The sequence below is a fragment of the Amblyomma mixtum genome, chromosome 8, assembly GCF_055824585.1.
Source record: "Amblyomma mixtum isolate Tamu chromosome 8, ASM5582458v1, whole genome shotgun sequence".
Lineage (NCBI taxonomy): Eukaryota > Metazoa > Arthropoda > Arachnida > Ixodida > Ixodidae > Amblyomma > Amblyomma mixtum.
The window spans coordinates 83,770,396-83,910,437 of NC_143019.1; the positions used below are offsets into that span (position 1 = coordinate 83,770,396).

At 49.3% G+C, this 140,042-nt stretch overlaps 1 pseudogene; it reads left to right on the forward strand.

Moving 5' to 3' along the window:
* Positions 1-1,159: 1,159 nt before the first annotated feature.
* LOC149333252 (uncharacterized) lies at positions 1,160-74,697 on the forward strand (annotated as a pseudogene).
* Positions 74,698-140,042: the final 65,345 nt, after the last annotated feature.

A 140,042-nucleotide genomic window follows, 5' to 3' on the forward strand; every position in this document is an offset into this window, starting at 1 on the left:
TATATATATATATATATATATATATACACATGTTGCGAGAGCATGGAGTACTTGACTGCTTACAAGACTGCATATTTATTCGACTCGACGTTTCGATCGGAAGACCGGTCTTCCGATTGAAAAGTCGAGTCGAATAAATATGTGTCCTTTAACGAAGCGTATACTTCGCTATATATATATATATATATATATATATATATATATATATATATATATATATATATATATATATATATATATATATATATATATATATATATATATATATATATATATATATATATATATATATATATATATATATATATATATTGACACGTGGATTAGAGGTAGAAGAAGAAAGAGAGCGCAATCGGTAGAAGAAGACGACGCTGAAGCGTAGGTCCGTTTTCTGGTGCCCGCGTTCACTTTTACGGCTCTCGGTGCCCTCGTTCAGCCGCTGCAGCTCCCTTTCAGTGTAACCACTGTTACACATTTGGTGGAGGTGCTGCGTACGCTTCCTGACCTGGGTACGCCTACAAGACAAAAACGGAACTCACACCGGTCCATCAGCGCCCAAGCCGCCGCCTCCGCGGAGAGTCGCTTGAATTTGGGCCCCTTCCCCCGCCAACACGGACGGCGCAGCCTCTACCGTCGAGTCATACTGCCATGGGCACTGACACCAGCCCCCTGGCGCCGATCCTTTGTCACCCACTGCGAACACCGCCATCTTTTCACGGTGACGTGTTCGAAGACGTTGAGGATTGGCTTGAGACCTTCGAGCGGGTCACCCGCTACAACGGCTGGTGCGACCAGCGCAAGCTCAATAACGTCTACTTTGCCCTGGAAGAGTCTGCCCGGACATGGTTTGAAAACCAAGAGGCTACCCTTCCCACCTGGGAGACGTTTTGTCGGAGTCTCCTAGCCACATTCCCCAACGCTGACCGCCGGGAGAAGGCTGAAGCTGCGCTGCACTCCCGAAATCAGCTCACGAACGAAAGTGTGTGCATGTATACACCGAAGACATGGCCCATCTTTTCAAGCGCACCGACCCCAACATGACAGAGGAGAGGAAGCTGCGTCATTTTATGCGTGGGATAAGCAGGAGCTGTTCGCGGGCCTCGTGCGCAGCCCACCGCGTACGGTGGCGGAATTTCTTATCGAGGTGACCACGATACAGATGACGCTGCAACAATTGGCCCGCCTGTACAATCGGGACATCAACAGCATGGTGCCCGAAGGCTTTTCATCGTGTCTGGGCGGCAGTGCAGACACCTTGCGCGAACTGATTCGCTCAGTTGTCTGGGAGGGACTTTAACGGATCCATCTGCCCCATGTTACGCCTGCGCCACTGGCAGCGCTGACCGAAGTCGTGAGGGACGAGGTGCGACAGGTTGTGCAGGCACCTCCTGTCCCCGAAGCGCCAGCCCGGTTCGATGACAGACCCACTTACGCATCCGTTGTGCGTCGCACGACTGGCTACGGTCCCATTACCCCGACGCCTGGCGTGAGCAGCATCGGCACATGTTACGCAAATGTGCCTGACGACGGTATTACCCCGACGACTCCCGTGATTAACATCATCGCATAATCCGCAACCGCACCTGCTACAGCTGGGCCACGCCCTCGGAAGTCGGATTTGTGGCGTACACCGGCCCGCAGGCCTCTCTGCTACCACTGTGGGGAGCCCGGTCATCTCCACCGAGCATGTCCGTACCGCCAAATGGGCCTTCGCGGTTTCCATCCCGACGCACTTAGTCCTCAGAACTGCGAACGACCGTACGAGATTGCGCAGCATCTCTGGGTGCGCCACAGCCCTGTCTACTCTGGAAGGCGCGAGTTCCGTTCGCCTTCGCCTCTCCGTTATCGCGCTTCCAGCCCTGGCCGCCAGAGTAGCTCTGCTGGCCGACGCTTGCCGAGTACGCGCCGGGAAAACTAACAACCGCAACCTCTGGAGGCAAGGCCGCTGCTGTCGGGAAAACTGAAGATCCTCCGCCGCCGATGTACCGATACGCTGATTTCTCACAGGCGCAGGGTAGCGACAGAATCCGACGCGCTACTTTTGATGTGTGTGACATTGACGGAATTGACGCGATCGCTTTACTTGTTACTGGCACAGGCTATTCAGTGATAAGCCACGCCCTCGCCCAGGAATTGAGCAAAGATTTGACTGCATGGTTGGGCCCAAGCATTCTGCGCGGCTGGAGGTCACCTCATTAGGCCGTCCAGAAGGTGCACAGCCGGAGTCGGCATCCGCTGTTTCGTCTACGTCGGTGAATTCGTCGTCTTGCGCGAGTGTTCCAAAGGTTTGATCCTGGACCTCGACATTCTACAGACAAACGGTGCTGTGATCGACTTACACGAGGTGCGAGTCACATTTTCGATGAAGCAAGCCGTGGCGCACAGTAACTCAGAAGACCCAGGAGTCAACGCTCTGCGTATTGTCGAAGACGACGCAATGCTGCCACCACGGTCCAGTGTGCTGGTGTTAGTGAGGAACGACTCTTTTCACGACTACGAAGGCACTGCGGACAGTCACCCTTCGCTGTTGCTCGAGAAGGGAGTGGCTATTGCGCGTGGTCTTGTCGAACTGAATGACGGCTGTGCGACAGTTTTTCTGACGAATTTCGCCAATGAAATTCAGCACCTCGCCAAGAGAGCGGACGTCGCCTTCGTCCACGACGTGGATGGCTTGCCGAATCTGTGCCCCGTAGAGATGAATCTTCGGGACGATGCCGCACCACACAACGCACTTCAGAAGGTTAAAATCAACCTGGGGTTGTCACCTCATCAGTAGAACCTTCTGCAGTCGCTGCTACCTGATTTTAAAGATTGCTTCGCGACGAGCTCCAAGGCCGGACGTACGCCAGTAGCCAAGCACCGCATCGTCACCGATTCGGCCACGCCACCAGTTTGTCAGCATCCATACCGTGTTTCGCATAAAGAGAGGGAGGCTATTAGAACGCAAGTCGATGAAATGCTTGCAGACGATGTTATACAGCCGTCAAAAAGTCCGTGGGCGTCGCCGGTGGTCCTGGTGGAAAAGAAAGACAACACGTTGCGATTCTGCGTTGATTACAGGAAACTGAATAATGTTACTAAAAAGGACGTATATCCACTCCCCAGGATCGATGATGTGCTTGACCGACTCTGAGACGCCAGGTTCTTCTCTGCTTTAGATCTGAAAAGCGGATATTGGCAGACCGAGGTGGACGAGCGAGACCGCGAAAAAACGACTTTTGTGACACCCGACGGTCTGTACGAATTTAAGGTGCTCCCGTTTGGACTTTGCTCCGCTCCGGCCACGTTTCAACGCATGATGGACACTGTTTTAGCTGGCCTCAAGTGGCAGGCGTGCCTTGTGTACCAGGACGTCGTGGTCATCTTTTCGCCTAGCTTCGAACAACACTTGCAGCGATTGCGCATTGTCCTTCACGCTCTCCAGTCTGCGCAACTAACTATTAAGCCAGAGAAATGTCATTTCGCCTTCAAGGAGCTCCGTTTCCTAGGACATGTCAGCGCAAAAGGTGTTCTCCCAGACGCCGACAAGGCTTCCGCTGTCTCCAGTTTCCCACGCCCAACGGACAAGATGGCCCTCCGACGTTTTTTGGGCTTCTGCTCGTATTACCGCCGCTTTGTTCAAGATTTTTCTCGCCTAACTGAGCCATTGACAGCCTTGATTCGAGATGACACGCCCTTCGTATGGGGAAGTGCCCAAGACGAAGCCTTCGAGGAACTCCTCTGCCGCCTTCCATGTCCACCAGTACTAGCTCATTTTGACGAGAATGCAGAGACTGATGTCTACACCGACACCAGCAATGTCGGCCTCGGAGCGATCCTCGTACAGTGGCAGGACGGCGCAGAACGAGTAATCACCTACGCGATCCGCACTCTTTCTCAATCGGAGCTGAACTATTCGACGACAGAAAAGGAGTGTATTGCCGTCATCTGGGCTCTGCATAAGTTTCGACCATACATCTACGGACGACCGTTTCGTGCTGTCAGCGATCATCACTCGCTATGCTGGCTAGCCAAGCATTAAAGACCCTTCTTGCCGGTTGGCCCGATGGAGCCTCCGTTTGCAGGAGTATGATGTGACGGTCGTCTATAAATCGGGTCGGCAGCACCAAGACGCGGACTGTTTATGACGAACGCCGGTGGAGCCGGCTACGCAAGACATGACCGAAGATTGCCCTCTTTTTTGTGCCATTAGCGTCTCCCGTATGGCGCAGCTTCAACGGGCTGACTCTGAGTTGGCGCCACTCATTAAGTATCTGGAGGGTTTTAATGCTAGTGTAACTCGTGTGTTTCGCCGTAGACTACAGATCTTCATTCTGCGGCATGGAGTCGTCTACAAGCGCGACTTTGACAGCAACAAGGAGACGTTTCTGCTTGTTCTGCCACCCCCATTACGCTCCGAAATCTTCAGCACTTGTCATGATGAACCGTCCGTCGGCCACTTGGGGGTCAGTCGCACACTGGGTAAGATTCGGCTTAAGTATTACTGTCCCAGTTTGCTACCATCAGTGCATAAATAGGTAACAACATGCCGCGATTGCCAACGGCGCAAATCTCCTGCTCTGAAACCAGCCGGCTTTGTGCAGCCCATAGTACCCCCCAAAGACCCTTTCAGCAACTTGTCATACACCTCCTCGGCCCTTTTCCGAAGTCGTCCCCAGGAAAACAGTTGATTGTGGTCGCGACAGATTATTTGACACGGTACGCTGAGACCCCGTCCCTTGCAAATGGTGCTGCTGCTGAAGTCGCCGAATTCTTTGTCCACAACATCGTCCTGCGTCATGGCGCTCCTGCAGCTATCATTACCGACCGTGGAGCTGCATTCACAGCCCGCTTCTCTCAGGCTGTGCTCAAGCTCACGCACACCAGTCATAGACGTGCAACGGCCTACCCCCCGCAGAGCACAAAACGTGGGACCAAATTCTTCCATACGCAACATTCGCGTACAATACCGCGCAGCAAGAAACGACGCGGTTCACTTCGTTAGAATTAGTCTTCGGTCGACAGGTTACCACCCCCCTGGATGCTATGCTACCCGTGGACCCCCATCGCAGTGACAGTGAACTTGACGTCGACGTCGGCACTTATGCTTAGCGCGCAGATGAAGCGCTGCAACTGGCGAGACACCGCATGCACCTTCAGCAGCAGATCAATGCTGACCGCTACAACCTTGGACGCCGCTACGTTGCCTACAACCCAGGCGACTATGTGTGGGTTTGGACGCCCGTTCGTCGCCGCGGGCTGTCCGAAAAGTTGCTGCGCCGCTACTTCGGCCCTTACCTTGTTGTCCGCCGCCTCAGCGACGTAACGTACGAAGCTGTGTCAGCCTCGCCAGCTCGTTCATCGCACAACAGCAAGCGCAGCGACGTTGTGCATGTGGTGCGAATGAAGCCATACTACGAGCGACCCCCCGACTGGCTTTCAGGCTGCATCTAGTCTATTCCGTGATTTTAGACTCATGAACGCATTTTCTCTCTTCTCTTCTTTCTGACTGTAACACCGCATCGGGGCGATGCTGCAGATGAGGGTGCAGTGACACGTGGATTAGAGGTAGAAGAAGAAAGAGAGCGCGATCAGTAGAAGTAGACGACGCTGATTTAACGTCCTAAATCAACTCAGGATATGAGGGACGCTTATGAACGTCGGTGGCGCTCATGAACACTCTCAAGGTTAGGTTACTTGTAAACATAAATACCCCCGAAAGCAGAAGATTGGACAGCCGTCGCCGTAGCTCAGAGGTAGAGCACCGGACGCGTAATTCGGAGGTCGTGGGTTCGGATCCCACCGGCGGCAGTGGTTGTTTTTTCTTCTGCTTTTCTAATCAATTAGCTTTAAGCGATAACATATTCAGTATTATTCTAAATTGATCAACACCACAAAATAAATAAATTAAAAAAAATCCCCTGTGCCCCTTGGTTTCTGTGGCTGTTGGCTTCTTGCATATTTATAACGAGCCCCTCATTCCCCTTCCCTTGTTTGCTTAATTGCTTAGCGAGGGCCTCGGTTCTGGCAGCCTTGATGCCATAGGAAGCATAAGAGGGTTCTCACGCAGCTTCCACCCTCTCCGTTCGATGACGTTCTACGTCACACCTGCGGTAACTCAGGACGTTCCACGTCCGCCGCTTATGAACGTGGGTGGCGCTCATGAACACTCTCAAGGTTAGGTTACTTGTAAACATAAATACCCCCGAAAGCAGAAGATTGGACAGCCGTCGCCGTAGCTCAGAGGTAGAGCACCGGACGCGTAATTCGGAGGTCGTGGGTTCGGATCCCACCGGCGGCAGTGGTTGTTTTTTCTTCTGCTTTTCTAATCAATTAGCTTTAAGCGATAACATATTCAGTAATATTCTAAATTGATCAACACCACAAAATAAATAAATTAAATAAAAGAAATCCCCTATGCCCCTTGGTTTCTGTGGCTGTTGGCTTCTTGCATATTTATAACGAGCCCCTCATTCCCCTTCCCTTGTTTGCTTAATATATATATATATATATATATATATATATATATATATATATATATATATATATATATATATGAGCTGAGTAAGACTTTGTTCAAAAAAGTCGCCGTGGTTCCCAGTGGTTATGGCGCTCGGCTGCTGACCCGAAAGACGCGGTTTACATTCTGTCCGCTACGGTTCAATATAGATGGACGCGAAATTCTAGAGGCTAGCGTACTGTGCAATGTAAGTGTACGTTAAAAACCCTTGGGGGTCGAAACTTCTGGAGCCCTTTACTATGGCGTCCTTCAGAGCGTTAGTCGCTTTGGGAGTTAAATCCCCAAAAAATCGAAAGAAAAAGTTTCTTTTCAGATTGAAATATATTTAATTTGGCCAAATGGAATATCTGTAGCGAAACAGACTATTAGGATATGCCTGTGTCGACGTTTCACGAAGGCTCACAGTAAAGTCGTTCGCCATAAAACAATGCTAATCCTTGAAGTCTTTTCTCCAGGTCGGAAGCAAAAGTTTTATTACGGCGAGTTGCCTGGCACCCACTGTAGCAGTATGCACGCATAGACCCAATGGTACAGCGCAGTAACCACGTGTTTTGAATGGTAGTAGGCCGCCGCTGTAACAGTGGAATGCTTCCATGTGGCGAGGATTCCACGGGTACCGGCAGAACTAATACCTCGACGACACGCGGTAGGGCTGTATCGCAGCAGCGTATGCGCGCATGCCAATTGTTGAGGCATACTCACCGTGATCGGACAAAGTGGACTCTACCGTTCCGTGTGCACCTGGTCTCTGCCTCCGCCACTATATATGTAGGCGGAGCAGACCAAGGCACATCTGGGTCGCCACCGCCATGGACCGGGCACCCTCACTCTGGTTCTCCTGTCGCAGCCAAGACCGGCGCCCCTCGGCGCTGGCTATCAACCTGGGCTGCATGCACGCAATGTCCGACCGATAGCGATACTCGCGTATGCTACCTGCCAGAATCCGGCAACGAGGCCTAGGACACTCGCCAAGGAAACTGGTTACCTGCCCTAGGTTAAGTAATGTAATTTATACGCGTCCCGAATATTGAACCTAACGCGGGTCACCTTTGCATCGGTTAAAGTAAGCTGAGCGAGCCCATGGGTATTGCCCACGCTTTTTCGTCGTTGAAAAACGCATCTGTCCAATTCATCGCACTGGTCCGGTAAAATTAGGTTCCTAATGAAAATAAAATTCGCTGTGGCTTTTCAGCATTTGCACAAATGTTCAAAAACGTTAGAGGGCGTTGCCGAAACCGCATTGGAGTAATTCGAAAGCATTGATGCCTTTGTTGAAGGTTTTGCGGGGTCGCAGCGGAGCACCAGACAGAGACGACCAGCGTGGCAGACTTCTAGTTCCGGACTGCCCGTGCCGGGCGTGCCTCACGAGCACGCGCTGTCGTTCTTTATTTTCTTCTGTCGCGGGAACGCCGATCTCAGCGCCGGCGCTTTATAGCGTCGCCGGGCGCTACAGGGCCCCCCGCCTAGACGGAACGTCGGAATGTACGCGTCGACGGGGCAGAGATGGAGTAGCCACGGCAGGCAAGCAGGCAGCTAGAGTAACAGTGTCCCCACGGGGTCGCTACAAGGTCCGGTAAGTTCAGGTCAGGGGCCGGGAAGAGCAGTCGGGTGGAGTACGCCGGCTCAGGTGGACGAGCCTGGCTGCTGCGCAAGGGGCGAGGGATGCAGAGAGGGGATGGTGATGACAGCGGCAGCCGACATGAAAAGTCACCCAGGAAACGTCGACGGGATGGCCGGAAACAAGTATTGACGGCAACTGGTAGGGCTGACAGTGCGCTCGAGGATAGCATGAAGATACACCGGCGGCCAGTCTTGCGAGCGTTTGCAGTGCGTTGCCCCAGAGGGTGTGGCAGATGGTGCTCGAGGCGGCGAAGCAACTTCAAGGCAGGCGTAGGCGGAGTGAGCAACGGGTGGCTGCCATCTGGCGGGAAAGCCATGGCCGACTCGATACTGGTACCACTAGTTGGAGAAGTAGGGCAGAAGTCCGGCACATGAGCATCGAAAGGAACGGGATGCGCTGGTGCTCCGACCACAGGCAGTGCTGGATGGGGCCCGCCCAAACGCGTCCATGCCGCAAGCAGGCCACCACCTTCGGTGGCTGTGTCGTCTGTCGCGGAGGCAGAGTCACTTGCGAAGCTGGCAGATGCCCAGAGAGCCATGGTAAGCGGTGCGGGTTGCGCATTGCGAGCGACAGGGCTCTGATGGGGCTTGCAGGCGCGTCTCGCGATAGGAAGGACAGATGGGCTCACCGGGAATGGGCATGAGGTGGCGGCCCAGCTAGCGGTGTCAAGCTGCTTTGAAGATGCAAACACCGGCGGGGAGCAAGAAGGGCCCACATCAGTGGACTGGTCGGGCTAGAGAGAAAGCGCTGACACCGGGTCAGGAACTGTTTCAGGCAAAGTGGGGCTGGAGGCGATCGCCGTGCTTGTTACTGCTGTCATCGGGTTGGCTTTCTCATCCTGCTTCTGATGACGAGTAGTGCTCTGCGGACCTTCTGAGGGGCTGGGAGTGTGACAAGCAGGCTTGGTCGTTGTCGAGGGCTCTTTAGCATCAGCGGGCGACGGCTTCAACCTCACAGAAGAGGCCTGCAGAGCTGTTGGCGGTAGTGACGAGGTAGATGGAGATGCCGGAAGCCTCGGCACGGCTGCTGCCGCTGAGTCGTCCTTGGCTGCAGGAGGCTCTGGCGACAACGCCACTGAAGCGCAAGGAGGCAGAGCCAGAGACGCGGGTCGGATAGTAGTGGGAGCAGGACGCGAGGCGGAGCTCGTGCGGATCCCACCTGGTGTGGCGTCGAGAGAGACAGCCGGGCTGGAGACGCTGGACGGGAGTGGCGGCGATGCGGCGAGGGGCTGCTGAGGCGGGCCGGGTTCTGATGAAGGCTGCGTGGGCGCGAGCGAGGCCGGTGCAGGGCCAGAGGCTGGCGGCGGCGAAAACGGGTCCGCTGCGTCGTAGAGCGGCGGCGGAACGTAGTAGGCGCCGAAGTACGCCAAGACGGCCGCACGCAGCTCATCGTATGGCCGGCCGCCGAAAGCAGAGTAGGTGAGCCGACGCAGGAGGTCGGGCGGGAGGATGTCGCAAAGGACTTCGTGTTTGAACGGCTGGATGGTGATGCCGTTCAGGTACATCGCAGCCTCCAGTTGGGCGAACCACCCGCCGACGCCTGCAGGCCGGAACGCCGGGAGCGGCGGGTCGAAACTTGGGTGCTGCCAGTACGCCATGCTAGGACGCCGCTGCGATAGAAGGCACGGTTCGCCGGGTCACCACTGTTGAGGTATTAGCGGGGTCGCAGCGGAGCACCAGACAGAGACGACGAGCGTGGCAGACTTCTAGTTCCGGACTGCCCGTGCCGGGCGTGCCTCACGAGCACGCGCTGTCGTTCTTTATTTTCTTCTGTCGCGGGAACGCCGATCTCAGCGCCGGCGCTTTATAGCGTCGCCGGGCGCTACACCTCCTCGCCGCCTCTAATTGGTCCTCTTTCCTTCTTGTTGGTCGTCTTTGCCTCTATGTCGATTGCGACGTCGCGTCTGACAATCGAATCACATAATTCTACTTCAACCACAGTTAATGCACCTTACACTGCAATTAATTGGCTATTAATTTAACATTAATTTATTTCATTTACACATAATTCACTTGAATCACAAATTTGCTCGAATTCATATATTTAATTAACATTTATTTCAATTTATTTGCAATTAAATCACAATCTATTCGCAATTGATTTACACTAATTCACCTTTAATTCATTCCAATGTATCATTAAATCATATTGTTACGTGACGGCAAGCCGGTGAGGACAGGACTACATGATGGATGGCGATGATATGATTTACTCGCTGCGGGCCTTAGCACGAGCGCTCCTGCCCGCGCGACTGCCCGCTTCGTCGTCTTGTAGTCCGTCATCATATTACACCCATATTAATTCACCTTAATTCACTCTAATTAACCTTAATTCATCTTCATTTACTACCGGGGTTTCTATAGTATGTTATTATTGAGGAGATTTCGATTATTTCCAAAGTGACCATCGTTTCACCTCTGTATTCATTTCGGACATTCAAATTTTGCGTCGCGCGTTGGCTCCTCCCACCTTTCTGCCCACCTTTCCGGTCACGTGGCCCAATGGCCCTAAGCATTCGATCGAGTTTCCCATCCTAACCTCCTCCAGAAACTTATCCATTACCTCGGGGATAACATGATCACCAAATGGTTGAAAAGTTGTCTTGCAGGTAGACGGCAATATGTACATTACAGAGAACATTTTTCGAATTGCGGTGATGTGTTGTCTGGCGTCCCACAGGGTGCCGTTCTAGCACCAATCCTATTTCTTCTTTTTATCAATGATCTGCACGATAGCACTGACGTAACAGTAAGAATGTTTGCAGACGACTGCATCATCTACAAAGAAATAACCTGCCGTGACGACCAGACAACTTTAAACAGTGCGCTTGACAATATAACACAATGGAGTCAAACATGGCAGATGGGAATTAACGTAGAAAAAACGGTTGGTATGACAGTGAAGAATAAGAAAGTACCCATGAACTTCCCATATTATCTTCAAGGACAGATGCTAAGGAACGTGCAAGAGTATAAATATCTAGGCATCATAATTTCATCAAATATAAAATGGAACAAACAGGTAATATACGAGGTCTGTTAGAAAAGTATCCGACTTTATTTTTTTTTGCGAACACCTGATGGATATGAAACAAGCGCGCTTACAGCAGCCGACCTTGAACCCTCGTGCGCATGCACGAATTTTTTCCCGCCTGCCGATAGCGTCAGTCGCTGGGAAGCAGCGTTTGAGTGAGGCAGTGCGTAGTGCTCTCGTCGGTTTTTTGTTGCAAGGAAAATGGCGGAGCGAGAGGAGCAGCGCTACTACCTCAAATTTTGCCAGAAACTTGGCGATAGCCAAGTGGAAACCATTAGAAATGTTCACACGACTTTCGGTGACGATGCTATGAGCAGCACACAGATTAAGCAGTGGTGCAACTGGTTTAAAAACGGCCGCACATCTGTGGAGAGAGAGCCACGCTCCGGTCGGCCATCAACATGCCGAAATGACCAGGTAATTGCCGAAGTGAACGCTTTGGTGATGCGGGACTGTTGTATGACTATCCGAGAAATTGCGGAAGAGGTGGACATCAGCAATTTTTCTGCACATTCCATTATCACCGAAGATTTGGCCATAGAGAGAGTTGCGGCGAAATTCGTGCCGAAGCTGCTGACCGTGGAGAAAAAGCAGCTTCATTTTGAAGTCTCACAGGAGATGCTGGATTCCACAAACAGTTACCCTGACTTCACCGACGCCGTAATCACTAGTGACGGGTCTTGGATGTACGGGTAGGACCCGCAAACCAAATCCCAGTCGTCACAGAGGACGCATTCCACGTCACCAAGACCAAAGAAGGCCCGCCAAGTGCGCAGCAATGTCAAAGTGATGCTGACTGCTTTTTTGACTCCCTCTGTGTGGCATACCACGAGTACGCACCCCACAGAATCAAAGAATGACTAAAGAGTTCTACAGGGATGTCCTCCATCGCCTACGTGGTGCTGTGCGGCGCAAGAGACCGGAATTGAGGTCAACAAGAAATTGGCGCATCCGTCGCGGCATTGCTCCTGCACATTCCTCGCATTTGATTCAGACTTTTCTGGCGAAAAACCAGACTCCTGTAGTTCAACAGGCTCCTTACTCTCCTGATATGTCCCCCTACGACTTCTGGCTGTTTCCTAAAATCAAGAGGCCATTGAAAGGAGCGCGATTTCAGAAAAGAAAGGACATTATGGCTGCAACGACAGCAGAGCTAAATTGCATTCCGAAAAGGGCCTTTTCGGAATACTTCCAACAATGGCAGCACCGTTGGGAGATGTATATGGAGTCCCAAGGAGACTACTTTGAAGGTGATTAGGTTTCTAACGCTCCAGTTATGCCAGTTTTTTTTCTTCGGCCAAAGGTCGGATACTTTTCTAACAGACCTCGTATATTGCTAATAAAGCAATGGCAGCTCTCTACTCGCTCAAGCGTTAGCCTAGATCTGCATCAGTCAATACTAAGCGCCTAGCATACACGTCACTTGTCCGCGCTATACTGGAGTATGGAATAATATGTTGGTTCCCCTACCGCGAAGAGAACATAATAAAACTGGAGCGTATTCAAAGGAAGCAAGTATCGCCGTCATGACTCACCTACAGAACTATTAAGGCAAACCAACCTTCCTAAAATACAAAGTCGAGCCAGACTACTGCGCCTCAAATTTCTTTTCCTTCTTTTTAATGGCTGCATGAAAATTGATACAAGTAAGTACTTACTGGAATCAAATACACGTAGTACCAGAACAAAACATGCTAAACATTTAACTGAATACAGATTTCACAAGGACATATTCCGATACTCATTTTTCCCACAAGCGATCCGTGAGTGGAACAGCTTGGCTAGCGATGCTGTCAATAGCGCATCACTCGAAGCTTGAATCGCTTACATATCCAGCTATGCTGTATAGTTTAGACCAGGACGCATGCCCGCTATGTAGCTTCTTGATTTAGTAATCTGTTTGTTTGTTTGATATTTCTCAAAAGATGATGCGTCTTATCATTTGCTTCTTGAATATGTACTCACTTTTTAGCTTTTTGTCTCTGTTTTCGTGTGCTAAATATTCTTACCTATCACTTACTCCTCTTTATGGCCATTTTTAGCGTTTGTGTAGGCGAAGATACAATGCATATCTACTGCCTCATCAGTTCAAATTGCTTGTGACCGTGCCTACTTGAAGTTTGTTGCTTTCAATGTGTAATGTGTCCCTTTCCTGCAACAGCCTCAAATGTGAGGCTAGCAGTATGTTCAAATAAATAAAAAATAAATAAAATAAATAAATCACGGGGTAGGTCACGGGGAGGTGTCACGTGTTACGACACTGGCGGCGATTCAAATTTCGCGCCACTCGCGCTCCGACAACGCCCAATTTTGCTCGTTTTTTTGGATCTAATTAATAACCTAATGATCCAATTGGCACAAAATTTTTTGCCCGGTGCCTGGGGTGAGACAGATTTCACTTAAAAACGTGTTGAAGAAGGAAGAGCTTGTTGAGGACTTGCATGAGAAGGGGGCACGTTTTCCTGCTTTGCATTAAGGGTAAACATTCTATGATGTCCTTGTATACTAATTTCGGGTTTGTGAAAGACGGTCATCACGATCCGTAAGTTATTTCATTCTTCGAACTCTACCAATACTTCCCCTCTGCTATTCCTAGAATCTGCGCCAAAGTCACCCACTGTCTTCTGCATGCTTCTTGCCGGCTTTGGTATTGAAGTCGGCAATCATTACCTTGTGTTGTGTTTTTACTTTACACACCCAAGATTGCAAGTCTTCAAAGAAGCTTTCGACTATCTGATGATCATGACAAGATGTAGGCGTGCAGGCCTGGACTGCATTCAATTTGTACTTGTTGTTAGACTTAATTGCGATAACTGTCACGCTCTCGTTAGTCATATAAAGCGCTTCTATCTTGCTGTATGCGTCCTCATTGATCAGAAATGTCACACTTAGTTCTTGTCTAGCCCGATAATCAAATCTCGCACAGTACGGACCCGCCATTTAACACTGTATGCTTCATATGTCCTCTTGCGCCACTAAGCTCTACGACACTCTGTATAAAACCTGCAATTTCATCGAGCATCAGTGCTAGGCTAGAGTGAGCGAATAAAGTTCTAGCGTTAAATCTTACAGATTCAGTTTCTAATGGCAGCCTGTCCGGAGGCAGAAAGTGTTAGCATCCTCCGCTGCGTCGCAGGTCTGACTTCTGCCTGGGTTGTTCGGTCCCGATACTGAGGCAACGCTTCGTGTTTACGAACACGTTGTGCTTGCTTCAGCACCGATTTATGAGCCCTCTGCTGCTTATGCCGCACCGAGTTGTAGGCGGCAGCGGTGACGACTTCCTTTACTTGCGCAGATATTACGCAAAGAGCCTTTAGGCCGATGACGTCTGCTCCTCTGACGTACTGCAACGCTCCCGAGTTCGGCGGCACTAACCGACCAGGCCAACGCTACACCGTAAGCAAAGCCACATTAGAAATAATTTTCTTGCCATTGACAGAAAGGTGAAAAACAAGGAACTTAACACAGGATGTCTAAATAAACGGTTTGGCTTGGTTTGTTAGGGTTTAACATCCCAAATCAACTGAGGCTATGAGGGACGCCGTAGTGAAGGGTTCCGGAAATTTTGGCCACCTGGGGTTCTTTAACGTGCACTGACATCGCACAGTACACGGGCCTCTAAATAAATTGTCTGTTATAATTTTGGAACGCAAAGTGTCCTTTGTTGTTACGCTTTCAGTGCAATGTTCCAGCGCGTTTGTAGGTTCCTGTGCACGAGCTAGGCTGGTATTCTGCCGGTGTCGCCTTTTGTGACATGTCGCATATGGGCAGGGCCTAAAAAAGTGCTTACAGATGCTCGAAGAAACGGAAAAAGCCGCCGGCACTTTCGTCTGCGGTGCATTCATTCACTCCGAGAAGCGACAATTTACCACTGCTGATTCACTAGCAGCAGTAGTTTCGTATCTTTTATAGCAAGAATATTTGCCATCACATGACGTCTAATGTTCAAAAAAACATTTGCAAATTTAATATAAACTCGCTTTACTTCATTTAAGTCTATAAAACACCGCGAAAAAGCTCCAAATCTATTTTTCTTTCGTTCCGGACGGTTGTGCTAGGTTTCGGCTGCGTTTCGGGCAGTTGTAGACGGTAGCAGTGTAGCTGGAGGTCCCATTAGGCTAGCGCGCTCCAGAATCGAGAGCGTATCTAAAAAACTAGGCTGAATTGCAGCTTAAACTTTATTGTCGAAGCAAGGTAAGTCATAGCGAAAAGTAACAACACCAGTAGTTGCCGATAAACATGCCGACCGGAATCGCAAGGACTGCTGAATTGGCTGAAGCGGGCGGCTCTTGCTTGAAAGGACGTCGCCATGTTTTCACGCTAAGGGCGCATAAGCCGCAACTGCCGATTGTGTTCGTACGCTAACGGTAGCCCATCGCCCGCGCGAATCGCTTCAGCGCATTCCGTTGTTCGACTAAGCGTAGTAAATTGGGGCGACATCACGATGACGTAGCAGGAAGGCGGGTTCATGTCGTCACGCCGCCGTCACCGCGGCTCGAACCAATCAGCGAAGAGCGAATGCGACATGTCGCAGAAGGCGACACCGGGAGAATACCACCCCTATTGTCAGCGCTCGGTGCTTGTTTGCAGCGTCCGTGTTTCTCTTTGTGTAATAGCGTTTTACATGTTACGTTTTGACGCGCGCCTCGACTGTCTGTGCTTGCGCCAACGCTGTCATCCTATTCCCTCATATTCGCGTAATCGGCCTTAGAATGCGTGACACCACCAGAAAGAACAAAATGAAAACAAATGACAGGTGCTTAGGCCGACATTATAGCACATAGCAGCCGACGTGCCGAATACAGGCGAGGTGTCTGTGTAGAGATGACATGGACGTTACGTCGCCGTTCTTCTCACATGAGAGCTTAGTGCGGAAGGAAAAAAAAAGGAGTGCATAGAGATGACTTGTACTCTATGCTTGACAACAGAAAACAGCACTGAATACATCTATTCCATGGCCACCGCGGTGGCTCAGTGGTTATGGCACTCGGCTGCTGACCCGAAAGACGCGGTTCCGATATCGGCCGCGGCGGACGCATTTTAATAGAGGTGAAATGCTAGACGCCCATGTAGTGGGCGTGGTCAGAGCACCTTAAAGAACCCCGGGGGGTAGAAATCGCCGCACCCCTTCACTACGGCGTCCCTAATAGCCTGAGTCGCTTTGGGACGTTAAACCCTCATAAACCTAAACCAAGCATTTATTCCCAATTGTGTAAGTTCGGGGTAGCATGGATTAGACAGCAAGGCTTCTGGCCAGCGTGTTTGTAGGCACCGTCCCATTGCGTGCTCCCTGTGGTGAACACACAGCCTGCTTGCGGTCTGTCACCAAGCGCCAACTTACCACCGGCAGCATGCTTAACACGAATGCTCGAGCGCGTGTTTTCCACTGGCATTTGCGACGCTGGGCTTCGACCACTGGGTCTGGGACAATCATACGGCGGAAGCGAGGCATCAGCTGTCTCCAACCGTCTCAAACACACACACACACACCGTGCAGCATAGCCTCGGATCCCAGCGCTCAGAGTCTTTAATGTGAGTTCAGGACGCGCACTCGAGCGTTCGGCGGTACAATGTCTGAGGGGTGTTTCGAAGCGTTTGGCGGCGTCTGACGACTCTGTATACTGCGACGAAACGCACGCAAGCGCACGTGTCGGGCTCAGCCTCGTTACGCCAGCGAACAAATGACGTCAGTCTTTCCACCACATGACGCAGCGGACGACGTAATTACCGTCGTCGGGAGCGCATCAACCTGGCCTGTGGGCAAAAGCTCTGCCTTTAAGGGTATGACGCGACAGCGGTAGTGGCTTCCTTCAGAAATTTTTCTTCATGCACAGTCACTGCTCTTTGTTGACATTTACATATTTATCGCAGTTATCTCAACACAATTTCCACATTCCCACAATTGCACTCTTGCACACTGTTGTTTTTCGCACATAATTCTGCGCTACTATCTCACTGATTAGTGCATCTCTATAGGTTACTGTAGCAAATACCACATAACTAAGCTTCAGGTTAAGCCAACACCACACACACATCACCCGTCCTTGTACCTCAGCGAAGTCAACGTGCCTACCGGCCTAGTGGGTAGCCTGCTTGGTTGGCGACCGAAGGGACATCGGTTCGAATCCCGACTGAACTAGAAGAAAGTTTTTCTTCACGCTACTAGCGAGAATACAAGCCGGCAGGTGGAAGTCCTACGCAAATAGCGAATGTTGTGGTGAAATCTTTCGATATATGAAGGAATTGCGTTCTTAAACTATTCCCCGTTGTAAAGGCGCTTGTCCAGAATTTCTGGGTATGAAGGAAGAAAAAAAAACCACCTTGAAGAACTTTGCAGCAGTGTTATTTGGGAGCGCGGATAGATGGCAAGGTTCAAGCATCGCGTATTATAATCATTTAAAAGTGGATGGCAACACACCTGATCGATGCCGTCGGTGGTTACGCTGCATAGCTAAATAAAGTACCATGCTTGTTCCATTGCATAAATTCGGCCGTTGAAAGCTCATCACAGACAGGGACTTTTCAAAGCACTTTCTTGCGGAACTTGTGTCCATCTCAGCTAGAGGTAATCTGCAAGTGAAGACGAAGACATGCTTTAAGCAATCATGAAACCAATTAGCATTGCTCTAACGACAAGAAAACTGTGTTTAGTAAAGATGAGCATTAGGAGTAGCACCACGCAGTTGAGGTTTCGGTTTAGAAATTTTTCTCGCTAAATTCACGAGGCTTGCCTCTGCCAACAACAGCACAGGAAGGAGACGATACCAGAGCTACTTAATTACGTGTTCCGCGTCAAGGAAAAGTAATCAAGTCCAAAATGTCAAGTATATGTGTCTGGTTTTCCATGGCGCCGTTAGGCAGTCAGCAGCACAAGCGCATCTCCACTTGTCATTTCGAAGGAATAAAGAATGAAAAGGCATGGCGGCAACATGATTTTTGAAAAGCCCGGCGCTAGTGTCGATAGTGTGTCATGAGAGCATATGTAACCGATGACTTTGGTCGTTTAGAAACGTTGCTACTCTGCGTGGGGCTCAGCAGCTATCAGTAAAGTTTTACTAAAAATAATAGAAAGAGCAAGAGAAACAACTTAATCATATAGAATGAATATTGATATTCAAAGAAGAAATTTTAGAATTATAGATCGCGTAGCATCCCGTTCATAATAAGGCTAAAGTGTTGCCACACTATACACTGCACTGAAAATCAAGGCGCATAGCAAACATTGTGGTCACTTGTAAAAATAAATAAATTGTGGGGCGTAACGTTCCAAGGCGACACAGAGGATATGAGGGGCGCCGCAGTGGAGGGCTCCGGATTCATTTAGACCACGACGGTTGCTTTAACATGCGATGTTTGCGTACACCACACGGCAAATGAAAAGGCGCCTGTGTGGTACGCGATGGCAAGCCCATACTGACAGCTAATTTTCTCTACCAGCTCTGCAAAGTGTGCCGTTAACCATTGAAGGTACAACGCGGCTTCAGCCTTGTTATACGCGCGAAAGCTCTGTTAAGGACGGTCTCCACTGTGTCAGATCAAATGGCAAGGTCGATGGCAAGGTCAAAGGTGAAGGCCAGGTACGCAATGTTCATAATCATATGATCACGCGGTCATACTACCATAGCTTGGTCCATACCACCACGTGATTAAGTTCGGTTTGACCTTTTAAGACAGTAAAGGTCATTGTCGATGTGGCGCCCCCATTCACAAATCGAAAGTCAAGGTCAGGGGTCAAGGTCAGGTGTCCAGTGGTCATAGTCATATAATTATGTGATTATATGATCAGTTTTTCTCCTTCTCTTTCCTTAAAATGAATGGAGTCTGCAACGTTGTCAACGCCAACGTCAATTCTGTCCTTCCTTTCACACATACGTACCGAATGAATCTCTCGAGTCGAGTCACAACTGTAGCTCCGCCAAAATGTTCTGCCGCAATGGAGTCAACGCCAACACGTATTGCTGCAGTGCCGCGTTCTTGCCAAAACGTTGTCATCGCCAACTCTTCGAGCGCACATCTTTCTGTCACTTCCGTCATGTAGCTCAAAGCCTTATTGTGGTGTCCACGGAGTCAGAGAGCTAGTTATACGCGTTTCCTTTCCTTTCCTGACAATCTCAGAGGCTTCACGCTCTCCTGCAAATTTTGCAGAGTAGGAGACTAATACTGCTTTCCACCGCGGTGCCTCAGCAGTAAGGCGCTCGTGTACCGACCCGGAGTACCCGGGTTAGAACCCGACCGCGGCGGCCGCTTTTCGATGGAGGCGAAACGCAAGAGGCGCCCGTGTGCTGTGCGATGCCAGTGCCCGTTAAAGATCCCCAGGTGGTCGAAATTATTCCGGAGACCTCCACTACGGCACCTCTTTCTCACTTTCTTCTTTCACTCCTACCTTCCTCCCTTCCCTTACGGCGCGGTTGAGGTGTCCGCCAAGATATGTGAGACAGATACTGCGCCATTTCCTTTTCTCAAAAACCAATTTACCAATTTACCAATTTCCACGCACGGATGGAAGTTGAGGAAGAAGACAATGTACAATGCACAGCGCGAGAGTGTGGCAGTGCTATTAAGACTGAGGACATCATCGTCATCAGTCTACCACGAGGCGTAATCGGTTGTGGCGACAGCGGCCTTTGTGCAGCGGCCAGCGAAGCTGAGACGTTCGCGCCGCTGCGGGCTCGAAACCCAATCGCGGTAGTCTTTATTTCATTTGTGGTTGCATCTGAGAGGCTTCAGACAAACATAGGCTTTTTCAGGATTGCTATTGAAGTACTGCTTTCGCACTAAAAAAAGAACCGAATTTTCTCGCAGAACCGTTACGAAAAGCCACTATTAGGTAAAACAGGACAGTGCCCAAGTAATTACGAGAACTACAGTCTTGCACCAGAAGGGCAGCGGCTCAAATTTGCCCGTTCAGAACAATAATGACCTTTGAGTTGAAATATGTGGCTTCCGCTCCTTAAGGAAATGATTAATGCAGTGGCGGTATTGCAAAAATACCCCTAATAAAAATGCAGCTCTCCGCCTTAAGTTGCCTCCTTAAGTAGCGAACATCCGCCCATGGCTGAATAAATTTTATACTAGAATATGAGGAACGAACTTTGGGCTGCTTCAGAAGCATTATAAGAGACGAACGCACTACATAGGTTCAAAGAAAATAGAGCTTGCTCCCTGGCTGCTTTTGATGTGCAAAGTGCCTTGGCAGGTAAGGCTGAGAACTAAGCACTGTTTGACTTCAAGCAAATTGTAAAAAATATGTTACTAGTACAGCCATAAAAATTCCACAATGATATAAGCTGTACTTGCCAACCGCCACTTGTATCAGTTTAGATTGCTGAAGAACGGAGAAGTAGGGACCTATTAGATACAAGGGTGTTGCGCGGTCGACGGACGCCATTGAGTGATATTTGTAGAGGCTACTTAGCGTATTTGCCTATGTACTCCCTGATGATGTGAACTCCTGCTCTAGTCAGTGCACGAAATTGTTCGCCATACGTGAGAACACCATTCCTGGCGACAACGTCGTCGCTTGTCTTGTGGTAGTGCGCAAAACTCCGAACTAGGGGATACATATCACCACAGAATGTAAAAGCACAGTACATACACTTCACAACGCATGCTTTACTTCCATGCTGCGAGCTAGAGCCGGTAAGCTGAGGCTTCAGAGATGATCTTAATTTCGAAGATTCACCTCAGTCCGTGGGAGGGTAGTTCAGATAGCAAATTAACCAGGCGGAATAGGCGGCGTGAGTCGAGCGCGACTGATGTCTTTGGCGCACTCTAGTCTGCGCGTAAGGACAGCTATAAGTTGTCTGACATCTCTCAAGGGTTGCCGGTAACGGCGGGATATGCTAGTGGTGCGAGATGTTCGCTCAAGCCGCGTCGTGGACGGACTGGTTCACGCCGTACCCGCCTGCCTCCCCGAGGAGACAGGAGATGCGGATGCGCACTTTGCGCGTTGAGAGGGTACCGATATAAAAGCAATCGCATAGTGGTAGCGGCCAGAAAAGTTTGTGGAGCTCATGCACTGCTTCAAGTGAATCAATGAGTATGCTTATTTTGCGCGACGTTCCAGCTTGTATAAGAGCATAACCGTCTAGATCGTTTCTCACTTGAGTAAGAGTATTGTATATATCGAGAAATTCCCTTTCTTTTATGCACCTATCGGGTACTCGAATAGTAAGGTAGTGGCTACAGTGGAGGTTGACGCGCCTACGCCATGCTGTGGACATGGCGTCGTTTTCGAAGGATGCACTGGAGTAAATGTCCTGCTCATCTTGTTCCCTTGTGTGCCGCTGTAGAGGAAGCCGTTCCACCGTTTGTGGTAGTGGTGGAGCCGTATGTCTGACGCGGCTGAGGTGTAGACGAAGCCAGGGTAGTACCTCTTGGCCGTCATAATAATCAGGTGGGGGGAGTTGGTAGTCCTAACGTTCCAAGGTTTCGTTTAAGTTCTGCGTGTTCTGCGTTCTGCGTTTAAGCATCCTAGGAATCCTCGTTGACTAGCTGCACACTAGTATAGTTCACAGCCTTTGGCTTCTGGCGCCATCCTACCTTCGCTATTTTACTTTATTCGAGCTTGTGTGTGTACATGTTGTCCGTGGATGACTTCACAGCCTTCACCATCTGCTGCTTTCTTTAGCTAGACATCTCACTCCACCTACTCCGCCACTTTAGTGTTCTAAAAGCAGCCATGTTCAGCCGGTTTTGCCTTTCATCCAGAGCAGCGCACTCGCAGCTTCTGCTTTGCTTGACGGTGATACGGGCCATAGCGCTACCGCGCTCTTCATTGGCCATGGTGATGCATTCCGGCGCCTTGATCACTTTCTCACCTTCACCGCTGGCAACTTAAAGCTGCTTTTGGTAAAGTGGTTAGCCGCTCAGTCTCTTCACCTAAACGACTCGATTTCACGGGCATTGCAGGAGCGCTAGTGGAGTTGATTATGATTATGAGTTGATTATAACCCAAAAAACCATACGTCATAGCCACACATATAAATTAGGCTCTGTTCTTCTTCAACAAGTATCCAACTACAAATACCTAGGAGTAACCATAAGTAGCAGTCTATCGAGGAACTCGCACATAAACAATATCTGCTCTGCTGCATTTTGAAAACTGTGTTGCTTAAGACAAACTAAAAAATGCTCCTTCGAACATTAAGCTTTGTTATTCTTCAATAATTAGACCTAAACTGGAATATGCATGCATAGTGTGGGACCCGTATACTAAATTTAACGTAAAAAATCTGGGAAGAATACAGAGAACAGCCGTCAGGTTTATTTTTAATAAATATGCAAGGACTGACCCCCCATCCACTTTAATAGAGATTAATAAAATTTAACTACCTGAACATCGGAGAAGAAAGCTTAGGTTAGAATTTATTTCTCTCTTATTACATAACAAACTTGGTTTGGATCCCTCATCATACTTAACGCCGGCACCAACCAGACAAACTCGTCAACACCATCCCACTTCTCTAACCCCTATATTCGCTAGAACAGACACAAGTTTTCGTTCTTTCCGCGCACAAAACAGATTGGAATCAGCTAGTTAAACCATTGTCTCATGAGTTTTAACCAATTATTGCTGCATTGTGTTGTTCTTTTTTTGAACTGTTGCGTTTTTTGCCTTTTGACTGACTTGCTCGCCCACCCTGCTTGGACTCAGTGTCCGCAGTATTTTGTAAATAAAAAATAAATAATACAGAAGCGCAGAGCTAATAAATGAATGATTTTGTGGACGATGGTTGGCATCCCGTAGTGGGAGAGGCTAGCATATACATTGGACTGCACTGGAAAATATATATTCATCAGCAGAGAGTGGTTTAAGGTGAGGTCCTGGTCGCGCTAAATGGCTGTCAGCCCATGGCTTACGGGGGCCTTGATGGCTGGCTCCACTGCTCGGAGTTGGGTATCCGGGTCGGAGCTCAGCAGCGTGGCCTCCCACTGCTTGGAAGGTAGGAGCTGAAATAGGCGGGGGAGATGAATCCTCCGGGCATTTCCCCAGGGTATGGTGTAGTGCGGCTTTGTCGCCGCACTTGTTTCATAGAGGGGAGTATTGCACGGAGTAATGGATGAGCGAAAATACCGCCGGGTTTTGGTGTGAATCGGTTTGCAAGCGACATTAGGTGGTCTTCTGGGTCTTTGTGAGTGATTTATGTGGCGTAGGGTGGCGCGTCTTTCGAGGCGAAAGTGGTGTGTCATTTCGTGAAAGGAGTTCAGGCCGTCCCTCGAGAAACTCGGGCCAGAGGAGCCCAATGCCCCGCCGACGAAACCCCGTGCTGGCCGAGTGGGCCGAAACCCATAACAACTCGATCTTTCTTGCGGGTGTGTGGTGGGTGCTTCTGTGGATTTGGAGGGAGATGGGGAAGACGCCGCCCGTCGCAAAGTTGCGTATGGCTGCGTTTGAATCGCTGAAAATAATGTCCGCTGAGGTGTTCGCTATGACCTATGCAATTGCCGCTTCCTCCGCCGTCTCGGAGGAGGTGGTGTATATCGTGGCGGTTGGTAGGGGCGAATAGGTTCCGGTCACTGCGCCTATCGTGTACGCTTTGTGCAGTGTTGAATATTGCGCCGCGTCCCCGTAAGCGGCCGCGGGGTAGTCCTTGTAACTGGCGTGTAAGTCGCGGGCTCTCGCCTTGCGCCTTCCCTCGTGGTGCATAGGGTCCGTGTCCATAGGTAGGGGTTTCACGGTGAGAATTCTGTGTACTTCGGGGAGACGTTCTTCCGAGTTCTCGGTTAGGGGTTCGGTGTTGATCTTTATACAGTGCACGATGGCCCTACCTGCCTTGGATCGCGTGAGACGTGCGTATTGAGAGATGTGGTGTGCTTCGCCCAGTTCGCGCAGTGTGTTGTGTATGCCGAGGGCTAGCAACCTGTCGTTAGGCGTGTTGTGCGGAACATAGCGCTGTCTTGTAAGCTTGACGCATGAGGTATTCTATCTTGATCTTCTCCGCTGGATAGGGATGCAGGTACAGTAGACAGTACAAGAGCCTACTGAGGACGAACGCCTGATCAGTCGGCCTAGGTTAGCATGAATAACGGTGAACGCGAGGCTTTCCGGTGATGGACTAGTGGTCTCTTCCGCCGGAGAACGAAGTTTCTCTCTTTTAATCTGCGCTGTTTTGAACTGCATTCCTGATTAGGAATACTGTGCTAATTTTTGTCCTCTACGCGACTGCTATTCTGAGGGGACTATTCCGAACATTTCACATCAGTTCGGTTCCATGTGTCGTTTTGCGCTTGGCTTTAAGTCTACCTTCAAATAATCCACGCTTTTTGGAAGTCGTTGGCCTGAATTTGCAGACTAAGGAGATAAAAGCATTATATGATTAAATTAACTGCCTTCTTACTAAACCAGATTGCAAGTTTTCACCTTTTACAGTTTATTCCATACCTAAACAAAATGGAAGGAACCGCTCATAAATAATATTTTTTATTAAGCTTCATCTTTTGACTCAAAACACAAATACTGTGTGGTATTTACAAAATGAGGTTATGTATGTGCAGAAAGGGGATATATGCAGATTATTTACAAAGCCCGCTGCTATTGACTGATCTGCACTAGCTTGACAGGAAAAAAGTGAAAGAGTGGCGGAGATAGACACCCCATCAACAGCGGAAACCAGTCCGGTACAAAGTCCCTTTCATCCTAAATGTCGCTTAGATGGAGCATCAGTCGACTGAAATGGCTTGTGGCAGAAACAAGAAGCTGAGCGTTGCGGTCCGGCTACAGCGGTTTGCAAGGGTTAGGAGGTCGAATGAGGAAAAACATGCCATATGGTTCGTAATCAGGGTTAGTAGCCACAATTTAAGGATCATTGTAGGAATTTTAAACAAAGTCTTCCTTAGCATCCCTTGCAACACATCCGAAAACAAAATCGTATTTTTGTGGTAATAGAAGAGTGCGCAATGATTGTGGCGGTCGTGGTTAGCCTTCTGTGAAAAATGCTGGATCCGACTCAACACCTTGATATCTGAAGCTGTATAAAAGCGCGTCTAGTGAATACACATTTATTAACAAAGTATCTTCGAGATATGCACCCAAAAGCGACATGACTATTTATGAGCGTACTAATTATAAATGTTGCAATGAAGTGAGTTCCTAATTTCCTCCGTTTCTGGTAATCTTCCCCTGTGCTTGGCGTGCAGTCATAGCGCCATCATGCGACACCCACTGGAAGGCGCTTGCCCACAAGATGGCGCAGGTGACCGACCACGCAAACCTTTCGCATTTACACACTTAATGAGACTTAAGTGCACCTTTACAATGTTTACCCAACCGGCCAAGGACCACACCAGAACGATAGGCGGAAGGAAACAGATCACCCTGTGCCGGACAACGATCGCTGTTTGTCGTGCTTCGAAAACGCATGTGGCGTCAGCGTTTTGCAGGCCTGTTCGTGTCTCCGTTGTCTGCACAGTGTTTAGGTAAGGTAATAGCGCCTTAAAATTTCAACCATTTATCGTCAGCGCTACACTATGACTACCACACTGCAATTCGGCTACCAAAATGTGAAGGCACGACATCCATATTCCGTTCAATTCCATTAGGTCCTGCTTGAGGAAGCGCCCCCATGAACTGCACCTAAGTCATGTCCGGTAAGTTGCCTGACTGAGTGGTACGCAGAATAGTGCGCCAGTAGTGTGCTATAGAGATTATTAGAAGCTTAAAACGACAGTAGTGGTTCTCTAACATTTTCACGGTTAATTTTACGACACACTATTTTACGACACACCCCACATATTAGGAAGAATTTTAGATAAAGTAACATATCCTTGCAATTGGACATTAAGCAAAATATCTTTCATAGGCTATTGATGACCATTGTCCCCAGCAAAAAGTTCGGTGTACACGCCTTGAAAATCGATCAAAAGATGTGCTCTTCAGATGCAAGCTCACACTATCGGAGTTGCTTGACCTTTTCCGGTTAGTGGCGTTCTTATTTGGTGCAGTGTGGTTTGCGTCATGTATATAGGTTATCTACCCGAAATTACTGCCCTCGCTTTTGTTTGCAAATTTTGGTAAGGTATCAAGCGGAGAAGTTTTCTGTACTTTTGTAGCGTCAATTCTGGAAGCTGTCATTGATGTTCAAGAGAGATTCCTCATACTCGACCACGTTCTTCGAAAGCCTTTGCCATTTGTTAGCCTTTTCGGAGTCAACCCTCAGCCTTTCAGCTTGTACTTGTTGTTCAGTATAGTTTCGACAAAGACGAATTTGTTGTCACACGAACTGACGCTGCTGTCATATGCCACCCATGACATCTGCTGCCCGTTTAAGTTTATTTACCTTTGCGAAGTACACGCTGAAAGTTTTTTCTGACGTAAGCATATATGCGCAACGGACAGTGTGTCTCTGTAGCAGCTGTATGAATTTCTACCAGCAGCAAGCACCGCAGTATGGAACTTAACTATCTTCCAGTTTCGTGACCGTGTTAACAGTTGAAAGGCATAACTTGCCGCAAATCACTTTAAGCCGCACTTGCCGCAAATCACTAGCACCACATACCGTATTTTCTAGCTATAAGCCGCGGACTACACTTCGTTAAAAGCTGAAATTTCGCGTTGCGCGGAATATCTGTGTGCAGTCTACGCACGAATAATTTTTTTTGGATCATTTGTGTGAACAAAAGCCTAGTGTGGCTCTCAAAGTAAAACAACACTGGTCATTGACTATACCTTCCACTTTTTGCCGTGCTAATCCACATAGCGATATCAGCTCCTATAGGCCGTGAGCTTCGATATGCAAGCAAAAGATCCTGGCTGTACATAGAGGACCCGCTTTTCACTGCTTAGATTAGTCAGCATATGCGTAAAACGCCAGGGGCGTTGTAGTTCTTCTTAAAGAACGGGTGCGCTGGATCTGAGACGATGAAGGACCTTCACAGCAGTAGTCAACCAAGTCTAGCCGAGCGTGCGCAAGCAGTTCAGTCGAAGCTAGCAGCGGAAAAATAATTTGACATCGGCAAAATAGAGTGCACAAAATAGGCCTAAGCCCTAAAGAATCTGGGGATAATCTAAAAGTTTATTTTTAACGGAAACATGACCCACGGGTAATACACTGGGTGCAGACTATCGGCGCATTTTTTTTTATTTTATGCCGAGATTTTCTACTACAGGCTATGCATCAGATGCGGACTGTACTCCCAAATATATGCTATAAAGAAAAACTCTGCCATCACACATTGCCGCTGAAATATAATCGCAAAGGGTTCTTTTTTTTTTGCGCAGGATTAGTTGGCGTTTCGCGGTTGGAAATTTTGTGTTACTCATACGGAATATATGTGATAAATACGCTTTGAGTTATTAAAGACTTTGGTGGGCACTTTATTGTAAGCTAAATCTACAATTTTTTTGACGTTTTCTCTATCACATGCATAAGTAGATACTGCTCAAATACCTATACAGTTTTCGCGTCGTTTTTGAACGTGCCTTCTCAAGAAATTCTTGTAAATATCGCTGTCGCCAATCTGTGTATTATCCTTGCACCAGGCTGCTTGCAGTCATTTTAAATGTACGCCCTATAGCGCTTTTTGAGCTTTCTACAAATCTCAGATGAACTCGAAGCCATTTTGGCGAAAGGCTCTCTGCATTTATTGGGGGAGGGGGGGGGTATAGAGAAGTGATCACGCTTGGTTTAACATAAAAAAAAAACGCAATGTTGTCGTATCCCATGGCTAGTTCGTGTCCATAGCTGCTCTCGGCAGGCTGAAAGCTCGCAGACTTTCTCGATGCCTTTGAGTGCATTTATTATGGCCCCCATCGGCTCCGGGGTAAAGCTAGATGCCTCGGAATTAATTAGAGGCGCGAAGAACGGATCTTAAGCTCTGCTGTTCCTTTGCGAAGCTGAACGCGTTGGGCGTGAAGTGCTCGACCCCGCGATGTTTAGCTATAAAAAGTGTAACATAACATTTCTTTCATTTGGACCAATTAAAGCGTAGACATTTATTGATATCAATAGTCGTAATATTCAGAAATCACTGCGGCTGCCATCGGGCGCCACCAAATTTGAGCAACCAGAAAAGAGAGGCCGTGAAAGCTGTTAAATTTAATCGCACGTTAAATAATACTGCTGTTTAGTCAAGATTGCACATGAATTGGATACGACTGCCATTTATTCTGTTATAATCATTACCGGCACTTTTCTTAGCACATGCGCACAGCACGACCAACATCCGTTGACATGTTATGGGGACTTCTCCGTTTCCGTCGTTACACTCGACGTTAAAACAGGACCCGTTGTCAGCCTATAGCGATCGCTCTAGAACCCGTTCGGATTAAAATGTAAGCGCCGCAAGTATATAGAATAAATATTTTTTGAAAGAAAAACTAGGATGTGTTAACAAGTGCTTTCTTTGTATACCGACATGTGGTCAGGTTTGGTGGCTATGAGTACATTACACCGCGTTTCGCCAGTGAAACTTTGAAATAAAGCTCAGCTAGCAATGTCATTGTTTTGGAACTAATTAGTGTGAAGCGTTTTTAACCAATTAATATAATGAATCAATAGGCATTACCTGTAGAAGCTTCCTCAGAATACTTTGCAAATGGTGCCTTCTTGCTATGAAATAACATTTTCCTACAAGGCGATCCTATGAACCAGCACCTAGAACACTGGTGCGCGCTGAGTTACAACAATCTTTAATCGTACCCACCACTTCCATAGATATTCGATGTTGCGAATTGCAGGTTCATTCTCGTTCGGTCGAAAAGCCGCCGCCGTGACTTAGGATTGACAGGGTGGCCTCAGAAGCTGACAGAAGATTAAGATTAAAAAAGAAATCCTCCGTCATTGGGGTTCCTACCTGGAGCTTTTGATTGCCTGGCGCGCATCACAACGCAAATGTACAAAGTGTCGTTGGTTCAGTCGTGTTAGAGGGGCACCAGGTGAATGTGTGGTGGTGGGTATCACAGGAAGTTGCGTCGGAGATGTGCACTGACTGTTACGGTGACTTTAAAAAAAAATAAAAAAATACTCTAGACAGTCGGGACGGCCAGGACACGTTTTACTGTGCAGCGCCAGGCAGCAGCGGACTCCCGAATGAACCACACAGAAGAGACGATGAAGAAGAAACACTGCCCGCCACCATGGCTAAGGCTAGCCAGAATAGCGGTTAAGGCAGTTCGGCCGGGAGACGGCGCCACGAGAGTGCCCAGGAATGTGGCATTTCTCCCCCTATCTGGAAAGACGCCGTCGGCGCGGCAGGTCGTGTGGACCGACGGCCGCTCCCCCGGGCCCGGGATTTTGGCACACAAACACCTGCTGCTCATGGGGTACCCGTGCACAGGCGCAGTAGTCCTGGTGCATGGAGCAGTTATCGTCGACAGGCGCGGAATCTACTGTCTCGGCCGTCTTGATCTCGTATGCGAGGAGGGAGAGACAGCTCTCAGTTGTCTGGACATTTGTTACTTCCAGTTCGAGCAGCACGCGGTTGCTGAGCGTTCCCGAAACCGAGGAGTGGGCACTCTGTCCAACGAAGTATTCAAGCTGCAGCGTGTTGTGGTTGGATAGCAGGGCGAGTGTGGGATGCCATGAGGCGGTTCTGGCCGACCACCATCTCGACGGGTGCGCACGCTGAACACCTCAGACTTCGCCGCCCGCAGGTAGAGACGAATGAGCTGCTAGGGGACGTGGTACGGCTTCACTCGTGCGACATGCACAACTTCGGTCGTTGGTCGCCTAGAGGAACGAACAGTTCCTTGAGGGAGAACATCATAGTTTACCTCGCCGAGTTGGCGTATCACTTTATAGGGGCCAAAGTACCTACGAAGCAACTTTTCAGAGCTCCCTCGTTGGCGGATTGGGCACCACACCCAAACGTTTTCTCCGGGCTGGTAAGTGACATCCCTGTGACGATGGTTGTAACGGTGAGCGTCTTTTGCTTGTTGATGCCGGATATGTTGCCGAGCAAGTTGGCGGGTGGCCTCAGCTTCTCGTTGGCGTTGAGCCAGGGCGGACGCGGAAATGACCGCAAGGAAAAGGGAATCGTCGTCGAGGTCCGCGCTGTTGGTTGGAAGTGGGGCACGGGACAAACAATCTGCATCACTGTGCTTTTGCCCTGATTTATACACGATGGTGACATCAAATTCTTGCAGTCGGAGGCTCCAGCGTGCAAGTCGTCCTGAAGGATCCTTGAGGTTTGCCAACCAACACAGCGAGTGGTGGTCGCTCACCACTCGGAAAGGGCGGCTATACAAATAGGGGCGAAATTTCGTTACTGCCCACACAATAGCTAGGCATTATTTTTCGGTGGTGGAATAGTTCACTTCAGATCGTGATAGCGTGCGGCTTGCGTAAGCGATTACGCGTTCGACACCGTCCTGCCACTGTACAAGGACCGCACCTAGGCCAACGTTACTCGAGTCTGTGTGCAGTTCGGTGGCAGCTGCCTCATCGATGTGCAGTATGGGTGTACTTTGAAGACGCGTGCGTAGCTCTTCGAAGGCATGTTGTTGCTCCTGACCCCCGAGGAACGGTTCGTTATCTTTGGTCAGGCGGGTAAGGGGCTCAGCGATTCGAGAGAAGTTCTTCACAAAACGCCGATAATAGGCGCAGAGACCCAGAAAACGGCGCACACTTCGCTTGTCAGCAGGAATGGGAAAAGCAGCGACGGCGGCAGTTTTGTCGGGGTTTGGGCTAACGCCCTTGGCGCTCACAATGTGGCCCAAAAACTCCAGCTACTGCAAAGCGAAGTGACATTTTTCTGGCTTAAGGGAGAGACCGGCTGAACGGATAGCTTCGAAAACAGAGTGTAAGCGGCTGAGGTGTTCTTCAAAAGTGTCGGAGAAGATAACATCATCCAGGTACACGAGGCAGGACCGCCATTTGAGGTCAGAAAGCACAGTGTCCATCATTTGTTGGAAAGTTGCCGGAGCTGAGCATAGACCGAAAGGGAGCACCCTGAATTCTCACAAACCGTCCGGGGTAATAAATGCGGCTTCTCCCAGTCACGTTCGTCCACCTCTATTTGCCTGTATGCGCTGCGTAATTCGAGCGATGAAAAGTATTTGGCGTGGCGCAGGCGGTCTAGGGAGTCATCAATGCGCGGCAAAGGATAAACGTCTTTCTTAGTTACTTTGTTCAGACGTCGGTAATCAACACAAAACCGTAGGGTCCCATCTTTCTTTGCAACTAGGACCGCAGGCGACGCCCATGGGCTCTTCGATGGCTGTATCACGTCGTCCTGGAGCATTTCTTGAACTTGCTTTCGAATTGCGTCTCGTTCCTTCGAAGATCCCCTGTACGGCGACTGGCGTAATGGTCTCTGGCTTTCGTCGACTATAATTTGATGTTTTGTTATCGGCGTCTGTTTAACTCTGGAGGTTGACGCGAAACAGTCCCGGAAAGCGTCAAGGACAGTCTGCACGTTGCGTTTTTCAATAGGCAGGAGATTCGGGTTCATGTCGAGTTTAACAGGAGCATTCGTTGACTCTACTGATTTCGTAGTCCCCGTCAGCGAGTACTCTCCGGCGCATTCCCCGAGTTCTTCAAAATAAGCAATCGTTGTGTTGGCCGCTAAACGTTGGGGTTCACAACCGAAATTTGTTATCAAAAGCTCGGCTCGCTGGTTGTTCAATTCTAGAAGCCCGCGAGCTACACACACTTGCCGACCCAGGAGCAGCGACATGTTGGCTTCAGCATGCCATGGGTGCCGGCGCTGTCATCGCATTCCACAGTTACTAATATGCTGGTTCTCGACGGAATCACCACGTCATCATCGCAGACCCGCAACTTAGTCCTGCATTGCTGGGGTTCGTCGGCAACAGTGCGGCGTGCGGCAAACGAGACGATGAGCTCCTTAAAGTCGATGACATGTAGCCCCGTATTCCCGGAGGAAATCCAAACCGAGTGTCAGGTCTTTAGAGCACTCAGGAAGCACATCAAAGCAGCCGGGGAAAGTGACGCCGCGGATCTGAATTCGCAAGGTGCAGACGCCGGTCGGCGTCACAACATGGCCGCCGGCTGTGCGGATCTGTGGCCCAGTCCAAGGTGTCAAAACCTTTCTGAGGGTCATGCCTAGCCGGCTTCTTATCACAGAGAAATCAGCGCCGGTATCCACCAGCGCGGTTATTTCACAGTTATCGGCGGTTACTGGTATTTCCGTAGAAGGGAGTCGCTGGCTCTTCGTCGGTGGGCTCGTCCGGTCAGGTGGTCGTTGGTATCGTTGTCGCTGCAAATTGTGGAGTGGAGGCTCTTGTGTCTTTTCAGCTGCGGCGGCCCTACCCCCGGAGGACGCCGTCCTCAGTTTTCCCGCCGTGGGGACGTGCCTCTGAATTCGCTAGAGGTTGATGGACGGCTGGGAGAAGGGAATCTCCGTGGCTATGGGTTCGAGACTGACGTTCCGGCACAGTAGGAGCCTGCAGGTTGGAAGTCAGGTACTGTTCAATCTCCTGAGGTCGCTCGCCGTAGCGTGGGCGAGGACCGTCAGAAAGCAAAACCCCTTAAACCCATTCGACGGTAGGAGCAGTGGCGCAGGATATGGCTAGCTCACCGCAGTGGTAGCAGAGTGGCCGGGTCCTCGGCGTTCGCCACACGTCCGCTTTACTCATGGCGGGCCGGAATTCCTGCGGCACTGTAGTAAGCACAGCTGGACATGGGTACTGCACAGCCGGCACAGGTGAAAAAGCTTGTGCCACTGCCGCAGGCCATCGAAGTGCTTCGGTGTAGGTCATGATGTCAGGCTGCGGCTCCGGAACCACTGGTGCTGGCTGCACCACTCACCGGATTTCATCCCGCACCACGTCCGACAGTGCAGCGACGCTGGGCTGAGGGCTTCGAAGCGGAGTTTCGCGAGTTCTTCGCGAACGATGGTCCTGACGAGCTCTCGAAGATCCGCTGCGGGCAGCGTCGTAGGCGTGCAGATTTGAGCGGTTGCCATACTAGCCTGCCGGCCGTATTGCGCGCCGCGTTCCTGCAAGGTGCGCTCCATGCTCATTGCTTCCCTTTTGAAATCGGCCACTGTCCTTGGAGGGTCGCGGACAAGTCCAGCAAAGAGCTGTTCCTTAACACCCCGCATTAGGTGCCGCACTTTCTTGGCCTCGGCCATATAGCAGGGTCGGCTCGATTGAAGAGACGCATCATGTCCTCAACGAACATGGTGACGCTCTCATTCGGCTGCTGCGACCTGGAGTGCAGACCGACTTCCGCCTTCTCTTTTCTTTCACTGTTGCCGAATGTCGCCAGCAACTCACGCCCAAAAACCTCCCAGGTGGCAAAAGAGGTCTCGTGGTTCTCGAACCAGATCTTTGCCGAGCCCTCTAGCGCGAAGTAGACATTTCCCAACTTCCGCTCACCGTACCACTGGTTGAAGGCTGCCACACGGTCGAAACCGGCCAAGCAATCTTCAACGTCTTCAAACCTGTCTCCGTGGAACGTCGGCGGTGACCGGGGCGCGTGGAGCACGAAGAGAGCGTCAGCCCCAAAACGTTGAGTGGTCTGGCTACCAGTGGTTGTTGTCATCTTCCTTGACGGTTTTTTCAGGCCGCTGATCTCTGGCTGTAGGCCGAACAGGCGACGGCTCGCTTTGTGGGCGCGGGTTGTGTCTACGCCCTGAGAACTGGCTTCAAAGGCGTCTTCGGAGTCAGTGTACATGGGACGTTACCCCGCAACTCCACCAAATATGTCACGGCTAGACAGTCGGGAGGGCCAGGATATGTTTTACTGTGCAGCGCCAGGCAGCAGTGGACTCCCGAGGGGACCACACAGAAGAGACGACGAAGAAGAAAAACTGCCCGCCACCATGGCTAAGGCTAGCCAGAATAGCGGTTAAGGCAGTTCGAGAGTGCCCAGGAATGTGGCAATATGTATATATATATATACATATATATATATATATATATATATATATTTATATATATATATATAGCGAAGTATACGCTTCGTTACAGGAAACGTATTTATTCGACACGATATTTCGGTCGGAAGACTGATCAATCTTCCGATCGAAACGTCGAGTCGAATAAATATGTTTCCTTTAACGAAGCGTATACTTCGCTATATACTCTTGTATGCAGTCAAGTACTTCATGCTCTTGCAATATATATATATATATAGCCGTCGCCGTAGCTCAGCGGTAGAGCACCGGACGCGTAATTCGGAGGTCGTGGGTTCGGATCCCACCGGCGGCATGTGGTTGTTTTTTCTTCTGCTTTTCTAATCAATTAGCTTTAAGCGATAACATATTCAGTAATATAAATTGATCGACACCACAAAATAAATAAATTAATTAAAAAAATCCCCTGTGCCCCTTGGTTTCTGTGGCTGTTGGCTTCTCTCATATATATATATTGTAGCAGGATTTCCGGGGAAAGTAACTGAGCGACAGCTAGCCAAAATGCCGGTCCGAGCTTCGGTCATCCAGCCAGCGATCTCGCGCCGCGCGCTAGCGGAGCGGCGGCCGCCGCTGCTCATCTTCCTCTTTACAATTACCCCCGGGCTGAAGGCGAAGCCATCCTGGCGAGTCAGGGAGACGACAACACACACGGGTCACAGTACGGCTTCAGGCGTGACACATGAACAGTCTCGCGGCTGCGTCGGCGTTGATCTGTGTAGGGTGTCACCGGGTCGACAATGTAGTTGACCGGGGAAGTGCGCTCTACGATGCGGTAAGGTCCGTGGTACTTGGGGAGAAGTTTGGAGGAAAGGCCAGGGGAGGTAGACGGCACGTGAAGCCAGACGAGAGAGCCGGGTAGAAAACTGTCATCAGTGTGGCTTGTGTTGAAACGGAATTTTTGACGCCCCTGCTCGCCGGATGTTAACGACCGAGCGAGCTGACGGCACTCCTCGGCATGCTTGGACGCCTCCGAAATAGTGGTGCACTCAGACACGTCGGGCCGGTAAGGAAGTACTGTGTCGAGTGGTGAGGAAGGTTCTCGCCCGTAGAGGAGAAAAAACGGCGAGAAGCCGGTGGTGGTCTGCGTGGCGGTGTTGTAGGCGTAGGTGATGAACGGCAGGATCCGGTCCCAGTAGGAGTGGTCGGAAGACACGTACATCGACAGCATATCGCCCAAGGTGCGGTTAAACCGTTCCGTCAAACCGTTAGTCTGAGGATGCTAGGCCGTGGCTGTATGGTGAGTGATCTTACACTGTTTGAGAAGAGATTCCACGACCTCGGACAGAAAGACGCGCCCACGGTCGCTCAGCAGTTCCCGGGGCGCTCCATGGCGAAGAATGAAGTGATGCAAGATGAAAGAGGCAACGTGTGGTGCCGTAGCAGCAGGAAGAGCCGCGGTTTCGGCGTAACGCGTGAGGTGGTCGACGGCTACAATAACCCAGCGGTTGCCAGCAGCAGTGTAAGGAAGGGGACCGTAGAGGTCAATCCCAACTTTGTCAAAAGGACGGGAAGGGCAAGGGAGAGGCTGGATCTGGCCGACTGAGTGGTGAGGAGCCGGCTTGCGACGTTGACAGTCAGGGCACGAGCGGACGTATTTGCGGACGTAGGTGGACATACCGCGCCAATAATAGCGGAGACGGAGTCGCGTGTATGTTTTAAAGGCGCCGGCATGAGCAGACTGCGGGTCGTTGTGAAACAGGGCGCAGAATGTCGACCGCAGATGGGCAGGGACGACAAGCAACGACTTCCTGCCGGTAGGGACGTAGTTGCGGCGGTACAATAGACCATCACGAATGGCGAAGTGAGCAGCCTGGCGGCGTAGGGCACGAGGCACGGGTGCCGCCGAGGAATTTGAGAGAAAACTTACAAGCGAAGATATATCCAGGGGTCCTTATTTTGCTCGCTGCCCATGGTATCTGTTGAAAACGATAGCGAAGCGCAACCGGTTGGCGAGTGGCATACAACGTCTGTCGGCAGTGGAGAGCGGGACAATGCGTCGGCGTCGTTATGTTTTCGGCCGGAGCGATAGATGACACGGATATCATACTCCTGTAGGCGTAGGGCCCAGCGAGCGAGGCGGCCTGTAGGGTCTTTCAAGGAGGCCAGCCAGCACAGGGAATGATGGTCCGTGACGATATCGAAAGGGCGGCCATAAACGTAAGGGCGAAACTTTCCGATCGCCCAAACAATCGCCAAGCATTCCTTCTCGGTTACTGAGTAGTTGGATTCCGGTTTTGTCAGTGCACGGCTCGCGTAGGCAACGACATACTCGGGAAATCCGGGTTTACGTTGCGTAAGGACAGCGCCGAGGCCAACGCCACTGGCATCGGTGTGAATTTCAGTGGGAGCAGTGGGGTCGAAGTGGCGTAAAATAGGAGGCGCTGTGAGCAGCCGACTTAAGGTGATGAAGGCGTCGTCGCAGTCAGGTGACCAATCGGACAGGTTGTTGGCGCCCCGAAGAAGGTTCGTAAGTGGTGCGATGGTAGAGGCGAAATTTCGGACGAACCGTCGGAAATAAGAACCCAGCCCGAGAAAGCTGCGAAGTTCCTTCTGAGTCGACGGCTTGGGGAACTCAGCGACGGCACGAAGTTTGGCTGGGTCAGGAAGCACGCCATCCTTAGAGACGACGTGACCTAATATTGTCAGTTGGCGGGCGCCAAAGCGACACTTTTTGAGATTAAGTTGGAGCCCCGCGGCAGTTAAACATGTCAACACGTGCTCCAAGCGGTGAAGGTGCGTCTCAAAATCAGGCGCGAAGACGACAATGTCGTCTAAGTAGCACAGGCACGTGGTCCACTTCAGGCCGCGTAAAATGGAGTCCATCATTCGCTCGAAAGTCGCTGGGGCATTACAAAGGCCGAAAGGCATGACGGTAAATTCGTACAGGCCATCTGGTGTAACAAAAGCCGTCTTGGCACGGTCAGCCTCCGTCACAGGGACCTGCCAATACCCCGAACGCAGGTCTAAAGAAGAAAAGAACTCCGCGCCTTGGAGGCAGTCAAGGGCGTCATCGATTCGCGGCAGCGGGTAAACGTCTTTGCGGGTGATCTTGTTAAGCCGCCGATAATCGACGCAAAATCGTATTGTGCCATCTTTTTTCTTCACCAGAACCACAGGAGAGGCCCACGGACTACTGGATGGTTGAATAACGCCTCGCTGAAGCATGTCGTCCACCTGAGTGTTGATAATCTGGCGTTCGGCAGCCGAAACTCGGTACGGGCGTTGACGAAGCGGCAAGTGAGCTCCGGTGTCGATCTCATGGGTCACGGTAGACGTGCGGCCGAGTCGGTTTTGAGCCACGTCGAAAGAAGAGCGAAACTGGTTCAGTAGGTGAAGTAGTCGGGCGCGTTGCGGTGTGGCAAGACTGGCGTCAACGGAATCGGCAAAGGCATCGTCTGTGGCCACAACGGGAGATGCGGGCAAAGTAAGAGAATTAGTAGCAAGAGAACATGATTCGGCGCATCGTTCGGGATCGAGCAAAGAGTCGACGGGCTGAATGTGGCCAAGGCATTCGCCACGGAGAAATATGCAGGGGCTCAAAAAAGGGTTCGAGACCTGGATGAGGCTGCAGCCGTCTTGAACAGTGAGCACAGCGAATGGCAGAGGCAGACCGTGTCGAGAGATGAAAACGTCGGATGGTGTAAGGACGACGGCGCCGTCAGATGCGGTGAGGCAGGAGACAGGGACAGGAACAGATGAGCACGGAGGAATCTCGATGTCGTCAGCCACAGACAGTTTGCCCCACGAAGATGACGTATCAGGTGAGGGAGCACTGCACGGAAGAAGTTCGAGCTCGGCACAAGCGCAGTCGATGAGGGCCTCATGTTGGGAAAGAAAGTCCCAACCTAAAATAATGTCATGCGAGCACGATGAGAGAACGACGAATTCAACAGTATATAGGCAACCGTGAATGATGACCCTGGCTGTGCAGGCGGCTAAAGGCGAGATTCGCTGCGCATTAGCTGTATGAAGCGAAAATCCGGATAACGGCGTCGTCACTTTGCGAAGTTTGCGGCACAGTTTCTCATTCATCCCAGAAACAGCAGCGCCAGTATCAACAAGCGCCAAGGCGGTGTGGCCCTCCACAGAAACGTCGAGCACATTCGCTGGGGACAAACGAGGCCTTGAACTTGTCGCCGAATACGCAGTTCTTGCCTCGGGAACTGCGGCAACTAGTTTTCCTGGCGCATAAAGGAATGAGGACGCAGTGGCGAAACAGAACGGCGCCGCGGGGATGGCGAACGGCGGCGAGAATACGGGCGGCGATCGGAGGCATCAAGCTGTTCGGCGGCCGACGGACGTGGCGGGGGCTGTGGTGCCGCGTAGACGTAGGTCCTGGGGTCATCCACGGGTGGTGGCACACGGCGTCGGCACAGGCGCGCAACGTGGCCAGGGACACCACATGCATAGCAAATAGGACGGTTGTCACGGGTGCGCCAAGGGTTGACACGAGCAGAAGGTGGTCGGTTTGGAAAGGCAGGCGGCGGCGTCGGAGGATAATACGAGACAAACGGCTCGGCTCTTGGTTTTCGAACGGCGTCAGCGTATGGGAGCGGCGCTGCAGCGGTAACCGGCGGACGAACAGGTGGTAGCGCTTCGGTCACTTGCTCGCGAATCACCGTTTGTAGGGTCGGATCCAGGTTGGAGGGAGGCCCCTGCACGCCGTGAAGAAGTGACAGCTGTCGAGCCACCTCCTCACGTACAAAGTCTTTTATCTGGTCAAGTAGTGGGCTGTGAGAGGTTGTCACAGCGAGGCTGGAAAGCGAGTCAGGCTGCACGGAGGGTGGTAGCACCGGAATGCGCTGCTTGCGGAGCTCATCGTAGCTCTGACACAGGTTGAATACTTCGGCAACGGTGGTAGGGTTCCGGGCGATAAGCATCTGAAATGCTTCCGTTTCGATGCCTTTCAGGACATGCTTAATCCGGTCCGCCTCGGTCATAGACGAGTCTACCCTTGAACAGAGGTTGATGACATCCTCGATATAACTCGTGAACGATTCTCCCTGCAGCTGGGCTCTCACTCGCAGGCGCTGTTCAGCGCGCAGCTTGCGTACTGCAGGGCGCCCAAAGATGTCAGAAAAGGCTCTTTTGAAGGCAGACCAGGTGGTAAAGTCTGCTTCATGGTTCCTGTGCCATAGGCTGGCCACGTCCGAGAGGTAAAACACCACGTTGTTCAATTTCATGGCGTCGTCCCACCGGTTGTGGCCGCTTATCCGCTCGTAGGAGGCAAGCCAATCCTCCACGTCGTGATCATCGGACCCGGTAAAAATGGCTGGGTCCCGCTGTCGGAGAGCGCCAGGGCAAACGACGGGCGTAGGCGAAAGGGAAGATGACTGGCTTGCGTCGGTGGACATGGCTGGAGCGATCGTTCTGCTGCGAAGCTCCAGGACGTTGGCCAAAGGCTGTACCCAGCACAGCTCCACCAAATTGTAGCAGGATTTCCGGGGAAAGTAACTTAGCGACAGCTAGCCAAAATGCCGGTCCGAGCTTCGGTCATCCAGCCAGCGATCTCGCGCCGCGCGCTAGCGGAGCGGCGGCCGCCGCTGCTCATCTTCCTCTTTACAATATATATATATATACAGGTCCTACGCGCGTGATGATCTAATTTCAAGCACACGCGCATGACGCAATACAAACGATTGCTTGTTTGTATAGCATACGCCTCCTAGTAATGGTGAAAGCTTCCTCGCGACAGATATTCGAACCGAGTGTCTGTTTCATTCGGATCTTTATGAATTCAGCGTTTGTGCAATCAGCGTTCTTAGGCGAGCCTTTTTAAGCATGAAATGCTTTTAGCGCCCGTTGTCGGCAATGTGGTGACGTCACGCCGAGAACGAGAGCCAACATCCGGGCACTGAATTCCACTCATCCGGGCACTTAATTCCACTCATCCGGGCACTGAAACGAGAACATCCGGGCACCGTACGCGATTTAACGAGATTTAACGAGACTCTCTAAGCCCTCCTACAGGACCGGCATACAAGCGCCGGTAGCTTCGCGCCGAACGGGTGGTGGCGTTCCTCCCTTCCTGTATGGTGCGGTTCGGGTGTCCACCGAGATAGAGAATTGCTGCGCCATTTCCTTTCCACAAAAAGCGTTGCGTTCAAAGGGCAAGGCATCCCGCCTAACTGGTGGTGGCTTTCCTCCCTTCCTGTACGGTGCGGTTCGGGTGTCCACCGTGATGACAGAGAATTACTGCGTCATTTCCTTTCCTCAAAAAGCGTCGCGTTCGAAGGGCAAGGCATCGCGCCGAAGGGGTGGTGGCGTTCCGTGGACTGCCTGGCAGCACTTCAACACGCTGCCGCGTTTCACTCCTAAAGGCGAAGCTTAAGCGTCACTAATTAGCAGTTAGTGTTTAGTCATTAATCAGTAATTAGTCACTAATTAGGAATTTGTCATTACTTCGTCATAAATTATGTGTGACGTAATCCACTGTCACATCGGCAAAGTGGTGCGGAAAACGCTTAAGCCTCTACGCACTTTAGACAGTTTCGAACGCGCTGCATATACATTCTTGTCAGGCCTGCGTCTCGTCGTGTCCGCATACGCTTCTGCATCGTCCTGCATTTCATGCTTACTCTACTCTCGGTTACGGGGGAGGCAGAGATTATTTTTTCATTTCTCAGTGAAAACGTTTGTCGGGTGTGAACGACGACACACTAATGCTTCACAGCGTTAGTGAAGTTAGTTAGTTCACCTTCACAGCGAGTACGCAGGGTTAAGTGCCCTGTAAATGTTTGCCTGTTAACTACAAATTTTCTCAGCGTGGAATGAAACGCGGATAAGAAAAACAAAACTCAGAGAGAAGAGCAAAAATATGCAACATAAAGGGGTGGATGTTGTGTTGTTGTTGTGACTGAGAGAAGGATAAAAAGGAAATTGCACGGGCCTGGCTACTGGCTCGAGCCAAGCCACCACCGCTGCCACGTGCAGATATAGGAGAGTTAAAAGATCAGAGGAAAGATAAAAAGGAAAGAAAAGACGCGCGTCTCAGCAACAACTGCGTCCGCCGGAGCGGAGGCTGCTGAAAAAACAGATAAGCGGCCGAGAGAGAGAGAAACAACTTTATTGCCATAGATTGGCGGGATTTACGGCAGGTGGACTTGGTGTGGCCCCCAGGTGGGGGCGACTTCCTGGGCCCACGAAATGAGTGCCAGTTGGATGCTCTTGTCTGGCCTTCTGAGGAGTTGGTTCCATCCGTCTTCGGAGGGAGCTGGCAGTAAGGTTCGAGGGGGCGGATTTCCCGCGCAACCCCAGAGGATGTCAAGCCACCTTGCTCCGCAGGTTGCAGACACACTCCATCCTTAGCCATTCTAGACTTTCACTCATCACAGACGGGGAATACGACCCCGTCTGCCAGAATTGTTACCAGGGACAAATCGCCACCCAGGCTCACATCCTCTGGGGTTGCGCGGGAAATCCGCCCCCTTGAACCTTACTGCCAGCTCCCTCCGAAGACGGATGGAACCAACTCCTCAGAAGGCCAGACAAGAGCATCCAACTGGCACTCATTTCGTGGGCCCAGGAAGTCGCCCCCACCTGGGGGCCACACCAAGCCCACCTGCCCTAAATCCCGCCAATCTATGGCAATAAAGTTGTTTCTCTCTCTCTCTCTCTGGGTGGCGATTTCTCCCTGGTAACAATTTTTGCAGACGGGGTCGTATTCCCCGTCTGTGATGAGTGAAAGTCTAGAATGGCTAAGGATGGAGTGTGTCTGCAACCTGCGGAGCAAGGTGGCTTGCGCTCGATTCAAGTCGGGGTGTGGAGGCGGGAACTGGAGTCTCATCTCTCTGTAGAGGTTGGTAATTTCGGCGAAGGTCTGGGGCCGAAGCCGCGCTCGCCGAAGCAAGGACGTTCAGGCCGGCGCTTATAAAAAAAAATGGCTGCCTAGCTACTTATAGTAAACGTGAAGCACTTTCAGAACCCCAGCTCTCTATTGTGTGGAAAAAACGCTGCCATAAAAACCATTGAAAAGTGCGCTCTCGCAAGGTTGAACAATCGGTGGGAGTGGAAGTGAGTTGCAAGATTTTCTTTCTTAACGCAGGAATTCGAGTATAGGCAGTATAAAACCACTCGCTTATAGAGGAGCGGGATACACTCTACTTGTTCACATAATTTTCTGGCAATAAAAAGCGCCTACTAATATCCGAGCACAAATTTTACCGAGGTATGGTCTGGGCGCTTTCAGAAACGTTTTTCTAATGTCGCAAGGGGTTCTCGTCTCCGTTAATGCCGCGTTTCCGAGATGGTTGCTCCTGTGACATTTTCCTGTTGTAAAGATTTACATAACCACTGGACCTAAGCCGCCGCGGTGGCTCAGTGGCTATGGTGCTCGGCTGTTGGCCCGAAAGACGCAGGTTCGATCCCGGCCGCGGCGGCTGAATTTCTTTGCCGGAGAAATTCGAGGCCCGTGTCCTGTGTGATGTCAGTGCACGTTAAAGAACCCCAGGTGGTCGAAATTTCCGAAGCCCTCCACTATGGCGTCTCTCATAGCCTTAGTCGCTTTGGGACGTTAAACCCCAGAAACCAACCAACCTATGATTACCGGGTTGCGTGGGTTGCGCATCGATCAGCGAACGCTCACAGGAAGTGAAACATCATTTCCAGCAGATATAGAGGAGGACCCAAAGTCGCCCCCCGCTTAAATGACGGCCTCTATCCCTTGGGCAGCGGCGGCGTCTTCATCCAGCTGGAGGAGCTTGACCTGTGTCCCCGGGTCGGGGCTGAGCATTAAAGCCTCTCAATGATCAGACTCGGTAATGAAGCGACTCGCGGGTAGGGTCTGCGGGCAGTTCCAGATCATATGATTTAGATCGGCTTTGCTATCACGATGTTTGCATTTGTCTGAGTAGAGTCCTTCATAATAGAAGCAACACAATTGGGGATTTCGATAGGTGTTAGTTTGAGGTGTACGCCAGGCTTTAAACTGTTGTTTGGAGAGTTCGGCTGGGGGGAATCTGAGTCCTGCAACCCTGTAGTACTGCACTATTTCTCTAAGAAAACAACGTGTCCTTGCCGGAGTATAGGGTGGGAGGGCTGCATGACCCACCTCGGCGGGACAGTTACTGAGCTAGGTTATGAGCCGCCTCTACCAACAAGGGAGGCATGAGCAGGCGCCCATATTAGGCGAATGCGCCGTGTGGGCCGACAATTTTTAAGAATCCGTGCTGCTTGCAGGGAGATTCTTGCCAACGTATAGTTAAGTTAGTTAAGTATCGCCAATTTTGTGTCGCTGAAAATGTTTTCTGCCGAGGATCCCGCAATCGCTAGAACAATGGCTGTTTCTTCTCCAACGTGTGTGCTGTGTGCGTATAGCGCCCCCAGTTGTGTACCACGTTCCGTGGTGACTACAGCTGCCATCCTGTCAGCCAAAGAATCGGGGGCGCTAGCGTCGGTGACGGGAGCGGTCGCATACCGCGTCGGCTCCGTGACAAATCGCAATCAATTGCGATACACCAACCTTTTCCCCTGCAAGCCTGGTATTATCGTCTCCAGGAACCTCAGCGGCACCCGTCTACACCACGTTTGTTAAGGTGGGGCCAATTTTCAACCACTTTTCGGTCATTTGAAGCTTCGTCACGCCGCGGTGGTGCTAAGCCTAACGGCGCCGGGGCCTGCGATGGCCCCGGTCGGGGATCCCTCGGCTCTGGCGGCTCCAAATCAAGTCACCGGATACGACCCGCAGTCCTTGCAGATCGTAACAATGGATTCCCATCAATCCGAGGATACGACTGAAGGCGAAGATCCTCTACCAACGGAGGACGACTACCTACAAGATATGATCCGCGTCTGGCGCGGAAAGAAGAACGCGGCAGCGGCATCGAGGGACGCTGGTGCTGGTGCCACCCAGCAACAGGCACCGGCTAGCTCTGTGCATACGCAGGGCGGGAGTGAGCTGAACGCAGCCTCGAAGAGCTCCAAGCAACTCCGGTGGCGGCCGCAGAACACGCCGCGCATTGAAAAAGATGACATCGTTGTTGTGCTGAAACCAAGAATCACGGTCGACCTCAAGGCAACGTTTGGTCCTGGACAAGCCGGCGCTGCAGTCCGCAGCATCTTCGGGGACGACGCAAATGCTGGACTTGCGGTGTGGCCCGTTTGGGACCAAAACGTCCTTGTATGTGCACTGAAATCAGTCGACGCCGCGGAGAAGCTACTCCGGGATATTGTGCTGCCGGTAGGGGAACGCGAGCTACCGTTCCGGGGACACCCTAAACTCTCCGGTGCGTTCTGTCGAGGCGTCGTGACTGTTTCGCCAGACGAAACGTCTGAAAGCGTTAAAAGAAAACTCAGTGCGGAACAAAATGTGGTGTCTGTGCGCAAGCTAGGGGGAACCCCGGTTGCGGTGATCACCTTCGCGGGGACCAAGGTGCCACGGACGGTGTTGTACAGCTACGAACGGCTCCCTGTTCGCCTGTACAAGAAAACAGTGCCAGCATGCCACCGCTGTGGCACAGTGGGCCATCGGGCCGATGCGTGCCCGCGACTGCAGCCGGGACGCTGCAAACGCTGTGGAGTCCAGGTTCCCGATGCCACTCCTGACGGGCCGGCGGAACATGACTGTGTTCCGAGCTGCCTCATCTGCGGAGGCGGCCACCCTACCGGAGCTCCTGGCTGTTCTGGGCGGTTCCGGAAAGCCATCAAACCGAGCTCCCCATCCGGATCGAAACCGAAGACAAAGACGGGGCCCAAGCAGGCTCCTCCGCCCAAGGCCAAGAAAGCGCCAGCCGATCAGGAAATCAAGGCCAAACCCGGCACATCGAAACCTGTCAAGTCCGCGACCCAGGCGGTGCCCCCGGTCCTCAACGCCAGGGACTTCCCGCCCTTGGCACCCGTCCAATCACAGGTGAGCAGTTGGAGTAGGGCAGTCTCTGGGCCCCCTACCCGTCCCTCCCCTACCGAAACCGCCCTACAGCAGCAGGTAGAGGAGCTCAGGCGCCAGAACCAAATTCTAGCGCGCAAAATTCAGGAATTAGAGGCCAAACAGGCCGGGTCATCCGAACCAATGCAAGAAGCTGAGCCAGATGACGAGGATGACGGATCATCCGTAACATCTTGCCTCACTAGCGTCTCGCGGCAGAGCGGGGACACGGTAGTTGGATCAGCTGGTCGCGTCGCCGGCCTAGAGGCACTGCAGCGCCAAACCGAACAACTGGAGGAGCAAGTGGCGGCCCTCCCGAATCAAATCATGTCAGCAGTCCGCGAGTCCTTCCAGGACATGTTCAAGGCAGCTTTAACGCAAGCACTTCCCGACCTTATGGCCCAGGTCACTGACTCGGTCCTTAAAGCCGTGCAGCCCTGGGTCAGCACCCAAATTCAGAACGCCACTAGCTCCAATTCCCCTCACCTCAAACGTAAGACAGCCTCCCGCCAGGCAGCGAAGGAACACGGTTCAGGCTCGGCAGCTGTTGGGTCGGTGCGGCCTCTCGCTGGGGTTGCGCTGGCTCCCGGCCAGAGCTAGACCGCTCCCCCGTAAATAAATAGAACAACATGGCTAGCACATCTAATAGGAATGATAAAAACCTTGAAAAATTCCAAATCATTCAATGGAACTGCAGGGGTTTCAGGGCTTGGAAAAAACGGTCACACCTCCAGCTCTACCTGCAGTCCCTAGGTGACATGCCGGCACTCGTTGCCCTGCAGGAGCCCGGCATAGACGCTAAATTATCAGGCTACAGCACCTTTCAGGGGGGCCCCTCTACGTGCATCCTGGTGAATAAGGCTTACACCGGGGTTCAGGTCGACTTAGACTTGAGTACCGAGCAAGAATATACAATGGTCCGGGTACTGCCTCTCAGACGCCGCGACCCGTCAATACATATCCTCAACATATACTGCCCTCCGCATAAGCCGCGCGTAACTTTTAATGAAATCTTCCTTCGCGCGATAAAAATGGCAGCCAAAGAGCCTCTAGTGATCGTTGGAGACTTCAATGCTCCCAGCCTTCATTGGGGCTACCACTTCGAACAGGCAAGAGGACGTAAGCTGGCGGAGCTCATCTCCACCCTCAGCCTCACGTTGCTCACGGACCCGGCGTATCCCACCCGAGTGGGGAATTCGGTAACCCGTGACACGTGTCCAGACCTTTCTCTCGTCAAAAATGCTAGAGCGGCTGCTTGGGAGAACTTGGGAGATTCTCTAGGCAGCGATCACCTCCTTCTCCGGATTACACTCATGGCGAAGGCAGCGCGCAAAAAATGGGGTCAGGCCAAGCTGACCGATTGGCACAAATTCCGAAATCACATTATCCCTCCCGTACTATTTTCCGGCGGCTACGCGGAGTGGGCTAACCACATATACAACATTCAGAAACAACACGTCACAACACTACAAACCACCGAAGAGATCCCCGCAGTGGACACCCACCTCCTGCATTTGTGGGAGGCGCGCCGGAGCTTAACTAAACGGTGGAAAAAGCAGAAAACTAATCGCAAATTACGCGACCGCATAGTCAAACTCACAGAGCAAGCTGCAGCGTATGCTGCCGAACTCTCAGATTCAAATTGGATAGCACGCTGCGCCGCCGCAGCTCATCAGATGAGCTCGAAGGGGACGTGGCGTCTCTTTCGCAGTCTAATCGACCCCTCTCAAACGAGAGGGGAGACGCAAAAGCAGCTCCGGCGGGCTCTGCAAGGGTATCAAGGTACGACGGCGCAACTTGCGGACACTCTGTGCGACAGATATCTTTGTCGTACGGAGGACCCGCCTGGGCCTGAGTACATGTACTCTGGCAGGCCTAATGAAACACTTGATGCCCCTTTTGAGTTGCACGACCTTAAGGCGGCCTTAGCAAAAATGCGCCGGGGTACGGCTCCGGGACGGGATCACATAACAGTGAACCTGTTGGCGAACCTACCGGACTCAGCCTACCTCCATTTATTAGAATACATCAACCAGATCTAGGACGGGCGTCCACTCCCTCCCGAGTGGAAAACGTCACTTGTGACGTTTATCCCTAAAACAGGTAAGGCCGTGAATACGGACAACCTGAGGCCCATATCACTGACCTCATGTGCGGGCAAGCTTATGGAGACGATGGTTCGGGATCGCCTCTCTCCATACCTGGAGAGTAAGGGCTTCTTTGCAGTTACCATGTTCGGGTTTCGCCCCCACATGTCTGCACAGGATGTCCTTCTCCAGCTGCACAGGGATGTAATACGACCCACAACTATGCAACACAATGACAAAGCCATCCTCGCCCTTGATCTGAAAGGAGCTTTCGACAATGTTAAACACGGAAGCATCCTGGCCAACTTAAGTTCTACCGATTGTGGGGCTAGGGCCTACGCGTATGTAAGAGATTTCTTGACTAATCGCCAGGCCTTTCTTCGGATTGAGGGCGAGGAATACGGCCCTTACATGATGGGAACACGGGGTACCCCTCAGGGAGCGGTGTTATCACCGCTCCTGTTCAACATAGCTATGATGCACCTCCCAAGCCAACTGGCCCGGGTGGAAGGCATTCAACACGCGTTGTATGCAGATGACATTACAATTTGGACCACTGAAGGGAGCCTTGGGGACATGGAGGCCCGCCTTCAGCAGGCCGCTTCCATAGTCGATGCGTATGCCATTGACTGTGGGCTCCAATGTGCTCCAGCGAAATCAGAGCTTTTGCATGTCAGAGCGAACCCAAAGGATAGGACAGCAATTTACATCTCTCTGTCAGGAGGTCCTATTAGAGAGGTGGAGGAGCTCCGTATTCTGGGCCTTTTCATTCACCACAGACTCAGACCGGACTCCACCATTCTGAAACTCAAGAGAGTAGGCGAACAGGTAGGGCGCATGATCCGCCGCGTTTCCAACAAGCGGGGCGGTCTGCGGGGCAGGGACGCGCTTCGGCTCGTCTATGCCTTCGTGACTAGCCGGATCCTCTACGCCGTGCCATATCTCCGCACTACTAAGCAAGACGAGGCGCGAATAGACGCCGTCATCCGCAAGGCAACTAAGCGAGCCCTGGATCTCCCGGTGGCTACCTCTAATGCCAAACTCAAGGCATTGGGGGTGCTAAACTCCTACCAGGAGCTTCGGGAGGCCCACCTCGTGAACCAATACACGCGGCTCATGCAGACGGCCCCTGGGCGCCGCCTGCTAAACCGCTTACACATCCAACACGACTGCACTCCAGAGGAGGCGGAGCGTATCCCAGTACTGTGGCGCCATATGCTCTGGGTCTCCCCGCTCCCTCGTAACATGGACACCGACATGCACGTAAACAGGCGACAAGCGCGGGCTCGGACTCTTGAGAGACAACACGGCTCCCGACCCGGTGTATATTATGTAGACGTAGCAGGCCCATCGCCCACGGGATTTTACACGGCCGCTGTCGTTCACCAGGAAATGCACGTTGATGGACTCTCTTTTCGAGCCCCGAATTCAATGCGAGCCGAGGAAGTAGCGATAGCGCTTGCTGCCGCCCACGCCAATTCGAGAATCATCATTACGGACTCCCGAAAAGCATGTGATCATTACTTGGCAGGGGAGATCTCCCCCTTAGCTGCTTGCATTCTAAGACGGACTGCCACTGATCCAACACCCAAAAGAATCATTTGGGCTCCTGGCCACCAGGGCTTACGAGGTAATGAGGCCGCTGACGCGGCTGCCCGAGCGCTTACTCACCGGGCTCCTCATCCCAGCTCTTCTGGCTCGGAGACTAACCAGCCGCTGCTGCGATTCAAGGAAATTATAACGCATTATAGCGACATCCACCGCCTTTTCCCGGCCCCTACAAAGGGGCTGAGTAAGACGGAGGAGCGAACTTTAAGGCGCCTGCAGACAGGTACTCTACTCTGTCCTGCAATCTTAAAGCATTACGATACTAACACGGATGGGCGATGCCCACACTGTGGGGAGACCTGTGATATCTTCCACATGGTGTGGGCATGTACTCAAAATCCCCACCTCCCCCCTTCCCCTACCCCTTCCAGAGAGGCATGGGAGACTGCCCTTCTCAACTGCTCCTCGCTTGAGTCCCAAAGGGCTCTGGTGAAACGGGCTAGAGACGGGGCATTGTCATGCGGTGTCCCGGACTAGGGACGCCGACCATGTAGCGTGGCCACTCTGTGGCTCCCAAACTCTATTTCAGAAATTAAAAGTTTTCACCACCACCACCACCAAAGAATCTGCTGCATCTACATATACCACCGAAGTATCATTAAGAAAGCGTTTCGCTAATGATTTGGCTCTCTCTGCACGACGTTCAGCGTGGAAATCTGGGTGCATTGTAAATAAAGTTTTCTCTCTCTCTCTCTCTCTCAGAGGTATTGGAGGAATGACCAGAAGGTGGCGTATATGATTGGGAAGGTCAGTTCTTGGTGCGCCTTTTCTTTCCTATGTTATGCCTAGTGTGGACAGAATGTGTCTGCCAGTTGCTGTGGCCGATAGTAGTTCCTATTGCGAGACGGTGACCGCTTTAATAATCTCCCTTAGGGTGTTATGAAGACCGAGACCTGTGTGAAATCTGGAGGTGCAAGTCCGTTTTGACGTTTCGCAGTCGACTGGCAGGCTGGTGTTAAGCGGGGGTTTTACAGTCGGCTGTCAGGTTAATGTCTCTCATACACCTGCATACTCGGTGTCCGCTTGCGGTCTCGGTTAGAGTGCGCTGTTAAAACAGAACGCTCAGAGGCCGTGTGAGCGGACACGCTTCACATGCGCTCCTCGATCTTTATAATTTATGACCGGATCAACTCACCCCAGCCGTCTGTAACCAGTATTATCAGCCTCCGCTGCTTGTCAGGGATTTGGTGATACCAACCTTTCCTGGTTTGGACTAGCACATCAAGAGGTAAGTCCATATCTTTTCCTCACAGCGCTGCGCTAAGAAACTGCGTCGCGACGCAGTAGCCACCGATTCCGAATGCCGATAGAGACCTAGCTGCGCGATCGGACCACCGGCGCGTCGGCGCTTCGATTGCAGCATGGAGCCCATTGTGTATAGAGAGAGAAGACGTATCACCCTCGAAACTTACCTCTACCGACGGCTGCCAATCGGCGCACGAAAAAAAAAAATTCAGGGGCACTTCGGCTGTCTAAAGTGCATATAGGCGAAAGCGTTTTCCGCACCACTTTGCCTATGTGACACTGGTGACGTCACCACTGGATGACGTCACACATAATTGATGACGAACTAATGACAAATTACTAATTAGTGACTAATTACTGAATAATGACTATATACTAATTAACTGCTAATTAAGGACGCTTAAGCTTCGCCTTTAGAAGTGCAACGCGACAGTGTGTTGTAGCGCTGCCAGGCAGTCCACGGAACGCCACTACCTGTTCGGCGCGATGCTCTGCCCACGGCCGCTCGAGCGGCCGTGCCTCGATGATATCTTCCACATGGTGTGGGCATGTACTCAAAATCCCCACCTCCCCCTTCCCCTACCCCTTCCAGAGAAGCATGGGAGACTGCCCTCCTCAACTGCTCCTCGCTTGAGTCCCAAAGAGCTCTGGTGAAACGGGCGAGAGACGGGGCATTGTCATGCGGTGTCCCGGACTAGGGACGCCGACCATGTAGCGGGGCCACTCTGTGGCTCCCAAACTCTATTTCAGTAATTAAAAGTTTTCACCACCACCATGTACACAACGCCACCACACGTTCGGCGCGATGCCTTGCCCTTTGAACGCAACGCTTTTTGAGGAAAGGAAATGGCGCAGTAATTCTCTGTCAGTGGACACCCGAACTGCACTGTACAGGAAGGGAGGAACGCCACCACCCGTTCGGCGCGATGCCTCGCCCTTTGAACGCAACGCTTTTTGAGGAAAGGAAATGCTCTGTCATCTCGGTTGACACCCGAACCGCACCGTACAGGAAGGGACGAAGTTCGAGTGAAAGAAGAAAGAGAAAGAGGGGCCGTAATGAAACGGAAAATTGTATTGGAGGAAAGGAAATTACGCAGTAACTGCCTCGCATATCTCGGTGGACACCCGTGAAAATCCAGGGGGCACTTTGGCTCTCTAAAGTGCGTTTCCTGACGCACTGTTTGTTGCTATTTGCTTTTTATTTTGCATATTTTTTATTTTTGCTCCTATTTACTTTTATTGTTTTTATTTTATTTTCACACCTTATTTTATTTTTATTTATGTTTATTTTCAGTTTTATTTTTTTATTTTTCCTTTTCTTGACTTGATTCTTTTTATTTTATTTATGAAACCGATGCATTCACTAGATGCGCCTTTATTCATGCTCGAACCTTGAGCCTTTGTGGCGGAGTGGTAGCGTCTCCGCTTCAAATGCCAAAGGCCCTGGTGCGATTCCCTCCCTCGGCGCAGTTTCTTATTAAGCAGCACGGCCGCTAGATACAAAGCGCAAAGCGAGGTGCGGCCCGCCACGTCGCACAGAAACGGCGTCTTGGGCCTAGTTCTCCGTGCGCCCGCCGCGGCGCAACTGCTCGGGGACAACTGCTCGCAGGGAAACGCCGCGCCAGCTGCGTCGGTACGCCCGTTGCTCACTGAGGCGTAAACAGTGGGCTTTCTAGTTGCTCATTAAAGACTGCATTTTTAAGTAGTCATTGAAAACGCCGATTATGTCACAATCACCGCAGCAGGTAGGAAGTGTATGCCTGAACGCAGTCCACAACGGCCGCCTATACGATGCACGACCGGGCGAGCGGCTGTACCTCAGGATGTTGCATTATGCGCCTGAAGCTTTCGATCTTCTTTTAAGGCGTAAGCCATTTATGGCTCATGACTCGCCAGCGTGTCCGTCCGTCCATGCGTCCGCGGCAGCTGTCATTAATGGTTACTTGAAAAGTCAGCAGTGATAGTTAATGGTGTAGTAGTAGATGTACGAACAGTAATGATGATTAGTTAATTATACCCACTAAACGCGCACACTGCGCATGCACAGTGCCCCATGCGCAATCCTCAGCTGGTTTAACAACGGCGCATGTACACTGACGTCAAAAGTTTGCACAATGGTCGCTCACCCAGAGCTCTCTCAGGTGCTCTCTGAACGTTGATCGAGGAAGGATGCAGCCCGCGCGCGCTCCAATGTCGCTACGCCCGCTACGAAACGCGCTCGCGATGCCGTACGGAAACGTTCAAGAGTCTCCAAACGATCTTCAACAGTTGCCAAGCAGAGGACAGCGACAGAGGCGGTTAAAGGCTTTCGCCTCTTCGCCCCTTAGATCGTCAAAGTGCTCCCTGATTTTTATGCACTTCCCGCTACCCCATGTAGACGGTGAATGAGACGGACACGCACAGCTGGTCACACGCAGTAAATTTCCGCTTCGTGTCACGTCAAATTTTGGCTCTTATATACACAAGTTATTGCAATTTATAAAAAAAAACGATCATTATAGCTGAAGTTGTGGAACTTCATAAGCCCACCTGCAGCCGAGAAAACCACAAAGTACTTGACACTTTTATTGCATGGTCATACAAGAAAGGAAGGAACCATTCACAGACGAAGAACCTTCCTTGACCGTACTTTTTGTAGACATTCTCTGTAAAATGCAAGGAACATGCCAGAGACCTGTCGCTTGGCGCCCACTTGTTCCTTTCCCTGACAGTCCTTGGCGAGCGAGAGAGAGATTTCGACTCTTTAATGAAATACAGAGAATTTAGCCGGCGTTAAAAAATCGCTGGCATGCTACTCTGCGTATGGAGGGAAATTTGGGAGATAAATATAGATGGAGAGCAGCGTGGAAGAGATAAAAAAAAACGAAGATAAAATACGGCCATGAAATGGGTACTAAGGATGCAATGGCGAGTATTGATGTATGGATTGATAGAGTGCATAGTCCGACAAATGGGCTGACGAAGTTCACAGGCTGAAGAATGCATGAAGGTAACGTGCAAGTGAATTTAAAGCTTATCGAGATGTCCAATGTTTTTTAAATATGTAAATAGAAAGTTCATTGCAAGTCTCTGTTGCCTGAAGCAGGCTAAGGGACCTAAAACTTTGTCCATTGTTAGGGGCACTGGGCAGAGCTTCTGTATGCAATGTTTATAGTATGCACGCTCGTTAGCATACGCAGGGCACTCAAGCAGGATAGGAGGAGGAGGATATAGAAGAGGAAAGGCAGGGAGGTTAACCGAAATAATAATCGGTTTGCTACCCTACACGGGGGGAAGGGGGTGAGGGGATAAAAAAAAAAGAAAGAGAAAGGAGAGTATGTTCCACAGTTTCTATCGAGGCACATATTTTCAGCCACGCTTCTCGACGCTGTAGTTAAGAGGGAAACTCATGATATCTCACAGTTGGCTGTTTTCTGGAGTTTGTGACGGACAGTGGCACACAGTAGATGCGCGGCATCGTGCCCCATACACGTCCCTGACCTCCACACACGCATGCACGAAAAGCCCAAAGCGTGCACGGCAAACACGAGGCAAACATTCATTCACGCGCACACGAAAAGTCCAAATCCAGCACCGCAGACGCGAGGCAAACGTGCTCACTCACGCGCGCAGCAGAAAATCCAAAGAAAGCACTGCAGACATGAGGAACGTGAGTAGTAGTAGTAGTGGTTTTTATTTTGCATTGAATATGGGAGGCAAACGCGGTCTTACACGACGCAAACGCGCTCGAACAAGACGAGGCAAGAAGCGCTTCGGGAGTCCACTCCCGGGACCTGTCCCCGAACAGTGGCGCCCCCACCTAAAACAGCGGCCGCGACTGTAAACTCCGCCAGGACATGCTCACCCATTGTCGGCGGCGCGACGTGGCTGGCCGCACCTCGCTTTGCGCTTTGCATCTAGCGGCCGTGTAAGCAGTGACGCCGAAAGGCGGACAAATCTGCCGACGCGTCTGTCGACACGGCGTCTGTCCACACCGCTGCCGACGCGTCTGCTAACGACAGTATGAGGCATTAAAGGCTTTCGCCTTAATAATATTTATCACTCGTTTATTCAGTCTCGCGATGCAAATAAATGGGAGGAACTTAAATCCTTGAGTAATGTATTAAATAACAGTTTAAGGGAAGCGAAGGACGACTATTACCTGCGCATTTTTCACAGCAATTGCCTCAGAAGGATCGATGTAGTGTGTAAAAAGCTTAATGACATCATAAATAAAAACAAACAGAATGCAAGGATTGACAGCCTCGTTATTGATGACACAGAAATAAGCGGAATGGATCTGACTAATAATTTCAATGATTTCTTTATACAGGTCGGCAGTAGAACATACTGCTCTGAAGCCGACAGAAATATTCCGGATGTGCAAAATACATTATTTTTCCGCCCCACTTCTCTACCGGAGGTAGCAAGGCTTTTTCAATGTATTAAGAACAGTAGAGCTCACAATGTACGTGATTTAGAAATCAAAACTATCAAGCATGTGATAGATGAAATAGCGCCCGTTGTAATACATATTTACAACGTTCCTCTCTCAACTGGTGAATTTCCACTACTGATGCAAGTGGCTAGAGTAATAATAATAATGCACAAGGGAGCAGATAAAAATGAAATATTTAATTACCGCCCACTTTCTATACCACCAGTATTCTCGAAAGGTTTAGGAAAGGTAATTAATTCACGCATTCTGGATTTTGCTGCAAACTACAATTTTATAACTGAACATCAGTTCGGATTTAGGAAGTTTGGCTCGACAGAAGACGCCCTCTTAGTTCATAAGGAAACAGTGTTGGAAAATTTTGAAAACAAATTGGGGAAACTAGGAATCTATATACATTTCAGAAAAGCATTCGATTCTGGGAATCGCCGTATGCTTCTGGACAAAATGGAGCGCTATGGGTTCAGCGGAATCTTGCAGCATCTAATTCTATCCTACCTTCAAGGATGACACCAGTATGTGGAGTTAAACCAACTAAAATCGAGTGTAAAACCATTAAAATGCGGAGTTACACACAGCAGCATTCTTGGTCCTATCCTGTTTCTTTTTTATATTATTGATGTTGTAAGAATTGCGGGCAGGAGTAAGTACATAATTTACGCACACAACTGCATGGTTCTGCTTTCTGTCAAGGACCTAACTCAGATTAAAGAAACAGCAGATATCATCTGCTGTAGGCTCTATGAATGGTGCCAAAACAATAGATTAATCTTGAATGAAATAAGACATTGTGCGTCTTATTCCGCACACCAGGAACATCAATTACACCTCCTGATAGCTTTCACTTAGGTCTCTATTGCATAAAAACAGTGAAAGATATAAAAACTCTAGGAGTAGTTTTCTCTCAGCATTTTTCGTGGAACGAGTAGATTAAGAGAATTTCATCAAAACTGAGCAAGGTTGTCGGTATCCTGAACTGAAGTCGCCGAATGCTTACTGCTAATATCAAGAAACTTATTTACAATGCGCTTTTTAACTCTCAGATTTACTACTGCTGCTTAGTATGGGCAAATATCTCTATAACAAACATTAACAAGTTTCTACTACTACTAAAGAAAGCTGTCCATGCTCTAGAGAATACGCGTAGGTTTGAGCATACACTACCTCTTTTCCGAAAGCACAGGATCATAACAGCGGAAAATAATTACGCATACTAACTGCAGTGTGCCTATAAAAAAGCAGCACAAGGTAGATCAGAAATTGTTTTAAATTTAACAAACCTGAAAACAGTGACAAAATCCTACTCTTTTAGGTATCAACCACCATGGTTTGTTCCTTTTTCACGGACTGCATTTGAGGTTGAGAGGATAAAGTGTTCATTACCGTCTCTTTTGAACGATATTGACTTCCAGCACATAGATATTACAATGACGCATAGGCACATAGCGAACCTCTTTGTGTAACGGTTATATTGCCTTCAGTTTTGTTGTTTTTTTTTGCAATGCAATCTTTCTTGCTAGCCTTATGTTGATAAATTTTCTTGCAAGTTTAGATAGGGCTTGCTGAGTAGAAAATGTCTTGTAACGCATGTTTTTGCTTTCATCATGTCACTGCTGCTGATGTAAAGGTGACTGAGACTTTGTCAAGCTGCGGAGACAGCAGCTTTTACTTCAGCCACCTCATTTAGCTCACTTGTATCAAGTGGTGAAAATAAACATAAATATTATAAGCGAAACTATACTATCAACTCCCCTCCCGCCATTACTACGAATCTGCCTCGAGCCTCGTCCGGTAGCCTGCCCCGGCCGCCCCAACTGTTTTCCCTACGCCACCCCAAGTTACGCATCGGCGATCATAAGATCATCCTCCGTCCCCCTGGCTGCCTCAGCCTTTCGACCGCGAATGCCGCTGTGCTTCGCGATGCCATTGTGCAAGCAGTCCGCCTCGGACCTCAATAGGCCAAGCCCGACACAGCCATCATCAATACCCTCCAACATCTCATCAACACTCCCGATTCGTAGCGTCGACTCCGCTACCTCGCCGTCAAGTCCGTATTCATCAAAGGCACCCCCTATGACATATACTCCTACCAAGCGGCCCCGGAGGACTGCGCCCGCGGCATGGTCCATGGTGTCCCTCTCCACCACGCATACGAAGACATCAAGGACCGTCTAAGTCAGGAGCGCAACCCTCCCATCCTCGACTTTAGACGGATGGGCTCGAGAGAGCTCCTTATCCTCCTCTTCGATCAAGACTGGGTGCCTAAGCACATTTAATACTCCTCTGTTCTTTATAGGTGCTACCTCTTCAAAAAGAATACCCAGCACTGCCTTAACTGCGCCGTACTCGTCCACCGAGCCGGTGTGTGCCCGGCTCCCAAGCAACATCGCTGCCCCGGTTGCGACCAAGTAGAACCCCCCCAAGGAGCACTCCTGCATGCCGCAATGCAAGATCTGCGGCAAAGCACACCTGACGGCGGACAGAACGTGCAAGGCGCGCTTCCGCACCCCATACCTCGTCAAAAAAACGTATTGGGATGCCAAGCAAGCCGGTGAGGCAAACGCCAGCCAGGTTTCCATCAGTAAGGCTCCATCGCAACACTGCAGCTGATTCACGACCGTCAAGACCCAGACTCCGCGGCTCACCCCGGAGTCCTTCCCGGTGTTACGGCCTGCCGCGCCGATACAGCCGCCTAACAATAACTACGCTATTATCAATACTGAGGCAAATGGATTCAAGATATAGGGAAAACAACAAAGGCAGCATTGAACAGCATTGGCGAACAGTTGATTTCAGCGTTTGTCGACGTTTGGTTAGCTTTTGGTTATAAATCGCTTAACAGCTGCACCAGTGCGCCCAGAGCGGTATCACACTCGTTAAGCACAGTCTTAGCTATGATTAAACCATCACTAAACTTTCATGTTTTAAGACCGCAAACAAGAAATTGCGAGTAATTTTATTTAATGCCTTGCTAAGCTCATTCTGAAGAAGTGCTATTTAGTGAACCTCATCCTATACCGGGACCAATAGAGTGCGAACAATATGTATATTGGTCTGGATTCTGTGGGATCTGTTCCTGAAGAGGTGATGCGAGTGTATTATGTCCATTACAACTAGCGGCCGACGGCTTCGAAAAACCGGAGAAAAGTTTGTACTCCACACTACACATGAAAATTGCCCAATATCCTTCAACAGTTTTCAACCCCGCATTATCTGCGTATTTTAGAATAATTTCATTTTTCTCGGAGCACAGAGGGGAAGGCAAGCACGAGCATGATAAGTTGCTTGAAATAATTTCACCACAATGGCTCAAAATAATTACATCAAAATGGCTCAAAACAAGGCGAAAGTTTTCATAGAAGTCTATAGTTATAGCATCGGGCCCAGGAGATTCCTGTTGCTGCGGGTAGAAAGTGCAGCTTCAATTTCATCCAGAGCGATAGGTGCTTAGACTGCAGGACGCTGTTCATTGTAAAATCAACGAAAGGCTTTGGGAAGCCATTAACAATGTCACGTGCAACATTATACATGCGATCTCATTATTCAGTTTCGATTTCCTTCGCAAAATCAGTGTGCCTTTCATGACAGCGCGCCTTACATCATTGTGCCTCTCATGACGAAAAGGTTGATTACCTACAAGCCTGCGTGATGTGGAACATATCAAGGCCCTGTTGTATCTTTCGGGTGCAAACTGTTGGCGCTCTACTTGCACGCTATTTGCCGGTGCGGTGGCTCAGTGGTTATGGTGCTCGGCTGCTGACTCGAAAGACGCGGGTTCGATCCCGGCCGCGACGGTTGAATTTCTGTGGAGGAGAAATTCTAGAGGCCCGTGTACTGTGCGATATCAGTGCACGTTAAAGAACCCCAGGTGGTCGAAATTTCCGGAGCCCTCCACTACGGCGTCCCTCATAGCCCGAGTTGCTTTGGGACGTTAAACCCTATAATGGCAGTCTTGAGGGAATGTGGGTCGGAGTGGTGCACAGCGCCGACAGGCAGTTTGTTCCAATCGCGAGAGGTCTGAACAAAAAATGAACGAAGATGGGCTGTGGTCTGTGCTGGGCGCGGATAGACGGCTTTAGGATGGCTGGTGCGACTTGATTGTCGATGAACTGGTAAGATTGCTGAAACATTGAGTGGCGTATGGTAGAACTTGTGAAAAAGGCATAGCCTGAAGGTGCAGCGTCGCTTTTCAAGATTAATAAGATTAGCCCGTGATTTGAGTGCAGTGACACTGGAATGATAGGAGTAGTCTGAGAAAATAAACCTTGCAGCGCGATTTTGTAGAGCTTCGAGGGTGTTAGGGGTGTTAAACGAGGGTGTTAATCCTGTCTAGCTCGTGAATCTGAGCAGGAGTACCCCAAGCCTAAGACGGTGATATATCTTCAGTTAAGCAGTTATAGCTCGAGCCTGAATGAGCAAGGTTTTTGCCTCCTTTTCAGATTCTACTTTTGAAATATTGAGCGTATATCGCTACGATTATGTGCCTATCTAGCGTGAAGATACAACATGTTGAAAGATTTCAATGCAGACCAGAATATTATCCATTGTCCGCAACTCCTGCACCGACTATACTTTCATATCTGAAGAGATATCATGCAGTTATCAAGGAGAAATATCAGGCGCACCCTACAGCCAAACGCACTGGCTAGCGGGTCTGCAGAAATTATATTCTGTCACGTTGAACACGGTTGAGGGTAATGATGAAAATGAGTGAAATAGACAGTGTAACCTTTATCTAAGTCAACGTTCAAAGACACAGTTCACGGGGACAGTCGGTAAGAGAAGCAACACTAGGGCCCTAACGCTATAAAACCATATAAGACCAGCAGGCAGCCAACCCGGAAACCGGCAATGTCATTTTTCCGTCGCGGGCGCCGCACTCTGCTCGCACATCTATTCGGGTCTCACTACTGGTTGTGTCGCATTCCACCTCACCGCCGTATACGAAGCACTTCAGCGCTAGTATGCCACCCTTCTCTCTGCTGGTTTCCTACCTGCTTCGCTTGCGAGACCTAAACGAGCACATCGCCAAGCGAGTCAAGATCCGCGCTTCGACGCAGTGGACGAGACACCCGGTTTTCTCTGGGCGACGTTTCCTATTTGGTCACTCCGCCGACACCAAGACGTCGTGGCACTGATCGCCAGCTGAGAAGCAGCGAGGCTCGCCCTCCTGAGCTTGCACCGCCTTCCCGACGGCCCCGCATGGAACTAGTGACGTGAACTTTACTGGTCTTTGACACCTGTTCCTTTTCACTTTGTGTCTGTGCTCTCTTGCGCATTGTTCCTTCAGAGTCTCTGATCTCGCGGAAATTCTTTGTTCGCGCTAGGCGGGGTAAACTGTAGCGGCAGGCGCGAAGAGAACGATGGACGTCGAGCGCTAGCCGATGAGAGCGATGGATGCGCCTGGCAGGCACGGCAGCCAACGCTGCGCTCTGGGGCGCTCTAAAATAAATGTGGGCGCACTGAATCTGGTTTCTTGGCGTGTCACACTGCACACTGTTAATATACGAAGCAACCCAAGCAGCAAAGCTAATCGGCTTATTATTGAAAATGGACGGCTTCACTGTTGTCCTTTACAGGGCAGGTCTTTGCGAACACGTTTTCAATATTGAGCCGATCACCTGTGGTGCTTGGGCATATACCCTGCGAAAGATACCTCATTCTTTCCAAAACTAAATTTCGTCCTTATTTCGAGAGCGGCGCACTTCTTCCTTTGCAAATACCCTTCAAGCCATTATTTACATCCCTCTGCCATCAGCATAGCAGGGACGGCGGGAAGTTAGGTGGACGGATGAGATTAAGATGTTTGCGGGGATACGATGGCCGTAACTGGCAAAGGAAAGGATTAATTGGAGAGACATGGGAGAGGCCTTGGACCTGCAGTGGGCGTAGTCAGGCTGATGATGATGAACTGTGCCATCAGTTCTAACCAGTGTCTTCCTTTCACCGTATATTCATTTGCTCTGTGTATCAGTTCACTGTATCAGTTTTAACAGGACAGCGTTAAAGGCCCCGTTCACCGCAAAATCCGGTGTCGGCGTCGTTAGCTTCGGCGTTGCGAGTGAGAAATCACGGGCATGGCTCTGGCAGGTGGTAGGCAGACAGCAACCTTGGAGGAAGGTGGTAGAATGGAATAGAGTGATCTTGTGGCGTCTTCACAACGTGCCCACCGGATAGTGAGCAAACTGCCCAGCGTGGCAGGTGGCAGTTAAACTAATGATTGGTCACTCGGGATGAGGAACCCAGTCAGCACCAGGTCCGCTGCTTTGAGAACCTGCGATTTACGGGCAGTGGCGCTCCGCTTAACAGCTGCACCAGTGCGCCAAGAGCGGTATGCGGACTCCAAGGGATATATGAGTGTAGAGAATGAGTATATTCATATATCGGTATTAACTGATTAGACTATTGCGTCATAGCCTTAAGGCGGAGTTTAAGTGCCCAGTCTAAATTTTTTCCTCGCATCTGTGGGTCACAATCATAAAAACCGAGATATTTATTACAGGATCACTTCAGGAGGGTTCTTAATTTTGCACTTGGCGCAAATATAAAAAAAAAAAACATGTCGTGCATTTGTGTGCGCAATTTTGATTGAACACCAAACGTTGCTGTTTGCGGTAAAAATACCCAATAGCTAAATCGAAATTAATACAAAGCTATTAAACCCTCCACAGAGGGAGCTTTGTCAGTAAAAACTTGCGTTAGAAGATATGATCCTTGATATGCAAATCAATGGCTATCGTGGGGAAATCACTTCGAGGCATAGCAGCCAATTACTACCTCAATCAGTAATGTCACAATAGCAGTCCCCATGAACGCTGCGAAGTAAGAAAAAATTCGGAAAGTCGGTGAGCTGTCCCGCATTACCTCCATGGCCATTGTTCTTCAAAAAGCTCTATTCTGGAAAAGGGCAAACGACATTCTTAATCTCCGGCCAAACTAGAGAAGCCTCAAATAATTTGCGAAGCAAGTCACCGTAAGCCCTAAGGGGTAAGTCTTGCACACTGGCGTTACCGGTAAGATTAGCTTTATCCGTTCCTTCAATTCTAAAATTGCAGTTGAGACAGCGCTGACGAAACAGTTAGGAAGCTGGTTTACCAAACATATTCGCCGGTCCCGCTGTGCACACTGCAAACATTTGCGCGCAGTCACCGCGACGAGAGACAGTTGCTTGTGTCGGTTCAAGAAAGCTGGCTGGGGCTTTGAATGCAGAGGTGTGCTTGTATAGTTGTGAACCAAATGAAAGTGCATAACCGATCCATGGACAACGCATGAAGTAACTTGTTCGCGGTCGAGAGCTTCTTCCAACAATTGTGTCAATGCTGTTCGGTTGTGATCGCAAACTATGCCTTGAGATCAGCTCACTTCGAAAGTAGTTTGAAAGCGGAAGCATGCCTAGAATCCAGCAACTGTAAACAATTCTGCGGCCTGAAGTGGAGTGCCTCATGGAAGGAAATCGGGAGGATATAGAGTAAAATGACGCCACAAAAGCATTAGGTGATCTAGACCGAGATGCAAAGAGGCGTATGCAAGTTGCTGCAGGTCAGCCCAGGCCACTATGGCAAGGCGGGCTCCAAGGCTGGCGGCTGCAAGTAAAAATTCCATACCAGTATTAATTAGGATGCTGAACATCGATATAGATTGTGGGATCTCGCGTTTGGCGTAGAAAGTTTCGTACGTGCAACTCAAAGCCGGAGGAACGCAGGTCTGTGCAAAGCTGTGTTCCTTGGGAACGCACAACTCCATAAGGACGTCGATGTTTCCTTTTAAAAGGTCAGTACTTAGGAGGGATAACTGTCGTACGTTTGCAGTGCGGTTGTCACGTTCATGACAACCAGTGCACTTTTAATCGCGTCCAACTCTCTTGAATAGCACGAAGTTGGATTGGACCCGACCTTTTCATCGTACCACGCAATGCGTATAAGCTCATTCTTTAACGACAGCTTGGTGTGTGTGCCTTGGTTGAATGACTCACAGTTCAATGGGCGCTGATTAGAATAAATCGAAGTGTTATTCCAGGTTCCGTTACCGTTCCTTTAGGTGTTTTAGATGAACCTGCACATTTGCTTGCCTCACCGTCAGGTGTTATTGCTTAGGAGAGTTGCAAGGCGCGCTCCGTGGTAGTGATGCTTTTCGAACCGCCCACAAAAAATGTTGGGTCAACAAGATAGAAAGGAAAAGGGTCATTATAGTTAGCATGAAGGCAACGTAAAGCATACTGACTTGTTTTTGTGATAAAAACCTTTGTCCTGATGCCGCAATGCGCGTTTCTTGAAATCATGCGATAGAATCCTTGGTTCGGCAATGTCCACCGACATAATGGATAGTCCTTTCGCGGCACCCAGTTATCGCCGCACGCGACCCAACTCTTCTCACATGTCGATATAACAGCATGATCCTGACTTCCTAGGTGTATGCAAAGTGCATAGCTGAAACTTTGTTTGGTGCTGTGAGCAAATAAAGATAAGCGCAGGACAATAAACACGAGAACCAGTGTTGTCATAAAAGCCATTGTCTAAGTCGGAATGTGCCAGAAAAAACCACCTTGTCTTGTGGGAATAGATAGTTATGTAAAAAAAAACAAAAGAAAAATGGATTACGTGAAATGCAAGAACTTAATAGAAACTTCAACAACATGAATTGGCTCATATGGTTATTTGTAAGAATGCAGCTGTTGAACAGTTTTACCCATCCTGCGAGGAAATGAAGTCCTCTAGCCTAAGGATCATCCAAAACCAGATATGGGATTTGAAAGTGATGAGTTCACCACTTACAACGGTTACACTTCGGGACTAGAGCACAACAGCGAATTCAAGCCTTAGCTAATAGCCTATAGACGTCCAATAGTGCCACCAGTCAAGAAAGAAACTGGAGCTCCTGCACTGGAAAAACTCGACGATCTGAAAAAAGTATTTTATGCGAAGCATATTACAATAGGTAACCCAAGCCCTTCGTGACGGTTACACGCCGTGCACACCACGTGACACAATGACGTCACGGCAGATGAGAGACGGGGCTCCAACTTGTGCCGTCGCTGCGGTTGCGAGCCCTGCAGACCACGCGGTATGGTGACGTCACACCACGTGACACAATGACGTCACGACAGATGAGAGACGGGGCTCCAACTTGTGCCGTCGCTGCGGTTGCACGCCCTGCAGACCACGTGGTATGGTGACGTCACACCACGTGACACGATGACGTCACGACAGATGACAGACGGGGCTCCAACTTGTGCCGTCGCTGCGGTTGCACGCCGTGTGAATCACGTGGTATGGTGACGTCACACTCCCGCGCATTTCGAACGCGCGTTCACACTCGGTGTAGGTGAAACGCTCGCTCCACCGGGCAGGCGGACGCGGCCTCCGTGGCAATCCAGGCGCTCACCCAACGCGCGTCTCGGGGTTAGTCGGCGTTCCGCTGTAGCCATGCCGTTGTCTTCCCCCACGACGAAGGCTTCTAGTGGTTGTATTAAAATGACCAAGTATTCAACCAAGGAAAGCCATGTATTACCAAGCCTAGCCATCAATATGCTTCGCATCTGACTAGGCTTAACCTTAGCTAAGCCTCAGCCATTTTTTTTCTTCATTCAGTGCTGTTCTATGCAAAAAATTTGCGATTCTAGTGCAATACATCGACGGAGCACAAGATTTTCAGGGGCTTAATTAAAGAAGTAAGAAGCAAATCGCATAATTGGAAGAAAGAAAAAGCATGTGGCTTGAAACAAAATGATCATATGTTAGCATCCACATCAATTTCGAATGTTGAAAAGTAGGCCCCGAAGCATGTTCCTTTTGAGATGACCTCTCGAAATGCATAATTTGGGGCATTTTTTTGGAGCCGCAAGATATTATACAAAGTTCTTGCGGTAGCACAGAAAAACAAGTTAGGTGAGAGAATGAACTCTGTCCTCCCGAAAAAACTAAGCGCCGACGACCGCTGAGCATGCCATTGTGTCCATGACTACGACTGAGAAATCGTAACAATTCTTGTGATCACCGACATGTTTTGAGGGTGTGTTGAGCGCTGCTGAAGAAAAGAAATTGTCCACGTGGGCACCGATAGAAAATTTGCATGGCGTTGCCAAGCGAAAAAATTACTGAGTGCTTTCAGCTTCAGGCTACTTATTGATTTTTGGAATCATTTGTATAGAAAGACGCTTTACAAGCCAAATTAATCGCACATTGAGGCATTACAACAAAAAATTCTAAGTCAAAGAAAGACACAATGGATTTTGTATCCTTCGCGAAGGCGTAGTCTGATGTGGAGTTATAAACTGTACGCGCAATGGAAAGAATGAATTTTATCAACTAAAGAACTGAAAACAAAGGTGGATGCATACATGTTTTGGTTTAAGAGCTTATTAGGGTTTAACGTCTCAAAGCAACTCAGGCTATGAGAGATGGCGTAGTGAAGGGGTCCGGAAATTTCTACCCCGTGGGGTTCTTTAATGTGCACTGACATCGCACAGTACACGGGCTTCTAAAATTTTGCCTGCATCGAAATTCGACCACCGCGGTTCTATGCAAGCTTGGGTCACTGTGTGCGCGCGTGTGTGAAGACGCGTATGTAGGTATGTATGTCACGTTGTGGTAACCGAAGAACTGCAAAAAGATACAGGTTGAAAATTTTCATGTTCGAAAGGTTTATTTACTAGAAATTGTGCCTGAAAAGAACCTGAACGCGGCGGCTGTGGTAGGCTCAAACGCATTCGGCGTCCTCGAACCGTCACAATCGCGCTTTTTTGTTTCCAATTTGTCCGAATCACTGTCGTTCTTCCGAAATCCTTAATTGTAACTTTCAATGCTAACTTCAATCTGAGTGAACGTAAAAGCAGTTACGATTCCGCTCTTTGACGACGGGCGAGTGCACTTAGTCTACCGCTGGCACCATATTGTTGGAGCAGGGCTGATGCCATCGTCTGACGCCAGCTCCAAACTCTCACGTATCCTAACATTTTTTACACTCGACTTTTCTTCCTTGCGCAACACTACGAATATTGTCCGCAGTGTAACATTTAAAAACCAAAGCTCTATCACTACGTCTGGAAGAGCCGACAGCTAGCGGGAAACATTAATATCCATCTCCCGCCTCCTGGGAGGCGGTCGTGTCTGGCTTAGACCCGAGTCACCAGCAGCTCTGATGGAGCGGCCACGCCAGATTGCATCGGCCATCAGAATCTTGAACTGACTATTCCGCCCATCATGGATGGCTATAACTACATGTAAATAATTTTTTTTTCCACCAATAATCCCCTACCTGGGACATCATTTATATTGCGCTCACAGCCTGCAAGCTGCGAATCCAGCCCGCTTCGCTCCGACCCTCAGGATATTTTACGATTCCACTATGCCAGCCGTTGACATCAATTGCTAAAACAGGAACATGAGCTCACGCCGACAGCACCCGATTACAAAAGCACGCTTCAAATTCAACGTCAACAGTGACTATGAGACCGCAATCTGCCCCATACCTTGTAGCACTCAGGGCAAATAACCTGAAGTATGGTTTGATCAATAAGGTCATATCGCCACTTAAAACAACTTCAGTGCCCTGGGAAATGGAAACATTGTTTTGCACATGGAAATGATTTGAGAGGACCTTCTATGAAAAATAAAAGGAACTTATTACCGACATTGCATAGAAATGAAAGGGAGATTTTGAAGGCGTTTATAAACGCCGTCCCAGAGATTGCGTGGGAGGAAGTTCAGCGACTTTCACAGTCATCACGCGCCATTGGACCTCTAGCGAAAGTAGTTCGTTAAGAAGTGCACCAGTCTGCGCGCGTCTCTCAGGCAACAATCTCGACACTGACACTTTACGTGTTCTTTGCCGCCTCGTTACAGAAGAAAAGGTGCTCCGCAAACTCTCGTCATGAGCCCTACGTACTGGCGCAACGACGACACTCACCGTTCCGGCCTTTCACGTTTCAGCAAAGCGTGCTAAGAAAACCAGACCTCTGGAGGACCTCTGACCAGCTCGCCCACATTGCCATAGTCTAACACCACATTGCTCCCACTGCTCTGTCCTCGGTCTTCAGACGCGCAGGAAGCGATGACCGGACCTGTGTGCAAGCACTGCGATATCATGAAACCCGTACCGCCCGAGTGCCTTTGATGTACGCGTCTATGGGCTGTTGTGGTTAATGAATGCGACGCCAAAGGACGCGCAGGCCTTCATTGCAGCCCCTTTTTTGAAGCGAAAAGCTTCACTACGAGGGTCGGAGCCGAGCTTCGCGCATGCCCTGAAACCGAGTGGCGAGTTCTGCGAATGCGCGAAACCGAGTGACGTCACGCGCGGCGCAGGCGGCCGCAGCCGACGCCGCCGGCACGTCACTACTTAAAAAGAAAGTGCGTCGAGGCTGGGAATCGAACCAGGGCCTTTGCCATTCGAAGCCGCTACCACTCCGAGGCGCTACCACTCCGCCACGAATGTTCAAAGCTTGAGCATGAATAAAGGCGCATGTAGTGAATGCATGGGTTTCTAAATTGTAATAAACAGAATAAAAACATAAAAAGAAGAAAAAACTAAAAAAGGACAAAAAAATAGAAATAAGCATTTAAATGAAAAAAAATCGTAATACAAAGGAGAAAAAAACAATACAACTAAGAAAAGAGACGAAAACAAAAAAGTGAGGAATGAAATATGAAAAATTTAAAAACAAAAACTGTAAATAATAACAAAACGAAACGGGAGCAAAATAACAAATAAAAAATGAAGATGTAAATTAAATAAAGAAATAAAATACGAAAAATAAAAAAAATATATACATACAGTGCGCCAGGAAAGGCTTTCGCCTTGCAGCACATTACAGACCCAAAGTGCCCCCTGAATCTTAACCACGCCGATTTCCGTCTCCTCCTCCCCCTCCGCACCGGCAATGTGTGGACGGCCGAACGCCTCCACCGTTATCGTGGTGCTCCCACTGCATTGTGCGCGAACTGCGACTGCCATGGCGTCAAACCAAACATAACTGCAGCTTTTCGCTTGTATATCCAGGCTTAACCAGAGCTAGGCCGCTGCCTAATTTTTTGAAGGGAGAAGCTTCACTAGGCTCGTCACAGCGCGCTTCGCGTGAGCCGGAGGCCAGATTTGCCACTTCTGCGCATGCGCGAAACCGAGCGACGTCACGCGCAGCGCAGGTGGTGGCCGACTCCGTCATAAAAAATAATAAAACTATGCACACAAACGAGAATAAAAAAGGAATGAAAGAAATTAAATATCAAAAATAAAAAAAAATCAGGGGGCACACTGGCTCTCTAAAGTGCTGCAAGGTGAAAGCGTTTCCTGGCGGACGGTTTCTTTTAAATTATTTTTATTTTCAATATTTTATATCTTATTTTATTTTTATTTTTGTTTTTTTTTGGTTATTTTTATTGGTTTTTAATTTTTATTTCGTTATTTATATTTATGTTCCTTTTATTTTATTATGATAGCCATGCATTCACTAGATACGCCTTTATTCGCGCTCAAACCTTGAGCCTTCGTGGCGGAGTAAAGAAAAATATCGTTCTGGTCGCGAAGAAACATAAAGCGGGACACGATTTGTCGTGCAAATAAATGAACAAGACCGAGACCTCCTCTCTTCACGGGCAAGAATAAGTTTGTTCGACTAGTTCTTTCCCATGTCGACGCCCAAATAAATACAGCAAAAACCCGACGGATCCTTTGAATATTGATCCGCGAGGCCCTCAACACACTCATGACATACCATATCTTGGAGATGAGGAACAGGTTGCACACAGTGGCGCGCGAGAACGTTGATAGTGGTCGCCCCTGCCACCCAATGGCCTTTTCCTTTGTCATTGCCACGTGTTCATTCCAGTATGGTTCGCGGTTGCTATAAGAGTTCAGCGGTACTCCAAGATAACATCGTCGGAGTTGTGGCCCACCGAAGTCGGGAGTAATAGGCTGGCGTTTCCTCCCATCACCATGCCGGAATATTTTTCTTCGCACACTTATGCAAGTTCGTTTATGTCGATTGCTACCAGGAGTTGTAGCATGCTCTGTTGAAAACATGCGTGGTACCGTGAGAGGTTATCTGTGTGAAGTTGTGCTTGCGTACAGAATGTTACAAGTGCACTTTTTAATGCAGTACCTCTCCAATGTCACTAGAAAAAATCTGTATAAAGATTTAATTGAATCAATGCTCCCTGTACCCATTTACCGATTGTCAAACTGCGGAGGCCCAGGAGCAGATGTATAAAGATTTAATTGAATCAATGCTCCCTGTATCCATTTACCGATTGTCAAACTGCGGAGGCTCAGGAGCAGATTTAAAGGGTTAAAGGAATGCCAGTTTCCCCATCTTTGAAAACTTTCTTCTTCAAACTTCACACCTGAACACTGTCGGTCAAAACATGGATGCCTGATAAAGGACTCTTTGTCCCTTGGTCAACAGATTGTTTTCTATGTAAAAAACCTGAAACAATAGATCACGTGTTTTTAGATTGTTAGGATGCGTTTTTCTTCTGGGATGTGCTTCAAAGAACCTGAAAGAAAGATTTACCGCTACACCCACATGGCATCAGGTTCTTACCGGTAGGAAAACAGGACATCCCTTATGACACTGTTATGCTCCTTGGCCTCAATAGTTTATGGAAGGAAGGAAGGAAGGAAGGAAGGAAGGAAGGAAGCGAAAACTTTATTTACAGTAATGGTTTTTCCTGCGGTTTGGGGGCATCTTCAGAGACGTCTTGGTTCTACCCCCAGGAGCCTTCTCTGTCGAAGTCGTCCGCCTCTAATCAGTGGTCGGTTGCCCTCAGTCCAGGGCTCCGCTGTTCACTGCCGCCCGTTGAGCTCGCTGTACCAGACCTTGTTGGTTTTCACAGCGGTCGCTGGACAGCAGAGTCTCCCACTGCTCCGCACTCGGGTTTTGTATTTTGGGCACCACGTCTATGTTTTGGCAGGCCCATGTGATGTGGTATAGAGTAGGTTTTTCGTCGCACCAGGGACATTTGTTCGTGTATATCGTAGGGTGCATTTTGTTTAGTATATGTAGGTTTGGGAAAGAGCCTGTTTGTAATTGTCTCCAAATGACAGCTTCCTGTCTGCTGAGAGATTTGTGCGGTGGGGGATATCGCATTCTTCTGCCTCTATAGTTTTGTAGTATGGCCGAGTATTCCCTGGGTGCTGGCGCGAGTTCCGCGGTCTCGTCGGAAGCTCGGAAAGTAATGTATCCTCGAGCTATCCTGTCGGTCTCTCGGTTCCCTGCCACCCCCGTGTGCCCTGTACCCGCACAATTTTGTGTCGGATCTTGTAGTTTTGTTCTTCCTGGTTTTTAATTCTGTCGCTCGCTGCGAGGAGTATACGGAGCGCGTGACGACCTATCCTGCCATTCATGTAATTTCGGCAGGCTGTTTGAGAGTCCGTGAGTATTGTTAGTGACCGCCCGGTTCTATAGCCCTCCGCCACCGCTAGAGCAACGGCTACTTCCTCGGACTCTGCAGCTGTGCAGCCTCGGAAAGACGCGCTGGTCATTTCGCGTAAAGACGAATTGACCACCGCCGCTACAGCGATTTTGGTATCTCCTCCTCTCCAAGACGCGTCTGTATACACGGTCGTGGCTTGAGGAGCGTATGCTTTCTCGATGAATTCGGCCCTCACTTCTCTTCTGCCTCGATGGAGGTTGGGATCTATGTTTTTGGTATTGGCGCTACCTTAAGGGTCTTGCGAAGCTCGTCGGGGATCGTTGCCATCCTCGACATTTCTCGCATCTGCTCGCGATATCCAAGCCTCTGCAGGAGCGCTCTTCCTGTCGTTGTTTGCAATAACCTGAGTTTTTGCGACTCAAGCTGCGCCTCTCGTAGCTCCTCAAAGGTGTTATGTAATCCCAGGTCCATGAGTTTTTCTCTAGACGTGTTGCGTGGTAGTCGGAGCGCTGTCTTATACGCTTTGCGTAGGAGGGCATCCGCTTGTTGTATTTCATTTTTGTTGAGGCACTGGTAGGGTAGGCTGTACGCGATTCGACTAACTACTAGGCTTCTGACTAGTTTTAGTGTGTCCTCTTCACGCATGCCATGTCGCCTGTTGGTGATGCGGGTGATCATGCGTGCGACTTGTAGCGTTGTTGCTTTCAGTAGGGTAAAAGTGTGAGTACTGCGCTTTTTGTATTGAACCCACATGCCCAAAATTCTTATTGTTGTCTTTTCGGGTATGGGCGTCCCTTCTAGGTAGACGTTGAGATTTAGGTCCTCGTTGGTTGGGACGGTCTGGTTTTGCTTGCCTCTCCAGACTCTCAGCAGTTCCGATTTCTCGGTCGAGCATGCGAGTCCTCTTTCTGCGAGGTATTGCTCTACACAAGAGGCCGCTTGCTGTAGCCTTTCTTCCTTCTCTCCGAGACAGCCCGTGTTTGCCCAGACTGTTATATCGTCAGCATACATTGCATTCCTGATGCCTTCGATGTTCTATAGTTTTCGAGCTAGGCCTATCATAGCTATGTTGAAGAGTAGGGGTGAGATAACTGACCCTTGGGGTGTTCCCTTGTTTGGAGTGCGAATTTTGTCCGATCGAAGGTCTCCTATGCCGATGGTGGCAGTTCTATCGGACAGGAAGGCTTTGACGAAGCCGTGGATTCTGCGTCCGCAATCCAGGTTGTCTAGGCCCGTAAGGATCGCTTCGTGGCTGACGTTATCTAATGCGCCCTTGATGTCCAGGGCCATTATGACATTTTCTCCCGTCCGAGGTACGTTTCGCAGGACATCTTCTTGTATTTGGAGGAGAATGTCCTGCGTCGAGAGCTTCGCTCTGAAGCCGAACATGGTTTGTGGTACACAGTCGTTGTCGTCCATGTAATTTTGCAGTCTGAAAGTTACAACCCGTTCGTAAAGCTTGCCAAGGCACGACGTGAGTGATATGGGCCTGAGGTTTTCAATTTGTAGCTTTTTACCAGGTTTAGGTATCATTATTACTTCGGCGTGTTTCCAATCTTCGGGAACCGTCTCCGCCTCCCAATGTTTGTTAAGAAAGGTGACGAGCTCTTGTATGAGGTCGTCGCTCAGGTTGCGGATTAGGGCGTTGTCGATTCTGTCCACTCCGGCTAGTTTATGGAAAACAAGGACACAATTCAACAATGCAGAAGTAGTTGTGAGATCTCCACGCGAGCGTTTCATTGAAGGTGTCATACGTCTGAGGGAAGTGTATCAGGCACTTGCGTGATCTACCAACTTGGTTAAATATGTTGGATGACTTAGTTGAACTGAAAAAATTTGAACCTACCGTGTCAGTGCAAGTGTTGCTGACATGTTTTACTTCTTTGTACCCGTTGTGAAAATGCAATAAAGAAAAAAAGAAGCCTTCGTGGCGGAGCGGTAGCGTCTCCGCTTCGAATGCCAAAGGCCCTGGTTCGATTCCCGGCCTCGTTGCAGTTTCTTTTTAAGTAGTGACTCCGAAACGCGGAAAAATTTGCCGACACTGCTGCCCTGCTACGCAAAGCGTATAAGACAGCGCTCCGACTACCACGCAACACGTCTAGAAAAAAACTCATGGCCCTGGGATTGCACTCACGATGTCAGTGCACGTTAAAGAACCCCAGGTGGTCGAAATATCCTGAGCCCTCCACTACGGCGTCTCTCATAGCCTTAGTCGCTTTGGGACATTAAACCCCATAAACCAAACCAATCTAAATGTAGGTTTGGGAAAGAGCCTGTTTGTAATTGTCTCCAAGCTACATTTACTAAACAAAATGCACCCTACGATATACACGAAGAAATGTCCCTGGTGCGACGAAAAACCTACTCTATACCACATCACATGGGCCTGCCAAAACATAGACGTGGTCCCCAAAATACAAAGCCCGAGTGCGGAGCAGTGGGAGACTCTGCTGTCCAGCGACCGCTGTGAAGACCAACAAGGTCTGGTACGGCGAGCTCAACGGGCGGCAGTGGCCAGCGGAGCCCTGGACTGAGGGCAACCGACCACAGATTAGAGGCGGACGACTTCGACAGAGATGGCTCCTGGGGGTAGAACCAAGACGTCTCTGAAGATGATCGGGGATTCACGAAGGAGCGCATGCACTCATTCAGTGAGCTGACCCAGGCGCACAGAGCCTTACGCCAGCTCTACCCCCCGCCCCACCCCTCCCTAGATAACAAACACGCAACACTCTGGCGCAGACTACAGACACACACACTCCCTTCACCCCTTACCCTAGCCCATTATCATCCCTCCTTCCCCACTCCGGCATGCACTCTATGCCCAGAACCCTTCGCTTCTTCCCTCCACATCCTTTCCCTCTGCCCGGCGGACCCTCCCCCGCGGGACCTAGAGAACCTCAAGACCTGGGAGGACTGGGAGACCCTGCTGCGCTCGGAGGACCCGGCCGTGCAGACCATCGCCACCGGCCGTGCTGCCAGTGTTATGGACCTTCGGAACATAAACACTTGAGTGCAGTGGGGTCGTGCGGGGACCCTGGGGCGTGCCCCGAATTCCTCTGTAAATAAAGTTTTCTCTCTCTCTCTCTGAAGATGCCCCCAAACCGCAGGAAAAACCATTAGTGTAAATAAAGTTTTCCCTTCCTTGCGACACTGCTGCTAACGACAGTATGAGGCATTAAAGGCTTTCTTAATAAATAAAAGGCAAACAGTGTGCCAGGAAACTCTCATATCTCGGTGGACACCCGAACCGCGCCGTAAGAGAACGAAAAAGAAAAGAAAATTGGTTTTAAGGAAAGAAAATGCCTGTCTCTCATATCTTGGCGTATAGCCGAAAGGAATGGCTACCACCGTACATGTCTCTAAATCAACCTTCTAAGACAGCACCGTATTCAATACACGCGCGTCTCCTCCTCCGCCTCTGTACAGGCAGTGTGGATGGATGGAAACAACTTTATTACACAAAAAAAATCTTCCAGGGTGGTCCTCTACTGGTCCAGGAGTCCACGGGCTTGTGCTTCACGTAAAGCCCGATCCACCAGCCATTTCTGGCCGGCGGGCTGAGCGGTCCGTAAAGCAGCATCCCAGGAAGAATGAGTGGGATTGGGGAGGGGGGTACTGCCTTTGGGGGAGGACATTCCGAAAGGTAGTGGAAAAGTGTGGATCTGGGCACGCCACAGGTGGTACAATCAGGAGGAAAGGTGGGGTGGACTGCCGAACGCCTCCACCGTTATCGTGGTGCTCCCAGTACATTGTGCACAAATTGCGACAGCCATGGCGTCAAACCAAGCGCAAGTGAAGCTTTTCGCTTGTATATCTAGGCTTAACCAGAGCTATGCCAGTGACCAAGACGTGTTAGGAAATTTCTCCGCGTTTCAGATCGGTCGAAGTGGTCTTGACGTCACTGCGGGCGAATTTTGACGGGTGTCCATCGAAATGTGCGAGACAGTTACTGCTTAATTTCATTTCCTCGAATACAATTTTCATTTTCTTCATTACGGACCCTCTTTCTTTTTCTTCTTTCACTCCACTTCCTTCCTGTACGGTGCGGTTCAGGTGTCCGCCGAGATGACAGAGAATTACAGCGCCATTTCCTTTCCTCAAAAAGCGTTGCGTTGAAAGGGCAACGCATCGCGCCGAAGGGGTGGTGGTGTTCCGTGGACTCCCTGGCAGCGCTACAACACGCTGCCGCGTTCCACTCCTAAAGGAAAAGATTAAGCATCATTAATTGGCAGTTAATGCACTAACAGAATGTGAAGTGAACAATCGAGTAGCAGAATGCATCACTCAGGCTTTCGCCTTTCACCACTTTAGCCGCTAAAGTTCGTAATTCTTTTTGTCTTTTATCTTCCGCTCCTAACTTCCTCTCTTCCCTAAGGATGAGGTTGAGGGTCCACTGATATGTGAGACTATTACTGTTCCTTTCCCTTTCTTTAAAAATACCATCACAACGGATACGCAAACTGCTCTCTTCCTTCCTTTTTCACATCCTACGTCATCCCTTCCCTTACGGCGTAGTCCGGGTGTCCATCGAGAAATGCGAAGCCGTTACTGCGCCACTTCCTTTCCTCAAAACCAATTTCCATTTTGATGCCGCGGTGGCTCAGTGGTTATGGCACTCGGCTGAGAGAGAGAGAGAAAACTTTTATTTGAATTGAGGAAGGTTGCTCGAGCAACTTGGGTGGCACCCCTAGTCCAAGGCGCCACTGGCTTTAGCTGACTGACGTACTTGCTGAACCAACTTAAGTTGCTGATCCAGGGTCTCGCTGGTCAGGGCCACCTCCCATTGCTCATATTTCGGGTTGGATACAGTTAAGTGTTTTGTTTTCGTTGTGCATTACCACGATATGTGGTAGAGCGTAGGGCAAGCTCCACACCAAGGGCATGCATTCTGATATTGAGTGGGGCTAATCATGTGTAGGATGAACAAGTTAGGGAAAGTGTTGGTCTGAATTTTCCTCCAGTCTATGGCTGCGGAGGAGTCTCGTTTTATGTGAGGGGGTGGATACTTTCTGCGCTCCAGCCGAATATGGTCTAATCTGTCACCGTAGGTGCTAGGCATGGGCTGAGAGCTCACCAGTTTGCCGAGATCCAAGAGATCAAGGCCACCAAGCGACAGTAGCCCGCCTGCGTCAGAAGAGAGCCTTCCACTTCAAATACTCTATAAATAAAGTTTATTCCCTCTCTCTGAGCTGCCAGCAGCGGTGCGACACGCCACCCACATTCTAATTGGTCTGTAAGAGAACATCCAAGCTGTTGTTGTTATAAGCTGCCGCTTACAGCTACGAGACCTACTTCCTTTTATTTGTCATCTCTCGCTCCCACTTTATTGCAAGTTCCAAGAGCTCATGGCTGTATTTTACACAATTTTTGCGTGAAAAAGATAAACGCCACAACAGAGTTCTTATGGTATGATGTAACCACCTGGTCCCAGACACATTTTTATGCACTCCTTTGCTTACTACGCTGTTAATTACAGCAGATGGCCGCATGATGGTGCTTTTCTTGGACTTGTTATAAGTGAAAGAGGTAGAAGGTTTTCCGTGCCTCGAGCTGTGCGTGCTACTCGGTGCGTGCCGTCCAGCCGGCTTGCTTCGCCCTGAGAGAAAAGGTCATCAAGGAAAGGACAAAACGACGAATCCACGAGGAAAACGCTTCTCACAGCATGGCTAGCGCTTCAAAGAAGCCCATTCTCGTCCAGCTGGACATAGATTTCAACGAAGGCGGCTGCAACCCGTGGTTCAACAGTAAGGGTCGCTTGACTGTGGCCAACCTGACTTCCGCACCGGTGAATGCCGATCTATTCACCGAGCTGACGCGCGACGGCTGCATGGGCGCGCTGGTAAGCTACCTGGACACCGAGCAGTTGTCCATCAGCAACGTCTCCCTTGTGGGCTACATCCTGACGGGCCTGGTGTTGGTCGCGCTGTTCGCGGTGCTGCCGATAGCGGCGCTCGCCCTGAGGCGCTACACTGGGGCCGTGGGCCTGATACCGTGGCTCGTTTTTGAGCTAGTCCTGCTCAGCTGTGCCGCTGTCCAACTCATATGCCTTCTGGCCATGATCAGCACGTGGTACGGCATGCAAGACGGCTTGGACACGAAAGCACCTCAGGCCTACGACTGGACCTTCGGGGTGCTGCGCAACTACACCAGTGTCACAGTGCTCCAACTGAAGGTTGCGAAGGACCCGGACCCTAACCTAGACAATGCCCTGTCTAAGACCACGAGTAGCATCAAGTGGATGCAGGGTAACTTGTCCGCCTGGGAGGACAGCTTCGCTCTGCTACGCTGACCTGAAGGGCATGCTCACGGGACCGCTCGCTCTGCTCCAGATGGGCGTGCTTGGATTGGCGCTGGCTGTTGCGGTGGCATCGGCTCTGCTCGCTTGCGCCTCCTGGAGCCGGAGACAGAGGAACCTTGAGAGAGGCGGCAAGAGCCCCGTGTTGGTGGCGATCGTTGTCAACGCCGGAGCAGTCCTGCTTTTCATGCACCTGGCAGTGGCGCTCCCCATGATCTCGTTAATGACTGCGACATTGCAACTAGCGTGGAAACACAAGGACAGCGACACAAGAAACCGACGGGACAGCACGCTAGACTTCAACTGACGTTTTAATGCACACATAACAGATTTTCACACTTCTATTCGGCGCATGCTCAGGAGACTGTACCCCCGCCCCCTTCTCTTTATCACGAAGCAGGTTGTCAAGCAAACAGTAAACATTTAAAACAAATTGACGCGCAAGTTTTTTGACAGATAGATTAACTCTTTTCTCGTGAGGGCTACTGAGGGTGTGCTCACGCACTTGTCCCCTGCCTTATCAATGCAAAACGCTTCAAATATCTCCCTATCACCCTGCCTATGAAGTCGCCTCAGCACTCTCGTGTGGCTAAAGAGTGGAACGCATTCTTCTTCATTACCGCCGGTTGTTTTGACATTGCATTTGCGGCAATGTGCGGCCAAATGGCCCCCCGCCATCAGAGCTGCGACTGTAGTCCGGTGTTTTCGTAGCCTTTCGTTCAGGCACTGGCCTGTTTGGCCAATGTAACATTTACCACAGGTCAGTGGGATAAGATACACCACACCGATGGTGCAGTTCACAAACCGCGTGGCGTGTTTTGTTGCGCAGGTTTTTGCCTGGTAAGCATTGTTGACCATACGGCACATCCTAGACAGCTTTTGTGGGGCAGTCAAACCGACAGGGATGCCGCACTTTCCCCCGGCCTTTTTGAGGCGATGGGACAAGTTGTGCATGTAGGGCACAGGCACCGGATGTCCCCCCGGGCCGTCATTGCAGCAGCCTGCTGTCTTGCGTCCCTGTCGGAGCTCTTTAATAAGGCTCTCAGCGACAGACGCCAGTATGCTGTCAGGGAAGCCAGCGCTACGCAGACGGAGCACCTGCTGCTCAACACTCACGTTCACTTTGTGCTCACAAGACTTCTGAAGAGCGGCTCTTAGGCAGTTCAGTGCTATCCTTCTTTTTACGGTTCTCGAATGGGCCGAATTATAGCTAAGAACAGGCTTTTTTGAACGAGGGAAGTATGTCCAGCATAGTGAGCTACTACTAAAACTAATGCTGAGGTCAAGGTAACGCAAGCAACCCTCATCAGGAACCTCACGAGTAAAACTCAGACCCTTACCACATTTTTAGAAAACACTAAAAACACTCTGCACAATGTCATCTCTTCGATCAGGCGTCACACTTTTTAAAACAACAAGATAATCATCAACATATCTAAAAATTTTTGCAACGAAAGTCTTGTCCAGACGCGAAAAAATTTCTTTGTGAATAGACGCTAAAAACAAGTCGCTTAAAACCGGTGCAATACGCGAACCAATACATATGCCTTGCTTCTGCAAGTAAGAAGCATTGTCAAAGTTAACAAGTGTAGAATAAAGGTAAAAGCTAAGCAATTCTAAAAAGTTATCTACTGAGATCCCAGATGAACTTTGGAAGACAGTCACACCCAGCGCTTCAATTCGCTCTCGGACAGCTGTGCAGAGTTGTGTCTGTGGTATAGAGTAAAAAAGATCTACTACGTCAACGGAAAAGGCATAAAACGCATCACAGGTTTTTTCCTGTCTCGAAAGGAAGTCTATTACCTGATTGGAGTTCCGAATTAAAAACGGGTCATCCGGAGTCAACAAGTTAAGGTGTTTTTGTAGAAACTTGGAAAGCTCTCCCTGCCAGCAGTTTTTTTCAGTAACTATTGCCCTAAGAGGAATCCCTTCCTTATGGGTCTTAGCAGAAAAAAACAAGCTCAACCTGTCCCTTTCCGAGCCCCCAATACTTTTTCCGAGTTTTTCAAGGTTCATATCTTGGCATAGGGCTGACGCTCTTTTCTTCACTTTAGAAGGATGGCTCATAACGCGGACGAAATTCTTGCTTATAGCTGCGGCTGCTTTCTCACCAAAAACTGACCTAGGAATAACAACAAAACCGCCCTCTTTATCAGAAACAAGCAAAGTGAGTGAATTACTCTTTAAGAACTCTACTGTATTTTTGACCGCTAATTTTTTTGCTGATTTTAAGGGACCTGAGGGAAGACAGTCGACGGCATCTGACACACACCTACACTTTTCTTCACTGCTAGCACGGTTCGCTATGTTCTTTACAATACCTATAAGAGAGGCAGGGTTCTCTTCGGGCTCGATGCAAAATTTTGGACCAAGTTTTAACACTTCTTCGACCTTATTAGGTAGCTTCTCCAGACCAATACAAGTTACCGGAGCAGCCCTAGCAGGCAATTTTTTGCTACAGTTCCTCCAAGTAGTTAAGCTCGGCAAGCACTGCTTCCACAAAAATTCGCAAACATTTGAAGCCTCACGAGTTCTCGTCCTAAGCACAGCCTCACAGTCCCGATGTACACTCACTTGCGACGAGGTGACGACACGTAGGCACACATGCAAGTGCCTCACTTGTCGCCATAGTTCTGACCGCATAATTTTGACGATGCGTCTTGCATGTTGAACGGAAGGGGCGCATGGAGCAAACAGGGCTTGAACCTCCAAGGGAACCAGACGGTTGTTGAGCGCAAAGGTAAGAATCCTGGCACGGCACGTTGCGATGGCGATCAGGTTCACATAGGTCGTTGAAGGGTCACGAAGAAGGAAGTTGGGAAGGACAGGGCCCAATGTACTAGAAAGGAGTATGATCATGGAAGACAGTTGGGCTAGTTGGTATGAATTCGTTAATGACTGCGACATTGCAACTAGCGTGGAAACACAAGGACAGCGACACAAGAAACCGACGGGACAGCACGCTAGACTTCAACTGACGTTTTAATGCACACATAACAGATTTTCACACTTCTTCTTCACACTTTCATAGGCAGGGTGATAGGGAGATATTTGAAGCGTTTTGCATTGAGAAGGCAGGGGACAAGTGCGTGAGCACACCCTCAGTAGCCCTCACGAGAAAAGAGTTAATCTATCTGTCAAAAAACTTGCGCGTCAATTTGGTTTAAATGTTTACTGTTTGCTTGACAACCTGCTTCGTGATAAAGAGAAGGGGGCGGGGGTACAGTCTCGTGAGCATGCGCAGAATAGAAGTGTGAAAATCTATTATGTGTGCATTAAAACGTCAGTTGAAGTCTAGCGTGCTGTCCCGTCGGTTTCTTGTGTCGCTGTCCTTGTGTTTCCACGCTAGTTGCAATGTCGCAGTCATTAACGAATTCATACCAACTAGCCCAACTGTCTTCCATGATCATACTCCTTTCTAGTACATTGGGCCCTGTCCTTCCCAACTTCCTTCTTCGTGACCCGTCAACGACATATGTGAACCTGATCGCCATCGCAACGTGCCGTGCCAGGATTCTTACCTTTGCGCTCAACAACCGTCTGGTTCCCTTGGAGGTTCAAGCCCTGTTTGCTCCATGCGCCCCTTCCGTTCAACATGCAAGACGCATCGTCAAAATTATGCGGTCAGAACTATGGCGACAAGTGAGGCACTTGCATGTGTGCCTACGTGTAGTCACCTCGTCGCAAGTGAGTGTACATCGGGACTGTGAGGCTGTGCTTAGGACGAGAACTCGTGAGGCTTCAAATGTTTGCGAATTTTTGTGGAAGCAGTGCTTGCCGAGCTTAACTACTTGGAGGAACTGTAGCAAAAAATTGCCTGCTAGGGCTGCTCCGGTAACTTGTATTAGTCTGGAGAAGCTACCTAATAAGGTCGAAGAAGTGTTAAAACTTGGTCCAAAATTTTGCATCGAGCCCGAAGAGAACCCTGCCTCTCTTATAGGTATTGTAAAGAACATAGCGAACCGTGCTAGCAGTGAAGAAAAGTGTAGGTGTGTGTCAGATGCCGTCGACTGTCTTCCCTCAGGTCCCTTAAAATCAGCAAAAAAATTAGCGGTCAAAAATACAGTAGAGTTCTTAAAGAGTAATTCACTCACTTTGCTTGTTTCTGATAAAGAGGGCGGTTTTGTTGTTATGCCTAGGTCAGTTTTTGGTGAGAAAGCAGCCGCAGCTATAAGCAAGAATTTCGTCCGCGTTATGAGCCATCCTTCTAAAGTGAAGAAAAGAGCGTCAGCCCTATGCCAAGATATGAACCTTGTGTAACGACGAAGAAGTTCTTGTTCCGGCGAAGACGACGACGAACTTCTGACCGTTGTGTTGAGCGGCATTGCCATCGCTTTGTGTGTGAGCTCTCGGTGCTCGACCTGTGTGTCTACGAGGCCTGTGTCTCTGCGTCTACCACCGGCGCCCTGCTCCTCTAACCGTCCCAGTGCCCATCTTACATTTGGTGGAGGTGCTGGGTAGAAATCTCCATTGTGGAGCTGCGTAGCCGCACTCTTCCCACGCTTGAAATGCCAGAAGACGCCCAAAATCAATCTGTGCAAACGGGACCAGCTCTCATCTGCGCCGGCTCCCTTCGCCAGCGAGATCCGGCAATCTTCAGCGGAGCCGATGAGAATGACGTGGAAGACTGGCTCGCGTCATACGAACGGGTGAGCCTGTACAATAGATGGGACGACGATACGAAGCTGAACAACGCAATTTTTTATCTAACGGGGGTCGCTAACCTCTGGTATCGGAACCATGAGGGAGACATCCGAACATGGACAGCCTTCAAAACGAAGCTTGCCGAAGTCTTTGGTCGCCCCACTGTCCGGAAACTTCGGGCTGAACAGCGTTTGCGTGAACGCTCGCAGCACGTCGGCGAAAGCTTCACCAGCTATATAGAAGAAGTCATTGACTTATGCAAACGTGTCAATGCGAACATGTCCGAAGCCGACAAGATAAAACACATCTTGACAGGTATCGACGATGATGCCTTTCAGATGCTATTAGCCCGTGACTTGCGCACCGTTAAGGAAGTGTTCACGCTCTGCCAAAGCTTCGAGGAGCTGCGCAAACAGCGGTTATTGACTCGGAAACACCAACAAGCCCAGGTTGAATCGCTTTCTGGACTGGCGCCTGCAGCTGACAACACCTCTTTGCTGCAGCAAATCAAAGATTTCGTCCGTGAAGAGGTAGCTCGGCAACTTTCTCTTCTGCCTAGCCCTCAACAGGCGCCGCCTTATTTGGCCCCGGCTCTTCGACAGGCTATACAAGACCAGGTTACTGAGGCGCTTCCATCCTTCCATCCTCCGCCACCTGTCGCCGCACCCTTGATTTACGCCGATGCTGCTCCTAGGTCTGTCACCAGTCCCATGCCTTGCGCCGACGTCGCCCCAAGACCTGTAGCCGGTCCTCGGACTTACGCCGACGTTCTAGTACAGCCCCCGCCGTCGTCCTATCCTATAATGTACGTGCCTGTGCAAGCGTCGGCCCCTGCCCTGCGACCAGCTCGAAGAGCAAGCAATCCGTGGCGCACCAGTGACAACCGTCCTGTATGCTACACTTGCGGAGTGCCTGGCCACGTCGCGCGCTACTGCCGTCGCCATCTCCAAGCGCCAGCCCCACGTGCGCAATCTTCGGGGTACTGGCCTTCAACCCGTCAGTATTCTGAGCCTGTCGACCAAACGCCAAGTCGTCCTTACTCTCCTGATCGTTCAGCCCTCTCCAGCCGCCGCTCCCCTTCGCCTCGACGCCGCTCTATCTCCCCCATGCGACGTCGCCCTGATTCTCCTCAGCAGGAAAACTAGGCGCCGCAGTTCCGGAGGCAAGAACTGCGCCCCCGTAGAAATTTCGAAGACCTCATCGATCACCTGCAAACCTTATTGATGTTTTTGTTGAGGGCGTGTCTGTGATGGCTCTGATAGACACCGGTGCAGCGATTTCGGTAATGGACGAAAAGTTATGTACTTCTTTAAAGAAAGTTATGACGCCAGTTTCGGGACTCACGCTGCGCACGGCCAGCGCACAGCCGATTACGCCGTTAGCAGCATGCACCGCTCGAGTTCGAATCCAGGACACACTATACTCCATCGAGTTCGTCGTGCTGCCTTCTTGCTCCCATGCTTTAATTTTAGGGTGGGATTTCCTGTCGCGTCACGAAGCTGTCATCGACTGCGCTCGCGCAGAAGTTGGGTTCTCCGCTTTGCCTAATGTCTCGCCAGACGCTGCTCCTTCTGTTCCGTGCGCTAAAGCCGTCGTCACTGAAGACATCATCCTTCCTCCCAGCTCCACTGCGCTTGTAAGCATCTCTTGTGACTCTGTTTGTGATGACGTTGTTCTCTTCACGCCAGCCTGCACTTTCCTGCGCCGCAAGTCCCTCCCGCTGCCCTACGCTGTGCTCACTATTTCCGCAGGCCTTTCCGTGCTATGGGTCTCTAACCCGTTTTCCTTCCCTACTGCTTTGCGCCATGACGAATGTCTCGGCAGTTTACAATCTATTGCGTCCATTCTCACCTGTGAGGACCCCGCCGATTCACCTCATCTAGCCATGACTGCGCTCAGCCCTCCATCTTCTGCGCCTGATTCCTCCGCTACAGACCTCTTCCTTCGCTCTATCGACACCGATCTTCCTTCCCCGCAACGGACGCAGCTTCTTAACCTCCTTCACCAGTTCCGCTCCTCCTTCGACTGTCATCGGAGTTTCTTGGGCCAAACTTCAACGGTCACCCATCGTGTCGACACCGGCAACCACGCACCAGTGCGGCAGCGCCCCTATCGTGTATCTGCCACCGAGCGCCATGTTATCGAAGAGCAAGTTGATAAAATGCTCCAAGACGGCGTGATCCAGCCCTCCAGTAGCCCTTGGGCTTCGCCTGTTGTGCTGGTCAAGAAGAAAGACGGCTCCATCCGATTTTGTGTCGACTACCGCCGCCTTAATAAGATTACGCGGAAGGATGTCTACCCTCTTCCGCGCATCGATGACGCTTTGGACTGTTTGCAAGGGGCCGAACTATTTTCTTCCCTCGATCTTCGTTCCGGATATTGGCAGGTCCCCATGGAAGCTGCCGATCGCCCCAAAACCGCTTTTGTAACCCCCGACGGCTTATACGAATTTACAGTTATGCCATTCGGCCTTTGTAATGCGCCTGCAACACTTGAGAGGATGATGGACACCATTTTGCGGGGATTAAAATGGAAGGTATGCCTCTGCTATCTCGACGACATCGTCGTCTTTTCTGCGGATTTTGACACCCACCTTCATCGCCTGAAGCACGTCTTGAACTGCCTTTCTGACGCCGGTTTGCAGCTAAACTTGAAGAAATGCCGTTTTGCCGCTCGTAAACTCACTATCTTAGGGCACGTTGTCTCGAAGGAAGGCGTTTCTCCAGACCCAGCCAAACTTCGAGCGGTCGCTGCTTTTCCCAAGCCTACATCTGTCAAAGAACTGCGCAGCTTCCTTGGCCTGTGTTCCTACTTTCGTAGATTTATCCGAAACTTTGCATCGATTGCTGCCCCTTTAACACAACTCCTATCCAGCAGCTCCGACTTTTCACAGTGGTCACCCGCATGCGACAACGCGTTTTATACCTTACGCCGCATCCTCACCGCACCACCTATCCTGCGCCATTTCGACCCGACGGCCCCTACCGAGGTCCACACCGACGCCAGCGGTGTTGGTCTCGGAGCTGTACTCGCGCAGCGCAAACCTGGCTTTCATGAGTACGTTGTCGCCTATGCAAGCCGCACCCTGACGAAGGCAGAGTCCAATTACTCAGTGACGGAAAAAGAGTGTTTGGCTATCGTTTGGGCTCTTACCAAATTCCGCCCTTATCTCTATGGTCGTCCCTTTGATGTCGTGACGGACCACCATGGGCTTTGCTGGTTATCCTCCCTGAAAGACCCCTCCGGCCGCCTCGCAAGATGGGCTCTTCGTATGCAGGAATACGATGCCCGTGTAGTTTATCGCACCGGACGCAAGCACCAAGATGCCGACGCCCTTTCTCGCTGCCCACTTCCGGTTGAGCTCGCCGGCCTCTCAACACTCGACGACTCCCCTCCGTTGCTTCACATCAACGACATGCCTTCAGCGCAGCGCATGGACCCTTGGATTGCGTCTCTGCTTGATTTCCTCTCTAACACTACGGCGGCTTCTCCATCACGCGCTCTCCGTCGCCAAGCTCCTCACTTCGCCATTCGTGACAATCTCCTTTACCGCCGCAACTACAGCGCAGATGGTCGCAAGTGGTTATTGGTTGTTCCTCGCCACCTCCGCTCGCAAGTCTGTGATTATTTCCACACTGACCCACAATGCGGACACGCAGGAGTATTCAAAATATACAATCGGATCCGGCTGCGTTACTACTGGCGCGGAATGTATAACCTCATCCTTAAGCACATCCGCTCATGCCTGCCCTGCCAACGTCGCAAGCGCCCTGCCCACCCTTCTGCAGGCGAGTTGCAGCCACTACCTTGCCCACCGCGCCCATTCGACCGCGTAGGCATTGATTTGTATGGACCTCTTCCCTACACTGCCGCCGGTAACCGTTGGGCTATCGTCGCAGTTGACCACTTGACGAGGTATGCAGAAACCGCCGCCCTTCCATCCGCCTCAGCATCTGACGTCGCCTCCTTCATTTTGCGACGGTTCATTCTTCGCCACGGCGCACCGCGCGAACTGCTGAGTGACAGAGGCCGCGTTTTCTTATCGGAAGTTGTGCAAGCCTTGCTCCGCAAGTGCAACATCATTCACCGAACAAGCTCTGCCTATCACCCGCAAACTAACGGCCTTACAGAAAGATTTAACCGTACCCTCGGCGATATGCTCTCTATATACGTCTCATCAGACCATTCCAACTGGGATCTCGTCCTTCCGTATGTGACGTACGCCTACAACACCGCAACGCAGTCGACTACTGGCTTCTCTCCGTTCTATCTTCTTTACGGCCGTCATCCTTCTGCTCCACTCGATACCATTCTCCCATACCAGCCTGACGCATCTGAGTGGACTCCTATTTCGCAAGCTGCACGACACGCAGAAGAGTGTCGCCAAATCGCCCGTTCTCTCACAACTGAGGCCCAATACCGTCGGAAATCCCGCCACGACAGCCAACACACGTCCCCGCACTTTTCTTCTGGTAGCCTCGTGTGGCTCTGGGTTCCATCCAGTACTCCAGGCCTCTCCTCGAAACTTCTTGCGAAGTTTCATGGCCCCTGCCGAGTTGTGGAGCGCACCTCGCCTGTTAATTACGTGGTGGAACCGCTGATGCCGTCTTCTGATCTTCGCCGGCGCGGACGCGAGACTGTTCACGTGCAGCGCCTAAAGCCGTATTATGACCCTGCCATCTCACCCACCCCGTAAGTCGCCAGGATGGCTCCTCTCCTTCCCGGGGGGGGCAGTTGTAACGACGAAGAAGTTCTTGTTCCGGCGAAGACGACGACGAACTTCTGACCGTTGTGTTGAGCGGCATTGCCATCGCTTTGTGTGTGAGCTCTCGGTGCTCGACCTGTGTGTCTACGAGGCCTGTGTCTCTGCGTCTACCACCGGCGCCCTGCTCCTCTAACCGTCCCAGTGCCCATCTTACACTTGAAAAAACTCGGAAAAAGTATTGGGGGCTCGGAAAGGGACAGGTTGAGCTTGTTTTTTTCTGCTAAGACCCATAAGGAAGGGATTCCTCTTAGGGCAATAGTTACTGAAAAAAACTGCTGGCAGGGAGAGCTTTCCAAGTTTCTACAAAAACACCTTAACTTGTTGACTCCGGATGACCCGTTTTTAATTCGGAACTCCAATCAGGTAATAGACTTCCTTTCGAGAGAGGAAAAAACCTGTGATGCGTTTTATGCCTTTTCCGTTGACGTAGTAGATCTTTTTTACTCTATACCACAGACACAACTCTGCACAGCTGTCCGAGAGCGAACTGAAGCGCTGGGTGTGACTGTCTTCCAAAATTCATCTGGGATCTCAGTAGATAACTTTTTAGAATTGCGTAGCTTTTACCTTTCTTCTACACTTGTTGAGTTTGACAATGCTTCTTACTTGCAGAAGCAAGGCATATGTATTGGTTCGCGTATTGCACCGGTTTTAAGCGACTTGTTTTTAGCGTCTATTGACAAAGAAATTTTCTCGCGTCTGGACAACACTTTTGTTGCAAAAATTTTTAGATATGTTGATGATTATCTTGTTGTTTTAAAACGTGTGACGCCTGATCGAAGAGATGACATTGTGCAGAGTGTTTTTAGTGTTTTCCAAAAATGTGGTAAGGGTCTGAGTTTTACTCGTGAGGTTCCTGATGAGGGTTGCTTACGTTACCTTGACCTCAGCATTAGTTTTAGTAGTAGCTCACTATGCTGGACATACTTCCCTCGTTCAAAAAAGCCTGTTCTTAGCTATAATTCGGCCCATTCGAGAACCGTAAAAAGAGGGATAGCACTGAACTGCCTAAGAGCCGCTCTTCAGAAGTCTTGTGAGCACAAAGTGAACGTGAGTGTTGAGCAGCAGGTGCTCCGTCTGCGTAGCGCTGGCTTCCCTGACAGCATACTGGCGTCTGTCGCTGAGAGCCTTATTAAAGAGCTCCGACAGGGAAGCAAGACAGCAGGCTGCTGCAATGACGGCCCGGGGGGACGTCCGGTGCCTGTGCTCTACATGCACAACTTGTCCCATCGCCTCAAAAAGGCCGCGGGAAAGTGCGGCATCCCTGTCGGTTTGACTGCCCCACAAAAGCTGTCTAGGATGTGCCGTATGGTCAACAATGCTTACCAGGCAAAAACCTGCGCAACAAAACACGCCACGCGGTTTGTGAACCGCACCATCGGTGTGGTGTATCTTATCCCACTGACCTGTGGTAAATGTTACATTGGCCAAACAGGCCAGTGCCTGAACGAAAGGCTACGAAAACACCGGACTACAGTCGCAGCTCTGATGGCGGGGGGCCATTTGGCCGCACAATGCCGCAATTGCAAAGTCAAAACAACAGGCGGTAATGAAGAAGAATGCGTTCCACTCTTTAGCCACACGAGAGTGCTGAGGCGACTTCATAGGCAGGGTGACAGGGAGATATTTGAAGCGTTTTGCATTGATAAGGCAGGGGACAAGTGCGTGAGCACACCCTCAGTAGCCCTCACGAGAAAAGAGTTAATCTATCTGTCAAAAAACTTGCGCGTCAATTTGGTTGAAATGTTTACTGTTTGCTTGACAACCTGCTTCGTGATAAAGAGAAGGGGGCGGGGGTACAGTCTCCTGAGCATGCGCCGAATAGAAGTGTGAAAATCTGTTATGTGTGCATTAAAACGTCAGTTGAAGTCTAGCGTGCTGTCCCGTCGGTTTCTTGTGTCGCTGTCCTTGTGTTTCCACGCTAGTTGCAATGTTGCAGTCATTAACGAATTCATACCAACTAGCCCAACTGTCTTCCATGATCATCCCCATGATCGCACGCTGGCTTCCCGTGTGCGCGTTGGCTGACAAATATGTGTGCGCACCTTATCGCGACGGCGTGTACACTATCATCGATGACGGCCTTGCTAGGATCTGGCCAGCAACCAATAGACCAGAGCCGTTCTGCCGCCTGATTCAGAGCGCACAGATCGGCAAGTGCTCAATCAAGGGCAAGGCGGGCATCAAGAATTTCGAGGGATGTTCAAGCAAGAGCAGCCAGACTAATGTGACAGTGCCCGACGTTACTACAGCGCACGCATTTCTCTTGCAGCTGCCACCCTCCAGCACTTCAGCTTCTTCGACCGCCCAGATCATCGGGCACTGTTTTTGCCCGTACAAGTTCATCTACACGGATATGACTTCGGCGTGCCCCTTATTCGCGGACGAGTTTCTGGGACACTGGATGGATTTAGTCCTTTGGGCCTTGTTCGGGATGCTGAGCGCTTTGGCGGCGGCTGCCATTGGAATTATATTTCTGGCGATAGGAGAAAAAAAGAAGAAGAAGAAGGTTGTCAAAAAAAGACTTCGCAAGAAGCGCGTCAAGAGAAAGGAAAAAAAAAAACCTCCACCTCCGCCTCCGCCGCCGCAGCCTCCACCTCCCCTTCCACCACCGGAGCCCTTGAATATCGAGGTAGAAGTTCCCGTTCCCGTCCCAGTGCCTATACGACACAGACGGCGCCACCGCTGTCCTCAACCACCGCCGCCCGTCGTCATGATGCCGCCGCCTCGCTGTTGTCATCCACCACAGCCGCCTCCACCGCCTCCTCAACCTATTCCGATGTTCAAGCCACCTCCGCTGCTCTTCCCGCCTCCCTTGATGGTTTCTGTGATGCCGCCACTCGCTATGCCAGCAGCAGCTGTGTCGCCCGTACCGCCGCTACCCGCACCTCCTCCGGACTCCCCAAAGATCATGACGAGTTGTTCGGGCGAGAACCAGCAGGCTGCGCTGGCGTACACGAACGTGAACGTGTACGGCGCCAGTGGAGGAGCTGCCATGCCGTATGCGCCAGCCATGGGAATGACATTGATCGCTTCCCTACCCGGCTACCAGGCGATGTTGTCGCCTCAGGTGTGCGTCCCTACGGTGGTGTCAACCAGGGAAGCCTCTGCAGTGCGCCTTTCTCCGCAGCGTGGCTACTCAGGGGCGCAGTCTACACCGGTGCGGAAGGCATCAGTGCACACGGGTTCCAAGCCGTCGCCGGTGCTGCAACGGGCAAGGGGCGTTTCGCCGAATGCCGCAGCGGGGACGTCTTCGCCACGCGCTGTACAGGTCGGCAGAAGCGTGGCGCAGCCGGTGGTTACGACGGAGACGACATATGTGACACAGGGTCGGCGCTGATTCTCGCGCAGTGAAGACCAGCAGCTGACGTAATTCGAAGACGCTTCGATTACATATAAAGGTCAACTATTAAAGTACTTAGCAGCGGTACAGAGTCCGCTTACTTAATGCTGTCTCGGTGTCATGGTGTCATGGTTCGGTGTCATGCTGTCTCGGTGTCAGCCCTGAGCAAAATTAAAGACGACTGAGAATAACTCAGGAAAAAGGGGAGTTCCTCACCAAAAGATGAAGTTGACGAAGCGGCGCTTGCATGTGTGTGAACAGTGTAAGCATAATAACCCCTGCAGATGGCGGGCTTTTCTATCTGGTATTGGAAGTGTGTCCTGTTCTAATGCGAAACGACTACTGCTCGTTGCTAGTACACATAATTGAATATATGGAATGAATAAAACCGCCTCTAAATTGCTCTACAGTAACTTCAAGAGGAATGATTTCTCATTTGCTTTATTAGCCGACCAAATAAGACCTCGGCCTAATAGAGCAGAATTAGTCGAATATAACTTCGACACATGTTTTTAAATAGAAAGTACGGAATTTTTTCCCGTCGTGTCGCACTGTCGGTGGCAAAAGTACTGATTTTCAAAAAAAATCAATTTCCTATCCGTGGGAGGAGTGGCCGACCGACCTTTTGTTAGAATCGCATATCTACCTGGCCTTACGAATGTTGAGGGTCGCGGAAGACTTTATGGTCCTGGTTTAAGGATTCCACTTTGTGGCGGCTCCCCTTAATCATTCATGATCAATGCCTTTTCACTCATTTACTCACTCCCTACCCACTTGTGCGCGGTGATTTTTTTCATCCCTCACGATGGTAATGAGCTGATTTTACTGAAACATGGTTTCCCAGACTCAATAAAAAATGATAGCGGAGCAACATGGGCAACGCGGAGCGCCGGTAGTGCCGTCTTGTCTTTTCCTTCCTTTTTGCTCTGATGCATTTTGAGGAGCTTAAAGAATAAGCATTGAAATTTCACTACGATGGCAGAGCACTCAGCGTAGAGCGTCGCCAAATTTTGGTTGGGTTTTGGGCTTGAGATTTGCCGGTATGATTTAACTGCGGCACAAAATTTCGCTGGTCACGGCTGAAGAGACCTGGCAAAATCGGTATCCGCAACTTGTTTTCATTGTACAGGCCCTGTCCCAGCGAGCAATGGAGTCTGCTGTTGTCATCACCGGAGGGTTTTCTCGTTCATAGCATTTGGTGTTATCGGTAAGCACGATGGGTGCTTCATTATCCCGAGGGTGTCATTACCTGGAACCAACCGAAGCTTCTTGACGTTATCGCATGCACCCACTATCGAAGCAGCAAGCAGCCGCAGAACTATGCGTGGTATTTGGGCTCGGGGAATTGGCCAAGCGAAAACCGCGAATAACGCGGCTTGTTACAGCTACATACTATAGGTCACAAAACATTTTTTTTTAGTTTTCTGTCATGTCCCATGGGTCTTTAAGCACAATCTTTAAGCGCAATCTTTTTCGATGTAGAGACTTTCAGGGCGATTCGGGGAGATCCGCTAAAGGAATCGTCGAATGTTAACAAATAGCTATCAAGAAATAAGCGTTCATGGTGGTGTCTTGAAGATTTATCTTGAAAGCACCGAAAAGAGGGAAACTACAACAAGCAATGAACTTGCACAAATAACCCAAGTACATTACCCTAGTAACCCAAGTACTTTAATAAAACTGCAAAAGCAAGCCATGCGCATCATAACCTATACCCCTCGAATGTCACCCTCCCGCATTTTGTTCATAGATTTAAACGTTCTACCTATCTCGGCCCTTTATTTTTACAACATTGGTATCCTATTCTTCAAGATTCTTCATCATCATCTCCCGCTAAGCAAATTTTATCCCCGCACGATCGTGAGCAACATCGTCACACGGTTTGCGTTGCGTATAACTTTTTACTACCTAAGGTCAGAATTAACTACGGGAAACAATGCCTTCATTTTTAATTCATATCATTTTGGAACTCTTTGAACTTAGACATCAAACAAACTAATAGGCTTTCTTTGTTCAAGGTCAAATAAAAGCTTTCCCTTCTTAATGTGTGATTTTGTTTTGTTATTGATCCTATGTATCGCGGCATCTGTGAGTGTTTTATTGTACATTATCCTGCATTACATTCTTTATATTTAAATATTTCAGTAACTCATATTACACTACGTACCTATATTTATTCTCTGCGTCGCTGATTACTGTGCTGTGTATTTTGTATTTTGTTTGGCAAGAAAGCGCAACGAGACGACACAAAAAAGGAGGAAAAACGACAGGACAGGCGCTAACTTGCAACACTTTACTGTCTTCTTACACCGCCGCGTATATATCAAACCCAAGGTTGGGGGTGTAAGGACAGATAGGGGAGCTATTGCTATTTTATTTTGTTGCTGAGTGAAATTTATTTTCATGGGAGGTCCCGCCCGCGGTCTTGTACCATGGGACCTCTCGCTGTATACGCTTGTAATTTTGTTTGAATTCCTCAATAAACTTTCAACTTCAACTTCAACGTGCATTCCTGAAAACAAATAAGGCTGCCACCTGCAGCTAACATGGCTCCTTCCCGTTTGCTATAAGCGTTGTATATTGGGCTGCATCGTGACGCTAACAGGCACATGCATTATAAAATGGATGTTTTCGTGAACACCAATTTTTAACGTTGTCCGTACCGAAAGAACACAGTTCAGATATTGGCCGGTTTTCCTTCAATTTACTCTTGCAATGCTGTTCCTCTTTCGTGGGCTTATTGAAATTAAGTTTGCAGCTAATGTTCGCCCATATTTATGGATGTCACGCACTATTCCTCTGCGATATGGAAGTAGACGGTTGATAACGGGTGTCCCAAAAATGACTGATGGATTTTGAAAATCAATAAACAAAGACGGAATGAGATAGAATTGTATTGTTTGCGGCCTTACGCTTAGGAAATCATAGAATTTTATCCGTTCAAAATCCAAATTTAGTTTACATTTCGATCAACGGTTGGCGGGTATTTTCTTTGGAAACTGCGCCTCGTTTCAACAAAACTGCGCTCCAGGCGGTAAAACTCTAACACAAAAAACACCCGCTGTTCAACGGAATAAACCATTTTGGTACATCGGAACTGCAATCTCAATAGCACCCGCTATCAGCTTGACGGCGAACTACGGAACGACGAGCTCAAATATGCTCCTTTTTATCTATACCTGTTCCAGATCGCCTGCAGCGCCACCTGTTCGTGGAAATGTAAACTAAATTTGAATTTTGAAGAAATACAATTCCATGATTTCCCAAGCGTAAGGCAGCAAACGATGCAATTCTATCTCAGACCGTCTTTTATTTATTGATTTTCAAAATCCATCAGTCATTTTTGGGACACCCGGTGTCTACCCAGTAGTGCATTAGGTTGCTGCAGCAAAGGCACTCGGTGCAACGTCATATTTATTGCGTTATATTTGGGAGGAATGAAAAAAAAATACAGTGAAATCCTGGACCATTCGGTGCAGCGAATTGCAAAGAAAACCACTTTTCGCGCTCGTAACATGGACCATGGTTACAATATTTACCGACATATGGCACCAGTATACCGCATTGCTACGAAGCCGAGGTAATTTTTTTCATCTTATTAGGAACCTAGCCGCTCGTCAGTAGCAGAAGGGCTCGAGTGCGTCCCAATGGTTTATGGCTGGGAGGTCACTGCGCACCACGGCTTTTGGCACGCCTACTGTGCCGCATGTCAAGCTGGAGTAGCTTTCCATTCTAGGATATGAACAGCACTCGCATCGCTGCCATTTCGAGCACACATTCCGTCCATGTAAAAATAGCTTTGCAAGTGAATTCGGTGAGGCAATCGCGCCCTTGGGAGAATCAAGCCACCAGGTGTAGGAGGTGTAGCGACCTCCTCGGCGCTGTGCGTCGTATCAACGCCGACACGGAACATCACCGCCAGCTGAACTCCATGCTGTACTGATGGCAGCAGCGCCAGCGGCGGGTCCAGCGGCCCCTGTAGTCGCGGATACAGACCAGGGCCCGGCAAATAAGAGACTGCGCGACGACCAAGCCAGCAACGAGCCTCTGACCGACCATCCAGAGGACATGGACCAAGCATCATTTACAGTTGTATCGTACAAGAAAAAGAGAGCTACCGGTGTTCCTGTCGTCTTCAGGCCCACCGAGGAAGGAGGAAGCCTATGGAAAGCCAACCCCAACATTGTGGCTTCGGCGGTTGTAGCATCGGCTCAAGAAAAAGTCCTCAGCCATCGCATTCACAATAATGGGAGCCTGATGGTTACAGTATCGACGCTGCCCGCCGCCAACCGTCTGCTCACGGCAACTAAGCTGGCTGGAGTGGCTGTAGAGGCCCGAGTCCCATACTCTTACATGGCAAGCTATGAAAAAATACAAGATGTACCTGTCACCTACACAGACGAAGATCTGCAGGAATATCTACGCGACCAAGGAGTCCTTTTATTGGTCCTCTCAAAAAAAGAGGTAAAAAAAAACATAAAAGAAAGAGAGAGGATGCCTGGACCAGCAATGCTTTGCCAGGCTTAAAGCCAATTCAAAATAAATGAAAAATAACTAAATGTTTCAGAGAAGAAAAAAAAATTAAGCGAAAAACAGAGCATAAAAAAAACTCATAAGAAAAGAAAACAAAAGTCCCGTCATAGTAAGTTAGACGCAGGCAGATAGCCAAAGCACAGCGTGCAGTCCGCGAAATAAATAATAATAATAATAAAAAAAAAACCCAAGTCACTGCAAAGTCATGGTCACCGTAACAGTCAAAGAAAGCACTGAGCGCCGGCCACATAATAAAGATCACAAAAATAAAAACATAATCAAGACAAAAGAAAAAAAACCGAAGTCACAGTCACTCAGACAAGGACACAGTCACAGTCACGCAGTCAATACAGAGTCGCAGTCACACAGTCAAGGACGTAGTCACAGTCACAGTCACGCCACGACAAAGCCACCTATGCTCAATAAAGGAGCACGGGGCGCTCCGCTGTGCAAAGCTTGGGGAAGAGAGATTAGAGGAAAGAGAGAAATCAGCGTGAATAATTTGGAATTGTACTACTTATGAGGTGAACCATTTGAAGGAGAAGAGCACAAGCAGCAGGGTTTCGGAGAAGGGAGGGGTAAACAGATGGTGTGATGTCCGATGAGCAAAGAGATTTTAAACGAGAAACTAAAGAAGCAGTAACGGAACAGTCCCGGAAGTAATGACGGATATTTTCACATAACAATCCACAGGAACAAGTTGAAAACGGAGAGAGGCCAAATCTTTTAAAATAGAACGGAAATCTACCATGCCCAGTAAGTAACATTATTAGAGGATTCCTGTGTAGACGAATAAGGGGAATGTTAAGTGTATCAGGGATCCAGTTGAATAGTTCAGTGCCACCATTATTCTCGCGCCAAAAAATGCTCCATAAAAGAAGTGAAGAATGATGCAAACGGGAACGAACGCAACGGCGTGAAAGGGTAGAAATATATAAACTTCCAAACTGGCCGGCACTACCAGCAGCTTGGTCGGCTAACTCGTTTCCAAAGATTCCAGAATGACCCCGGATATGAAATAAAAGAAATGGGGCTAAAGAAGACAAACGATAGAGATCTTTCTTAATTGCAATAATAGTCGGATTGTAAGAAGTAACTGAAGACAGCGCAGAAAGCAAAGACAGAGAATCAGTGTAAAAATGAACAGGCGTAGAGGGAGGGTTGTGAATAGCATAAACAACAGCAGAATGAAAGGCTACAAGCTCAGCGGCATAGGCGCTAGAGGGTGGTTCTAAAGATAGACGGTGTACATGGACAATATTTTGTGTTGAGCTAAGAACAACAAATGCTGCACCAGCTGAGCGAGGAGTGAAAGACCCATCAGTGTAAATATGCAGGGCACGTTGACAAGAAAAGAATACAGCTTCTTGAGAACTAAGTTGAACAAAAGAAAATTTAAATTTTAATGAGGGATGGTCTGACCAGGGATCAAATAAAGGTTGAATGTGAGAGGGATCATAAAAAGTATTGCCGTACACTACGGATTGACGTAACGTGAAAAGCATAAACTCTGCGCATAACTGGTCCAGATAGATAGGCAGAGGAAGAACGTTCGCAAGAACATGAAGAGCAGCGGTTCGCGTTGTATGATAGGCACCAGTAAGAGCCAGAAGGGGAATTCGTTGAAGCGATAAAACACGATCTCTTAGCCGAGAAAGGGGGCAATGAAACCACCAAGCTGGGGCTGCATAGGTAATTGTAGGGAGAATAACCTGATGATAAATTTGGCGCATATGAGAAGGAGAAACACGAAAATGGAAATGGAACCAGTTAAGGAGCCTGGTGGTAGATGCAAGAATTTTCGTTTGCAAATAATTAACATGGGGAATAAAGCTTAAGTAAGAGTCAAAGACAACACCTAATAATTTAATACTCGGTTCACACTTGAGACTGTAAGTGTCTAGTCGAATAGTCGGCTTACGCTTATGTAACGCCGGAGCTCCATTAAAAAACAAAACATAAGAACACTTTTCTGGGTTTAACTGAACGCGGGACGTGGTACACCAGTTTTGGATTAAAGTTAAAACATTTGAGCCCAGCGTTGACAACTCGCGGCTAGTTTTGCCAGGGATGAGTACAATGGTGTCATCTGCATATGCCTGAATGTGGATAGGTGAGGGCACAGGAAGGTTTAGGAGATCATATAGCAAAATGTTCCAAAGCAGTGGCGAAAGTGGTGAACCCTGCGGACTGCCGAGGGAAGAAGGCACAGAAAGAGTACAAGAAGGAGATTGATAGGTCAAATGGCGGTTATGAAGCAAAGACTCCAGAAGGGAATATATATTTCGAGGGCAACGATGCTTTCGTAAAAAATGTAAAACCAGAGGGTGCCAAACACTATCAAATGCTCCTCTGAAATCGAGAGAAATTAGAACCACAGGAATTTTTTGTTGTTTATAACTATGTAAGAACTCCCGCAAATGATATAGAGCCTGAACAGAACTGCGACCATGCGTGAAACCATACTGATTTCTATGAAGTAATTTATTTTGGCGCAGGAAGTAATACAGCCGACCATATATTAAACGCTCGAGCACCTTACCGAAAGACGAATTAATACAGATCGGTCGGTAAGAATTTGGAAGGTGCTTTGGTCTGTTCGGTTTGGGATGAAAGTAATTCTGCCAATTCTCCATGTCTGCGGAAAGTAACCCAAGTGCAAGGCAGAATTAAAGAGGGAGACGAAAAACAAGGGATGAGCGTTAAACAAGGCGACAACAAAACGGGGAGAGATAAGATCAGGCCCTGGAGAAGACGACAAATCTAATGAATTGATGACAGCTTCGATCTCCGCAGCAGTGAACGGTAAATCTTGGACTGGGTTATTGTAAGGCTGCGCAGTAATGTCCCGAACATGAGTATGAAAAGGGAGATCACGGGAAGAATCATCTGTAGCGACGTGAGTACGAAGGAGCAACTGCATAGCGTCAGGAAGCGTTTCAGTATATGTGCCATCAGCGTACCGTAGAGGAGGGATAATGGAAGGGCACCTGAGCTTGCCAAAATCATGTTTATATGGCTTTCCAAAGAGATATTTACGTGTAGCTGTGGAGCAGATCTCTTTTATATAACTATCATGTGTGGTTCTGATGTTAGAGCGATACTGAGCAAGAGCTTTATAATAAATTGAACGCTGAAAAATTCTCAGCTGTGGGTCTGAAATGCGTTGAAAACGGCGACGAAGAGCGCGCACACGGGACCTCTCCATGCTCAAATCAGCCGTCCACCAAATGGAACCCTCGGGAAAATGTGGTTTAACCAAACGCAAGTTTTTCTTGTAAAGTGACATAAAGGTGGCGTTAAATTTTGAGAGGACATGATCAAGAGCACACGCCGAATGAAACTGATAATTGTAAAAAGATTTGAACCAAGGCAACGAAGTTAACTGGGCAATTAAGCGGCTGGAGCTGGCTCTGGTAAGCCGCTTGAACGGCGACAACGGTTGGGAAAGAAAAGAGTATGTAATAAATCTGTGTTCGGAAAGAGATAAATCAGGAATGACTTCCCAGGAGTAGCCCTTTGCAAGCAAACTAGGTGAAGCGAGACTAATGTCAATCCAACTGGAAGCATATCCAAGGAGTCCTCTCAGCAAGGAGGCTAACCGCCTACACTCCTGATGATGGTGGAAAGATAAAAGAGGTACGCCGTCGCACAGTTATATTGGAATTCGGAAAAGATGCGCCGCTACCAAAACGAGTAACGCTTGGGTTCTGTAGTTACCCTGTAACTGAATACGTCGGAGCAGCAACTCAGTGCTAAAAATGTCAGAGGCATGGCCACATATCAAGACACTGTGAGAGAGAGAGAGACTCTTTAATGAAATGCAGAGAATTTAGCCGGCGTTTAAAAATCGCTGGCATGCTACTCTGAGGAGGAAGGGGAATTTGGGAAATAAAGACAGAAGGAGAGCAGCGTGGAAGAGGCAAAAGAAAAAAAAAACGGAGATAAAATGCGGCCATGAAATGGGTACTAAGGATGCAATGGCGAGTATTGATGTAACCTATGGAATGATGGAGCGCATAGTCCGACAAATGGGCTGACGAAGTTCACTGCATGAAGAATGCATAAAGGTAACGTGCAAGTGAATTTAGAGCTTATCGAGATGTCCAATGTCTTTTAAATATGTAAAAAGAAAGTTCATGGCAAGTCTCTGTTGCCTGAAGCAGGCTAAGGAACCTAAAACTTTATCCATATTTAGGGGCACTGGGCAGAGCTTCTGCATGCAATGTTCATAGTACGCACGCTCGTTGGATAAAGTTGGATAAAGCATGGATAAAGTTTTAGGTTCCTTAGCCTGCTTCAGGCAACAGAGACTTGCCATGAACTTTCTTTTTACATATTTAAAAGACATTGGACATCTCGATAAGCTCTAAATTCACTTGCACGTTACCTTTATGCATTCTTCATGCAGTGAACTTCGTCAGCCCATTTGTCGGACTATGCGCTCCATCATTCCATAGGTTACATCAATACTCGCCATTGCATCCTTAGTACCCATTTCATGGCCGCATTTTATCTCCGTTTTTTTTTCTTTTGCCTCTTCCACGCTGCTCTCCTATCGAGGCACAATTGTCACAATGCGGGCTTTCCATTTGTCCAAAACGATATCGCAAGCCGTTTGTATATGCAGCATTCAGACGAAGTCGGTGATAGTGTTTCCAGTTGTCGAGGAATTCTGGGTGAGAGTCTTGATCTAAGATGTGGGTCGATTGAGTGAAGAAATTGGTAGTCATGTGTTGGCAAACTCCAAAGCCGATACGTTTCTTCGTAAGCAAAACTTTTAGCCATTTGGGACGCATCAGACTTCGTGAAAAAACTTCGAATGTATCTCTGATGTTGATGGCCCTTACGCGCCGCCTCATCTGCTTTTTCATTAGCCAGAATGCCACAGTGAGCAGGTACCCACTCAAAATGTTATGCAGTGGCCTGCGGCAAGAGCTAAATGATGTATATACCCGATGTCCAGGAAAACTGGCTGGTGATTCGTTTTCTTCAGCAGGTTGGCCATGATCTGCAGAGATGCTTTTGAATCGGTGAAGATAACCCAACGGCCGGCGGTTCTGCGCAGGATGTGAGAAACAGCTTCCTTAATGCTGTGAAGCTCAGCTGCCGTAGAGGATGTCCTCCGCTGCAGCCGGTGAGAAAGGGTATGGCCTGTTGAGGGCATATAAAGGCCACAAGAAGAGGTTTCTTGAATAGTTGAACCATCGGTGAAGATATGGGTGTGCTGCGTATATTCTTCGATTAAGTAGGCGAGAGTAGCATGCAGAAGCGTTGCCTGTGGCATGCGGCACTTTGCATTCACACTTGGAACAGACTTCTTCACCTTTAGAGGAGAGAGTGTCCATGGAGGAAAGACCAGAGGTAGTAGTTTCTAAGGCTGATTAATAGTAGGAAGGAGCAGGAGCTGTACTGGCTGGCCAAAGCTAGAGTTGCTGCGAGTTAGGTGGACACGGTGTAGGAAGTGCTTCTTCCCTTGCAGGACATGGCGGAGATGGGTACGCATAGTTTCCTGGGCGGCAATCACCTATAGTGGGAGACATCCTGCCTTCGCTGCTGTTCCTGACGCAGACGAACTTTTTGGGAGGCCAAGACATATTCGCAGGCAGTTGTTCCGTGCGGCATTGAGAGTCTTATTGATTGATGTAAATAATCTTTGAAGCACTGACAGACAGTAGCGCAAGGTTCCTTCAACGTAGGCTTTTTCAAGCAGAAGCATTCATCGGCAGTTGCTACCCAACCTTGTTCCCGCCATGAACCTGAACACTTGCGATGCTGCAGTAATCCTCTCGCGGCGTTTTTTGATCTGAGGTGACCATGACAGATTATAGTCGATTACAACACCCAGGAATCGCTGAGATCGTATATATGGGAGCGATCGTCCGCCTAGGAGCAGTGGATATCGGGTCATCGTTTTTCTTGTAAACGCCATTGCAACACTCTTTTCTGGCGAGAGACGAAGACCTCTGGAAGCCAGGTACATCGACAATGTGCAATAGCGCTCTGTGAAGACGTTGCTGGGTAATATAGCGCGAACGTGATGCGGTCCAGATGCAGATATCATCAGCATAAATTGTTATGCGGACCCCTCGCGGAAGGTTTCTTGTTATGTGAATAAGGAAAATATTGAATAAGAGAGGTCTGAGCACCGCGCCCTGTGGTACGCCCCTCTCCACTGCGTGAGAGCGTGTTGGACCGTCTGGAGTGGTCATAAAAATTTGCCGTTCTTTTAAATAATGCCCAATCCACTTGTATAGCCTTCCTCCTAGGCCAAGACTGCCAAAGGCTGCGAGAATTGCATGGTGAAAGACAGAGTCAAAGGCGGCCTTGATGTCTAGGAAAACGGCTGTCGGGATGTACCCAGCATGAAGGTACTCCTCAAGTGATGAGACGAGGGCGATGATATTGTCAGTCGCAGACGTGTTTTGACGGAACCCGTTCATTTCTTGGGGGAACTCATTTCGGCTCTCTAGGAACCAAATTATGCGTTTGCAGATCATGCGCTCTATGAGCTTACCTACGCAGCTCAGTAGGGCAATGGGCCGGAATGATGCGTAGCTTGTTGGCTGCTTACAAGGCTTCAAAACGGGCACAATTTTTGCCAGCTTCCATTCCGTGGGGACCTCACCAGCCATCCAGGAAGGATTGTAATACTCCACGAGTCGAAGACGGGAGGTGAGGGGTAGCTTAGCAATGGCGTCATAGGTCACCTCATCATGACCCGGAGACGTGTGTCTGTCTCCGCGATAGCTGTGAATAGTTCTTCCATTGTGAAAGGCAGGTCTAAAGCTGGCACTGCCGCCTTTGGGATGCCTGTTTGACAATCTGCGGAGAGCGTCGAATGCCCTGACCCTGTCGACAGTAGCCCGCAGTATTCTTCTGAGACTTACTTTATAAATTTTTGTTCGTGAAGGGAGAGTGCAGCGAAGGGGTGGAGCTGTTGAAGTGGCGTGCGCATACCTCTAACTATCCGCCAAATATTGGCTACTGGTTGGCGCACATCCAGCGTGGAGCAAAAGTCACGCCACTTTTGCCGACTCAGTTTATCCGTGTAGCGTCGAATGTGACGTTGTGGCCGTCGGCATGCACGTAAGTCATCGAGGCATTTTGTGCGCAGAGCTTTCCTTTCAGCTCGCCTGCGTATAGCGCAAAGCCTTTGGAATGTGTCATCATTTGAAGGTAGGTTATCATTTTTAGCTGTAATGTGTGTACTCGCTCTCAGGCAATACGCCATTGTCGATGCTAATTCCTCACTTCGAGTTGCCGCAGTAACTCCTCTGATTACAGCGTCCTTGTATGCGTCCCAGTCTGTAGATTTTATAAGGAGGTTCTTTGGGTTCCTTTGCGCATGGAAAGCCGATATGAGGATTGGGTAATGGTCGCTTCCGCGTGTCTCCAAATCAGAGCACCAGCCAAAGTTGTGGGCGAATGAACTTGTGACAAATGTCACGTCGATGCTGCTGGTAGTCGTCGGGCCTCGGAGGTAATTGATATTGCCGTGATTTAATGGCTGAACAGAATGCTTGGAGAGAAGTTTTGCAAACTTGGCACCTCGGGCACATGTATGTGAGCTGCCCCAAATTTCATTATGAGCATTGAAGTCTCCACAAATAATATGCGGAGAGGGCGTCCTTGCTATCAAGTTTTCAAGTCTCAAAGCATCAAATGACCTGCCTAGCTCAAGATATACCCCAATCAGAGTGTACTGTTGTCCGGCAATAACTGTGACAGCGCACACGTATTAACTGTCGCTGTGAGGCGGGACATCAACCGGCGAGGCCGGGATATCCGTGCGAAAGCTTATCAGCAATCTGCTGACGTTATCTGGTCGTTGTGAGTGATGGAAATAGTATCCATGGAGTCGGAAAGTTTCCTCGACGCGTGATTTACAGATGACTATGAAGGGGAAGTGGTACGCTCGCACGAGCTGGAAAATGTTTCATGTACGAAAGATGTTGTTGATTGTCAGCTGCGGTGAAGTTCTCGCTGTGGACCCTCTTCCAGGATCATCGGCGAGGCGGCAGCTTCCGCTGGAAAAACGCCTATACAGCATATCATCTGGATGCCAGCTCACGCAGGCGTAGCAGGAAACGAAAGGGCGGACAGCCTGGCTCGAGGGCTCACTTACCGAGCAGGCTTATCGGACGCCCCGGAGTTACGGCTACTCACGTGCGAGGGAGGCTACGCGGAGACCCTACAACTTTATAGGGGAACTAGATTGAGGTATCCACCACCACACAGAGCACTGACTAGGGAAGAGGCTGTAGGATGGCGTAGGCTACAGACGAACACTTTTCCTAACCTGTACATATACAGCAAAATGTCACCAACGCAATTCAGATCAGACTGTCCCTGGTGCGGCGGTACACCTACACTCTATCACATTACCTGGGAGTGCGAAAGAAACATAGCATTCCACAATTATCAACCACCGAGTGAGGAGCAATGGGAGAGCTGTCTCTCCAGCAGCGAGCTCGAGGTCCAGAGGGCCTTGGTACAGCACGCTGTTGAAGCGGCACGACTCAGTGGAGCCCTGGACTGAGGGCCCACCCTTGCTCGAAGACTCAAGTCGCCAGCGCCCAAGCAGGACGACCAAGAAGTCTTCATCTCCGCGAATCTCTTGAAAGAGCAATAAAAGTTTTCTCTCTCTCTCTCTCTCTCTCGCTGTGGAAGCCATGATTACTGAAGTGTGGTATTACGCGCCTGCGGAGCGTAGGAGACCGACATCAACGGCTCCATTGCAAGGACAGCGTCTACTTCTGGGAGTCCTCCCGACGAGGGGTTTGCACGGATAAGAACCTTGATGGCTGCAAACAGCATCGGAAACAGTAGGCATGTGACATCTTGTTCAGAGCTTCCGGTTTGCTGCCTGCCGCTGATCTTCCTGTCATGTTGTGGCGCTTTAGGCTCAGAGCGAGCGACGCTGTTTGTCGGGTCTTGTGCAGTGCGTTGCAGCAGCTTTGAGAAGAACCAACGGATTTCCCACGCTTCTTTCTTACCGCATCTGCGTAGGTCTTGTCAGCTGCTCTGCCACGCTGTGTTGACTGATTCTCGGAATGTGCTGCCGTAGTCGTGAAAACCACGTCGGGGTTAGGTGGTGGTTCATGGCGCTTAGGGGGTTTCTCTTGTGTTTGCTCTGCCGTGCGAGCAACTGTGGCTGCTTTCTTTTTATAACACCCTCCATAGGAAGCAGGGTGTTGGCCACCGTAGTTAGCGCATTTCGGTTGCGCTCTCGAAGTGCATTCTTTGTGCGAGTGAGGGCCAGCACACACTTTGCGGCGGACGGGGCCGTTACAGTGTCTTGATATGTGGCCATGCCTGTGACATTTATAGCACTGGGTTGGTGCTCCGACGTATTCAGTTACAGGGTAACTACAGAACCCAAGTGTTACTCGTTTTGGTAGCGGCGCATCTTTCGCGAATTCCAATATAACTGTGCGACGGCGTACCTCTTTGATCTTTCCACCATCCTCAGGAATGTAGGTGGTTAGCCTCTTCGCTGACAGGACACCTTGGTCGCGTAGATATTCGTGCATATCTTTGTCTGTGTAGGTGACAGATACATCTTGTATTTTGCCATAGCTTGCCATGTAAGAGTATGGGACTCGGGCCTCTACAGCCACTCCAGCCAGCTTAGTTGCCGTGAGCAGACGGTTGGCGGCGGGCAGCGTCGATACTGTAACCATCAGGCTCCCATCCTTGTGAATGCGATGGCTGAGGACTTTTTCTTGAGCCGATGCTACAACCGCCGAAGCTACAATGTTGGGGTTGGCTTTCCATAGGCTTCCTCCTTCCTTGGTGGGCCTGAAGACGACAGGAACACCGGTAGCTCTCTTTTTCTTGTACGATACAGCTGTAAATGATGCTTGGTCCATGTCCTCTGGATGGTCGATCCGAGGCTCGTTGCTGGCTTGGTCGTCGCGCAGTCTCTTATTTGCCGGGCCCTGGTCTGTAGCCGCAAATACAGGGGCCGCTGGATACGCCGCTCCCGCTGCTGTCATCAGTGCAGCATGGAGTTCAGCTGGTTGTGATGTTCCGTGTCGGCGTTGATACGCCGCACAGCGCCGAGGAGGTCGCCTGACGTGCTTTTGCCGGCAGCAAGGGATCCCCAGGTCGTCGCACGTCGAGGACACACTCCAAAAAAACTGGAAAACCTTTGAAGTGAGAAAATAAAGCCGAAAATTAGGAACCGGTGTTAGACAGCCGGCCCACTAATCATCGTCTTCATCCTCTTCCTCAAGACACTTTAACGGCCCCGTGCGGTGCAAAGTGTGTGCTGGCCCCCACTCGCACAAAGAATGCACTTCGAGAGCGCAACCTAAACGCGCTAACTGCGGTGGCCCACACACTGCTTCCTATGGAGGGTGTTATAAAAAGAAAGCAGCCACAGTTGCTCGCACGACGGAGCAAACACAAGGGAAACCCGCTAAGCGCCATGAACCACCACCTAACCCCGACGTGGTTTTCACGACTACGGCAGCTCTATCCGAGAATCAGTCAACACAGCGTGGCAGAGCAGCTGACAAGACCTACGCAGATGCGGTAAAAAGGAAGCGTGGGAAGTCAGTTGGTTCTTCTCCTTCATCAAAGCTGCTGCAACGCACTGCACAAGACCCGACAAACAGCGTCGCTTGCGCTGAGCCTAAGGCGCCACAACATGACAGGAAGATCAGCGGCAGGCAGCAAACGGGAAGCTCTGAACAAGATGTCACATGCCTACTGATTCCGATGCTGTTTGCAGCCATTAAGGCTCTTATCCGTGCAAACCCCTCGTCAGGAGGACTCCCAGAAGTAGAAGCTTTCCTTGCAATGGAGCCGTTGGTGTCGGTCTGCTACGCTCCGCAGGGGCGTAATACCACACTTCAGTAATTATGGCTTCCACAGCGAGAACTTCACCGCAGCTGACAATCCACAACATCTTTCGTACATGCACCATTTTCCAGTGGAACGCTCGCGGGCTGCGCTCTAAACTCTCAGATTTCCGACAGCTCGTGCGAGCGTACCGCTCCCCTTCATAGTCATCTGTGAATCACGCGTCGAGGAAAGTTTCCCACTCAATGGATACTATTTCCATCATTCACAACGACCAGATAACGTCAGCAGATTGCTGATAAGCTTTCGCACGGATATCCCGGCCTCGCCGGTTGATGTCCCGCCTCACAGCGACAGTGAATACGTGTGCGCTGTCACAGTTATTGCCGGACAACAGTACATTCTGATTGGGGTATATCTTGAGCTAGGCAGGTCATTTGATGCTTTGAGACTTGAAAACTTGATAGCAAGGACGCCCTCTCCGCATATTATTTGCGGAGACTTCAATGCTCATAATGAAATTTGGGGCAGCTCACATACACGTGCCCGAGGTGCCAAGCTTGCAAAACTTCTCTCCGAGCATTCAGTTCAGCCATTAAATGAGGACAGCATCACCTACCTCCGAGGCCCGACGACTCCCGGCAGCATCGACGTGACATTTGTCACAAGTTCATTCGCCCACAACTTTGGCTGGTGCACTGATTTGGAGATACGCGGAAGCGACCATTACCCAATCCTCATATCGGCTTTCCATGCGCAGAGGAATCCAAAGAATTTCCTTATAAAATCTACAGACTGGGACGCATACAAAGACGCTGTAATCAGAGGAGTTACTGCGGCAACTCGCAATGAGGAATTAGCATCGACAATGGCGTATTGCCTGAGAGCGAGTACACAAATTACAGCTAAAAATGATAACCTACCTTCAAATGATAACACATTCCAAAGGCTTTGCGCTATACGCAGGCGAGCTGAAAAGAAGGCTCTGCGCACAAAAAGCCCGGATGACCTACGTGCATGCCGACGGGCACAACGTCACATTCGACGCTACATGGATAAACTGAGTCGGCAAAAGTGGCGTGACTTTTGTTCTACGCTGGATGTGCGCAAACCAGTAACCAATATTTGGCGGATAGTTAGAGGTATGCGCACGCCACTTCAACAATTCCACCCCTTCGCTGCACTCTCCCTTCACGAAGAAAAACCTATAAAAGAAGTCTCTGAAGAATACTGCAAGCTACTGTCGGCAGGGTCAGGGCATTAGACACTCTCCGCAGATGGTCAAACAGGGATACCAAAGGCGGAAGTACCAGCGTTAGACCTGCCTTTCACAATGGAAGAACTGTCCACAGCTATCGCGGAGAGAAACAGGCACACGTCTCCGGGCCATGATGAGGTGACCTATGACGCCATTGCAAAGCTACCCCACACCTCCCGTCCGCGATTCCTGGAGAATTACAATTCTTCCTGGATGGCTGGTGAGGTCCCCACGAAATGGAACCTGGCGAAAATTGTGCCCGTTTTGAAACCCTGTTAGCAGCCAACAAGCTACGCATCATTCCGGCCCATTGCCCTACTGAGCTGCATAGGTAAGCTCATGGAGCGCATGATCTGCAAGCGCATAACTTGGTTCCTAGAAAGCCGAAATGAGTTCCCCCAAGAAATGAACGGGTTCCGTCAAAACAGGTCTGCGACTGACAGTATCATCGCCCTCGTCTCATCAATTGTGCCCGTTTTGAAACCCTGTTAGCAGCCAACAAGCTACGTATCATTCCGGCCCATTGCCCTACTGAGCTGCATAGGTAAGCTCATGGAGGAAAACGGCTGTCGGGTACATCCCGACAGCCGTTTTCCTAGACATCAAGGCCGCTTTTGACTCCGTCTTTCACCATGGAATTCTCGCAGCCTTTGGCAGTCTTGGCCTTGGAGGAAGGCTATACAAGTGGATTGGGAATTATTTAAGAGAACGGCAAATTTTTATTACCACTCCAAACGGTCCAACACGCTTTCACGCAGTGGAGAGGGGCGTACCAGAGGGAGCGGTGCTCAGCCCTCTCCTGTTCAATATTGTCCTTATTCACATAAGAAGAAACCTTCCGCGAGGGGTCCGCATAACAGTTTATGCTTATGATATCGGCATCTGGACCGCATCACGTTCGCGCTATATTACCCAGCAACGTCTTCACAGAGCGCTATTGCACATTGTCGATGTACCTGGCTTCCAGAGGTCTTCCTCTCGCCAAAAAAGAGTGTTGCAATGGCGTTTACAAGAAAAACGATGACCCGATATCCGCTGCTCCTAGGCGGACGATCGCTGCCATATGTACGATCTCAGCGATTCTTGGGTGTTGTAATCGACTATAATCTGTCATGGTCACCTCAGATCAAAAAACTCCGCGAGAGGATTACTGCAGCATCGCAAGTGTTCAGGTTCATGGCGGGAACAAGGTTGGGTAGCAACTGCCGATCAATGCTTCTGCTTGAAAAAGCCGACGTTGAAGGAACCTTGCGCTACTGTCTACCAGTGCTTCAAAGACTATCTACATCAAGCAATAAGGCTCTCAATGCCGCACGGAACAACTGCCTGCGAATATGTCTTGGCCTCCCAAAGAGTTCCTTTGCATCAGGAACAGTAGCGGAGGCAGGATGTCTCCCACTAGAGGTGATTGCCGCCCAGGAAACTATGCGTACCCATCTCTGCCATGTCCTGCAAGGGAAGAAGCACTTCGTACACCGTGTCCACCTAACTCACAGCAACTCTAGCTTTGGCCAGGCAGTGCAGCTCCTGCCCCTTCCTACTATTAATCAGCCACAGAAACTACTACCTGTGGCCTTTCCTCCATGGACACTCTCTCCTCTAAAGGTGAAGAAGTCTGTTCCAGGTGTGAATGCAAAGAGCCGCATGGCACAGGCAGCGCTTCTGCAAGCTACTCTCGCCTACTGAATCGAAGAATATACGCAGCACACCCATATCTTCACCGATGGTTCAACTACTCAAGAAACCTCTTCTTGTGGCCTTTATGTGCCCTCAACAGGCCATGCCCTTTCTTACCGGCTGCAGCGGAGGACATCCTCTACAACAGCTGAGCTTCACGGCATTAAGGAAGCTGTTGTTCTTACATCTTGCGCCGAACCGCCGGCCGTTGGGTTATCTTCACCGATTCAAAAGCATCTCTGCAGATCGTGGCCAACCTGCTGAAGGAAACGAATCACCAGCCAGTTTCCCTGGACATCGGGTATATACATCATTTAGTTCTTGCCGCAGGCCACTGCATAACATTTCAGTGGGTACCTGCTCACTGTGGCATTCTGGCTAATGAAAAAGCAGATGAAGCGGCGCGTAAGGGCCATCAACATCAGAGATACATTCGAAGTTTTTTCACGAAGTGTGATGCGTCCCAAATGGCTAAAAGTTTTGCTTACGAAGAAACGTATCGGCTTTGGAGTTTGCCAACACATGAGTACCAATTTCTTCACTCAATCGACCCACATCTTAGATCAAGACTCTCACCCAGAATTCCTCGACAACTGGAAACAGTTTATCACCGACTTCGTCTGAATGCTGCATATACAAACGGCTTGCAATATTGTTTTGGACAAATGGACAGTCCGCATTGTGACAACTGTGCCTCGATAGAAACTGTGCAACATATCCTGCTTGAGTGCCCTGCGTATGCTAACGAGCGTGCGTACTATGAACATTGCATGCAGAAGCTCTGCCCAGTGCCCCTAACAATGGATAAAGCTTTAGGTCCCTTAGCCTGCTTCAGGCAACAGAGACTTGCTATGAATTTTCTTTTTACATATTTAAAAGACACTGGACATCTCGATAAGCTCTAAATTCACTTGCACGTTACCTTCATGCATTCTTCATGCAGTGAACTTCGTCAGCCCATTTGTCGGACTATGTACTCCATCATTCCGTAGGTTACATCAATACTCGCCATTGCATCCTTAGTACCCATTTCATGGCCGCATTTTGTCTTCGTTTTTTTTTCTTCCACCTCTTCCAGGCTGCTCTCCTTGAGTCTTTTTCTCCCAAATAACCCGCCTTACGCAGAGTAGCATGCCAGCGATATTGAAACGCCAGCTAAATTCTCTGTTTTTCATTAAAGAGCATCTCTCTCTCTCTCTCACCGGAGTTTAATATACAGGGTGTACAAAATTAGACTGTACTCATTAAAAAAATGCAAAAAGCCGTACGGTAATGCCGCTTTTGCTCCTTGGTTATGCCGCCCGGCGTACACAAATCGGAGTAATAATTGTCCGCATAAATTCAGTAATTAGCTAAAAATTATTCATTAACTTTTTATTGCCTGATGTAAGCAGTCTGTTTATATTGAGAACTTGGAGGGATTTGCTTTTCAGGGCTATCTACATTTGGACAATTTTAGTAACACGCCTGTGGCCTGAGATACGCACTTCTAAAATTTCGCCTCAGTTCGCCTAATTGCGCGTTGCGAGACCACTCCTCTCGGCGTGAAGCACCTCCTTTGCGTGACGCAGCTGTTGCGTATGGCCTTCTGCGTTTCAAGAGTGTACAGCGAGCGGCGGCGCGGTTGACCTTTCGTTCTCGGCAGCGTTTTCCTTCTTGGCACGTGAAACCGATAAATCACTGTTCGGTCGGCGATAAAGGAGCGCTACTTGTTTAAGCTATTGCTTCTACAGATGGATCTAAGACGCGATGCCGCTCCGCTTTAGATTTGGTAGGCAGTCAAACGCAGCCATACCACATTGCCCATTTTTTTTTTGTTGCTATCGAAGGCCTTACCTATTAGAATTATATCAGTGTGCAGCTCACACCGAGGGCAATACATACCAGAGGGCAATACGTACCAATACCTACATACCTTACATTATTAGCTCAAGTTTCCAGTTCGTCGGGCACATGCGGAAACCTAACCTGACAGCTTTGCATGCTCTTTGGCTGGCAAAGCATAGTATGACTTTCTGGTACTCTCTATTGCACCACTTTTTCTTAAGTAAAACAGCATTTGCAAGCGCTTATCAGAGAACAAAAACATTCCACGTATTTATCAACCTGCAGCTTCACTTCCGTCGTTATAGTGGTGGAGGGGGAACAAAAAGCACGCGAAAAGAGTAGTGTCAGTACAAGCTTTACGTATAAACATTTCATAAATAGTATAGCACAAATGTTCGTCAGATTCCATGGGTTACAATGCTTACCATTACTTTCAATGAGAAGTTTTGGACAAGCTCCCAGGGTTAGAAATGTTCGAAATGCCTGCCGCCGACGGCAACACAGCACATGAGCAGCTCCCGCATCGAGTTAACAACTCTATGGAATAGTTCTCGTCCCATGGCATAAACAGACAGAAACATTTCTGTTTTTCGTATCGTTGATATCAGCGGGCTCCACGGCGTACGCTTGATTTTTCACACAGCCCCACACATAGCCCCACACATTTTTCAAATAGCCCATAAATGTTCATTAATATATTTTACAACGTGCTGGCGGCTATGTGCTTCAAAATCTGTATGTTTCTTTCTACGAAAGCATCTGACAACAAATGCCCTTGTGGGGATAGCATCAGGAATCTCTGGATAAATGTCACTACCACGCAGTGAACAAAACATCTGCAAAAATCTGAAGGCACGGGCACAAACTATTCGCGCTGAGGAACATTGCATAGGTATGGGGCAAATGATTTCGGTGGAAAACACAAGAAATATTTGAGGCAATTTCTTCCGTTTTTTGTTTAGTAGACATGATGTATTTTGCTGTGGGTTGTTTACATTTTGAGGAATAATTGTCTTTAAGCTGGGAGGAGGCAGCAACTGTTTTGTACCAAAAAATGTTTCTTAAAGTTCACTCTACAGATGCTGCGAAAAGCGTCATGTAGGCCCATGTTTTTACCGATCAGGCGGAGAGGATCGATGGGCGCAATGTTTTCACATGAATGAGCGATTTTACATCTCTGCTGTTCATTGTATAAAGCTTTGACAATGCCAGAAACCCGAGCTTTCCTTGTCTATTTAGGAAAACTAAGGCTATATGGGCAAGTGTGTCATGTGCTTCTTGAGCCAGTGAAACAATTACGCCACATTTTTCGTTTTTAATGCGCCAGAATTGGACTTCACATTTTGTGGCCTTGAGCATCATGTTGCGAGGAAACTATGCATCGTGCCTGGTAGCAAATTAAACATTTCAGTTCAATTTCAATAAGTTGATACCTGCCACCTTGGCATTTCACATCATGCGAGCTCACATCCTTTGCTAGATAGACACAGAATTCGCTGATTCGTTGCGAAGACAATGACGTCACACAATCACGTGGATGAAGGCAATAAAAAGGTGCGTAAAGAGGAACCAGACGAAGATATACTGCGAGCATGATACTGTGTGGGCCAACAAAGATACGATGACAGTGACCGCATTTTGTATGCGAATGAGACAGATCACAAAGAGAAAGAAAAATGCAGTAGCAACGGTGGTTCTAATCCAGTCGAATTCAACTTTTAATGTGACCTAACCGCCGCATACTCTTAAAAGGTGATACTTAGAAACCTAGAGAGTTCTGAGAGGTTCGGCGCGAACATAGTGACTATCATCACTGAGTTTCCCTCGGCGCTGCGAAATCCGACGCTTTAAAATTCTTGCTGCACTGAAGTAGACCACCTCCGGCGCTCATAGAAAATCAAGATGTACCGAACACTCCAAATTCGTGCGGGGATTTTGGGTCTTCAATGTCGTGCACTCCTAGCGGCAGCCCTGCGCGCTAGAAAAGTTTGTACGGCTTTTCTGGGCTTAACGAAGATAGCTTCAGCAAAACGGATCCTCTTGTCTGCATATTAAATCTCGTTGTTGACTTCGTCCGACCAGAGACCATAGACTAAACACAAAGCACTGCGGAGAAGGCCTCAGTGCGATGGGAATAGTCCTCCGAGAGGATACGTTTACACTGTATGGAAAAAAGGCGTTGTCGAGTACGAATCCAAGGCGAGTCATTCTAGACATCCTGGCGTCCAAGTTGCCGTTAAATCATATATGCGCCACTACTAAATAACATTTTTGTCTTATAGTCTTTTTGGCTGCTGGGTTCCCACCCGGCAGGTGTGCACTTAGGTATACACCCGTGTACACATGCCACTCTGCACTAGCGCCCCTATCGTGTGTCGACTACTGAGCACCACGTCATTTCTCATCACGTGGGTGACATGTTTAGCCGTGTCGTGATAAACGCTCCCATAGTCCCTGGACGTCACCGGTTGTATTGGTAAAAAAAATGATGGTTGCTTTAGGTTCTGTGTTTATTACCGCCGGCTCAACAACATCACGCTCAACGACGAATACCTTCTACCACGCATCGATGACGCCCAGGTCTGCTTGCAGGGAGCCGAGTGCTTCTACTCACTAGATTTTTGCTCAGGCTACTGGCTGGTGCCGATGGCTGACGCTGATTGATCAGAAACGGTCTTCATAACACCTGACGGCTTATGTGAGTTCAACGTCATTCTGTTTCGCTTTTGGAACGCCCCAGATGCTTTCGAACGCTTGACGGACATTATCATCAGTGGAGTAAAGGGGAAGAGTTGTCTTTGCTATCTCGAGGACATCGTCGTCATTTTTGCGGACTTTTCTTTTCACCTCAAAGAGCAAAGGGATTGCGGCGAATGTTTAGTTTGAAGGAGGTGTTTCGCGATAGTGTTCTTGTATTGTGTTTCTGATGCCGTCGTATCGAGGTTAAGTTAGAATATTACTGGTGTGACATATTTGCAGCTTTCGCTCTAGTGTTCTTTACACCTGCTTGTTAATATAATATCAAGCATCGCCAAATGTTTGAGGCAGTTACGGGTAATTTCTCATAGTTGTATCTGATACCGTAAGAAAATCGTCGCAGTTGTGGTTATACCCTGTATCCCATCCGTCTGGTCCTAACTTGACCAGAAAATTTACGTCCAGAAAAAAGGCGACCTCACTGCACTCTGCCGTTTAAGGTATTGTTCGGCAGAGGAGAGACGAGTGAGGCATAAGTATGACCTTGGGACATTGAACGCTACTCCGAAGCGTGCACTCCTCTTTGAGTGTCCAAGAGGGTTTTGTCTCAGCGTAATAAATATTTAATTGACCATTAATTTTCTCCATTCTAGTTGCATACCGCCGCAATAAATACAGTAAAAAGGCGCTCAAAAGCAGCAAAACTATTTTTTTGCAAATCAATAAAACACATAGATGCAGCAAATGGAGTAATTAACTCTGGAAAGAAATCATTGTTGGCTTCATTGCGGCAGGATCACTCCCCTCACAAATTACAAAATCAGGCATAATTGCAGGATTTACATTTACAGGGTGGATCGCAGTTATGGATGCCGTAAGTCTGTAAAAAAGCGAAGAATCTCTTTAGCCTATAACAAACGTTTTGTTGGAGAAGCAACACTACGCTAGGTGTGAGCGATTTCGCGGAGCCCCGGAGCGCGCCAACTGCGCATGCGTGAGGGGCGAGTGTCTTCGGAGCACCGCGGAACCGCCGCTGACTCCTATGCTGCTTAGGTGACTCAGAGGTGCCGTCGCCGCTGCGTCAGCAGTGCGTCCTCCAGAAGAAGCGACGTCACACGACGCACAGCTGCGGCGCGGGGCCCATCGCCGACTCCTCCGCTACGCGGGTGACTCAGAGGTGCCGCCGCCGCTGCGATTGCCGCGCCGTTGCTTCCGTAGTTCTACTCGGGATGGCCATTGGTCAAACTATAGGCAATTTTTTCCCCAGAGATTGTTTTGTACATTCTGAAGGCAGATCAAATATACTTCTTCCATCTATTTCAATATATTAACAAAAACCGATTATACGCTTCCATTCCTGACAATTCTTCCACAACGTACCACTTCCGAAACCAAAGAAAACCGGTTCCTAAAATCCGGTCCAATTACGGTAAAGAGACACTACGCTACCAAGTTCCTGTAGCCATAAAGAATTTACAGCCACCTCTTGACTTCAATTCTTCCACATCGTCGTCCAATAAGAACTTTAAACATTACTTAATAAGCAGTTACATTCAATTTCCATAATACTTCACTCGAGATTTCCTTACAGTTACTGTGTATATTCTGAGAATCATGCTACTTTGTTTGATGATTATGTATTCTGATGAGTAAATCTTGGTTATGTTGCCTGCTCTGTGAACTTCATGTAGAAAAGTCTGTGTTGAAAATTGTTTTTGTGCATTATTTTGTTACAACCTGCATATGCGTCCTCTTTTTTTTCCTAACTTGTATTACAAGTAAGATTTTTCAAACGTTTTTTTTTTGCCACGGCATTGCCAACCGTGTATGGGTGCTGAGGCCTTCGTCAGGCAAGTCAGTCTTTTGCTTCAGCTCTTCTTTCCATGGAAAGAAATAAATTGAAGTGAAAAGAATTGAATTCATTATGCCCATGCATGCAAATACATCAGGCTTGCGTGTTGCACTAGCTTTTCGTGTGTGCGTATCGAATTTCGCGTTTCAATATTTCCTTCATTCGCCGTTGTGGGCATGCAGGAACAACAACATCATCAGTGTAGTACTCCGTGCCACGCAGTTGGAAATTTGTGCAGTGATTTATATACACTCTTCATAATAAATCAATGAGCTTTTTATTTAGATGGGAGGTGCGAAGCAGATTGTTTGGAGACTTTTTGTTGTTATGAAAGGCAAAAGTAGGAACGTATGCACTACTGCTAATTTCGTAATAAATGGACCTTCCGGATCAGGCAGCTTCTCTAATTAATATTTTGCCCTTTCCTTTATAACTTTTTTTATGAGTAAAACAGATTTCTGACATAACTCTGGGGAAGGTGTCAGTATATCTTCCTGAACACTTGTGCCTCTCAATGTTCCAGGTGTTTCTACGAGTTGTCTATTAGCTCACACGTCTTCCTCTGCTCAATGAGAAATGATTCTTCAAGGGTAGTGGTGCGACTGCACACGAACCAATTTTTTGTCCAGAGACCCTCTTCTTGTACAAAGCTAAGCACAGCTCCTGGACGCACATGCTTGTTAGAATGATGTCTTACTGACCTAAGCCTTTTATATGTGGGCGCAGAAAAAACAAGTTTTCACGGCGCATTCGCCTGAGATGTAGCTTGAGCAGCCGCCTCTTCCATTTCAGCTTGTAAGATGCGGCAAGATGGCACAGAATATTCCTAAACGCTCCTCATTAACGTAGCCGACATTAAAACGTTCCTGGGAGTCTCCTGTAAGACACACTAGACTTAGTGAGCTGTCGCTTCGAGTTGTTGATCAATTCGGCGTTGCTTAGCCATCTATTAGCCGTCTTGGTTAGCTTTCTTTGATAGGCGCCGGTCAAAAGGTCTAGGCCCGGAGAGGACGAAATTCTCTCTTTGTATTGCTTTTCTTTGCAGCTGTATCGCAGTGGAGGATAACGGCTATTTGCTCACCTTATAAAAATATACACAATTTGCGGGATTTTTTAAAAACCCAATGAAGAAACTTCAGTTAGCGTGCCGGAAGCATTACTTTTATAGTTCGACGTGTCCCGAAATTGGAGTGAAAAATATGGGGGTCTTTTATCTGCGCCTTTAAGTGTATGAAATTATAGCGTTACTGCTTTCATGCAGTGGTTTCTTTTCGCACAGAGTAACTGTACTTTGTTTACAGTCAAAAGTTTATCGCAAGACAGTTTTAACGTCATATCTTTGAACTCTTCCACGCAGCAGTTTACGCGCATAATGTTGCGTCTCTATACACAAACTGATTAGTATTTACCGCACTACGCGCACAATCACATCGCCTCGAGGGAGTGTTCCACTCGGGTGCTAGTTCCGCATCAAATACCGGTGGTTTTCCGGTGGTCTCCGCATGACGGTGCCATTGTGGTACGTCAAGGAAAGAAAATAGGAATTGGATTTCTCGACACAGTGCCGATGCCGCCTTTTCCGCTGTTTTCCGCTTCAGCAATTTTGTCAACGCACACGCGTGTGACAACACTGCTGCAGAAACGCGAGACTGGAGCATAGAGCACCGGTGTACATCCGATAAATTGGTACTGACGATGAAAAAGTTGAAGGCGCATACAACTGGCTTCCGGGATGAGTGGACACTTCAGTCGCGCTGTCAGTTTCGTGGCGGCGGTGAGGACCTGCACAAAATTGTGATTTCGCACAATATTTTGAGCTTAGCAATGCTAAACCATCAGCTAATTAATTGTTATTGTCCCAAGTTTGTAAATTCATATTAGCCACGAGTCGTTAGATTGCAAACAGACCGACTGCATATGGCCAGCCTAGCATGCAAGTCTACATTAAAAGAATTATCTTGTGCTTCTTGGCTTTCATCCGTCCATATTTGATGCAATTGCTGCTTGGTTTGTGGTAGTTGGTGACAGTTCTGTAAACCATAGCGCAATGAGGGCATGGATGTCCTTTTTGCGCTGTTTTCAAAGGCCCATCAATATATTTCACAACGTGCTGGCGGCTATGTGCTTCAAAAACTGTATGTTGCTTTCTACGAAGGCACCTGACAGCAAATGTCATTGTGGGGATAGCATTGGGGATATCTGGATAACTGTCTGTGGCACGCAGTGAACAAAACATCTGCACAAATCTGAAGGGCCGGCACGAACTATTTGCGCTGAGGAACATTGCGTAGGTATTGGGCGAATGATTTCTGTGGAAAAGACATGAAATGTTTGAGGCAATTTGTTTCGTTTTTTGTTAGTCGACATGATGTATTGTGCTGTGGGTTGTTTACCTTTTGAGGAACAATTGTCTTTAAGCTGGGAGGCCGCAACTGTTTTGTACCAAAAAATGTTTCTTAAGTTCACTCTACAGATGGTGCGAAATGCGTCATGCAGGCCCATATTTTTACCGATCAGGAGGAGGAGATGGATGGGCGAAATGTTTTGACATGTATGAGCGATTTTACATTCCCCTGTTCATTCTATAAAGCTTTGAAAATGTCAGCATCCCGCGTTTTCCTTGTCTTTTTAGGAAAACTAAGTCTTTATGGGCACCTGAGTCATGTGGTTCTTGAGGCAAACAAACAATTTCGCCACATTTTTGCGTTGTTAATGCGTCAGAATTGGACTTCACATTATGTGGCTTTGAGCATTGAGTTGCGAGGAAACTGTGCACCATGCCTGGTTGCAAATTAAACATTTCAGTTCAATTTCAATAAGTTGATACCTGCCACCTTGACATTTCACATCATGCGAGCTCACATCCTTTGCTAGTCACAGAATTCGCTGATTCGTTGCGAGGACAATGACGTCCCAAAATCAGGTGGACTAAGGCACTGCAATGGCGTGTAAAGAGGAACCGGACGAGACATACTGCGCGCATGATAATGTGTGCGCCAGCAAAGATACGATGGCAGTGACCACATTTTGTATGTGATGAGACAGCTCACAAAGAGAAAGAAAAATGCAGTAGTAACGGTGGTTTTAATGCAGTCGAATTCATATCTTAAGGTGACCTAACCGCAGCATACTATTTTAAAAGGTGATACGTAGAAACCTAGAGAGTTCTGAGAGGTTCAGCGAGAACATAGTGACTATCATCAGTGAGTTTCTCTCGTCACAGCCAAATCTGACGCTTTAAAATTCTTGCTGCATTGAAGTATTTGTTTATTTATTTATATGTTTGTTGTAATACTGTGAGGATCTGTGGGATTGCAGGTCTTATTTTACACAAACACAAAAGTACAAACAATAAACGAGGCGGCTTTTATAGGAAAGGAAACCAATTTCAGTATGAGAGTGAAAAAAGGAAAGGAACAAGAGAGCAACGCAACACACGGGAAAAACACACGGGTGAACAGAACATAGTGCTTACGAAAAATATAGGAAAAAGAAAGTCAAAAGGGAAAGTCACACTACTTGTCTCTCATTCGAGCAACGAGCGGGGAGGACAGGCTGGGTGTCGGGCAGTCAGGGAGTCTCTGGGCGTTCCAATGTCGATGCAACGCTACCGCAGCGTCAGCGTCTGTGGGCTCCCAGCACGGTTCTCAGGTCTGGTATCCCGGAAAGGCCACGTAGGCACCAGAGGCGGCCTGTGTGGAGCAGCTGACAGATGGACGGAGAAGAGTGGCGCCTGGGCCTGGTGGTTGAGGCTCTCGACGATGGATGTCCAGGTCTGGTGGCCCGGACGTCTGCGGCTGAGGCCGAAGCCCGGAACTCGGGGAGCCAGCAGAACTCGTCCACGTCCGTCGCCCACCGCGCTCTTCTCTTCTCTGCCCCGTAGTCCTCTTCTACCTGTCCCAGCGTTCCCCTCCGCACGCGCTCCTCGTGCTTTTTCTTCTTCTCCTCACAAACGACGCTGGGTGGCGCTATCTCCTTACAGAAGGCCCCCTCTTCGGAAGTTTTTTCCAAGGGAAAGAACTCAACTTCAGGAGAGCGACCCCAGACGCGTTCGACGATCGCACCACAGAACACCACACCACAGCGCGCACACTACACGCCACACATAATCCGATGGTCGTCAATGCTCGAAGCGTCCACAGACACTCGCACACACAGCACAGAGTATATGAAATGTCAACGTAAAGCGTCCATAGAGGGCGAAGAAACACGGAAGGTATAAAAAGTAGATAGCCGACACTCAAAAACAAACATGAACAAACAAAAACAATTCCAACAAGAACAGGTGTGGGCTACATTCTTCCGTATTCCATTGTTCACATCAAACCACTTCACCGTCGCGAGAACTCTCTCAGCTAGTACTTCCGTTTTCTTTTGTGAAACCGTTTTCTCCAAACCGACCTCGGTCTCCACCATGATTTTACATGTTCCCGTCCTAAGATGTTATTCACTCTGTTCTCCCTTGCATTCGACACAGTCCGTTGACACATATCACACGATCTGACATAACTCTTAATGTCAGCCTGTACACCGGGCCAATAAAACTCACTGAGCACCCTAGCTAATGTTTGCCGTATTCCTTGATGGCCGGATAATGCACTCTTATGCGCCAACTTAAGAACTTGCGTGCATAAGCCCTTCGGTACCACCGCTTGCTCAACGACTCGGCCAGGACACACTTGGTATGTTCGGAAAAGAACACCGTCATCTGTGTCAAAAGAGTGGGCGGTCTGTCCCTTGCCACGAAATATTTGCCCCAACTTCCTGCGACACACCTCTAAGGTCGGGTCTTCTTCCTGTTTGAGGCGAAACGCCGGCCGTGACAAGTGGAGTGTGTTCAGAGTGGGGCTTTTACTACTCTCTGAAACCTTTGCTGTCACCGTAAGGGAAGGAACAACGACCGAACTCGTCATGGCGAGGGAAACTGCCTGATCAGTTAGAACTGGCGGGTCGACCGAGAATGGAGGTTTAGCGCCAGGGACATTGCCTATTATGATGTCGTATAGGGGTGTAGACAAGCACCGCGCGATGGCCTTACCCGAAAAGTATGGTGAGGAAATCACCACCTCCGCTTCCGGAACTTCTACACGGGTCCCATTGGCCAAGAATAATGTAGCCTTTTTCCCTGTATGTGCCGCTGCCGGTACAAGGGACTCACGCACAACAATGCCGGTGCTGCCCGTATCCCGTAATACCGAACCAGGCTGGCCGAACACCTCACCGTGCCCCACGGGCATAGCAGTTTCCACAGGGTGGAAGGACAGACCATCTCCCCCAACTGGCCCTCTACGCGCGTTGCCACTGCAGGGTTATCGGGACGTGAATACCGAGGTGTCATGCAACATGCGGACGCCTGACGGTCTGGTTTGGTTTGGTGTATGGGGTTTAACGTCCCAAAGCGACTGAGGCTATGAGAGACGCCGTAGTGAAAGGCTCCGGAAATTTCGACCACCTGGGGTTCTTTAACGTGCACTGACATCGCACAGTACACGGGCCTCTAGAATTTCTCCTCCAAAGAAATTCCAGCAGCCGGTCTTCTGGTCTCTTAGCTCTGCATGACTGGGCATCATGTCCTACCTTGCGCCACCAGGTGCAATACAGTTGCTTCGGCTTCGTCCGACAATCCGACGCCTTGTGCCCAGTCTTGTCGCAAAGAAAACACCGAAGGCGGGATTGTGAACGTGAAACCTCGTCCTTGGCTTTAACTATCGTGTGCTCACCCTCCTCTTTAAAGAGCAACAAGTTATTTTGCCGCTGTGCTTCGAGAAAATGATCGGCAGCCTCCGCCAGCTTGGAAACGGTCTTGCCCTCCCGTTCACGTAAGAAGAGGGCTAAACGGGAATGACAGTTGTTCAGGAACTGCTCGCTCACGACCATTTCACGAACCACCTCAAAAGTGCGGCCTTCTCCCCGCATCTCGACCCAACGGTCAAAGAAACTAAACAACCTGGCAGCATACTGCGAGGCCGTTTCGCCATCCTGGGGCTTGCTCTGGTGAAACTTTTCTCGGTACCCTTCCGCGGTGAACCTAAACCTCTGAAGCAAGGCAAGCTTCGCTTTGTCATAGTCCACTGAATCCTCAGGCGAGAGCCGACCGAAGACCCTAAGTGCTTCGCCACCAAGGCACAAGCTCAACGCCGTTGCCCACTTTTCTTTTGGCCAGCCCTGCCCCGTGGCCACATGCTCAAACCTCTTTAAGTAGGCATCGAGGTCATCCCGTGCCTCATTATACTGTGGTATGAGTGCGTGCGGGTTAATGGAGCTTGCCGGTGCGACGCTACGCTCTCCACGGTCACTCGGAGGATTTGCACCACCTTCCATGAGCCTTATTTGTAGCTGCAAGTTCCGCGCCTGTAATTCCAATTTCTGCTTTTCCGTCTCTAAATTCCGTGCCTCTAATTCCAATTTCTGCTTCGCAGCTTCACGCTCAGCGGCTCTCCCCGTGCCTTACGAAGCTCGTCCTCCACCCACGCTCGTAACTCCGCGCCGCACAAGCCCATGCGCTCGCCTAAAGCAACCTAATCTGACGCGCTCATACTGTGCCTAAATTAACACACCAGGCAAAGAAATAAAAACCGACCTCGTCCTGTCGTAGTGGACGCCAAATTTGTGAGGATCTGTGGGATTTCAGGTCTTATTTTACACAAACACAAAAGTACAAACAATAAACGAGGCGGCTTTTATAGGAAAGGAAACCAATTTCAGTATGAGAGTGAAAAAAGGAAAGGAACAAGAGAGCAATGCAACAACACACGGGAAAAACACACGGGTGAACAGAACATAGTGCTTACGAAAAATACAGGAAAAAGAAAGTCAAAAGGGAAAGTCACACTACTTGTCTCTCATTCGAGCAACGAGCGGGGAGGACTGGCTGGGTGTCGGGCAGTCAGGGAGTCTCTGGGCGTTCCAATGTCGATGCAACGCTACCGCAGCGTCAGCGTCTGTGGGCTCCCAGCACGGTTCCCAGGTCTGGTATCCCGGAAAGGCCACGTAGGCACCAGAGGCGGCCTGTGTGGAGCAGCTGACGGATGGACGGAGAAGAGTGGCGCCTGGGCCAGGTGGTTGAGGCTCTCGACGATGGATGTCCAGGTCTGGTGGCCCGGACGTCTGCGGCTGGGGCCCAAGCCCGGAACTCGGGGAGCCAGCAGAACTCGTCCACGTCCGTCGCCCACCGCGCTCTTCTCTTCTCTGCCCCGTAGTCCTCTTCTACCTGTCCCAGCGTTCCCCTCCGCACGCGCTCCTCGTGCTTTTTCTTCTTCTCTTCGCAAACGACGCTGGGTGGCGCTATCTCCTTACAAATACCCACAGCGCCACAAGTGGCATTACAGTGGGGGGGTGGGGGGGAATATCACATCATACAAAAGAAAAAAGAGGTAACAAAGTGCAGCACATACAATGCAACCATGATGCAACATTAATACAGCCTAAAAACAGCATTCACAGAGATGAAGAGAATAAATCACCTTACATATTTAATACCACCTCTTCAGAGAGCCGGTTCCAATCTCTTATAGACCTAGGGAAAAAAGCATATTTGTACATCTCTGATTTACAGTTAATTTCCTTAACCTTTAATCGATGGTTTGGTGAATGGATGTACAGGTCACGGTTTATACCAGTATTGGAATAGTAAATACTATGAAGAAATTTTAACCTCCAAAGATATCTACGTTTTTCAAGCGTCTTCCATCCCAGCGAGTTTTTTGCACGTGAAACGCTAAAGCTCCTGGTATTATTGTTAAAGACATATCGGATACCCAAGTTTTCTACCCTCTCAAGTTTATCTATATCCGTTTTATGCCAAGGGTCCCAAACTGCGCAGGCATATTCGAGAACCGAGCGAACGTTTGTCATGAAAAGTAACTTTTGTTTCTAAAGGGAATTGCTTGATGTTACGCCTTAAAAAGCCAAGAACGCGATACGCCTTTCCTGTTACATAGTCTACATGTCGTCTCCAGCTTAGGTTGGAGGTTATGAATACGCCGAGATATTTGTATTCTGATACTGAGGAAAATTGTGTCCCATTAATTGTATAAGAGAATTCATCTAGTAGGCTATCTCCGGCACTCATAGAGGAGGAGGAGGTAAACTTTATTAAAGAAGAGGTCTTAGGCGCGGATTGGGGTCATGTTCCCCTCCCCGCGGTGGGCTCCTCTTCTAGGCCGGACGCCAGGTGGCCGACCGACGATGTCGTTCGGCGACCTCTTCGGCTCGCTCTGTGGCTTGAAGTTGAACCTCCGGGTCCGAGCTGAGCAGCGCGGCCTCCCACTGAGATTGGGTAGAGAGCTGCAGACTGTTCGATGGCTTGTCTTGAGTACATGAGTATAGGATGTGCGGTGTGTCTGCCTTTTGGTGCCCACAGAGAGAACAGACGGGGCTGTACTGCTCCGGGAACCATATGGAGTACATGTATGGATTAAAGAAAGTGTCTGTTTGGAGCTGCCGCCAAATGACTTGTTGTGTTTTACTGGGGGATTTATGTGGTTCTGGGAAGATCTGTCTTTCTTTCTTGAAGTGGGTAGTAATTTCTTTGTAGGTTGTCATAAGCTCCTTGGCCGACCTGAGCTCGGGGTAGCGCACCTCCCGGTTAACCACGAATCCTCGGGCAAATTGGTGCGCCGCCTCGTTTCCAGGATGGTCCGAATGGGCGGGGACCCAGATCAATGTTATCTGGCGGGTATTGGAGATTTTTTGTAAGATTTTGATGGCTGCTGAGTGGGCCCTTCCTTTTGCAAAATTTCGAATTGCTGTTTTGGAGTCACTTATGATGTATTTGGCAGTGGTGGAGGTAATGGCTAAAGCTATGGCAGCTTCTTCGGCCTCCTCCGGAAATTTTGTTTTATCTATTGTCGCCGATGAAAGGGGAGAACCTCGATGATCGACAACTGCCAGAGAAAAGGCGTCTCTGTCCGCATGTTCTGCCACGTCCACGTGCGCCGTGTCTTTCTGAACTGAAAATCTTTCGTGAAGTTTTTGTGCCCTAGCCTTTCTTCTGGCCGTATCGTAGTGTGGATGCATGTTTTTGGGCAGAAGAGGGACTGTTAAGTGTTCGTGCACGTGTCTTGGAATTGGCAAGGTGTGTGTACGGATTCCTTCATATTGTATTCCTGCTTTCTTTAGGATGAAACGTCCCGTTTCAGTGCCTGATAGTCTTTCATATTGTGCAATGAGGTGTGCTTCTATCATTTCCGCTAAGGTGTTATGAATTCCTAACTGTAATAGCTTTTCATTTGGAGTATGACGTGGGAGGTTGAGCGCAATTTTGTAGGACTGTCTAATTAGAGAATCCAGGTCGTCTCTTTCTCTTACTGTGAGGGTGACGTATGGTGTAGTGTAGTTGACTCTGCTAAGAACGAAGGCTTGTATTAGTCTCCTGGTCTCGGCTTCTTTAACTCCTCCTCGCCTATTCGCGATGCGTCTGATGAGGAAGGAGATTTGGTTGACAGTGTTTCTCAGTTTCTTAATTAACGTGTCGTTTTTTTGGTTAGACTGTATCAGCATTCCTAATATTCTTAGTGTTTCCACTTCTGGGATGGCTGCCCCTTCCGCGTAGATTTTGATCTCAGGAGCTTTATTTTTCCTTTCACGCTTTGGGTGTAGGATGAGGACTTCAGATTTTTGGGGGGAACACGCGAGTCCCGCGGCTTGTGCCTCCTCTACTACTACATCTGCCGCTTGTTGTAGTGTATCTTGTATTGTGGCAATACTCCCCTTGGTGGTCCAAAGAGTGATATCGTCCGCGTACAAAGAGTGTTCTAGGTCTGGGATTTTTGCGAGTGCGTGTGCCATTTTGATGAGGGTTATATTGAATAAGAAGGGGGAGAGGACCGATCCTTGCGGCGTTCCTCTGTCTCCTAAGCTGAAGGTGTCGGATTTAATTGCGCCAATTTGAATTTTAGCCGTTCTATCGGAGAGAAAGTCCTTGATGTAGTTAAACGCTCTTTCGCCCACATTCAACGGTAAAAGAGATTCTAGGATTGCTTTGTGTTTGACGTTATCAAAAGCTTTTGTTAAATCTAGAGCTAGGATTGCCCTGGTGCTCCTTTCTTGCTCCTGAGAGAGGACTTCGTTTGCTAGTCTGAGCATCGTGTCCTGTGTTGATAAATGTGGTCTAAAGCCAATCATAGTGTATGGATATAAATTGTCTTTGTGCATGTGAGACTGCAGTCTGTCTAGTATGACGTGCTCTATCAGCTTTCCTATGCAAGATGTAAGCGAAATAGGTCTGAGGTTTTCGAGCGCGAGCTTTTTGCCCGGTTTTGGGATGAATTTAACGATGGCATGTTTCCAAGCCGCTGGGAGTTTTCCCTCCCTCCAACACTCGTTCGCAAAATCCGTGAGGGCTGTGATGGAAGCGTCGTCTAGGTTTCTGAGTGTCTTATTGTTAATGCCATCTTCTCCCGGGGCGGATGTCGTGCGTATCTTATGGAGGGCTGCTCTTATTTCCGCTATTGTTATGTCAGCGTCCAGGAGGGGGTTAGGTTGTCCTTTATAATCTGGTAGTGACTGCGTCTCTCGGGTTGTGCAGAAGTATTTCTGTTGTAGCGTGTTGATAATGTCTTGATCCGTGCCTGGGTCCATGTTTAAAATTTTGGTGATTTCCCTTTGAGTCGTAGCTTTATTTGATTCCGGATCAAGGAGATGCCGCAGAAGATTCCACGTCTCTCTCGTGCCTAGATTGCCATTTACATTTTCGCAGATATGGTCCCATTGCTGCCTTACGATTTCTGCGGAGCGGCACTCATAGAAAATCAAGATGTACTGAACATTCAAAATTCGTGCGGGGATTTTGGGTCTTCAGTGTCGTGCACCCTTGGCGTCAGCCCTGCGCAATAGAAACGTTTGTCTGGCTTTTCTGGGCCTAACGAAGATAGCTTCAACATAACGGACCCTCTTGTCTGAATATTAAATCTCGTTGTTGACTTTTGCCGACCAGAGACTATAGAGTAAACACAAAGCACTTCGGAGACGACCTAGGCTCGATGGAAATAGTCCTCCGTGAAGATACGTTTACATCGTATGGAAAAAAAGGCGTTGTTGAGTACGAATCCAAGGCGAGTCATTTTAGGCATCCTGGCGTCCAAGTTGCCGTTAAAGCATAAATGCGCCATTACTGAATAACATTTTTCTCTTATACTCTTTTTGGCTTAATACTTCTCACCTAGGTTCCTGCTGGGTTCACACCCAGCAGGCGTGCACCTAGGTATACACCCATGTACACATGCCACACTGCGCTAGCGCCCCTATCGTGTGTCGACTACTGAGCACCACTTCATTTCTCATCACGTGGATGACATGTTTCGCCGTGGCGTGATAAACGCTCCCATAGTCCCTGGACGTCACCGGTTGTGTTGGTAAAAAAAAATGATGGTTGCTTTAGGATCTCTGTTTATTACCGCCGGCTCAACAACGTCACGCTCAACGACGAATATCTTCTGCCACGCATCGATGACGCCCAGGACTGCTTGCAGGGAGCCGAGTGTACTTCTACTCGCTAGATTTTTGCTCAGGCTACTGGCAGGTGCCGATGGCTAACGCTGATTGATCAGAAACGGTCTTCGTAATACCTGACGGCTTATGTGAGTTCAACGTCATTCTGTTTCCCTTTTGGAACGCCCCAGAAGCTTTCGAACGTTTGACGGACATTGTCGTCAGTGGAGTCCAGTGGAAGAGTTAGTTGCCTTTAGTATCTCGATGACATCGTCTTCTTTTCTGCGGACTTTTATTCTCATCTCCTGCGACTGAAGGACGTCCCCGCTTGCACTTAGTGACGCTGGGCTTCAGATGAATTTGAAAATGTTCCGCTTTGCTGCACGACAGTAACCATTTTAAGGCACATCGTTTCTAAAGATGGTAGTCTTACTGACTCCGCCAAGATTCGTCCAGATGCCGCATAAATACGTGGTTCGAAAAACGGATAGAAGTGCCGAAATAAGTAGTTAAGAGTAAAAAAGAAACAAATACAAATGAAAGTATACAAATATATTAGAGGTAAAAAAAGAAATGCAACTGAAAATAACGAAATAAACTTTCTATGCATGCTTATTTTTACATCTATTTTTTTTTACCCGTATATTTGTTGAGGGTTTGCGGGGTCACAGCGGAGCACCAGAGAGAGACGACCAGCGTGGCAGGCTTCTAGTTCCGAACTGCCCGTGCCGGGCGTGCGCCCCCAACACGCGCTGTTCATCTTTATTTTCCTCTAGCGCGGGAACGCCGATCTCCGCGCCAGCGCTTTATAGCGTCGCCGGGCGCTATAGGGCCCCCCGTGAGCAACGTGAGGCTGAGGGTGGAGATGAGCTCCGCCAGCTGCTCACGGACCCGGCGTATCCCACCCGAGTGGGGAATTCGGTAACCCGCGACACGTGTCCAGACCTTTCTCTCGTCAAAAATGCTAGAGCGGCTGCTTGGGAGAACTTGGGAGATTCTCTAGGCAGCGATCACCTCCTTCTCCGGATTACACTCATGGCGAAGGCAGCGCGCAAAAAATGGGGTCAGGCCAAGCTGACCGATTGGCACAAATTCCGAAATCACACTATCCCTCCCGTACTATTTTCCGGCGGCTACGCGGAGTGGGCTAACCACATATACAACATTCAGAAACAACACGTCACAACACTACAAACCACCGAAGAGATCCCCGCAGTGGACACCCACCTCCTGCATTTGTGGGAGGCGCGCCGGAGCTTAACTAAACGGTGGAAAAAGCAGAAAACTAATCGCAAACTACGCGACCGCATAGTCAAACTCACAGAGCAAGCTGCAGCGTATGCTGCCGAACTCTCAGATTCAAATTGGATAGCACGCTGCGACGCCTTAGCTCATCAGATGAGCTCGAAGGGGACGTGGCGTCTCTTTCGAAGTCTAATCGACCCCTCTCAAACGAGAGGGGAAACGCAAAAGCAGCTCCGGCGGGCTCTGCAAGGGTACCAAGGTACGACGGCGCAACTTGCGGACATTCTGTGCGACAGATATCTTTGTCGTACGGAGGACCCGCCTGGGCCTGAGTACATGTACTCTGGCAGGCCTAATGAAACACTTGATGCCCCTTTTGAGTTGCACGACCTTAAGGCGGCCTTAGCAAAAATGCGCCGGGGTACGGCTCCGGGACGGGATCACATAACAGTGAACCTGTTGGCGAACCTACCGGACTCAGCCTACCTCCATTTATTAGAATACATCAACCAGATCTGGGACGGGCGTCCACTCCCTCCCGAGTGGAAAACGTCACTTGTGACGTTTATCCCTAAAACAGGTAAGGCCGTGAATACGGACAACCTGAGGCCCATATCAGTGACCTCATGTGCGGGCAAGCTTATGGAGACGATGGTTCGGGATCGCCTCTCTCCATACCTGGAGAGTAAGGGCTTCTTTGCAGTTACCATGTTCGGGTTTCGCCCCCACATGTCTGCACAGGATGTCCTTCTCCAGCTGCACAGGGATGTAATACGACCCACAGCTATGCAACACAATGACAAAGCCATCCTCGCCCTTGATCTGAAAGGAGCTTTCGACAATGTTAAACCCGGAAGCATCCTGGCCAACTTGAGTTCTACCGATTGTGGGGCTAGGGCCTACGCGTATGTAAGAGATTTCTTGACTAATCGCCAGGCCTTTCTTCGGATTGAGGGCGAGGAATACGGCCCTTACATGATGGGAACACGGGGTACCCCTCAGGGAGCGGTGTTATCACCGCTCCTGTTCAACATAGCTATGATGCACCTCCCAAGCCAACTGGCCCTGGTGGAAGGCATTCAACACGCGTTGTATGCAGATGACATTACAATTTGGACCACTGAGGGGAGCCTTGGGGACATGGAGGCCCGCCTTCAGCAGGCCGCTTCCATAATCGATGCGTATGCCATTGACTGTGGGCTCCAATGTGCTCCAGCGAAATCAGAGCTTTTGCATGTCAGAGCGAACCCAAAGGATAGGACAGCAATTCACATCTCTCTGTCAGGAGGTCCTATTAGAGAGGTGGAGGAGCTCCGTATTCTGGGCCTTTTCATTCACCACAGACTCAGACCGGACTCCACCATTCTGAAACTCAAGAGAGTAGGCGAACAGGTAGGGCGCATGATCCGCCGTGTTTCCAACAAGCGGGGCGGTCTGCGGGGCAGGGACGCGCTTCGGCTCGTCTATGCCTTCGTGACTAGCCGGATCCTCTACGCCGTGCCATATCTCCGCACTACTAAGCAAGACGAGGCGCGAATAGACGCCGTCATCCGCAAGGCAACTAAGCGAGCCCTGGATCTCCCGGTGGCTACCTCTAATGCCAAACTCAAGGCATTGGGGGTGCTAAACTCCTACCAGGAGCTGCGGGAGGCCCACCTCGTGAACCAATACACGCGGCTCATGCAGACGGCCCCTGGGCGCCGCCTTCTAAACCGCTTACACATCCAACACGACTGCACTCCAGAGGAGGCGGAGCGTGTCCCAGTACTGTGGCGCCATATGCTCTGGGTCTCCCCGCTCCCCCGTAACATGGACACCGACATGCACGTAAACAGGCGACAAGCGCGGGCTCGGGCTCTTGAGAGGCAACACGGCTCCCGACCCGGTGTATATTATGTAGACGTAGCAGGCCCATCGCCCACGGGATTTTACACGGCCGCTGTCGTTCACCAGGAAATGCACGTTGATGGACTCTCTTTTCGAGCCCCGAATTCAATGCGAGCCGAGGAAGTAGCGATAGCGCTTGCTGCCGCCCACGCCAATTCGAGAATCATCATTACGGACTCCCGAAAAGCATGTGATCATTACTTGGCAGGGGAGATCTCCCCCTTAGCTGCTTGCATTCTAAGACGGACTGCCACTGATCCAACACCCAAAAGAATCATTTGGGCTCCTGGCCACCAGGGCTTACGAGGTAATGCGGCCGCTGACGCGGCTGCCCGAGCGCTTACTCACCGGGATCCTCATCCCAGCTCTTCTGGCTCGGAGACTAACCAGCCGCTGCTGCGATTCAAGGAAATTATAATGCATTATAGCGACATCCACCGCCTTTTCCCGGCCCCTGCAAAGGGGCTGAGTAAGACGGAGGAGCGAACTTTAAGGCGCCTGCAGACAGGTACTCTACTCTGTCCTGCAATCTTAAAGCATTATGATCCTAACACGGATGGGCGATGCCCACACTGTGGGGAGACCTGTGATATCTTCCACATGGTGTGGGCATGTACTCAAAATCCCCACCTCCCCCCTTCCCCTACCCCTTCCAGAGAGGCATGGGAGACTGCCCTTCTCAACTGCTCCTCGCTTGAGTCCCAAAGGGCTCTGGTGAAACGGGCTAGAGACGGGGCATTGTCATGCGGTGTCCCGGACTAGGGACGCCGACCATGTAGCGTGGCCACTCTGTGGCTCCCAAACTCTATTTCAGAAATTAAAAGTTTTCACCACCACCACCCCCCGCCTAGACGGAACGTCGGAATGTGCGCTCGGCTTGGGGTGGGGCCTCTTGGGCAGGCGGTGGGGCCGCCGGGGTAGTGGGGCCTTTATGTGGCATATGCTGCGGTGGCGGCAAACTCACTTCGCCTTTAGCACGATCGCTCACGTCAGTGACTGACGACTTGAGCGGAATGAGCGATGAGGCGGCAGGTGATCGTTCGGCTGGCAGCGATGCTACGCAGTAGGGTACAGACGTTGGCGGAGTGGGGCACTCGTCGAGGAAGAGCTCGACTGACGGCGGCACTATTGCAGATGAGAGAAGTTACTCACCGGGCTGTGCCGTAGATGCTGTATCGTCCATATGGGAGGTGGTATGGCCGGAGGCGCTGAACAGGGTGGCGCGAGGCGCATCTGCCGCCGAGTTCGCTGACGTGGCAAACCGCGGTGGTCCAGGCACCTCACCGAGCTGCTGAGGGAATGACTGCGGACTTGGGGCCGTGGATTCGTCGCACAGTGCTGCTAGCGTAACCGGGGTAGCAGGATGTGCTGCCGGAAGCGATGCGGCAGCGTCTGGTGCGGTCGGTGATAAAGAAGCCGGGCCGGAGATGCTGGAGTGGAGTGGCGGCGAGGTGGCGAGGGGCTGCTGAGGCGGGCCGGGTTCTGATGAAGGCTGCGTGGGCGCGAGCGAGGCCGGTGCAGGGCGAGAGGCTGGCGGGGGCGAAAACGGGTCCGCTGCGTCGTAGAGCGACGGCGGAACGTAGTAGGCGCCGAAGTCCGCCAAGACGGCCGCACGCAGCTCATCGTATGGCCGGCAGCCGAAGGCAGAGTAGGTGAGCCGACGCAGGAGGTCGGGCGGGAGGATATCGCAGAGGACTGCGTGTTTAAACGGCTGGATGGTGATGCCGTTCAGGTACATCGGAGCCTCCAGTTGGGCGAACCACCCGCCGGCGCCTGCAGACCGGAACGCCGGGAGCGGCGGGTCGAAACTTGGGTGCTGCCAGTACGCCATGCTAGGACGCCGCTGGGAAAGAAGGCACGGTTCGCCGGGTCACCACTGTTGAGGATTTGCGGGGTCGCAGCGGAGCACCAGAGAGAGACGACCAGCGTGGCAGGCTTCTAGTTCCGAACTGCCCGTGCCGGGCGTGCGCCCCCAACACGCGCTGTTCATCTTTATTTTCCTCTAGCGCGGGGACGCCGATCTCCGCGCCAGCGCTTTATAGCGTCGCCGGGCGCTATATATTCTTAATTTTGTACTTTTGATTCGTTTTTCGCTCATCTCTTCTGTGTCCACCCCTGTAAAAGAGGAAACACCGGCGAAGACAAATCACTCCTGAAAAAGGTCGCTTCTTCGATCAAAAAGTCGAGTCAAATAGTTTCCTTTAACGAAGCGTATACTTCGCTGCACACTTCTTTGAGCAGTCAAGCGCGCCATGCTCTCGCAACCTATATATATATATATATATATATATATATATATATATATATATATATATATATATCGGAACTGATCGAAACACGGTGTGATCACCGCTCGTATACCCTGCCGAGTATACTGGGCCAACTCGTTGTCATAAGGTTTTATATTTAAGGTAGCTAATAGGCGTTCTGGTTTCGGTGCAAATTTTTATTGTACAGGCAATATTTAAACGTGTTCAATACTAATTTGAAAAAAATGCCACGAGACACTGTAACGTGGATGCTGACTCAGTGATGAAATATTTGATAGAATCCCCCCCCCCCAAAAAAAAAAAATAAACAACACGAAAATATTCATGGTTTAAGGAGTTGTCTATCCTGAGAACATTTTGGGATACAGCTCAGACAAAGCATGCCGGATGCATTTAATAGTATTGTATTAATCTTGAAACTCAAACTTCTTTGCTTTTATTTGAGACCAACATTTACAAAAGCAAAGAAAAGCGCCAAAGGGTAAGTGGTCGAGAGCACTAGGAAACAATACTTCTCTCTTTTTGACGGTTCTTCTTCGAATAACTAACGGGATGATGGTGGTGCAAATTTGTTTTTCTGTTGCATAAGATTTTATTATGCTCCACTAAAACGCGCCATTTTGACAGGACAAAAAAAGGCGAGTACAGGACGGATGTTACTAAGATTGCTACCGAGAACGGGTGCTATGAGATTTGGGTGATAATTTCGCGTTGAAACCGAGAACCACGAAGCTGAATTTCGATTAATGAAGTAAAGAATGCAATATTGAAGCCCACTGGAGGAACAAGGCGCACTTCTATTCGTGAGTCCGCGCAGCACATGGGTATATTAAGATTTCATTTCAGTGTTGCGACCGTAGGACAAAGTGAAGAAAATGGGCTGTCTTTCCTTGAGTGGACGAAAGAACGTAAAGCTTTAGTCTGCAGAAGCAGGAGGCAGTACTTATTAAGGCTGTGATTTGGACAAGTTGGCGCTCATTTATTGTTAAGGAGCGCGGGCAGATAGGACAGACGAAAAAAGAACAGGAAACGCAGCGCTTGTTTTGCGTGTTTTTTTCTTTTGTCACGTTGTAGTGACGGAAGGCTACTCAACCATGTCTACTGAACTAAAAGAACTTAAGGCTACTCAAGACAACCATGGAAAGCTTTTATCCGAGCTAAACAACCGCATTTCTCTGTTGGAATTCGCTCACAAAAAAGACTCAGACGTGGTGAAAATCGAAGAAACTAACGAAATAAAACGGGAGCTTGCAGCCCTTCATGCTGCCAATATTGATGCAAACAATCGTATGAGAAGAAACAACTTACTTTTCTTTGGCCTTAAAGACGTCGAAAAGGAACCTTGGGAAGAATCTGAGAAAAAAGTTCGAGACCTGTGCTCTACTGAGCTCGGTGTAGAACTAGAAGCAGATTCTATAGAACGTGCGCACCGACTAGGAGCATTCTGCACCGATAAACAACGGCCAATCATCATTAAGCTAACTCAGTTTAAGACAAAGGAAAGCATTCTGGCGTGTGGTCCCAAACTGAAAGACACGGTATACGCAATCAGAGAAGATTTCGCTCCGGAAACCCGTCTTGCTCGTTCTAAACTTCTGAAATTTATCCGGCCTCAAAAATGTGCATTCAAACTGCGACTTGATAAAATGTACGTTGGGAAAAAATGCTATGCTTACAACTCTGCCACTGACACGGTGATTGAATGTACCGCTCGTGTTCCCAACACCGATGGTAGCGAATGACGCGCAGCAAATCATGCTCCCAACAAGCGTCCTTCATCATACCTCGACATCCAAATCGCCTTCACCAACATAAGAAGCCTTATTCCAAAGCGTGACCAACTTCTTAGCTTCATTGATGACATTGACGCCCACATTATCATTCTAACTGAAACTTGGTTGACTGCAGAAATCCTCGATAATGAATTGCTTCCCACTAATCTGAAATTCACCATCTATCGCCGAGATCGCGGCGGCCGTAGAGGGGGTGGCGTTCTAATAGCTGTAAGAAACACATTGTCATCATCCTTAGTGTGCCACGACAACGTACTCGAACTATCATGGATTTGCGTTCACACCTCAAATGGGAAAGCTGTATTTGGTATTTGTTATAGACCACCCGATTATGGTCCATCCTTCAGCAACTTACTCTGTCATAGTCTAACATATATTAGGGACAACTTCCCCCGCTCACCTATTTTTCTATTTGGCGATTTCAACTTCCCCAATATTAACTGGCCTCTACTTAGCACACCTGGTAATTCACAATCCAGTGAGCCCAAACTATTCCTTGATCTAACTCTTGATTTCAATCTGCATCAATCCATATCACTTCCGACGAGAGGGAATAACACTCTTGATCTATTGCTCACGAGCAGTCCTGATGACATTAAAAGCGTAACGATTCACCCCGGAATCAGCGACCACGCTCTTCTTCACATTTCCATATCACTACTGCTAAAAGTTAGGTCCGCAACTGAGAAGATAATCTTCGACTACAAAAGAGGCAACTTTGAAGCAATCAACGTTGAACTTGCACGGTTTCACGAGTGCTTTCGTGAGTCATATGCGTCACGAACGATCAACCATAACTGGGAACTATACAAAACAACAATGATAAACCTAAGAAACAAATACATACCAAAAATAAATATTACATCCGATCATAGCAATGAGTGGTTTACTGTGACTTTGAAACGCCTCCTGAACAGAAAGAAACGCCTCTACCGGTCAGCAAAGTCGTCTAACTGCCCTGCAAGGTGGAACCAATACTATCAGTGCGCAAAAACCTATATCGAAAGCCTGTGTGCGGCAAAACACAAATTCTTTTCAGTTGACCTTCTCAAAATCCTACAGTCTAACCCCAACAAATTTTGGCGTATTCTCTCTCCTAGGTCTCGGCCGAACCAAATAGAACTCATGGGAACTGATGGTGACCCAGTGGACCTAGATCAGTGCGCTACCGTACTGAACCAATATTTCACATCGGTTTTCACTCCCACACACAACTCTACCACCTCACTTCCACCAGAAACTTCACCGGTTACGATGCGTAAGATAGTGATTAATCCCGACGGTATCAGCAACCTCATTGATTCTCTTAAACTGTCTTCCTCGGCTGGGTGTGACCACATCAACAGTAAGTTATTAAAAAACACATCATCAACCTCGTCCCAGATATTAGAATTAATCTTCACCCAGTCTTTGCAATCGGAGGAAGTCCCGGATGATTGGAAAGTTGCCCAAATCATTCCAGTCTTTAAAGCAGGTGACCGCAAATCAGCCTCTAACTACCGTCCTATATCATTAACCAGTATCCCATCCAAACTTCTCGAGCACATTATATCCACGAACCTAATGACACATCTAGAATCTAACGACTTCTTTTATCCTCACCAGCACGGTTTTAGGAAACACCTTTCATGCGAAACACAGCTTGCCGAGTTCATACATGACTTACTCGAATCTATGGACAATAACCTTCAAGTAGATGCCATATTCCTCGATTACTCTAAAGCATTCGATCGCGTCCCCCATAACCACTTACTTCAAAAGCTTTCATTGCTAGGAATTCCCGCCAACCTAATCCACTGGATCGAAAATTTTCTTTCAGGACGCAAGCAGTTCACTTCCGCAAACGATAGCCACTCACCCTTCACCAGCGTAACATCAGGGGTCCCTCAAGGCGCTGGACTGTCACCGCTTCTATTCCTCATTTACATTAATGATCTCCCTTGTAACATAAACTCTAATTTACGGCTTTTTGCAGATGATTGCGTCATATACAGAGTTATTGAGGCGGCCAATGATTCATCTTTACTTCAAACCGATCTTAACACACTCGCGTCATGGTGTAATACGTCCCTCCTGTCGTTAAACATTAGCAAGTGCAAATCTATGTCTTTCACGAGAAAACGCACTATGAATCCGCATCAGTACAGCATTGGTTCACTTCTTGTCGACCCCACATTATCATACAAATATCTCGGCCTCCACCTAACACCATCACTATCATGGGTAACCCACATTCAAAACATTTGCGCAGAAGCCTCACGCACACTCGGCTACTTACGACGTAACTTGAAGGACGCATCCCCTGAAATAAAGAAACTAGCATACATGACATTCATTCGCCCGAAATTAGAATATGCGTCATCCATTTGGCATCCATCGCAAGCTTATCTCGCCGCCGACCTCGAAGCCGTACAGAACCGCGCCATCCGCTTTATAACATCTTCCTATTCAAGAAAAACCAGCATCACTGCACTGAAACAGTCCGTCTCCATTCCATCGCTCGTGTCACGCCGCATCATATCTCGCCTATGTCTTCTGCATCATTTCTATTATCATCCGCGCTCACGCCACGCAAAACTAGAACCCCCCCATAGGACGTCTAGCCGCTTGAACCACAATCATAGCATCGCTCGCATCAACTGTCGCACGTTAGCACTCAGTTCTTCTTTTTTCCCGCACGCAATAGCTCTATGGAATGCCCTGCCAAACACCATTGTATCATGCACTAATCGCAAATCATTCCGTGAAATACTAAAGGACCATTTTTCGTGAGTGCAATCTTTTCAATTATATGTTGTGCTTGAGACAGACAAGTGTCCTTGCTTTTTTTCATTCCTTAGCCTTTGTTTACTCATGTGTTAATTTTTTTTTTTTTTTTTTTTACTTGTTACATATTGTATAACCTTTTCGACGCCCCTTACCTGTTGTACATCTCTATTCCTTTTCAATGTTATTTTTTTTTCTTTCTTTGTAGTGTTCTTGTCTTGTTCGTACAAATCTTGAGTTTGCTCCCCCCTTATGTAATGCCCTCGGGCCTTTAAGGGAAAAATAAATGAAATGAAAATGAAAGTCCAGCGGTCAGGACAAAAGAAACAAGATTTGCAAACCAAGCTCTTTTTGGGCTGACTTGCGCCTCAAAAGAATTGAACAGCATGGCAGCGGCGTAAGCAACGAATGTGCTTGTCAGTCGTCCAACTACGAATGCCCGGCGCTCGTGGCGTTGCTCAATATAAAGCCGACAAGGAAACTTCGAAATAACCGGTTGAGATCATCTACAGTGATCTGGAAAACGTAGACGCAGCTCTTCACGGCTGTGGTCAATCGAGATTAGTCCGGTCGCTTCTCGCGTCACGAACAAAAATAACACTCCTTTCTTGCGGATTTGAGCTCGAACGAACGGACACAGATATGATACGTAGCATTACCCCCCCCCCCCCCCCCCCCCCCCCCCAAAAGAAGCGCCGCCTCGATGCCTCAAAAATGAAAATAAACACGATAAATTTCAATTTCGAGTCCCTTAAGGAGTACGACATGTACGACTTTCGGGCGTGTGCATCGTCGCTGAGATGCTGTCGTGCCGTCGGGGATGACTTCATAGTCGAGGTCACCGATGCGATGGAAAACCATGTACGGGCCAAAGTAGCGTCGCAGCAACTTTTCACTCAATACATGCGGCGAATTGGCGTCCATATCCAAACACGATCACCTGTCTTGTAATGCATGTCTCGTCGGCGCAGATTGTAGCGTCTGACTTCGATGTGCTGCTGGTCTTTAATTCGAAGCCGCGCAAGTCTTCGGGCTTCCTCGCAGCGATGAAGGTAGGCGGCGACGTCGTGGTTGTCTTCGTCTGAATCATGCGAAAGCATTGCGCCGAGGGTTGGCGTGGGCTTCCTGCCGTATACAAGCTGGAATGGGGTAGACCTGGTTGTCTCCTGGACGGCAGTGTTATAGACGAAGACCACGTAGGGCAGAATGGAGTCCCACGTCTTGTGCTCGTCGTCGATGTATATGGAGAGTATGTCTGCGATGGTTTTGTTCAGACGCTCTGCGAGTCCGTTGGCTTGCGGACGATAGGCAGCTGTCCTGCGACGGCTTGTCTGACTGTAGTTTAAAATGGCTTGCGTCAGCTCCGCTGTAAACGCCATTCCTCTGCCGGTGATGAGCACTCCGGGGGCGCCGTGTCGCAAGAGAATTCGTTAGACAAAAATTTGGCGACTTATGTTGCGGTACCATTAGGCAACGCTTTTGCTTCGACGTAGCGGGTCATGTAGTCGGTGGCCACGATGATCCACTCGGTACCTGATGATGAAGTCGGAAAGGGGCCGAGGAACTCCATCCCTATTTGCTGAAAGGGCTTAATTGGAGGTGGTATGGGGTTCAGGAGTCCGGCTGGTCTAATCGGAGGGTTTTGCGTCGCTGACACTCACGGCACGTTTTCACGTAATTGAAAACGTCGGCAGCTAGCCGCGGCCAATAGTATTTCTCCTGGATGCGGTGCAACGTGCGAGCAATCCCGAGATGCCCTGCAGTCGGCTCATCATGACATGCAAGATAACTTCTTGCCTGAGATTTTTGGGCACAAGAAGATGCACTGTCCTGTTCGGCGCGAAGTTCTTCAGGAGGACATTATTGTGAACGACGAAGGACGACACTTGGCGCTTGAACCTTCGCAGAAGCGATGCGGTCTTGCCTATCAGATAATCAGCTGGGCTTTGCAACTCAGGATCCGAGCGCGGCTGCTGCGCAAAGCTGCGGGCGCTTACCGGTCGTAAGAAAACGTCGCCGTCTTCCTCTTCCGGTGCTGCGCCGACGGGGGCTTGCGACAAGCAGTCTGCGTCGGAATGCTTGCGGCCAGATTTGTAGGCTACAGTTGTGCCGAATTCTTGAAGACGCATGCTCCAACGAGCAAGGCGGCCGGAGAGATCTTTCAAATTGGCTAGCCAGCACAGAGCATGGTGATCGCTCACAACTTTGAATGGTCGTCCGTAGAGGTAGGGGCGAAATTTCGACGTGGCCCAAACAATGGCGAGACATTCTTTCTCGGTGGTCGAATAGTTGGCCTCGGCTTTCGACAGTGAACGGCTAACGTACGCGATAACTTTCTTCTGTGCACCATTTTTCTGAACGACGACCGCTCCTAAGCCCACATCGCTTACATCAGTAAGAATTTCGGTTTCGGCGTTTCCATCAAAGTGCCCGAGCACAGGAGGGGACTGTAAGCGGCGCTTCAGCTCTTTGAATGCTTCAACTTGCGGCGCTTCCCATTTAAAAGGCCCGTCAGCCTTTGTATGTTGGGTCAAAGGTAAAGCGAGTATGCCACACCAAGCATTTATCCCCCAGCGTATTTGGTGGTTGTGCCTGCGCAGCCAGTGGAGATTTTCTTGGGTCCATGTAATGAGCGTTAAGAATGTTCACAGTTCCATTTTGGCAAAATCTAGACTTGTGGTTTGTTTGTGGTTTTGTGGGGTTTAACGTCCCAAAGCGACTGAGGCTATGAGAGACGCCGTAGTGGAGGGCTCCGGAAATTTCGACCACCTGGGATTCTTTAACGTGCACTGACATCGCACAGTACACGGGCCTCTAGAATTTCTCCTCCAAAGAAATTCTAGCCGTCGCGGCCGGGATCGAACCCGTGTCTTTTGGGCCAGCAGCCGAGCACCATAGCCACTGAGCCACCGCGGCGGCAAAATCTAGACTTGTGTGCCCACATCACTTTTTCTAGGAAATGCTAATCTTGGCAAAGTTTTATTAGGACCCCGTTACTGAAATCTATTAGTTTTTCCAAATCAGCGTCGCTTAATTCCTGGCGAAGGCTAACATGGTAAGGATGATAGTTGTGCTTTTCGAGGACATTCAGCTTTCGTACTGCCTTGTCTCAGGAGCGCCCTTGTAAAGTCATGCGAGCACCTGCAGGAATACTCCTTGCGGAAGTAAGCGGACAGCCTTCGGCAAGCCGGATACCCAGCGTATCTTCTGATTGTTGTTGTTGAGAGCATGCTTAAGTAAAAAAAGAAACGCAGCGAAAATATTTGTCGAAGGAAGGCATCGATGACACCTTACTTACATACTGTGTCCCATAACCTCGAAAAGATTGGCAACAGAGCAGGAGTTCATGTTGTTTTTTCGGCCCCAAAGAAATTGCACCTACTGTGTAGAAAGGTTAATTCTGACGTAACTAGAAAGCCAGACTGACTTACGAACCATCATCCGCGTCTTGTAAGCTGTGAAAAATGTGTTGTTTATTGAATCTCGCTGTCATGTGGTAATATCTATTGCGGATTGAGGCGAATGTTTTGTATGAAGGAGGTGTTTCGCGATAGTGTTCCTGTATTGTGTTTCTGAGGCCGTCGTATTGAGGTAAAGCTAGAATATTACTGGTGTGACATATTTGCAGCTTTCGCTCCAAGTTTTTCTTTACACCAGGTTGTTAATATTATAATATGGAGTATCGCCAAATGTTTCAGGCCTTTACGGGTTTTCATAGTTACATCTGATACTGTAAGAAAATAGTCACAGTTGTGGTTATACCCTGTATCCCATCCGTGTGGTCCTAACTTGACCAGAAAATGTACGTCCAGAAAAAAAAGGCGACCGCACTGCACTCTGCCGTTTAAGGTATCCATCGGCAGAGGAGAGACGTGTAAAGCATAAGTATGACCTTGTGACATTCAACGCTACTCCGAAGAGTGCACTACTCTTTCAGTGTCCAAGAGGATATTGTCTAAGCGTAATAAATACTTAATTGACCATTAATTTTCTCCATGCTAGTAACATACCGCCGCAGTAAATACTGTAAAAAGGCGTTCAAAAGCAGCAAAACTATTTTTCTGCGAATCAATAAAACATATAGGTGCAGAAAATGGAGTAATTAACTCTGGAAAGAAATCATTGTTGTCTTCATTGCGGCAGGATCACTCCCCTCACACATTACAAAAGCAGATATAACTGCGTTTCAGGATTAAAATTTAGAGGGTGGTTGCAGTTAGAGATACCGCAAGTCGGTAAAAAGGGATGAATCTCTTTAGCTTATAACAAACGGTTGTTGCGGAAGCAACACTACGCTAGGTGTGAGCGATTTCGAGGAGCCCCGGAGAGCTCCAACTGCGCATGCGCGAGGAGCGAGTGATGTAAGAGAACCGCGGAGCCGCCGCCGACTCCTATGCTGCGCAGGTGACTCAGAGGTCCCGTCGCTGCTGCGCCAGCAGTGAATCCTCCAGTAGGAGTGACCTCACACGACGCACAAAGAACAGATTACCTCCTCCTGCACTGAAGGATGGATCACTCGCGATTTATATCCGTAAGGACTGACGCACAGTCAGGCAGCTGTACAGTTTCTTCCGTTTCACAGTCGACAGAAAATTATTTGAAAACCGCGCGGAAGGGAATCTCACACTCGCTACAATTTCCCGATAAAAGCTTTGTGCGATATAGTTTTCCCAGTGCCCATGTAGAGGGCCTTGTACAGTGGAGGCCCCGGCAGAGATGTTTTAAAGAGGGTTAAAAAATGCAGGTGCCGCCAGGAACAAAAACCTTCTTTTTTAAGCTGCACACCGTAACCTTACCGGTGAAAAAATGTTTAGAAGGAAAGAAATTATTTTTATCCCTGGGATCTCACTGTTTAATTTGCAGAAAGCCGGAAACAATAGACCACGTTTTTTCACTCTGCTGGGACGGGGTTTATTTTTGGGATGTATTGCAGCGAACCCTAAAGAAAGAATTACCACTAGACTCGTATGGCATCCGGTACTTATCTGTAGAAAATGAGGATGGGGTACCATTTGACCTAATAATGCTGATAGGCCTGCACTGTATACGGCGCTCCACAATGGAAAGCTACCATTGTGATAAAGACGCAAGACCTGCCCGAACCTACTTTCGGGAAAGCATGGACTGGTTTCTGGCCATCTAGAAGGCCGCTGCGGAGCCTCCGGAGTGGCTCTCGAGACTAGAGCCGCTGTGCAATTTGCGTGAATTTTAATCTGACGACCCCGACTGACCCCGACAGTGCCGAGTGTATGTACAGCATTCAGTGTGTTTTGTTGATTGTTTGTTTTGTTGAATGTTATGTGTCAAAGCCAGGCCATAAAGAAAAAAAAGTCAGGCAGCTGCTGATGATCGGCTCATGAAGGAAAGTGT